The sequence below is a fragment of the Microtus oregoni genome, unplaced genomic scaffold, assembly GCF_018167655.1.
Source record: "Microtus oregoni isolate MIOR12 unplaced genomic scaffold, Mior012 000035F_ref0000213, whole genome shotgun sequence".
Lineage (NCBI taxonomy): Eukaryota > Metazoa > Chordata > Mammalia > Rodentia > Cricetidae > Microtus > Microtus oregoni.
The window spans coordinates 8371671-8515849 of record NW_024543094.1 but is presented as its reverse complement, the minus strand read 5'-3'; the positions used below and the strand labels follow the sequence as shown (position 1 = coordinate 8515849).

The 144179-nt window shown below is 42.7% G+C and overlaps 1 protein-coding gene across 3 annotated transcripts; it reads left to right on the top strand.

The window, feature by feature from the left end:
- The first annotated feature begins 52579 nt into the window (after nt 1–52579).
- On the top strand, nt 52580–128679 carry Larp4b (La ribonucleoprotein 4B). 3 transcript variants are annotated; one of them, XM_041630644.1, is made up of 19 exons: nt 52580–52858; nt 81471–81589; nt 83510–83569; nt 94123–94270; nt 94739–94879; nt 100765–100843; nt 102369–102505; nt 104021–104124; nt 106870–106980; nt 107913–107966; nt 108102–108314; nt 113562–113668; nt 113991–113998; nt 114086–114242; nt 119722–119767; nt 120378–120542; nt 122748–122872; nt 122954–123062; nt 124986–128679. In XM_041630644.1, the coding sequence occupies exons 2-19, from the start codon at nt 81509–81511 to the stop codon at nt 125271–125273; spliced, it is 2133 nt and encodes a 710-aa protein (XP_041486578.1). In that variant the 5' UTR covers nt 52580–52858; nt 81471–81508; the 3' UTR covers nt 125274–128679. The 3 variants fall into 3 exon arrangements, with proteins under 3 accessions (XP_041486578.1, XP_041486577.1, XP_041486579.1); XM_041630643.1 differs by having other exon boundaries at nt 113991–114242; XM_041630645.1 differs by lacking the exons at nt 113991–113998; nt 114086–114242.
- Nucleotides 128680–144179: the final 15500 nt, after the last annotated feature.

Sequence of the window (144179 nt, the reverse complement as noted above, 5' to 3'; positions counted from 1 at the left end):
GAAGAAGGAACCTCAATTGAGGGATTACCTCTATCAGATTGATCTGTTGGCATGCCTAGGGGGTATTTTAAAAAACTGATAATTCATGTAGGAGGATCCAGCCCACTGTGGGTGGTGCCATCTCTGGGCAAGTGGGCATATGCTGTAAGAAAAGCTAGCTGAGCAAACCAGGAGCCAGCCTGTGAACAACATTCCTTCATGGCTTCCATTTCAAGCTCTTGCACTGAGTTCCTGCTGTGGCTTCCCAGATGACAGGCTGTAACCTGTGAGTTGTAATGACCCTTTCCCTCTCTGAGTTGCTTTTGGTCATGGTGTTTAACATAGCAGAAGGAAAGAAAACTAGAACACAGTTCTGCTCTCTTTAGTCCAAATGGCAGACAGCAGAGTTCATGCTCACTGTTGTTTAGTCATGCCCCTCACAGCCAAGTTTTTAGTTTGGGAAGAACATGGTGTAATGGTTAATTTGGGTTATCATCTTAACTGGATTGAGAGTCATCTTGGAATTAGTATAGCACACCTCTGAGTGTATCTGTGATGGTTACAATTTGTCCTCTAATATAGACAACATGATAGTCTGGGGCCCAAACAGAATAAGTGGGAAGAGAGGACAGGTACCATTGCCATAACCATTTTCTCTATGCTTCTTGACCACCACTATGGACACAATTAATCTCTCCCTCCCTCCCTCCCTCCCTCCCTCCCTCCCTCCCTCCCTCCTTCTCTTCTTCTTCTTCTTCTTCTTCTTCTTCTTCTTCTTCTTCTTCTTCTCTCTCTCTCTCTCTCTCTCTCTCTCTCTCTCTCTCTCTCTCTTCGAGACAGAGTTTCTCTGTAACTTTGGAATCTGTCCTGGAACTAGCTCTTGTAGACCAGGCTAGCCTCGAACTCACAGAGATCCTCCTGCCTCTGCCTCCCAAGTGCTGGAATTAAAGGCGTGTGCCACCATTGCCAGGCTCATCTCTTTCTCTTAAGTCACACGTATGAGATATTTTATCACAGTGATGAAAAGTTTGACCAATCAAAGAATAGGTGAAGAATTTCCAAATCTTCAAGTTCCTTAACAGTTCATTCTGTAAGGTATCTTCTCCTCGTACATTTTGCAACAGTCATTAAGGAGAAACAAAGCCATACCTTCAACCTTTTGCTAGATGTCCTAGTTGATGAACTAACATTTGCCTTCTGCAAGGCTTGAGAATTATAGCTGGGTGTGGTATTCATGTCTGTATTTACATCACTAAGGAGGCTGAGGCAGGAAGGCTAACCTGGGTCCCAGGCCAGCCGGAACTGTTTTGTGAGAACCTGTTTCAAAAAAGCCAAATAAACAACAAAGACTCTGGAATATAATTCAGCCAAGTTCCTTGCCACTTTATGCTCAGTTTTCTAATAGTGTGCTGCTTATTTCTGAGACCTCATCGGAATTACCTGTAACACCCATATTCCTACTACCAGTTTCTTCAAGACACTCTGGGGCACTGGTTCTCAATCTGTGAGTCACCAACCCTTTGGGGTCAACTGACCCTCTTACAGGTGTCACATATCAGATATCCTGCTTTTCAGATGTTTAGATTATAATTCACAATAGTAGAAAAATTACAGTTATTAAGTAGCAACCAAAACTGTGTTAAAGGGTCACAGCATTAGGAAGGTTAAGAACTACTGCTCTAGAGATTTGTTAGAAGGAACTCAAAACTTTTCTAGCCTCTACCCATAATCCAGATCCAAAGCCTTTTATACCTCAGAGTACTGGTTAAACCAGTACCCCACCTTTTGGTACCAAAGTCTGTAATTATCCAGGATTCTTCAGTAAAACAGAACAAATAAGATATGTATAATATGTGTGCATCAGAGAGGGAGACAGATAAAGAGAGAGACGTAAGTAGAATGTTTGTTTGTTTGATTGAGTAACTTATTGATTGAAGAAGGTTGGTCCATGAGATTATCTAGGCTGGACAAGTGCTGTGTGACTGTTCCTGAGATGTGAACAAATGTCCACCCACCCCAGATAGGAAACTGAGAACAGAAGAGCAAAGTAATGATACCAGCGAAGTCCAACTTGGGGAACCCATTAATTTACTGGGGTTACTTACAGAAGTTGGATGAGGAGTTACCTACAGAAGCAGAAATATCTCAAAGGCAGTTATATCCCTGAAAGCCCACCCCTTCATGGGTCATGGATCATGAAAGGTGGACTCTTTTATTTTATTTTTTCGAGACAGGGTTTCTCTGTAGCTTTGGATCCTGTCCTGGAACTAGCTCTTGTAGACCAGACTGGCCTCGAACTCACAGAAATCCACCTGCCTCTGCCTCCCTAGTGCTGGGATTAAAGGCGTGCACCACCACTGCCCGGCCAAGTTGGGCTCTTCTGAACATGTCTTTACTGCCTATATAACCTTGGGGAGGGGTTCTTGTATATCTGGTCATTTTCCAAAGATTTCCTGAGACTCCGGGGTTATTTACTTCCTGAATCTGAAGGAGTTGCCTAACTTTAAAATGTCCCAAGTCTCTGTAAGCCTTCTTTAGAACTTCCTGGATCCTAGGTGCTTAGAAGAAAATTGCTGCAGAATAGCAAGTCCAAAACCTGCAGGCCAAGTTCAAAGGGCATCTGCCAGCTGTATTCCTTATCTATAGAGAAATCTATTTTTTCCAGTCTCAGCTCTTCAGCTGATCCAAGGAGACTAACTCGGTTATGGAAATCAGTCTGCTTTATTCAGCCAATATTCTAAATTTCATCCCAAAGACCTTCATAGAAGCCTTCAGAATGTTTGACCTTCTGTCTGGGCTAAATTGACACTAAAACTAATGTTTTTGTCTACCACACCTCCCTTTCATGTCTTTAGTTTTCCTATCATCATTATCACTCTGTTTTCTCATTGACCCAAAAGAGGAGTAGAAAGCCAGGCCAAGGGACTGGCAGTACCTGCTTCACATAAGGAAAGTCGACTGCAAAGATAGATAGCAGGACAAGTACCAAGAAAACATGTAGTTACCTCTCCTTTCAATTGTACATTTCTCTTCTCAGAACTGAAGATTTGGATTAAGGCAGTCGGCAGAGCCACATCTACTATTGTGATTTTAAAGGTAGTAACAAACAATTGCCCGAAACTATTAACATTCATTTACTTAGGATCTTTGGGTAAATCAGGCAGTGGAGCCATCAGAGAATCAAAGTATATTTGAGGCAAATGAAGTAAGTTAACACCCACAAATCAATGGTTAATACTCCTCTTCACATCCTTCACATCCTGAAAAGTTTGGGATATTCCATAAGATTTTTCGTGGTCATGGTGTCTCTTCACAGCAATAGAAATCCTAACTAGGCCGGGTGATGGTGGCGCACACCTTTAATCCCAGCACTCGGGAGGCAGAGGCAGGTGGATCTCTGTGAGTTCGAAACCAGCCTGGTCTACAGAGCTAGTTCCAGGACAGGCTCCAAAGCCACAGAGAAACCCTGTCTCAAAAAGCCCCCCCCCCCAAGAAAAGACACCCTAACTAAGTCAGGTACCAAAGTTTTTGTCCAGTACCCTCTAGAAAGCTACCAGGGTGGTAGAGAGGCCACTAATGGCTTCCAAGTCATTTTGTAGGCAGTCTGTTTCCAGTACTATTCATTCATTCAATGTAGCCATGATTACCTTTAGATGGAAACCTTGGGTCATCGTGGAGAAGAGGCCACTGTGGCTGTTATTCAGCATTCCTACAGAAACAGAGATCATATTTGACAAACTAATAACAGCAAGTCTCAGAGATAGTGTCTATAAATAATTCCCAACCAAATAGTATCTTGAATAAGAACAATGTTCTCTGCTCAATCTCCTATTCTCTGGGTGAAAATCCATGAGGAAATAGTTGAAAAATGGATAGAGAACCTTTCTTAGGCCACACCATGATTACACATACATCCACTCCATACATATATACACTCAAGACACACAGGGGACTCTCAAAAGAGCAAAAGGAATAAAGAACTTCACCTTCTCTGAGATTGTAGGTGATGATAGGAATCTTCCAGAGCCGGAAAAGGAAAGTAGTCACCATGGAAAACCAACTACCCATTTGTTTAGTAGAGCTCTCCTCTGGAGCCCTCCAATTTTAAATCCACCATCTGAACTGGGTCTGACTCTTGTCCTGAGTCAGGGGCAGGACCCAGGGAACTGGTCAGTGGCCCTGAAAGCTGGTCCTTGGAAAAGGCAAGGCAATACCAGCAGGAACCAATCCTAGACCTGGTCTTCTATGCTTCCAGCTCACAGTGTGCTCCCAACTGAAATCCCTAGCATCCAGGTGGCTCCTTTAAACACCACATTTTGAAAGTGGTATGAAAACTCTGTGATCATTTAAAATAGGCTATTTTGATACTTTCCACTATTAGAAGAATGCTACATTTTCACATTTATTGTGTTCTGTGTGTGTTTGAGAACACGTGTGTGTGCAAGTGTGAATGCACATGGGAAGACTGGAGAACAACTTCCAAGAGTTGATTCTCTTTTTTTTTTACCAGATGGGTCCTAAGGAATGAGCTTGGGTCCTCAGGTTTGGTTGCAAGTACTCTTAACCAACACAACATCGCCTAATACCACAATTTTAACTTTCTTCTTGGAGTATATATAAATTTGTGTTTTCTTTGCACATAAAAGGCTCTTTTAAATGACTTTCGAGACCTTTATTCTATTCTTAGCATTTTAAAACCTCTTAGCCACCTGTCCTTCCAGTAACAACAAACAAGAACATGAGAAGAATTTAACCCAGACAATATGACCATGCCAATTTCTATTATTAAATGAAGAATTGTGTGGTGAAGGGAGGCTGATTGGTATGAATATCTCCATTTTCACACGTGGACACTTTCTGGGCTATCTGGTGAACTATGGAAAAGGATGTATGCTCTGGGTCTTGGTTTAAGTAGCTCAAAGAAGAGAGTGGTCACAGTATGGAGGAAGATGCTGGAACTCTGGATACTGCTGAAAACTGTACTGGGGTGTCTATGAAAACAAGGGGTCTGGATTCCCTGTGATTTGGGCTGGAAGAAAGTGATGCAGGTAGCTCAGATGGTGAGAATGATGACAAGTGTGTGAAACTCAGCATTGGCTGCGACTGAGAAGCTTGAGAGACATTCCAGTGAGCAGGAGGTTGAATGTGTAATTTAGACAAAAATGTGTTAACATCAGTCTTTGGGGCCAGCCAAGATAACCACAAAGGTGAATGAAGAGGTGGGAGGAGGGAAGAGGATCAGAGAAAGAAAAGAGATCTGGGAGGTACACCCTGAACCCTAGGCTCTCTGTGCTCCACTGGCCTCTGTTGTTTTTATTTACTAAGTTCTCTGACTCCTGCTTAGGGCTGGACCTGACCCCTAACATGCTTGGCTAGAGTCCTATGACTGTCTTTATCCATCCTTGCCCTCAGGGTTCTCGCGTCTGGCTGCTTCCTCTCAGAGTAGACAGCTGTCTGCCTGATGCTAAGCAGTTTCTGCCTTCCTCCATGCTGGGCATTTGTACCACATGGTGACTGCTGTAGGACCACCCTGACTTCTCAGATCCTAGTGGTCCTTCCTCACTGGATTTGACGATAGTGCCTCTCTCATGAGTTACTTCAGCTCACAAAGATGATTCTCAGGGCCCAGGAGTCACCTATGCCATTAGTATGACAACATAAGCTGTGCACATTCCAATGTCATCTGCTGTCTCCAAGTGTAATGTTTGATTTTGGCTTCAGATCTAAGAATGAATGCAAATATTGTCATGGGTGGAAGAAGAGAATGGAATTAGTATGACTGAGTATCTCATAAACTTCAGTTCTTGGCTAATGATTTTTATGATATTATATAATTACATCTCAAAAACTCCTATAAAAAAGACTTTATTCCTTAATACTTAGTAGATGTATTAGTTGTTTTTCTTGTTGCTGTGACAAAATACCTTTAAAAATGCAAATCAATGAAGTAAGGGTTTGTTTGGAGGGCACAGTCTGTCATGGTAGGGAAAGTAGGGATGCAGGAGATGAGGCAGGCAGTCACATTGCTGGCCACATTGTACATGTAGTCATGAATCTGGTAAAAATGAAAACTGGTTCTCGACGCACTTTTTTCTTTTTATTCAGTCCAGCCCCCAGTACATGGAATACTGTCAATTGACATCACTGTCAATTGAGGGTGGGTCCTCCCAACTAAAGTAGCCTAACTAAAAACTCCTAACATGGGGATCGTCTGCTAAGGGATTCTCAGTCCTGTCATATTGACAATGTCAACCATCTTAAGAGATGAGAAAATGTGGATTCATCAAGGCTGAGGAGCTTTTACAGACACCTTGATAAGTAGTTGAAGTTACAGTGAAATCCAGGCCCGACAAGCTCAAGAGTCCATATTGACGATGACAAGCAATAGTGATGTTACAGTATACTCTTCGTGCATCCTTAATCCTACTAGGCACTGTGTAAAGACCTCACCTCTGCTCTCTCGTGTTCATCTCTATGTCAGTCCTCTAATGATATCAAACCATTTGTTCCATTTAATCCTACCAACCCTATTCCTGTTTTGCCTTCACAAATGAGGAGTTTAGCAAGTGCCCAAGCAAGAGTCTGAATTCAGAAGGCCTGAAACTGGTGGTCTCCCTAAAGCCCAATCAGCATACTTTAGTGTTCTTAAGTCTCTATTTATAGCGTTCCATTCCAAAAACAATATTATGAAAATTTATTCCACAGTAAACTAAGAAATATATAAAACATTTTAAAATCAGCACAAAGGTAAAACAAAGAATTTGAGGCAAAAACAAAACAACAAAAAACCCCAAAAAATAAAAACAGAAATTGAAGCAAGATAAAGAAGACTTTATTCGGGACATTCCTGATAGGTACAGGGATACTACTCCCTGCTGCAGAGTGGTCTCACAGTAGGGGAGAGACTTGGCCCAGTTCTAAATATAGCACAAGCTAGTAGTGGGCATGTATATCTAGAAAGCAGGTTCCGTGCCTGTGAATAGAAAAGTTCCTAGTATCAGGATAGGGAGGCTGTAGATAAATGGACCTAGCTAAGGTTTCTATTGCTATGAAGAGACACCATGACCATGACAACTCTTTTAAAGGAGAACTTTTCACTGAGGTTTCAGCTTACAATTCCAGAGGTTTCAGTTTCAGAGTCCATTATCATCATGGCAGGGAGCACAGTGGCTGGAAGTATGGCAGCATGCAGGCAGACGTGTGCTGGAGAATTGTACATCTTGATACTAAGAAGTGAACTGAGGCAGTAGGTGTGACTTGAGCATATGTGAGACTTCAAAGCCTGCCTCCACAGTGACACACTTTCTCCAACAGGACCTCACCTACTCCAACAAAGCCATACTTCCTAATAGTGAATTGTATTCAAACTACCACATTCATCTCCCTGGCCCCTATAAGCTTGTAACAATAGCATAATGCAAAATGCATTTAGTCCAAGTTCAAAAGTCCCCATTCTCTATCACAGTCTCAACAATGTTTAAAAGACCAAAGTTCAAAATCTCTTCGGAGATTCATACAATCTTAACTGCAATCCCCTATAAAATCAAGACCAAAAAACAGGTCACATACTTCCAACGTATAATGGCACAGTATATAAATTATCATTCCAAAATGCAGGGAAGGGAACACAGCAAGGAAATCATGGACCAATGCAAGACCAAAACCATCTGGGCAAACTCCAAACTCTGTATTTCATCTGATGTCAAAGCTCTTCAGTTCTCCAACTCCATTCAACTTTGTTGACTGCAGCACTTCTTTCTCTTGGGCTGGTTCCACTCCCCATTAGCAGCTCTCCTCAGCAGGAATCCCATGACTCTGGCATCTCCAACATCTCCTGTCTCCAAGGCAATTCAGGCTTCACCTTCACAGCTTGATGCAATGGCTTCTTTAGGCCTCCATGCAGGGGCATTCCTGGCACACATCTGACCTCAGCAGCTTTCCTTAGTTGCAGAGGAAGGTTCATACGGCTTTCTTCTATCTATCCTTGACTCTAAAGCCAGAACCACATTGCCAAAGTTGCCAACTTCTAATGCTTTCTGGGGCTGGAGCATGGCCCCTTTGTTCAATTACATCTTCACCAACTTTCTGTTTTTCAGTGGTTTCCTTCACTGCCTAAGCTTGGCTGTCCTGGAACTTTATATACTAGGCTGGCCTCAAACTCGAAGATCTGTCAGCCTCTGCCTTTGGAGCTGGATTAAAGGTGTGCCCTACCACACCTGTCTCTAAGCTTTTCTTTAGTTCTTTTCCACAAGTTGGAAATCTAGCTGAGTGGGATCTTGTATGAGGGCACCACTCCCTTTATTCCATTTCTTAATCTGTTTATCTCCTTGAATACAGGACTTAGCTCCATTCTACTTCCTGATGCTCCTTTTCTTCTCAAAGTTTACGTTTTGTAACTTACTCTGCTGGGCTTGCTCCTTCCCATTATAAGTCTTCATTAGAGTTACCACTAATAACCACAGGACAGTCTATACTAGGCTATACTGAGATTTCCTCACTTTAGTCTGAGGCATATTTTTTTGGACAAGGGCAAAAGGCAGCCACATTTTTTAATAAACCTATCACAAGAATGAAATCTAGGTCACATATTACTATTCTTCTCTGAAATCTCTTGAGTCAGGCTCCCACAGTTCAAATAACTGTTAGCACCATTGTCTTCCATGGTTCTACTAGTATGGCCCATTGTGTGGTGCTTAAAGCATTCCACTACTTTCCTAACCCAAACTCCTAAAGCCCATATTATTAAAAAAAAAAACATGGTCAGGTCTATCACTGAAATGGATTAATAAAAATGTTGCAGGATCCCCTGTAGAAGCAGGCAGCAGAAACACTGCAGGTCCCCAAGTGGCAGCAGGCTGCAGTGGGTCCTGAGAGCAGCCAGTCCCAGGCAGGGATGGCTGCAGGCCCCCGAGTGGTGACTGATCCAGGGCAGGGAGGCACACTGTGGTGGGCAAGAGACAGAGACATGGATAGGTACGCCATGCAGAGTAAGGTTGGATATTTATTCAGTGGGTTATGGAAGGGAAGAGGAAGAAGGAGAAAAGAGCAGAGAGAGAGGGAGAGAGGAAAGAGAGAGAGAGAGAGAGAGACAGAAGGGGGAAGGGGGAGAAGTGGGGGAGAGGCAGAAGCTGCCTATTCAAGAGGGAGACGAAAAAGACTAAGAAAAGATACCATGACCATGGCAACTCTTATAAAGGAAAACATTTACTTGAGGTGGCAGCTTACAGTTTCAGAGGTTTAGTCCCTTTTCATCATGGTGGGGAGCATAGCAGCTGGGAGTATGGTGTCATGCAGGCAGACATGGTGCTGGAGAATTCTACATCCTGATCCAAAGTGAACACTGCGGTGTGGTTTAAGCATATATGGGAGCTCAAAGCCCACCTCCACAATGACACATTTTCTCCAACAAAAGGCCATATCTACTCCAATAAAGCCACATCTCCTAATAGTGCCACTCCCTGTGAGCTTATGGAGGCCAATTACATTCAAACTACCACACTGACCTTGAAGAATTCTTACTGAAGACAGGCAAAAGAGGCATAGACATTGCTTAGGAGTGGCAGGTATCATGGATAGTCAGATCTAGAATATGAGGTTTTTACTAAATTGACTAATAGAGTTTTTGTTTGTTTGTTTTGTTTTGTTCTTTGTCAATGGTAGCTGTTACAAGTGAATACATAGAGGTGTCAACAGGAGATTCAGGATCCTGATTAACATTTGGATCACAGTCTTTCTTGGATCACAGGAAAGTTAATTCCACAAACATGCTGAGAAGTATTCTTTACATACTAAAGGATGGTCATGCAAAGTAAAAACCATGTCAAAGGAATCCACTCAACTCAAACACTTTCCAGTCTGGCTCCAATCAAAAACTATACTTTAAAAACCAGTTAAGCAGCTGGGTGGTGGTGGAGCACACCTTTAATCTCAGCACTCAGGAGGCAGATCTCTCCTCTGATCAGGAGGTGGACCTTTGAGTTCAGGGCCAGTCTCATCTATGAGAGCTAGTTCCAGGACAGGCTCCAAAGCTACAGAGAAACCCAGTCTCGAAAAACCAACCAACCAAACAACCAACCAAGCAAACAAAACAACAACAAAAAAAGGTTAAGCAAATGAATTAACCAAATCTCTTCATTCTATCAAGCATCACAATCAAAGATCTGAGCACAGGGAAGGGTGGAGCCTCTGCTTCTCTAAAGCCAGCAATGCTTCAGAATCTAAGACAAGGTGATGAGGATCTGAGCCTTTTGGCATAGGGTCAAACTGCAGCCTAAAGTCCAGAAAGTAAGCTAAGGATGTGAAAAAGCTCATTTCATAACCCATCCTTTGCCTAACAAGAGGTGGGAGATAGACCAGTTTCCCATACTGTTATCCAGTATTTGTAAATGTCCAGTATTTCAACTATACACATACTGTATGTGCCACCATGCATGTGTGGTGGTCATAGGGCCTCCTTCCAGGTACAGTCAGTCCTCTCCTTCTACCACGTGGATCCAAGGGATGAAACTCAAGTTGCCAGACTTGGCAACAAAAACTTTTACCCACTGAGCCCCCTTGTCAGCCCTTGCTCTGAAATTTTTGCCCAAATCATTCTTTTCTAAAGCTCTGTCTGGGTTTGACAAACTGCCAAAGGTACTGGGCAAGAAACACTGCTTGGGCTGCTCGAGGTGTGTGTGCTAATACCACTTTAATTGGTTTTTGCAAATACTGACAATTGCATCCGATACAGCAGAGCAAGCCCGGGTCAAAGGAGCCAAGTCCAACCCTTTGCGACTAACATGTCCTGTCATAAAACTTTCAGCCGGGATTCGGAGTGATGTTTGAAATGTTTCCACTCTTTCTGCGCCATTCCTGCTTCCCCTTTCCTTTTGCCTGTAACCCTTCCAGTGGTGCTAAAAATGTCTTCTCTTGATGTTTCGTCTTGTAGTTACCACAAAATCACAAGAAAACACATTCCTTTGGTATCAGAGGGGGAAACAAAAGCCATACTTCCAGCTCTGAGAACAATCAAAGCTGCACAGCTGCCTTCTCCCCCTCTTTAAAAAAGAGTTGTGTTGCCTCCTCTAGGAGCCAGAGAAAAACAAACACTTCAGTTGTTATCCAGCGAGAAGTGTGATGACACGGATGGCCAACTGAATGTTTCCTGAGGGCCCCTGTGGCACTACTTCCTGGTTACTTGGATCGGCCATCCCATTGCCAGTGTATTCAACTGTTTAGAAAATCATGGAACCCAGCATTTAAGGGGTGGAAGAGATCAATCTCATTTATGCCACCTATCACCCAGATTTTCCTTAACACATTTCTGAGGGGCTTATGTATCAAATTTCTGCTCTGTGACAGGAGCTCATTCCTCTCAAACCCAGCTGAATCAATTGCTGCTGAGGTTCAACAGAAATTTATTTCTTGTATTAACTAAAATACTAATTCTATAACCTTTTATGTATCGGTCTCTCTTTCTTGGAGCTATACATATGTACTATTCCAGAAATTATCATGCCATTAAATCGGCTTACACTCAAATTAAAGAGCCCTTTCCCAGCAGTGATGATAGAGTACTACTCCCTCTGGGTCATTACTGGAGTCCCAGCCACTTGCCTGTAGCCTCATGTGAATGAGAAAGTCCCAGAAGCCCATGCAGAGCCAGATATTCAGAGTCTGTCCCAGATCTTTTGTCTGTCAGTCCATACTTTTTACACTGAAATGTTCATAACTCCCTGCCCTTCTAGATCCCACTGCGAATGCTGTGAGAGTACAAGCTGCGGATACCACAGGCATGGAGCTCCGAGGTCCTCCCAGGATACTGTTTTCCCTTTAGTCCAAAAAGTGGCCCTATTCAAACCAGGAGATGCCCCATGGGTAAAGTGCCAAGCCTGACAACCTAAGTTTAGTCCCTTGGACAGACAGAGTTGTAGGAGAGATCTGAATTTTGCAAATAATCCATGACTTACACACATACTCATATACACCACACACCACACACACACACACACACACACACACACACACACACACAGAGTAAAAAATTTAAATAAGCACTTTTCTCTATAGCCCACTACTTGAAATCATTTTTTCTAAGCCTTTTTAAAAGGCAGAAGAAGGCTTTGCCACCACACTTCTCCAAATCCACCCTCAGCAGTTGGATTATCTGATCTCAGTTGATTGAAATGGGCTTGGGTAGAAGGGAAGACAAGAATGGGGAATGCAGGAAGACCAAGCACAAGTACTTACCACCACACCTAGTTGTCCTGATCTGGATCTGAAATGTGCCTCCCAGATAATGAGTTTGCATTCCTGGTCTCCAACTGATGGAGCTCTTTTGTCAGTCCCTGGGGTATGGCTGGCCGAGGTGTGTCATTGGTAGTGAGCCCTTAAGAGGTATACTCTGGTCTCAATTCCTGTCTGTGGTAGTCATGGTTCTCTAGAGGCACAGAACTATAGATAGATAGATAGATAGATAGATAGATAGATAGATAGATAGATAGATAGATATAAAGATTCACACACACAGATATATACATACACGCACATATAGTGAGATTTATTAGAATGGCTTACAGACTGAGGTCTAACTAATCCGACAATGGTTGTCTATGTACAAAAGGCCCAAGAATCCAGTTGTTCAGTCAGCGAGGCTGCATGTCTGAGCTGGTCTTCAGTATACACTGGATTCCCAAAGAAGCAGGCTCTAATGCCAGTGAAGAAATGGAATTACTAGTGAGAGCAAGCAAGCAAAGAAAGAGAGCATCTTTCTTCAATGTTCTTTATATGGGCTACCAGGAGAAGGTGTGGTCCAGATTAAAGGTGGATCTTCCCACCTCAAGAGATCTTGATTAAAAGTAGGCTTTCCTACTTCAAATGCTTTAATTAGAATAAAAAAAATCATCACAGATGTGCCCAGTCGTTTGGGTTTTAGTTAATTCCAGATGTAGTCAAGTTAACAACCGAGAACAGCCATCGCACTGTCTGTGTCTGCTTCCTATCTGACACCCTGTGAGAAGACACCATTGCAAACTCCTGCTGCACTGGCTGACCCATTCCAGACACTATATCCTCACGGACAGAGCCTTTGGAATTCCAAACCAAACAAATTCCTCTTCTTTTGCTTCTCTCGGGTATTTGGCTACACTGGTGAGAAGAGTAACTAATACATCTAGGTTTGTTGGTTTGTTGGTTTGTTTGGTTGGTTTTTGAGATAGAATTTCTCTGTGTAAAAACCCTAGCTGTCCCAACTTACTTTATAGACCAGACTGGCCTCGAACTCACAGAGATCCTCCTGCCTCTGTTTCCTGAGTGCTGGGATTAAAGGCATGAACCACCATGCCTGGCAGAAATCATTTTAATTTTAAATATTTCAGAACATAATGTTTGTCTGAAATCATTTCCAAAATTCAGAAATTATTCTCAGCCTTCAGTTATACTTCTTAAAGCATAGTTTCCAGAGTTTTCTTTTTATTCCCATCTCAACCTGTTACTGTTTGCACAAAGTCTCTCTTAAAAATATGGAACTAAGATTAAAAATATAGTCATATCTAGACAAAGACAGATTGCAGATTGGAGTTATGGTGTAGCCATTGTTCTGTGAAGCAGGTAAGCTGAAGACGATATTCATTTTCTCTCCAGACATTAGGCAGTTAACACCAATGAATGCTCATCTAAACTAGACTAAGTTCTTAGATTAGTCGTTCTCTATAACTTTCCCCTAATGCCTTTTCCTGTTACCATAGGACTCATTTCCACTGATACCACATGATCCAAGGAAAAAAAAAGTCATTCTTGTCTAGTGTTCTGTCTTCATTCTATCAGCCATCTTTGTAGCCAAAGGGATTTCAGCTTTTGGAGAGGTGAAACCAAGCACAATGGTCCATTCTGAGCATGTGAGACTTGGAGCATCTGACTAGCTAGGCCAGGTTTCTGTCCTCAGCATCTGACTAGCTTGACCATCTCAGGGACTTGTATTAGTTTTCTTTGGGTTAGAAGGAACCTCTTAAAATCAGCTTTCTATATCTATCTTTTTAAATGGCTGCTGTCTTAGTTAGGGTTTTTATTGCTATGAAGAGACTCCATGACCATGGCAACTTTTATAAATGCAAACATTTAATTGATGGGGCTTGCTTACAGTTTCAGAGGTTCAGTCCATTATTATCATGACAGGGAGCATGGCGGCATGCAGACATGGTGCTGGAACAGCTGAGAGTCCTACATTTTGTAGGCAATAGGAAGTTGGTTGACACATTGGGCAAGTATCCTGAGCATAGTAAACCTCAAGGCCCGCCCCCACAGTGACACACTTTCTCTACTAAGGCCATACCCAGGCCAAAAAAGCCATATCTCCTGATAGTGCCCCTCTCTATGAGATTATGGAGACCAGTTACATTAAAACTACCACAGCTGCACATGATAAACCTTACCAATTTAGACTATTTGGTGGAAAGGCTAATGGAATTAGTGAAGTCAAGCAGATTTAGTTTCAAAAGTATGCTAAGATGGAGCTGCTAACTAAAGAATAGACTTGAAAGTGATCTCTAAGAAACTACTTAATTGTTGTAGAAATTATCTGCATGTTACATCAATAGTCTTTGACCTCAATTTGATCTTCAGGAGCATTTCTTGCCTAGAAAGCCTTTTTATTAGCTCAAAAGCACACCACAACTTGAGCCCAGTGTGACTATTACAAACTACAAATTACCAGGTTTCAAGTTAATGAGGTTTTCATGCCATTAGGATTATACGGTCTCAGAAACAGAAGGAATCTTAGTGGGTATTGACTTCGATTTTCTACTCATTTTTAGAGTACTTTCTTTCTTTCTTTCTTTTTTTTTCGAGACAGGGTTTCTCTGTGGTTTTTGGAGCCTGTCCTGAAACTAGCTCTGTAGACCAGGCTGGTCTCCAACTCACAGAGATCCGCCTGCCTCTGCCTCCTGAGTGCTGGGATTAAAGGCGTGCGCCACCACCACCTGGCTAGAGTACTTTCTGAGCCAGAAATGTGTATAGGAAGACACAATGTAGTACATTGAAAATTTGCTCCAGATGCCGGGCGGTGGTGGCGCACGCCTTTAATCCCAGCACTTGGGAGGCAGAGGCAGGCGGATCTGTGTGAGTTCGAGGCCAGCCTGGTCTACAAGAGCTAGTGCCAGGACAGGCTGCAAAGCTACAGAGAAACCCTGTCTCGAAAAACTAAAAAAAAGAAAAAGAAAAAGAAAAAAAAAAGAAAATTTGCTCCAGAAAAATAGAAAAATGCATGTCAAAGGGAAAAATTCAGATGATAAACTTTATAAACTCCATACTCTGAAAGTACACATGAGTCATAAAATGAATAAAATGAATATTTCATTTGGTAAAACATTTTTAAAAAGTGTTTGCCTAGTATGTGAGCTGATAGACCCCTTACATATAAAGTAAGCTATGAGCAGTGTTGTGCTTCTCACTCCCAGAGAGCTGTCAGTGACTCACACCATTTATAACAGAAAGCAAATTAACTCCTGCTTACAAAATGGGTATTATCACCCAAAAGAGTGAAGGAAAGAGTACTGTCTTAACACATAGCATTTCACACACACACACACCCTGTCATCAGAAGAAAAATAAAGTAAAAGCAATCACACGGAATTTTCTGGAAGCATCCCAACAGAAGGTTACCTATTATTGTCTGAGGCAGCATCTGACTGATCTTGTCCTTAGGGAAAGCCCAGGTACATAAGTACACTAGCATGCCTGTCTACCAGTGGACCCTAGCTAGCACGAGGAAGCCATACCTAAACATTATAGGGGCCATGAGAAGGAAAAGCAAAGGGGACATGGAAAAAGACAGCAGGGAGTGACACAAACAGAGAAGTGATGGGCACAATGTGACCAGCTCTGAATAAATATACTTTTGTTCTTTTTCTTTTGGATACTATCCATTTCATAAAATGGAGTGTTAATTATTCACTGCTGGCTGCTTCTCTGAACCAAATGTACATATGCATTCACACAGACACCCTCACAGGCACATACATCCCTGTCACCCTGTGATACCGTAAACATTTGGTTGTTCAGTTTTATGTGGCAGATTATGATTTCTTTCTTCCACACTCCATTCTTCTGAAAGAGAAATACCATTTGTATCCATTGATTGCCTTTCTGTGAGCCTAATAGGAACCAATTCCTAAATTCTACCAGGAACATCAGTGTCCTTTTTAACATGTACAGACTCTTCAGGGACTCGGACCGATCCATCTCCTTGGTTTTAGTCTCCTGACCCTGTATTCTGGTTCCAATCTGGACTAGGTTCCAGGTTCATCCTAGTAACCCTGAGCGTGGTTCTCCCCTCTTCCCCATGCTAGACTGATTCACTCCTTCCCGAGCCCAAGGTACTTTCCCCACTTGTTCACTAAGAACATATTCTTGGCAAATTTCCCATGAAATGGTACATAACAGGTAAACACTTTGAGACTGCTCAACCTTATTAGGTAATTCGGCTGAGTAATAAATTTTGGGTACACACTTGTAATCTCAGTAATTAGGGGGCTGAGGCAGGAGGATTGTGAGTTCAAGCCAGCACAGGCTACATCCTAAGATCCTGCCTCATAAAAATATACAATGGAGAAGAAATAAGAGGAGGACACTAGGACACTGTATGGAGTATCCTAGAGAATCATGGAAGAGGAGGAGTGTGGGTAACCTGTTTAAGGTTCTCAGAACTTCATGAGGCAGGAAGGTAGAGAGCAGCAGAATGTGAGGTCAGAGAGAAAGCAGAGTTAAGAGAAGAACTTGACCTTTCACTGGGCCACAGAAATGAATAAGTACCACTGTTTTATGTCTTTGGGAGATATCACCAAACCAATGTAGCAACAGGAGAAACTCACAGCTGAGTTTGGACTTCTTGACTTGGCCTTACGTCAGAGTCTTCTAGGCATGCTCACCACAAGAAGGCATGAAGAGGAGGACACGTTCTATAAAGGAAGAAAAATCTGCAAGAAAGGAGACAGATACATGGAGCACTGACAGTAAGTATTGTATCTCTGCTTCTGGATTGAAATATTCCCTTCACGGGGCATCAAGGGGGCTCATGAGACTCAAAAGAAACAAGACCCATGAGGTCCCTTCCCAAGGTTATAGGAGTAGGAAAGTGGTGGGGGACACACTCTTGGTGTTACAGCTGCGTGCAAGCTGCACAGAGGCTGCAATGATGCAACCACCCAAGCTGGACTCATGTGGAGTCATTTCTATGGGCTGTCTTTTGCACATTATTGCGAGTGGACCCAAAGAGTGTCCCTGGGAAGGGACACATCAAATTTCCATTCAGCCTGATCCAGTTACATCCTCTTCTTGTCTGGATGGGTGTCCACATCTCAGAGGCTCAGCATGGACGTCCAAGGATGTAGAGTGGACACAGTGGCTTGGTGTCACTTTTCATTGTCAATGTGTCCACACTAGATGTGAGTTGGTATTTTTGTAACGCTCCTTCCCAGAGCATCCAATAAACACTCTCTCCCATGGTGGTGACTTATACTTTCCATTCCCTTTTAAGAGCTGCCTGCTCTGGCCAATCCTCACTCTCCCACCACAGCCACAGCCCTTGCTGCCTGAGAGCTCCTTCTCCCCTGCAGCCGCAGCCTCTGCCACTGTCAACACAGCTTGGCAGCTGTTACCCTCTCTTCAGAAACACCTTTGTTCGTTATGGTGCCCACAGAGCTGACCTCACAGGCATCTAGAAACCAGGAGTCACTCTGGGTTTGGACCTTGAACACAGTGTTCCGTGGCCGACGCCCTTTGACCTTGACTTAGCTTTTGACCTCTACCTTATCTATTAACCAGGCCTCTGGTTCACACTGCAGAGTTCCAGTTCCCATTACCACAAAGTGAATGTTTGCTGCAAAAATATTTGCATCCTGGCTTCAGTGTCTTTTATCCATCCTGAGACTGTGCTTTAATCTATAGTCAATGTTTTCTTAAGAAAGAAAATAAATTATTATTACTAAAATTCTTTTTAAAAATCAACACAATTAATGTCTACTTAAAAACTGAACTGACAAGCAGGGGGCTTGCATGGGACGGACCTAAGCCCTCTCCATATATGTTAAAGGTTGTGCAACTTGGTCCTCTTGTGGGGCTCCTAACAGTGGGAGCATGGGCTGTCTCTGACTCTTTAGTTGGCTTTTGGGACTCTATTCCTCATTCTGGGTCACTCTGCCCAGCTTTAATACATGGGGAGGTGCTTAGTCTTACTACACTTGATATGCCATATTTTGTTGATATCCTGTGGGAGACCTGTCCTTTACTGAACAGAAATGAAGGAGTGTATTGGGGCAGGGGCGGGGGACAGACTGGATTGCGGGGTGGGGTGGGGAGCTTGGAAGAGAGGAGGGAAGGGAAACTGGATGTAAAATTAAACAAAAACAAAGCTGTTGACAGAACCAGGTTTATATGGACAATCATTCCTCTGTTATTAGGAAGAACTGGTATTGTGAATACGAGAGAGAGAGAGAGAGAGAGAGAGAGAGAGAGAGAGAGAGAGAGAAATCCATGGATTCTCAAATCTCTTATTTAAATAGTGTGGTTTTCACATGAACCCTGGGCATATCCTCCTGTAAACTTACACTCCCCGTCTCCATCTGTACATCGAATGCAGGTGTCAGTGCTAGGTAAGTAGTTGTTACACTGACTTAGAGAATAAGAACAAGGAAAGGGGTCTGCACGTGTTTGTTACAGGTACAATTATATTGTTGGTGTTAACATTTTTGATGCAAAGCCAGTTGGATCCCCAGACATGGAACATATAGACACTGAAGACCAACTGCATTTGACGTCTACATTTTTACTTCCTTAGAGGTGTTTGGCAGAACTTCCCAAGTTTCCTCTGATATTGTCATTGCAGACATCTTTTCTTTTTTGTTGGGTTAAATTTGTGAATGCTAGGTGGTTGGTTCGGCTTTCTATTCCCAAGTTCCCATGCAGCACCAGAGGATTTACAATTCTGTACCACTCCTAAGAGCTATTAGAGGACGTGCACATCCTAGACCTCCCAGTGGAGGTTCTGATCCTGCACCTCTGAAACACGGGCTGCTGATGTGCATTTTATCAGATTCCCAGACAAGGAGAGACAGATGGTTCCCAGAAAACACACCAAGAAACAGTAACCTGGAAAAAAAAAAAGGTGAGAGAAGAAGGAAAGGCAGTCTGGGAAAGGAGATTAGTGGAAGAGCTTTTGAGTGCCCTGAGCAAAGCCCCAGGGTTTGACCCAGAGCCAGAGCAATCAGAGAAAGGAAGCGGATTGGGGCAGGGGCCGGGGACATTCTGGATTGCAGGAAGGAAGGAAGGAATCTCTCTAGTAACCAAGCTGTGTGGATTTGACTTCCTTTCCACTCCCTTCTCCCATTTGGCATTTGACTCATACTAGTAAAAACAGAAAGTAATGTTGATGATTCAAGTTGATAATAAAGGTCTGGACTTACTAAGAAAGTGATAGAGAGAATGAATGGCATAGAGGAAAGGATCATGGCCTATGCTCAAACGGGATGCAGGGGTGGAGGAGCTGACAGATCACGGCCCAAGCTCAATCTATTCCACTTAGACACCATTGGTCCAAGTTCAGATACATTGGTTATGTGAAAGGTTCGGAAATGTAGCCGTTTTCCCTAGGTTTCCGGTAACAAGAAAGGAAGATTTTTAAATGAAAATTAATATTGAGGTAACAGTGAGAAATCTATGCCCCAGACAGTAAATATGGAACAATGGAAGCTTTAGTTACTGCAAATTTTCTTTTGATTATTTCTGAAGAAGAGTTTCAAATGACAGGGACTAAAAAAAATGAAAATTAGTACCATTGCTGAGTAAGTTAATCTATACAATATTTAGTAGATATGGTTAACTTTACGGGCAAATAAAGAATCTCAGTGGTCCAGTCTGCCGTGAAAAAGTCCTGGAAGTTGTCACCCATCTTTACGACAAGAAAAAGACTGAATAAACAGAAACTCACCAGTTCTTCTGGGACCCATCAAGGGCCAGAGCTCACAGTACAAATGAAAACCTCAAGCTGAACCAGCAGGAGAACTTCAAAAAGTGTAGCTGGCTGGAGCAGGGTCTGCTCTGGAGCACTGCCGGTAGGAAGATGGAACTTTATATGATAATTGCAGAGAGAAGACAGACAGAGAAAAAAACAGCAAAGTAGACATTCTTGTCCAGTAAAATTATTCTTTCAGAGTATAGGATAAAGACTTCCCCCATCAAACAAAAACTGAGAAAATATGTTGCCAACAGGCCTGCTTTCCAAGAAGGAGAAGAGGAAGGAAGTTCAACATCGTTCACAAAACTTACAGTAATGATGTGATAGAAAATGACGCTCGTACATGAGTGAAGGGGCACTTTAGACCAGAAGAGAAGGAACTGGAAGACCTCTGTTGTACCACCAGTACCATCAGTGGGATGTGGGATTCCCCTCTGTATGCTGGGAATATCATTGGTTAATAAAGGAACTGCTTTGGGTCTATAGCAAGCTATAGGGGAACAGAGCTAGGTGGGGAAAGCTAAACTGAGTGTTGGGAGAAAGAAGGGCGGAGTCAGAGAGAAGCCATGTAGCCCCGCCAGAGATGGACGCCAGAACTTTAACCCATAAGCCACAACAATGTGGCAATACACAGATTAATAAAAATAGGTTAAATTAATATGTAAGAGTTAGCCAATAAGAAACTAGAGCAGTGATTTAAATAATATGGTTTCTGTGTGATTATTTCAGTTCTGGGGGGCCTGGACGAACAAGCGCCCCCTCCAACACCAGTTAGATGGCACAGTACTACTTGAGAACAGGCTTAGATTAGTTGTGAATGTCTTTCATAAACTTGAAAGTAACAGCCAAAAACAAAATATTTAAAGAAGTGTATTGACATGTTAAGAGAGAAGAAAAAAATTAGTTTTATAAAATTTTTAATGGCCTAGTGTGAGTGAAACCATAAAGTCAATCCCCAGTCATGAGAAGAAATAAAATGAAAGCTCAAATAAAGCAGAAAAAGAGTCCAAAGCCAAAGGAAAGAGTGGGGCTAGGGAAATGCTCATTGGACACAGTGCTTGTCTGGGAAACATGAAGACTGGATTTCAGATCCTCAGCACCTATATAAATTCCAGCCAGGCATTATGGCCTCCTGGGTTCCCAGTGCAGGGAGATGGAGATAAGGGATCCCCAGAGCAAGACAGCTAGCTAGACTAATGCAGTCAGTAAATTCTGGGCTTACATGGGAGACTCTGCCTCAGTATATAAGATGGAGAACAACTGAGGAAGACTCTTGACATTCATCTCTGGCTTCTGCACACACACAAGCCCACACACATATCAACATCCATGTGTACATGCACAGACATCACACACATATGCAAAAAGAAACAGTGATAATGTCAACAAATAGAAAACATAATAGCTATTAAGCTAACTATAACAGTAAAGAAAATCCCATGCAACTGGAAGAGAGGTCGACACAGAAAAGCAACAATGAGTTGGAAGCAGAGGGCCTGGGGTCTGACCCTGCACCTGCACCAGTGGGTTCAGGCACTCCAGATCAGAGTGCCACATGAGTTTCTTACTCCCCATCCTTTACCCATACATAATCATCCAGTGTGCAGCTTGCAATGTTGTGGGATGATGCACTTAGACACAAACAGAAGACAGACTGCAGCCTGGCAGATTGTGCCTTTTTTATCGCTTTGTTCTGAGCAGACTGTTCACTTCCTGAGCTTGGGGTGAGTCTGGCTACTTTGCTAGATCCTGCTTTGTCTCCTTTCTGATGTTCTTCCACCAACCTAGGGTGAAGGCCCTTGTCTTTTAGTAGTTAGGGATGGCGTCAAATAAACAAGCCTTACCAATTGGTTTATCATACAATAATCATTCAATATTCTCAGAAACTAGTCCTTTTTTTGTTTTTGTTTTTTGAGACAGGGTTTCTCTGTGAAGCTTTGGAACCTGTCCTGGAATTCGCTCAGTTGATCAGGCTGGCCTTGAACTCACAGATCTGCCTGTTTCCGCCTGTCAAGGCCTGGGATTAAGGGCGTGTGCTACCACCACCCAGCTGAAACTAGTCTTTTTTTTTTTCCTGTCTTCCAAAGGCTGTGTGATGTGAACCTCAGGTCACCATAAAAAAGCAGAGGATTTCCTAAGAACCAGAACTTCAGACAGTTCTTCTCAGGCCTGTGATTCCTTCCAACTTGGTATCCTCATGTCATAGGGCTCATTCAAATAAGCCTGCTGCTAGCTGTCTATCTTGTGCGAACAAATTGCCAGTTGCCGCCCAATTCACCATCACAGTCTCAAAAACAGACCACACTTTGCCTACCTCAAGCTATTTCTTATACAGAATCAGTCTTCCTTTGATGGTTTTTTTCATAAAACTCTGCTTTCTTTTCATGTTTCTTCTTCTCTTCCATACTTGTCTTTACACATTTAATCCCAAGTATCAGTCTTTCTTCTATAGTTCCCCAAAGGAATCATGATCATAACCTTGGGTTTTCATTGCTCTTCAGTTTACCTTTCTTTAGTGTTTGATGCTTCATCTACCATCATCTACCATCTCCTGAAAATCACCTACAAAAGTGAGCAGAAGTTGACCCCTAAGAATACTTCCAAACCCAGGCCCTATCGCAACTTAGTTCTTCCAAGACAATTTGATATATTAATCACTCAGAAAGACTTTGTTTTGAGATGGGGTTCGATGTAGCTCAAGCTAACCTCAAATATACTCTGTACCTTGAACCTCTGATCCTCCTGTCTCCAACTCCCAAGTGCATGATTACAGGCACACGCCACCACAACTGGTTTATACAGTGCTGGGGCTTTGTGTATGCCGGGCTAGCATTCTCCTAGCGAAGTTATATCCCAGTCCAAGAGAGAATGCTTAAATGTAACAAGGCCTACTACAGGTATTCAGGAAAACACCAGCAAGCAGCTTAGCCTGCTGAATGGAAACTAGGCGCTGCACAGTCGCTCTGAGTAAACGTCAGAAATCACGACATAAAAAGGTGGGCCACAGCCTGAGTCACAGCAGACAAGATGCTCTTTGCTACATACCATAGTCTGTCCAGGCTTCAGCATGAAGAAACCATATACCCAAAGGGCCAGCCAAATGCTGGCCACAAGTTATCTCTACAGAGCAAAAAGGACTGTTGTAACCATCCATCAGCACACAGGCTGGTGTCCTGGATTCTCAGTGATTGTTATCGAGCACTCCTCCTCTGCATTCCATTCCTCCTGCACCACTGAAACAGCTGTGAGCAGACATACCAGGACATCCTGTTTACCAAATCCCAGGGGCTTCCTGCAAGCCCTGAGCTCACTTACTATTTATTTTGCTTTTAGTGCTGTTTCCACATCTGACAAATCCGTCTTCTTCCTTCCATGACAGCACCCTACACTGGTTCCTGGGGAAATTTCTGGTCGTGTCTAGGACTGTCAATTTGTATTCTCAGATATTCCTGTTTTTAATGATTTATTTATTTCATGTTCTGTGCATTGGTGTTCTGTCTGCATGTATGTCTGCGTGAGTGTTTCGAATCTTCTGGTGCTGGAGTTACAAACAGTTGTGAGCTGCAATGTGGGTGCTAAGAATTGAACCCCAGTCCTTTGGAAGAGCAGCCTTAACCACTGAGCCATCTCTCCAGCCCCAGTCAGCCTGTATTCTCTACCTGTACCTTTTAGAACATGGATGCTCCTGACAGCCTGTCTTTAGCTGTCTAGTCTTACCTCATTCTCCTTGTGGGCATCGTCTGTATCTGAATAACTTATCATTTTAGAACTGGAAAGGCAACTTCCTCAGAGCAGGAGCACAGGCATGGTAGCTATCAACCGATCCCATTTCAACCCTTTGATAACTATCCCTGCATTTTGAAAACAGACCCCATCATCTACCATTTTCCACGTTTTTAAGATTTTTCATATACAAAGAACTCATAGCAAAATAAAAATATCAATCCCCACAGAAAAATAGGCAAAAAAGATAAACAGGCAGCTCAGATTAAGTCTCAAGAAACACTTGTGATCATCTAGAGCAACCATGAATTTTCCAGCGAGATGCTTTCCTTTTCAATATGGAAAGTCAACAGCATGATCCCACTGTGTTTCTGGCCGGGGGTGGGAGCTTCAAGGAGAGAGCTACTTTCAAGACTGGTGAGCTCTTAATTAGCATAACTTTCCTAAAGTATACCAGTGGAGACACACCAATTTCATTGGCTGCATGACTTATAACCTAGTAATTTGACTCCCAGAAATGTTCCTTGTAAAAGTAATTATGAGTGTGCACAAAGGTGTATTTACAACGACACTCATCAAAGCATCAACTCCAATGGTTAAATGGTTGGAAAGAAGCACTAGCATCTTATGATGAGAAATTGTTACTGAATTATAGTTCATGCAGACCCCTGCCCACTCGGTATATTTAGGGACATACAATCATGAATTTCATCTGCAAAAGAGGAAAACTACTGTGCAAAACCTTACCTGTGCATCACAATGCCGCTTTATATCCACATATGCATTATTAGAAGGACTTATACAGATAATTATTTCTTAGTGGTGGGAATATGGAAGTGTTGACCTTGTCTACAATTTCCATATTAGTGATCAAAAACCGTGCATAACTTTTTTTTTCTTTTGGTTTTTCGAGACAGGGTTTCTCTGTAGCTTTGGTGCCTGTCCTGGAACTAGCTCTTGTAGACCAGGCTGGCCTCGAACTCACAGAGATCCTCCTGCCTCTGCCTCCCGAGTGCTGGGATTAAAGGCGTGCGCCACCACCACCCTGCCCGTGCATAACTTTTATAAGCAGAAAAATCCAGGACTGAGCCAGGCGTGGTAGTATAAACCTGTAATCGAGGCATTTGAGGGCCTAAAATGGAATTTTGAGTTCAAGGCCAGTTTAGGCAATACAGTGAAACACTGGAAAGCAGATGAAGGAAAGGAGGGGAGAAAGGAAGAGGAAAGAAGGGGGCAGGAAATAGATGGGAAACAAAGGGGGAAGAACAAGGGAAGCTCCAAGCCACATACAGTCTCAGTATTCAGAAAACTAAGGCAGGAGGATAGCCGCTGCAGCATCCATATAGATGGGACATGCTGTGGCTGGAGGCAGCTTCAGAATATCTCAGAGTGGAAAGCCGGATGTGGCTGCTGGAAATGAGGCCAGAACTCAAATCCCAGGTTTCTGAACAACCATGCCTACGGCGACTTTACTCAGCCAGATGTATTTACTTTGGAGATATATGAGTTGTAGGTGGGGAGGTGAGAGGTAGAGACTTCTATTTTGAACACATCTGGTTTGAGATAACCACAAGCCATCCAAGTGCAGAATAAGGGTGTGTCAGGACTGAACGTAGAAACATCGGGGGTCTTAGTTCATGGATGGTTTGTATCCATCAAGACTGATGGGTCTTTGTCTCAGTCAGGGTTATTATTGCTGTGATGAAATACCATAACCAAAGCAACTCAGGGAGGAGAGGGTTTATTTGGCTGACAAATCATGGTCCACTTAGGGAAGTAAGGTAAGAACTGAACCTGAGCAGGAACCTGAAGGCAGAAGCTGATGCAGATGGAGGAATGCTGGGTACCCATTTCCTCATCATGGCTTGCTCAGCCTGCTCATAGAACCAGGGACCACCATCCTAGGGATGGCACCACCCACAGTGGGCTGGGCCCTCCCCAGTCAATCACTAATTAAGAAACTGTTCTACAACCAATTCTTATTGGCATTTTGACATTTTATGTTCCCTCCTTTCAAATGACTAGTTTGTGACAAGTTAACATAAAACTAGCCAGCAGAATTTAGGAGATTATAGGAAGACACATTAAAAATATCTGAGTGTAAAACATGGAAGCTTCATTAATATCTCTCTCTCTCTCTCTCTCTCTCTCTCTCTCTCTCAGTGTGTGTGTGTGTGTGTGTGTGTGTGAGTGTGTGTGCGCTCTGTGTGTGTGTGAGTGTGTGTGTGTGAGTGTGTGTGTGTGTGTGTGTGTGTGTGTGTAAGCCACAACCTTGAGTGTCATTTTTCTGTTACCATCTATCCTTTTCTTTTGAGACAAGGTTACTTACTGACCTGGAATTTGACAAGTAAGCAGAACTGGCTGGCCAGGGAGATCCAGAGACCTGACTGTCTCTGTTTCCCTAATACTGGGAGCACAGGTTCTGGGCATATGGGCCCACCAGCTTGTAAGACAACATGTTAACAACTAAAGCATCTCCCCACCCCTAAATGTTCCTTTTTGGATATATAATTTAGTGAGGAAAAACCCTTTAAACTGACTCATCAAAACAACATTAGAGCATAGCATAGGTGTTACTGATGTTAAAATACACTGCTTCTTTCACCCTGCACTGTGGTCCTCTTCAGCAAGTATGCAATGTGGGAAAGGTACTGCTTCTTCTCAGAGTAATTGAAGGCTTCAGTGGCCTGCTGGGTCCTTGTCTAGTAGAAACTGGGCCAGGTCGTGGAAGGGACCATCGTGGAGATCAAAGGATCTGCACCAACGCCCTTATCTGACCTTGACCCTGGACTTGAGCCTCCACAGGGTTCTTGTGTGGCTGAGGCTCTTTGCTGCCTGACGATTGTGCCACTCAGCAGAAGTCTGGTTTATGGCTAATATTTGCTAATATTTCATATGATTGGTTATAGAACATTGTTTTGGATAATTATATACATAAATATCTGACATGCATCTCTGTTTAGCCAAACTGTTTATCCTTCTGAACTGGCCATAAGGCCCTCCATGTACGTGTTTGTGAAGGCTATTTTGAGCAAAGCTTAGCATCAGCCCAGCATTCTGGACATCTGTTTATGATACGAAAGCATGATCAGAGTCATCCTCCACCATCCCCAGGTGATATCTATTCCCTCTGAGTTGTCAGGATGCCCTTCACCAAGATGCTGTCAGGACAGTTTAGAGAGCCCCCCCCCCTTGCTCTTGATCTTAGTACTTTTCAGCCACTGATCCCCACGTGCTTGCCGGCTGTATATCTCCACTGCCCATGTGTGTGCAGAACTGACCTCTGTGTCTCTCCCCTCTACAGGATCCTGTTTGTAGTGGTCCTATCCTCAGCAAGTGGGTGCTTTCTTTCTTTAAGATGTCCTATGTGAACATACAGCTTTACTTTGCCAACGTTTGTGTTCCAACTTTGAATTCTTCACACTCTTTTTGTTATGACAAATCTCACTGGAAGACAAACAAATGAGTCTAGTATAACGTGAAGTATCTGCCAGAAGACAGACAGGGTGCTGAAAAGAACATACATTTTCACAGAGAACAGTGAAGGCAGAGCTATGTCACACTCTGAAAAGGCCACTGGGCACAAAGAGGAAACTGAACTCTCTAATCAGAAGATAGCAAACAACTTGATTTACAACTATAGGGTTTCTAACAACAACAACAAAAAGTCTCATGAGGCTTAGCTGGAAGTCAGCATTGCCTCCAAGGTGGTCCTAGTGCTGTGTTCAGAGAGAAAGCCAGTCCCTTGTTCTTTTTATGGTAATTCATAGGCAGGCCCCAGCTCAGGACCAAATGAAAGAGCAGCACCTTGGCCCCCTTGGATCTTGCTGTTGTGGCAAAAATACATGGTTCATCAAGAGGACCTGTAGTCTCAAGAAAGACAGTTGCTGAACATCTTTAAGTGCCTTTTTCTTCTCGCACTTCCCTGTTTTATGCTGCCTGAAGTTTTCTTCATTACCTGGGTGTTATTGGCAGCCATGAAGAGGAGGGCCTTACCAGGTAGGTTCAATCACAATTGTAGGAGCACAGCTGCCAAGGGAAGCAGCACAGTCATTGAAAAGGAAATATAGCCAAGTTTCAGGGTGCATGCAAGGCAACCTAGAGAGTCTCAGAGACAAATACGGAATGGGGAGGAGAATATACATCCAAACACAGCTCACAGAAAGGAACGTAGGGGCTGGTAGATAGCTAACTTGCCATGCATGCATGAGGACGTGAGCTCAGTCCATGGGACCCACTTTGAAAGAGGAGGGTGTAACGGCATGCACCTGAGATCTCAATTGGGAGGACAATAGAGGGGGATTCGTGGGTCTTATGGCTAAGAGGAGCTCCAGGCCAGTAAGAGACCCTGGCTCAAAGAGACAAGGTTGATGGCTACTGAGGAACGACACCCAGAGTTGTCCTCTGGCACAACACACACACACACACACACACACACACACACACACACACACACACAGACTGGATGTGGAGAAGGAGAGAGAGACTGGATGTGGAGAAGGAAATTCTCTCAACATCCTTCCTTGAGTCACAAGGCACTTCTGTCTTCAGGGCCTAACAGTGCTAGTGATATCTGCAGATTATCGTGCAAGCAAGCCCATATAGCATGATAGAAGGGACCCTTTCCCGGTTCTTGTCTTGATTGTGAACTTAACAGCTGCTTACTCTGTCTGAACCTTGGTTTACTTACCTGTAAAATGAGAATCACCGTATTGAATTGCTAGGATTTTTAGCACTAAGCAACCGACTCATGTCCCTCACGAAACAAGTGAATAAATCACTTGCTTATTCACCTAAAACAACATCATTATCACTGAGTTCAACAGTCAGAATTGATGGTTGATACTTGGTAGGAATTAGCATTCAAAGATACTTTTCAAAGCCATAGGATTAACCCTCAGTTGTATTCAGTAAGTCAGCTGGGAATGGAAACACCATTTGTAGCCTTATTCTGGACACCACACAGGGATTAGCTTTGAGAGAGGACTTCTTTGTAATATGAGGACCCTGAACAGTGCGTCTGAACAGATGTCTCTGAAATGCCTCCCCCTTCAGACACAGAAACGGACAGCAGAGAACTCTCCTGGAGAAAGCCTCAATTCATAACTGAGGTCCTTCCATCTGTAACAAGCTGCATTCAGCACCACTGAAAACAGTTCTATAGGAGGCTGTCTCGTGCAATCTTCTGCCTTGAGCCATTTATTCCTGGAGGGTAGTGACTCACCAGTTGCTGAAAATACTTTACCGTGGATTTTTGTGACAGCCACGCAAAGTTTCACTTCCTCCGGGGACATTTCATTTAATTATAGTATAATAGTAAACCGTAGCATTACACACACTCTTCTGGGGCAGATGCATTTGTATTTTTATTGTCAAGGGAAGCTGCTTGAAGGAAACGTGTGGTGTTTTGCAGCTATGGACTAACAACACTGCTATTTAAAGTCTCTGAACTTAGCTCCATTGTACACCATCTTTTACTTTCCCTTAGCTATGGATAGAGCTCTCTATCCATAGAGTCCAAAGAATACTTTGCAGCACTAGCAGGCTATGAAAATGAAGCGTGATGTGAATTGCTGGCCATAGAATTCACCTGGAGACAAGTTATCTACACCAAAGAGAAAGAAGATGGAACTGAAATAGACTTGACTCCGTCACGAGCCAGAAACACTCTCCTGCTGATACTCTAAGCTCCAGCATTATCTTTGCTCTGCCTTCATCTATTTATAGTTTCATCTTGGCCTGCAGTTGCTGTATGTGCCCAATGGCAAGTCATTCTCAAAACAGACCAGAATGAAGAAAAATAAATGAAGCTAGTACAACAGAGCCGCACACAACTGCCCGGGAACTGCACGTCAGCTATGGAGCCAAGAACCTCATTTTTCTCATGTAAAATCAAATAGATTTCCAAGGATGTCTAAGTAAGGAAAAATAACAGCATGAAATAGAACCACAGGAAGAAGTGGGGCAATCAACCCCAGATACAGTGGTGCTTACTTTAAAAAGAGACAAGAAATTTAAACAGCGTCAAAAACAATAGTGTGATAGAGACACTCAGACAGTGCTGAATTTGACTACAAAGAGGAAATGGCAGAGTGGGAGAAAGTTCCTAATCTCCAGGTAGCTGTTATTTGTAGATGTCTACACGTGGAAGCAGATACACATAGAGGGCAGAGGTCAACCTCACTGTTCTTCAGTGTGTCTCGCTGGCCTAGCACTCACCAAGTAGGCTGCGAGGGCTGACCAGCAAGCTCTAGAAAGTCACCTGCCTCCACCTTTCCGGCACTAGGATTACAAGTAACTGCCCACCACCATGACCAGCTTTCTAAGCCTTAGTTCCGGGAATTAAACTAAAGCCCTCAAGCTCTGTAAGGCAAGTGCTTTATCAGCTGACCTGTCTCCCCAGTCAGGCCACTGCCTTTCCTTTTCTTTCTCTCTCTTTTTTTAACTTTATTTTTGAGACAGGGTTTCTCTGTGTAACAGCCTTGGCAGTCCTGAAACTCTCTTTGTAGATCAGGCTGGCCTCGACCTCACAAAGATCCACCTGTCTATGCCCCGCGAGTGCTGGCATTAAAGGCATGTGCCACCACACCTGGTTTGGCCATTGCCTTTTCAACAAAACATTCTGCTGCCCAAGCAACATGTATCTTTTATCTGTTGCTTTGAATGGATACTTTGCATTTTCTAACTCTATGGCTCTTCGAGAGCTTTTCCAGGCTTCCTGACTTTAATTTTTGCCTAATTTATGCTTTCTTTTTTAAGTTGTATAGGAAATAAATAAAATATTATCTTGACTGTTAAAATAACTTGAAACTGCAGGAATTGCAGTCATGTATGTGTGTATGCGTGTGTGTATGTATGTCTGTATATATTCCTTTATATATATATACACACACACACACATTCCTTTGAAACCCCTGGCAAAATAAAAATGCATGAGGCTGCTTGGAAGCTTGGGCCTCCATTTCTCCCTCTTAATCCCACTTGACTCAGACTGCACTGGCTGGCTGAGAATTCTCTCCCCATGCTGGTCCTTGAAATATGCGTCCCTTACTTTGTATACACTGGTGCCTGCCAAGCAGCCCTTGGAGGAGAGGGGAAAGTACACAGCACTCTGCAGGAGAGGAGGCTCTGAGCCAGGTTTCTGGTCTACCCACCAAACTGGCGCCTTCTTTGTACAGCTGCTCCAGGAGCTGACTCAGACAGCCTTTCTACTCCCGAACTGTTAATGACCCCATGAACTCTGACGGATTAGATCAAATTATACAGGCACCAAACCCTCCAGCTAGGTATAATGGCAGCTTGGAGCTCGCCTTGTACCACAAACTACAAACTACATAGTTATGGTAGCAGAGTACTTATCGGGCTCCCATCTGTGTGCCCAAGGCTACACCTACAGCCAAGAGGCTCAAGCAGCAGAGTCTAACTCAGAACATCTTTAACTTATAATTTTGTTCCGTCTAAACTCAGCAGCTTCCGACCAGAATGCTCCTTCCTTGGGCTGCAAGGCACAGGACACTGGGCTATGCCCTCTTTGGTTAAAATCACAGCCCCACTAGCCAACAGGCGAGAGAAGAGGATGACACTGAGGGCAAGGAAAAGGAGAAGAAAGCAAGGAATGTGCTAAAGCCCAGCTACAAGGCAAATATGTCAGAAAAACTAATGCTTTCAGATAGCGGCTGCTACAGTTTGGGTCTGGTGTGAAGCCTGAGACACTGCCCATGTTTTGTTTCTTTGTCTTCTGTCATTTTCTTTTTTAATGAGAATAACTCTAAATTAGAATCTAACTAAGCCTAAAATCCTAAACCTAAGAACTCTTTCCCTGTCATAAACATTTTTTACAGTGGGAGAATGAATGTCAGTCCTTCCAGGGAGTCTGAAATAATGGTTGGTCCTTCTCCTGACCATTTTCTAATCTTACCCATTCCACGCTTCTGTTCTGATTCTTTTGGGTTCTAGCATCAACCACAGCCCATGTTTCTCCCTCCAGCAGCTCTCTACAGCGCAGGCAGCTTCCTTCCTGACCAACAGGTTTATCAGCAGGGCTTCTGTTGATACTTGTTGTAGGAATGAGACTGAGAGAGAATATCCTGTGCTGAGCAGGATGTGAACCTCGCTCCTGGCCTCCCCTCTGCTCACCATTGCCTTAGCTTCATATATCTCCAGATAACACCAAATAACTACTGTAGTAAAATCATCTAGGGTTTGAGAACGACTGGCTTATTTCAATTCGTCGTTTATTTTAAAGAAATAACCAAGTGAGGATGCTCCTAATCATATCAGTTCATTCTCTCCGCTGATGAATTAGTGATACAGAGTGAACTCCAAACACTTTACTATGAAATGTTAGGTCTTACAGGACAGGCATTTGTTCACTGTCCAACCAACCTATTCCCTCCCTCGCACCTTCACCTGGTCTAGCCTTCTCTCACTAACTAGAAGTTCTTTCTGGTGCAGTACTTTTTAACATGCTGCACCCTCTGCCTAGAGATTTTCTCCCTAGATTCCATGTCTAGGCAAAAATGTCTTTATCTCGGCGATTTCCTCCTCTACCTCACCTCCCTTACCTTTGCCCCAGAACTCTCTCCCTGAGCCGTCGTTTATCTGCTACCTCGCCTTGCATGGACAAGCACTGAGTAACTCCAGACAGAAGGTGTGCCTCAGGCAGAGGCAAGGGTGCCCCAAGGCTCTTTGACAAGAGGAAATAGCCTGTGGCGTGTGCAGACGAAGAGGAGATTGACAGATCACAGGGTCCTGCAAGACTACACAGAGCATGAGCTCTGAGGCTCTTCCAGAACTGCTTTCCTCTCTGAGAAAACAGCATGGACCACAAGCCAGGACAGAGTTACTTTCTTGAACCAAAACCAAACCAAACCAAAAACCAGAAACAAAAATGACAAATAACTGAAAACACGCAACATGAAAAACATTCCTGGAATTTTCATAGTTTAGTTATTTATTATTTTGGCATAACCCAGGCTGGCCTTGAGCTCTTAATTCTTTTGCTGCAGTCCCCAAGGACACTATCATCCCTGGCTCTGGAGTTTTCATTGTCAGGTAGACGGCTCTTAACAGTGGACCTCATTACTTACTCATCACGGAGGAAGTGTCTAATCCTGTTTTTTCTTGATACCATTTTGGGGTGTATGTTAAGAAAAGATAAAGTCCACGCTGTATGGCAGGACTCTGTAAATGTGGCTTTGGGATCATTATATCGGGCATTTCCCATTACTTTGCTCCAGTTTTAGAAGTATGTGACCTCATTGAAATGTTGAGATGTTCTAAGGCAAAAATGCATTTATCTCATAAAATATAAAACTTCCCAACTGTAATCCCATTCGTATTAACATGTCTGTTCTCTGGTTTCACAATTGCTGAAACTATAGCTCACAGGAACAACAGCATCTCAGAAGTAGCAACCTCCTCCCAAAGCAGCAGAAGCCATGAAGTGAATGCTTACCCCAGCCTAGTGTAGTCATCAATGCTTCCATAAGAACCCCAATGCTTTGGATGTGAGTAGGAAAGCAGACAGGAATAATAAGTTAGCCTGACCCCATGGCCTTACCTGGGACCACACTGCAGGGCATCATGCTTTTTTGCTCACTGTGTTCTAGGGAAAGTTAGCTATGCACCACAGGGATCTGAATGATCAGTGAAGGACTTAGGACCTTTCCTTTATGGCTGCCATTGCATACATGCACCTCCTTCCAAATCACCGTTCTAGGTGTGAAAGATGCATATCTGCTCAAACCACTCCTCTCAGCTCCCAGTTTTGTGCTTAGAGTCATCATAACACTTGCTTTTATTCCACAAGACCCCAACATTAAAGAGTTTGGGTCACTCAGCAGCTCAGTTGGTTTTGTTTTGTTTTGTTTTTTGAGGAAGTTTTTTCTTTGGCTTCAGAAAGCTTATTTTTTCATAAATTTTCCTCTGTGTCAGTTCGTTAACTCTTTTTTTTAAATATTTTATTTATTTATTTATTATGTATACAGTGTTCTGTCTGTGTGTATGCCTGCAGGCCAGAAGAGGGCACCAGACCCCATTACGGATGGTTGTGAGCCACCATGTGGTTGCTGGGAATTGAACTCAGGACCTTTGGAAGAGCAGGCAATGCTCTTAACCACTGAGCCATCTCGCCAGCCCCCTCGTTAACTCTTTCTCTGAGAAGACTAAGGAACTCTTGGACCACCAAGATCCGTGACATTCTTGTTGGCCACATCTCCAAGTATCACTATACATCCATAACTAAATATGAATATGGATGCCACCTCTTCAGGAAGGAGAAAGGAGTGTTCTGCTCTCGCAGCCTCTACCATCATCATTAGGCCCATCATTTTCCTATAAGGCTCTTATTCATTTTCCTTTCTTTAATCATACTAGTATATGTATCTGATATGCTTTTTGTGATTAAAAACCCTGTTGTTGGTATTAAACATGTAAAAGGGCTAGGACATAGTTTAATTGGTAAAGCGTTTATCTAGTATGCAGGAGGCCCAGGGTTCAGTCCCAAGCAATGCATAAACCCGGGCATGGTGGCACACACCTTCAACTTCAGTTCTCAAGAGGTGGAGGCAGGAGGATGAGAAGTTGAAGGTTATATTGGGCTACACAATAAGTTGAGTCCAGCCTGTGCTACTTGAAACCTAGCCTCAACAAAACAAGGCAAAGCAAAACAAAAGAGCAAACAAGAAATTGTCTCTGCATAAATTATCTATGCCATTTAGATATGTGAGTGCAGTAAAGAAATGAGGACAGTTTAGATAACTGATATTCAAGAGACTAAGAGCTGTATTGCAGAACACTCCATTCTCCTTCCTGAAGAGGTGGCATCCATATTCATATTTAGTTATGGATGTATAGAGATACTTGGAGATGTGGCCAACAAGAATGTCACTGGTCTTGGTGGTCCAAGAGTTCCTTAGTCTTCTCAGTCACAGCAACTTGGTCAAATATATAGTTTGAAATCCATGCTGGCTTAGTTTATATACCTGAAGCCACAGAGCCTTGACTGTGAGAGGTGAAGAAGAGGAAGCCAGGGGTCCCCAAAAGAAGCTATTGACCTGAGTGATAGAGTTGATCTCTCCAGGGTGTTCCATAGTCTAGAGTGTAGTGTTCAGATTTGAATTAAACAGAAATGCACTTCCTGGAAGGGAACAACAAGAATGGGTGACGGCAGCTAACGTGAACAGTGGAAGACTCTCGGAAGTGCAGGAGGCAACACTGAAGTTCCAGGAACGAGTAAGGAGGGGGCCCAGGGATGGGCGAGAGGCTGGCAACCAACCCAGGCCAGGTTCTGGACAAGGCTGAGTTAACTGGGAAGCTGAGACTGAAGCCTATCCCTAAAGCTGAGTCAACACACCTGTGCTGGGAGCGGTCCATCAGCTGGCGAGACTCAGGTACTCAGGGCTGCATCCAGCTGCCCTCAAGGTGCCAGCTGGGATACGGGAGCACGAATTGTCTTTATGTCACTTTTTTTTAATTGAAAATAAATGGGACACATGAAATAAAATAAATGCAAATTATTAAAAAACAATTCATAATAGAAATAGTTAAATCTAAACAGAAAAATCTCTAGACCCAGATGTTTCACACCAGCATTCTGTCAGCATTTAAATGACCGGTGCTGATTCTACTTACTGTTTTCTTGGAAATATAAGGGGATAGTTAATGAAGTCAGTGTTGCCTTATTATTAAAGCCAGACAATAGCAGCATAAATAGTCTGATAAGGCCTATAGACAAAACTTGCTGATGAATTTAGGTGTTTAGCATGTATAAAAATAATATATTTAAATTTGCTCTAAGATTGTAAGGTTGACTCAGTAGTGGAATTCACGAAGCATTGTGATCTACCACATTAAAAGGCAAGAAAAGGAAAAAATATCAAAGGATCACATCAGTTGATGCAGAAAAAATTTAACAAAATTAATAGTACTTCACATTAAAAAATAAAAATAAAACTTTTCGAAAAAGTGAAAACAAATGGAAGTATCCTAGACACCTACAACTAGCAATGTGCTTCATGTCATAATGCCTTTCCTCCAAGATCAAGACGTCAGGGCTGCTGGATTCATGCTCATTCAATATAGTATTGGGAGTCTTAGCTATTGCAATAAAAAAGAGAAAGAAATAAAATCATCCAAGAAGGAGGGGGGGGTGGATGGAGAGAGGTAGAGATGATAGAAATAGAGATATTGTGATTGATTCCTATTTTCAGATTACATGATTGCCTACACAGAAAATCCCAAGGAGTCAACCTCAAATTCCTATAACTAGTAAGTTTGCAACATGACACATAGCAGCCACAGCAAAATCAATAGTATTGATGATGAAAAACAAAATTAATGATACAACATTTATAATCACTTGAAAAACGTGATAGGTATACCTCTCTCAAAACATGTACAGGATCTGTGTATGGCAAAAGAATCAAAGTAAATCTAAACAAACAAAGATGCATGCAATATCCATCAATTGGAACATTTACCACAGGAAATGCCAGTGTACCCAAATATAAAAGTTTATTTTAATTATTTAAAAAAAAATGTCTCAGTTCGAGACCAGCCTGGTCTACAGAGCTAATTCTAGGACAGGCTCCAAAGCCACAGAGAAACCCTGTCTCGAAAAACCAAAAAAAGAAAAGCAAACAAAAAATGTCTCGCGGCTGGAGAGATGGTCAGAGGTTAAGAGCATTGCCTACTCTTTCAAAGGTCCTGAGTTCAATTCCCAGAAACCACATGGTGGCTCACAACCATCCGTAATGAGGTCTGGTGCCCTCTTCTGGAGAGCAGGCATACACACAGACAGAATATTGTATACATAATAAATAAATAGATAGATAGATAGATAGATAGATAGATATTTAAAAAAATGTCTCATATGCTAGAATAGCTACAATAATTTTTGAAAGAAAGATAAACAGTCTGCTCATATCAAGATGGATTGCAGGCTCAAATATAAAATGCAAAAGGCTGTTCAGTTAGAAAATAGGCAAAAAAAAAGTGAAGAAATGTCTCACTGAAGGTGATATCCATTGGCAAGTAAGTATATGAGAAGGTGTTCAACATAATGATCCTCGGTACAGCGAGTCCAGGGAATGCAAATTAAAACCACAACTCGCTGCATCACCGCATCTATCAGAATGACGGAAGATCCCAGGATGCAGCTCACTGCACAGCATTTGCCTAGCATGTTCCAGGCCCTAGGTTTGAGTTCCAGCACCGGGGAAATAAGGGAATAGCTAAAGTAACGAATAGTTACACCAAATGTTGAATGAGGGTACGAAGAAATCAGGTAATTCACATACACATTGCTGGTAGGAGCATAAAATGATAAGGTCACTATGGAAAACAGTTTGGCCACTTAAAATAAGTTAAATATACAACCCAATAATTAATTCCTACCTTGGCATTTATCCCAGAGAAATAAAGGTTTGTGTTCCACACCAAAACCTATACACAAAGACCGATAGTTTTGTTTGTCATGGCCCTGCACTGGAAACCACCCAGTTGTACTTCAACAAGTGGCTGATTAATCAAACAATACTAAGCCATATTATATAACCGTATTCTCCAGTGAAAAGGGAAAAATCCTACTTATTCATGTCATGGTATGAATTAATCTCCAGAATATTATACTGCATGAAGGACACCTATGTCTAAATTTATATAAAAGTCCACTTACAGAACATTCTGGAAACAACACCAAGACCATAAATGAGGGGTTTTCAGGATCAAAGGGGAAGTCGCTGGGGAGCACATGGGTGACTCTGAGGAAGTAGGGCCAGCCGTGAGATGCTTTCTGCCTTAGCCTCGTTATGACATTGAACTCCAACAGTGCAAACTGTTGTCTTGCTGGTTAGAAGGGTCTCTCTGCATCATTTGTCACAAATGTATATAAATTATAGCCATCTCAGAATCAAAATTTTCATTTAAAAAAAAAGACAAACCAAAGCTATGTGCCCCTGTATTTGGAGTTTGGGGTAAGGACTGCATGAAGCTTGTCCCAGGAGCGTGCCCTGCTCAGGAACAGAAGGCCTTGCTCTTGGTATCTTCTGTGCAGCCCTGTGCGGTCCCAAGACCATGGTCACATTGCCAAACGTCTCACTAGAATGCATGTGAGGCAAGTTTTATTTGCTGTATTAATTTTTTTAAAAGCACAATTAACATCATGATTTAGGGAGCTTTTTTTTTTTATTTAAAGAAGGCCTCACTTATCACACGTAAGAACTCTGGTATTTCTTCATTCCTGCTTTTGGGGCCAGAGAACACACTGTTCCCTTCCAGGTTATGTTAGGTCTTTCCTTGTTCCTAGAACGGTGCCGTGCCCCCACACTAACTGGGGTTGTGTCCGATGCCTTCCTTAGAGTATGTGGGCCACTCGCCCGTCCTGCTACTTGGGAAGTTCTTCATTTGCCTGTTTGCACTGCTCACACAGTACAGCCATGATTTCTCTATGCCTGGAAGAAAGAAAACAAGACTTCCACTCATTGGTTGCGAAGACTTGGCAGGACCTGCTGAGATCGATGATTCTTCAGTTGATTGATGATGCTGGTTCTTGCTTCCTTTCCAGTCTGTGCTGTTTGCTCTGGAGGATAGCAGATACAATGGTTCAGAGTTAGCATTAGGCCCTTACTCTTTTTCTTTGTCATCTTGAACCTAACTCCTCATTGCTCATTTATTCTTATTCCTTAAAGAGAAAATTGTTTTGAAGTTAAAAAAATAAGACAACTGTATTAGCCTTCCTTAGCCATAGTGCAGTTTCTAATTCAATTATTTTATTCAACAAATGAAAAAATAAGATATAAAACAGTTAAATAAGTAGACAAAAGGTAGCAATAGGGGCCAGTGATAAGGCTCAGTGGGTCAGGCATTTTCTGCCTGAGAACCCGAGCTTGATCCCTAGAACTCAGGATAGAACCGACTCCACAAAGTTTTACACACACACACACACACATACACATGCGCGCACGTGCGCGCGCACACCATGGCAAACGCACATGTCATGCAACTACAAAAAAACGTAATAATAATAAATAAACCAAAAATGTGGCCGGGCAGAGGTAGCACACGCTTGTAATCCCAGCACTCAGGAAGTAGAGGCACAGACAGATCTCTGAGTTTGAGGCCAGCCTGGTCTACAGAACAAGTACCAGGATAGGGATACACAGCCCTTGTCTTGAAAAAACAAGATCAGAAAACTGCAAAAATGTATGGGCAGAAATGGAGGCCCCAAGGCCCTAGGCTCTGCATTTGAAATGCTCCAATTCTGTCACCAGAGTAGATGAGAGGAGAGAGTTCAAAGGAAGGGTGCTCTCCCTAGGATTGTTTAGCTAACTGTGGCAACAACCATGTTAATTACCTTGAAAATAAGCAGCAAAGTAATTTGCTCACCTTCTGTGCTGACCGATTTTATTGTGCTTTTGGCTGGATGGAGTACTACTAAGAATTCTGACGCAGCACTATTTGAGGTGTGTCTATGGCATGTTGTAAGAGGTGAACAGGAGACTGTGTCAGTAGGGAAAAACCTGTCCTCAGTGTGTGTAGGTACCAGTCAGCCAGAGGACCAGAGAGAACAGACACATGAGGCCACTGATCTGCTATACTGAGTGCCTCAGAAGGTTGACACCCTGGTCTTTGGACTCCACGACCCTTGCCAGCAGCCTCCTCGCCAGATTCTCAGGGTTTGGGCCTCAAACATACATCCCACAGCATCCAGCTTGACCTGCTGTGCCTGTCATGGGACTTCTTAGCTACTATAATAAATCCCCTAATAAATCCCCATCTGCTATGTTTACACACACAGTTTTGTCTCTATGGAGGCACCTGACTTTCACACCTTCCTGTCCTTTTGTCTAATTGTGTATTTACTTCTAAACACGACAGTTATTCCCTTCTCTGACAACCCAAAAGTATGTGCTTTCATTTTAAAGCAAGCCTTTGTGATTAAGAATATAGAAAATGCAAGCAAAAGGAGGACTATAGGGGCTTAGAAGATGGCTCAGTTGGTAAAGTGCCTGTCACAGAAGCACGAGGACCTGAGTGAATTTTTCCACACCCGATGCTGAGCATGGCCTAGCAAAATCCCTGTACAGTCCCAGTATGTGAGAAGCAGAAGCAAAGATCGCTGCAGTTTGCAGTGATCACGAGTCCTGCGGGACCAGTGAACTCCAGATGCAATGAGCGACTCTGTTTCAAAATAAGGTGGAGATGCCAAGCACCGACTCTGGCCTCCACACACACGCACGTGCTCACATGCTCCACATACCAATTTTAAAATAAAGAATTAAAGAGTGAGGGTGGTAACACATGCCTGTAATCCCAGCATTTATCAGGCTGAGGCAGGAAGATAACAGGTTTGAGGCCAATCTAGGTTGCCTAGAGAAAAGCCTGATATATATATATATATCAAGAGGAAAGTTTCTTGAATCTTTAGGAAATAAAAAAAATTATAAAAATTAAAGTGTTTCTTTTTTATTATTATTTTTTTTTTACTTTACCTCAGCATGCTATGATGCAGTGGTGATTTTTTTTTTCTTTTTTTTCTTTTTCGAGACAGGGTTTCTCTCTGGTTTTGGAGCCTGTCCTGGAACTAGTTGTAGACCAGGCTGGTCTCGAACTCACAGAGATCCGCCTGCCTCTGCCTCCCAAGTGCTGGGATTAAAGGCGTGCGCCACCACCGCCCGGCTGATGCAGTGGTGATTAAGAATCAAATTAAACTTGGGCCCAGGCGGTTGGAAGATATCCACAGGCCTGCCTGGGTCCTCATGGCCCTGGCTGACTAAAGACTTCCACAGGTCCTGCAGCACTGGGCAGTTAGGTGCCATCTATGATGAGCAAATATACGGTGGAGAAATGGGAGAGGAAGAGAAGCAGACCATTTCATGTGCTGTGGAAAGAGGTGGAACCGAAGAAGTGAAGGCAGTGAGGAACAACAGGCTCATGTGGGCGGCTTGCTTGCCACCCGAGGCCACAGTGACATCCGGCCTGGGCTATTGCTGAAGGCCACGTCTGGGTCAATAGCCCTACTTGCACCGGGAATCTGTCCCTTCTCTTAACACTGACGGCTATTCTGGTGCCTGGGGTCTGGCTCTCCGACTGAGGCCATGCAGGTGTTTGAGGGCCGCGCTGCCATTCTGGCCACGCTAATCTGAGTGACCTATGCTGTCACCTGGGGCCACGCTGATGTCCAGGCCCAGGCTGTTGCTGAGGACCGTGTCTGTGGTCTGTCTGTGTTGACACCAAAGCCTACACAGATTCCCAAAGAATCAACAAAAAATATGTTTAAAAGCAAAAAGAATCATGCCGGGCGATGGTGCACACGCCTTTAATCCCAGCACTCGGGAGGCAGAGGCAGGAGGATGTCTGTGAGTTGGATGCCAGTCTGGCAGTCTGGTCTACAAGAGCTAGTTCCAGGACAGTCTCCAAAGCCGCCGCAGAGAAACCCTGTCTTGAAAAACCAAAAAAAAAAAAAAAAAAAAAAAAAAGGAATCAATAAATTTGGGAAAGTTCCAGAGATCATATAATACTCATAAAGACTTTTTCTCTTTCATAATTGAGTTCTTCAGGTCAGCAAGTAAATATTCTTCTAGCTACCTTACTCACCCCACCTGCTCTGTAACTGTCTCCTTGCTTTCTCTACAGGTTTGTTCCATCAGCATAACTGTTCCCCATCTCTTTCATTTCTAAACTGTTTCTGTCCAGTGCTTGTTTAAAAAAAAATCTGGGCCTGAAGCTTCTTTTTGCCACAGCTAGAGATAATGACAGAGATCCACAGTAGGTAAAACTACAAAGAGTTCAAGAAGAATGTCCAACCCTGACTGATACATCAGCAATGTAACACGCACCCCTAAAGCTCAGGAAACAGCACAGAATATTGTAAGGGTCAGAGAATCAGGTGCCTACTGCTAGTGTCCCCCAGACAAGGGAACGTGACAGGACAAGGGAAAGCAGCCATGAGCACTCGACAAGCCCGGCATAACAACAACATCGGTGACATGCCAGTGTGGATGGGAAGTCCCACAAGGCCCTACCCCTAAATGAAGAGTGATAGGTGACCAATGTCTTGACAGAAGGATAATCAGTTTTCTCCAGGGACAAGTTCTTGAATAGAATGTCCAATCCCAAGTGGTCAGCCCTGAACACAGGTACACATGAGTAGGCCCGACTCAGTGTGTTGTATAGACATGCATGCATATATATATGCACACTATATATACATACATAACAATAATAAGTAAGAAGAGGTGATGAATTTTGGAGGGGGAGCAAGGGAAGAAATGGGGGAGGGAGGAGCAGGAGTGACTGAGATGTAGTGTTCATGTATGAAGTTCTAAAAAAACATAAAGTCTGGATTTAAGCTGTGAAGGGAAGTAGAAAAGATTAACAAACATTTGAAAGTGTTTTCAAATACACTTAACACAGAGAATATAAATTAAAGCAAAAATAGACAGCTTAGAGCATTTCAAGCAGTGGAGGAATGCTCTTAGTACGTCTGATAATCAAGGACCCTGTCGTTAAAAACAAAGTCGGTCATGAGCTCCCTTTCCAAAAAAAGTTTATTTATTCTTACTTTACGTGTATGAATGTTTTGCTTGCATATATGTATATGTATCACATGTGTGCCCAGTGCCTGAGGAGACTGGAAAGAGGATGTCAGGGGTGCTGTGAGAAGCCATGGGGAGGGGGGCTCTCCAGGGGCAGCAAGTACTCTTAACTGCTGAGTCCTCTCTCCAGCCCCTGCTGTGAATTCCTTAACAAGGCAGTAGAGATAAGAATGAGGGCACTAAATTATAGGCACTGAATAACCCTGGGTGGGGAGAGTCAGGGCTGCAATAAGACAGGGAGGGACGTTTGCTTTGATTTAACCAAAGTTCCTAAGAAGTGGTGAGAGATTCGAGCTCTCGCAACCGAAAGAATTCTGATTTCCATTAAGTTTCAAATGGCTCTCGTCTTCATTTAGCACAAGTTGTGTAACCAGAGCTGAACCCACATTTCTTTCTTCAGCGGAAGCAGAAGCTATTCTTCTCTGGGCTGCGATAGCACAATATGACCAAACTACCAGAGAGCAATAGAATAAGTCTGATTGCTACTTTATATAGAAAACTATTTGTCTTCCACTTGGCTGTGTTAAGCAAAGTTTATAACAAAAGAAGAAAGAAAGAAGAAAAAGGAAATTTCCACTGAAGGAAATGTGAAATGTCACACTGTAGCAGGGCCTCCTTTCTGCAGGCATAGTACAAAGGACCCAGGGAGGGGGCGATGGAAAACGCTCAGACTCTGGCATTCTGGTTTAACTTTCCATTTCCCTATAAGGGAATCTCGGATAGATTGTTTTGGTATTTGAGTTTCACTTTCCTTTCTTGCAATATTGTGGTGAATTACTTCCTAGTGCCATTTTGAATACAGGAAATGTTATATACAAAATAGATCTCGTGTTTTCCAGGAGCTACAGTATTCATAATTACTAATAGAAGTACTTTGGGTTGCTGGAAACATCCGGTCTTGGTAGAAACTGCAAATGACTTCTTCAACAATATTAAGTCGGACAATCAGAGTGAAGAGGCGTGGTCGTTGTCATTTTGCCTTCTGTTGTAACATTCTCCATATTCTTTGTGTTCAGGTCTTTGCAGTCCTAAAACTCTCCTGTGAGCCCATGCTCAACACTTGATGCTATGACTTCTTTTTCTTTCTGGGTTTCTGAAAAAGGTGTCTTTAGCCAAGATCTTGATCTCTGGGTCACTTGACCCCTTTGCAAACATGGAAGTTTGTGCATTTGTTCTGTGCTTTTGTTTGTTTTGTTTTGTATAACATAACATATTATAGTTCTACCTCTCCCTCATAGTTCTACCTCTCCAGAGATTGCTGGAACTACAGGCATGAGTCACCGGGTGAGCATCCGCATTTGTGGAAGTGAATAAGGGCACCTCCTCCTTGGGCACACATCCCTTCCTTTGTTAGCCATGGGATTGCTCACCACTCACTATTAGCTCACTCTAGCCGGTCCCTACACTGACATTCGCTATCTGGTCCCTAAAGGCGTTTGTGTTTGCAGTTCTTATCATTAAAGATGGAAATATTAATGAGCTTACTCAGATAAAAAATCCAAATTAATGATGAGACTATAATTGACTAACATACGATTAGGCCCCCGTTTCTAAGGAGAGTTTCAAAGCCGACCTTCGAAAGCAGAGGATTGTGCTCCAGGAGGAAATTATCAGCTTGGCTTGGCTTGTGCATTTTAATTACTCAGGTCAGAACACACACACAAACACATACACACAAACAAGTATGAAAGTACAAAAAAATCTAAAAAAGAAATTGAAGGAAAGAGTGAAGATGGGGAGGCTGGATTCCCCGTCTCCCTCTGGGACTCCTGCTGTTGACTGGCAGGCAGCATGTGACTGATGGGCTTCAAATGCTTCACAAAAAGGATTTAGGAAATTGTCTTTGAGTCTAGCCAAAGTGACTAGAATATGCCTGGAGGAAGATACAACTGTAATGTAGGTGACGTGTGGAAGACTATTCCACTCGACTGTATTACGTGGTATCTGAGGTTATAATGTTGACAAAGCAAAGAAACGAAAATAGGTATCTCCATGGAATTCAGGAAAGAGAAGAAAATGATTCACGTTCCAGGTCAACTGGATTCATTACTGAATAATGTTAAAAATAGAAGCCGCTCACGGAGAACCTGCAAAAACCAGTGATGCAGATGAGCTAGTTATGCCACCAGAGATTGGTGTCTGGCCTCCATGCCCATGCTTACCTTCATACACACATGAGCACACACACGCACACACACACACACATACACACCAAAACAAAAAAAGCTAAAAAAATAATGGAGCCTGCTGTAGTTTGGCTTTCCCTTCACAGACCTCCTGGGAATCATTTTTACCCAGTAAAGTGCCATCCAGTCTGTGAATTGGGTATGTGCATCCATTTTCTGAAGCAACTCTTAGGAGAATTTGCTAGGACACCTTCCTTCTCAGAGGTGACTGTATTTCTCACCCAAGGTGATGGTTGGGAGGGACCTAGGCACCATTTCTTGCTTCCGCAGAGGCTTGGAATAAATTCTAGTTTGGTGGAAGGTCTGTGGGTATAGGGAAGGTTAAGTGGAAAGTGGGCTGACTGGGAGCAATGGGAAGAGAATAGGAAGAACCAGTGTTTGCCAGGTGGAATTCAGCGCTGCGAATACAGGCAATGAACTCTGCACATTGACCCTTTTCCCATAAGGGAATTCTCCTCAGTTCTTTTTTTTTTTTTGGTTTTTCGAGACAGGGTTTCTCTGTGGTTTTGGAGCCTGTCCTGGAACTAGCTCTTGTAGACCAGGCTGGTCTCGAACTCACAGAGATCCGCCTGCCTCTGCCTCCCGAGTGCTGGGATTAAAGGCGTGTGCCACCACCGCCCGGCCTCTCCTCAGTTCTTAAGAAGTTCGGTGTCTGTGGTTGCTGGGTTAAAACTGTGACCACGTTGTCAGATCTCCAGGAATTTCTCAGGGTAATACACTTACATATATACCTCATATCTAGTTTAAATGAAAAAAAAAAGTCTCTCATGGGTTCAAGTATTTTAATACTTGGTCCCCTGGTGATTTGTCTGGGAGATTAGTGGGTGTAGCCTTGCTGGAGTAAGTGCTTCATTGGGGCAGACTTGGAGAGTTTATAGTCCCACTCGGTTTGCTCTTTGCACTTGGTTTGGAAATATGGTCTCTTAGCTTCCCGCCGCACCTGCCCACTGCCGGGCCTTCCTGCCATTATGGACTCTCCCTTGGAAACAGTAAACCAAAATAAATTCATTCTTCCATAAGTTGTTTTTGCTTATCGTGTTTATCTCAACCACAAAAAAGTAACTAATATACGTCATATTACGTCATATAATATACGTCATGTGATGTCAGGTTCTCTGCCTGAAGTAGTGAATCCCCAACTGGGAATCCCTCCAGAATGTCTTGAATCTTACCAACTCACTCTTCTCTTTGTGAGAGCCTCAACCAGGCAGGCAAACAGGTGAAATGGGTCTTTCCTTGGGCCTAGTGACCATTTCATGCCCAGGTATAGACCAGTGGTACTATGATGGTGTCAGGGTTTGAATGCCTCCAGGTTCATGTTTTCAGGACCTGTCTGCCTCCAGTCATGTGTTCAGGACCTGTCTGCCAGACAGTGGTGCTGTTTTGAAGGGGGGCATATAGGCCCTTATTTCTATTTGATATGGCAGCTAGGCTCTAAAGCCATAGTCAGTATCTGAGGATGATCATGTAGCCATCCAGACAGGCTGTCACAACCTAACAAAAGGTCAGGATGTTGTTTTGCTCCTTTCTTTGTAATTTGGAGGATGCCTATAGAGATGCCGATTCAAGCCTACGTGCCAGCTAGCAGACAGAGCACACAGGTAGTTGTGGACGTGACTAAAAGACAATTACCTGGTTACCTAAAAAACAGAATGCTGGTGTATTTTCCACTCAGTTTATGTTTTGGTATAAAGACTGTTTAGAGAATAAAGCAGGAGGAATTCTTCAGGATGTGAACTCAGGACTTCATGAGGGACCACTGAGAATCTCCCTCCTGATAAAGCCATGTGAGTTGTAACTTTATTTCTGAGCCTCCACGTCCGTCCAGAGAGAGATAGTTTATGTTGGGGTCTGGTCCAGAGAAAATAATTTACATTCAAAGAAGACACAAACCCAAGCTGAAGCATTGCTAGAGCAGCCTAGGTCTTCTTCGTTCATGTGTTTCTGTAAATACATCATTCCCTGGGTATTCAAAAGCACGTGGAACAGCAAGGTTTCTTATCTTTCTAGAGGAGCTGGAAAGATGGTTCAGCGTGGCTGCAGGCACAGATGCATTGACAGTGCTGTGGGAGGCAGAGACAAGAGAATCTCTGGGCCTTGCCGACTGCCAGGCTAGCTCCAGGTTCAGTGGGAGACCCTGTCTCAGAAAAATAAAGTGAAGAGTGACAGAACAGGACCCTGATAGCCCCCACATGTGCTTGTGTTGGTGTATGTACCTGTACAAGCTCATACACTACAGTGCATTCATATAGACAGACAGACACAGACACACACACACGCACGCACACATGGCGGGGGGACTTGATTCTCCCAAATATGGTCTCTCTTTCCAGGATTCTATGATGGTACACATCCTAAGTCCCCACTGTGGGCCCTCGTTCATAGCTTCCTTCATCTGTGGTTGCTGCTCTCTCCCAGGCCATTCTACTGCCCCTGCTGGGACTCTCGTCTTCCTACTTCTGTGCTCACCCATTCAGCTCCACTGTACATATCTTCAGCATCCTATGACGCAAGACGCAGAGGCCTTCCCTGGGCTGCTTTGTTCCTCAGCGAGGGAGTGAGGGAAATTGTAGGATAGGTACTCCTTCATTTCTTGGACTGTGTTTTGAGTATCACATCTTCATGGGCCATCAATAAGAAATTAAAACTTGTGCTGGTGAGATGGCTCAGTGGTTAAGAGCACTGACTGCTCCTCCAGAGGGCCTGGGTTCAATTCCCAGCAACCACATGGCAGCTCGCAGCTGTCTTTAACTATAGTGTGCATGAAATAAAGTTAATAAAGTTTTTTTTTTTTTTTTTTTTTTGGTTTTTCGAGACAGGGTTTCTCTGTGGCTTTGGAGCCTGTCCTGGAACTAGCTCTGTAGACCAGGCTGGTCTCGAACTCACAGAGATCCGCCTACCTCTGCCTCCCGAGTGCTGGGATTAAAGGCGTGCGCCACCATCGCCCGGCTAAGTTAATAAAGTTTTAAAAAAAGAAATTAAAACCCTTCATATCATTCTTATATTTTGATAATCATGAGGAAATAAAACATGCAAAAAAGCAGGGAGAAGAGATTTTTGAACCTCTGTGTGTCAATCACACGCAGCTTCAGCAACACTCAACACATCAGCTTGCTCATTTGATCTAATCATTAGCCTGTGTGTTTGGGGCATGACTCTCACATGACTGAAATAGTCACATGGGAAGCAACTGAGGTCATTCAGGAAGCCATTATTGCTGGCTTGAAGGAGCCTACACATTTATCAACTTCAAGATGTTCTTTTGCTTTGAAATTAATAAGCATTGAAATGGCATATATAACCTCTGCCTCAATAAACTTCCGTTCACTCCAGCCATTTGTGGCCATCATAAATTCCATGATAGTGGCAGCAAGGCTGATTTTTAAAAACAATTTCTTTTTCATTTTTTAACCAGTATTCTACTGTAAAGAAGAAATTTCTTTTTTCTCATCATTTCTATTATTTTTACACACACAAACACACCCTAGTAGCTGTATGAACTAATGCATTTTTTAAAAATCTAACATATTCTAATATATGACTGTCATTCATTTTGATACTTCCGCCTAATTTGACTAAGCCAGTTCTTTATTGTGTTTCTATTTTGATCCCTTTTGTGGTAGGAGAAACTCTGCGGCATATCTTACTAAAGCTTCTAAGGGCTCCTCTTCACCTCATAATAAAGTCTTGACTCACTGAACAGTACTGGCCTGTCTCTACCTTCCCAACTAGTGCTCATTCTACGAGAAAGTCTTGTGAGCACCCCCTCCACTCTGTCTCCAGCCTTGGGATACCTATCACTCCTGACTCCTTCCCAAGTTGTCTGAGATCCTGCTCTCCTAACTCCTACACCCCCCTTTCCTACTTATTTGTTACTTTCTCTTTGGTATTATTCTCCTTTGCCCAGAATTCAATAGAGTCTCTCAAAGCAGGAGAAGATCTTAGTAAATATTTGTTTAATTGATAGACAATGAGTAGCTCAAAATAATTAGAATTTATAGTTTGTTTTGAGATAGGGCCTCATTCTTTTTTTTTTTTTTATTTTCGAGACAGGGTTTCTCCGTAGCTTTTGGTTCCCGTCCTGGAACTAGCTCTTGTAGACCAGGCTGGCCTCGAACTCACAGAGATCCGCCTGCCTCTGCCTCCCTAGTGCTGAGATTAAAGGCGTGTGCCACCATCGCCCAATGGAGAGCCTCATTCTTTAGCCCAGATTATCCTTGAACTAACAGCAAAATCTAGACTGGCTTCAAACTTGAGATCCTCCTCCTTTAATCTTCTGAGTGTTGCGATTACAGGAATGGGCCACCATGCCCAAATTAGAAAGTAAAAATCTTGGGCTAAGCCTGGTAGTCCACGCCTTTAATCCCAGCACTCAGGAGGCAGTGGATCTCTGAGTTTGAGGCCAACCTGTTCTACAAAGAGAGTTCTAGGACAGCCAGGACCATATAGAAAAACCCTGTCTTGGAAAACAAAAACAAACAAAAAGAAAAGAAAAATTAAAGGTCTTATGAAAACTCACTAATTAATGAGATAATTTCAAAATACAATTTTAAGAGAGGGAGAATGATGTGAGATTTCCCTCTGTATGTTGTGATTACCATTGGTTAATAAAGAACAGAGTTAGGTGGGGAAAACTAAACTGAATGCTAAGAAAAAGAAGGGTGGAATTCAGAGAGAAGCCATGTAGCCCCACCAGAGACAGACGCCGGAACTTTAGCCAGTAAGCCACAGCCACATGGCAGTCGTAGATGAATAGAAATGGGCTAAATTTATATGTAAGAGTTAGCCAATAAGAAGCTAGAGCTAATGGACCAAGCCATGATTTAATTAATATAGTCTTGTGTGATTATTTCGGGAGGCTGAGCAGCTGGGAGCCAACAAGTGGTCTCCATGCAACAGGAGAGAGAGAGGGGGTGGGGGTGGGGGGAGATTGATTTTGGTTTGATGCTGAAGGCATATGCCTTTAATTCCAGCACTTGGGAGACAGCCACAAGCAGATCTCTGAGTTTGAGGCCAGCCTGATCTACAGAGTGAGTTCCAGGACAGACAGGGCTACACAGAGAAGCTCTGTCAAAACAAACAAACAAACAAACAAACAAACAAAAAGGTTGAACATAATTACCCCATGTGAGTGGACAGTGTTGTATCTACAAGATATGGGTTATTAAATGAAAATCTCATTACAAGACATGGGATGCCTCCTTATGAGTTATTGGCTAGGAAGGCCCCAGTGGTCTCCAAAGCAACATGGTAACTGCCATTGCCCTTGGTTACCCAACATAATTGCAAGGTAAGATCCTATTACTGAAGACACCACACAGTTCGGCTGCAGGACATAGAGAAATCAGTGTCAAACCAATATGGAAACTTCCTCTTAGTTGGCTAGGGTAGTATGCAAGCTTCTGGGGGGAGGAAAGACATCAAGGATCTTAGCTAGCACTGGACTTACCTGCTGCAATAATAACTTACCGAGCAAGATATGCCCACTGATCCAATAATGGCATAGCTATTAGAGGGGGTCACTAACAGCTTCTGATTGGATTTCAGCCCTATTCCTGCAGAGAGAATGTCATGCCTGTACTTTAATGCTGGTGATCTCCCATGGCTAGGGAGATCATAGGCCATGGGCTAGAATCTGCAAATACTATTTTGCTAAATAATCATACTGTCAAATTAACTTCTGAATAGGCCTGGATTATTTTTTTCTGTCTGTCTGTCTGTCTTTTTCTCTCTTTCTTTCCCCCTCCTTGCTAGGAATGGAAGCCAGGGCCTTCCACATGTCAGGTGAGCACTCTGCCACATCCCAGGTGGTGTGGCTTTATAGGAAAAACTACATGTTAAACACTGACTTGACTTTCATTAAGGGCCCCCTTAGGTTGAAATAGCCTATTTTTACTAGTATTTGAATGTTATCCTGTAGGAAAGACAACAGGGAAGCACTGTAGTGATATTTCATTTATCTTCATTGCCTGAAGTTCAGAGAGTAAAACAGGCACACTGGTCAGCCTTACAGACCAGGCTGCAATAACATACACCTTTAATCCCGGGTAGTACATGCCTTTAATCCCAGAGGTATACGCCTTTAATCCTAGAACTAGAGAGGAATATAAAACGGGAAGAAGGCACCTCTCAGACACAGTCTCATTGTAAGATTCCTGGAGGAAGGACTGCCATTTTCTGACTGAGGTCAAGGTAAGAGGCAATGGTTGGTTGCTTTACTTTGCTTTTCAAGTCTTCAGGTTGAACCCCAATTTCTCTCTCTGAGATTTTATTAATCATGCTTCAAGCCACGAAGATCTTTATTGAAAAGACAGAGGAAATGCCTGTTGGTAGTCTGGTAGTGTTCTGGTTGCATTGCTCTGACAACAAAAACCCTGGAGTGTAACAACAGGCAGAACTACTATGGAAGGGAAGGCTTGAATAATATTAATGTTCTATATGCTATCCAGTACCAGAGGAAATCTCACTCTTAAGCACTTTATTATCTTTAGAAACACATCTATGAGTAGGGCACAGCAATGCCAGGCAGTACTTCTTTCGCTTGGGAGGTAGGAGGCAAGAGAATCAAAGTGAGTTGAACCCCAGCCTGTGTTAAATAATGAGATCTGGTCTTTGAAGAAGTGTCTTCGTTAGGGTTTCTACTGCCGTGAAAGACACCATGATCACAGCAGCTGTTATAAAGGGAAGCTTTTAGTAGGGGCTGGATACAGTTCAAAGGTTTAGTCTTCTCATCATGGCTGGAAGCATGGTGAGATGCAGGCAGACATGGTGCTGGACAGGTAGCTGAGAGTTCTACGTCTGGATCAGCACACAGAAAGAAGAGAGTGACACTGAGCCTGGCTTGAACATTTGAAATTCAAAGTCCAACCCCTAGTGACACACTTCTTCCAACTAGGCAAAACTCCTATAGTGTCACTCCCTATGAGCCTGTGGAGGCCATTTTCATTCAAACCACCATAAGAAGAAATGGGTCTACAAGTGTGTTACAAGTATTCTTTTTTTTTTGGTTTTTCAAGAAGGGTTTCTCTGTAGCTTTGGAGCCTGTCTTGGAACTAGCTCTTGTAGCCCAAGCTGGCCTCGAACTCACAGAGATCCGCCTGCCTCTGCCGCCGGAATGCTGGGATTAAAGGCATGTGCCACCACCGCCCAGCTCATTGCAAGTATTCTTAAGGCAACAGTGCCTTCTAAAAGGGGTGGGTGAGATGGTTCTGTTGGTAAAGGCTTTTGGTCTGAAGTCCAAACACCAGAGTTTGAGCCACAAGACCCACAGGGCAGAAGAGAACAAACTCCCACAAAAGACCCAATACATGAGAGTTCAAGAAGCCTTCTAAAATGTAGAAACCTATGTGCAGAGCGGGCACACAGCAACCATGGATATAATTCCAATAGAGCCTTTTCAAAGGGGAAAAAACTCGTACAACTTGAAATAGTGACTTATAGAAAGAATCCAACTGGCTCAAAATGCAAGAAGCAGGCAGCAAGTTTTAAGTAAATGCAACATCGTTTTGGGTTTTTATTTTTATAAGAAAAATTGGTAAGGCCAAGATATCAGTATTCTCAATTATCCGGGAAACGATAAGACTAGGTTTGGTTTTCTTTTTTTTTTAGCTCTTCCGAATCACTCTTGTCCCACAGTATTCCCGGAGGCTGTAGAGGTCTGTTCGAGGTCCTGGACGCAGCGGGTGGGAGCGAGGGGTTTTCGCTCTCAGGACGCTGCCAGCCGGGGAGGCTCCATGGGCCAGCACTCACTTAGGAGCCCTACACTTAACTAGTTACAAGCTTGGGTGCTCAGGGAGCTCCAGGGCGGGGCTTGCAGAATGGGCGGGGAGAGACGGGACGTGCGGCGCGCGCAGCAGCTCGGGGCGGGGCGGGGCGGGGTCGCTGCCGCGCGCGCACGCGCCAATCACAGATGCCGCGAGATGGGTGCTCTCGGAGAGGCTGGGGGAAGTAGAAGGGCGGACTCGAGTCCTCTGAGCCAATCGCCACGCCGCGTCGCCATGACGAGAGACTCTCCCGGGCGCCAAACTCCAGTCGGCGGGCCGGGTGGGTGAGGGCGCCGGGGTAGGGCGCGGGGCCGCGCGGGGGTGGGACTTCCGCAGGGCCCCGGAAGTGGGAGCTGTGTGTTCTCATGCGAACGGGAAGGAGCGTTGGGGATCTGGAGTCTCGAGGTTGAGACATTTTCGGGCCCGAAAGGGGAAGGATCAGCTGCCGCCGCTGCCAAGCCCGCGCCCGCTCTTCTTTGCTGTCTCCGGCCCGGCCCGGCCGTGCCGCCTCTTCTTGCCGTCTCCCTCCTCGGCCGTCCCCGCGTGTTTTGCGCGGTCGCCGGGCACCGGGGCTGCGGCGACGAGCCCGCGGGCGGCCGGTCGGGCGGGGCGGGCGGCTGACAGGTGAGCGGGCCGTCTTCGGCCACCGACGGGGCGGCCTCCCTTCCGCGCCCCGTGCTCGGACCCGCGCCTGCACCAGCCTGTCACTGGGCCGCCATCTTCCCGGAGGGACTGGGCCAGTGGCGGGCAGGGCTGGGCCCGGCCGAGGAGGGACGGCACAGGGCCGGGGCCCGGCGGGGGCCGGCGCTGGGGAGGACGGAGAGAGAGGAGGGGCAGGGCCGTGGAGGGGCCGGCAGGGCAGACCGGACTGTGGCCTGGGCGGCCCAGGTTAGGCTGGACCTGGGAGAACCTGCGGGCCGGGGTCGGAGCCGACTGACACGGCCCTGGCTGGAGAGGACTGGAGCGGAGTGAGACGTGTGCAGAGCAGTCCCCGAGGCCGCGTCCCCTTAGCCTGTGTGGGTTTGCCCATGCAGCCCAAGGAGTATGGGCGGGGGGGGGGGGGTCGCAGGCCACCAGCGCCCCGAGGTCGAGCCGGCGGGCGCCGGGGACCCGCAGTGCGGCGCCCTGGCCTCGCCCCCCTCGGTCCCGCCGGAGACCGGCCAGACAGCCGCGCTTGGTGCTGCGGGGAGAGATGGCTCATTAGGGAATCGCATTCCTTTAGAACCAGGAAGTTAGGATCCTGTTGCTCGAGTGTGTGTTTGGAATGCTGCTACCTTTTCCCCTTCCACTGGATAGACTTGAGCAAGGCCGACTTTGAAACAGTTAAAAAAAATTAAAAATCAGTGTGAAGACTCATGAGTACAGGCCAGGAACCTCTTACCACCTGCTTCTCAGCGGTGTATAATAAAGCCTTAAGTTTGTTTTGAGTTGAGGTCATTGCGTGTTCAATGAATGTAATCCTGTTTCTCCCTTAGTTTTTGGTATAAAGTAGCCTTGAATTTGGACTGACTAGAAATGTGAAAATGATCTTAAGTTTTATTTCCATTTGAGACCTTATTGTTGGCCATGTAATACTTTGTCTTAATCATAAACTGGAACTTTGAAGCTTTCCGTAACTGAATAAACAAGAGAAGAGGGCTTCCCATGGCTGCAGTGGAATTAGTTTCTAGTACAGTTAACCGAGGGAGTTTTTAATAGAGGCAGTAGTAACTACAGTGTTTATTTTAGGGTATTTAGCTACTCTCCTTTTCAAATTGAGTTGAATATATAAAATGCGATTTGTTTTGAGATGACGTTTGCAAGACCACAGAGAAAAGAAGAGTAATGTTCAATTTTTGTGTGATTAGATAGTATGTTTAGTGTGTAGTTTCCATACTCCCCCAGCCTGATTGGTTCTCTTATGAACATCTCAGGGTTAATTTACAGAAGTTGAAATGGTTGTGACTTTTCCTCTGTGCTTAAATACCAAAAGGCAGTTTTGTAATCAAGCTATACAAGAAATAACTTCAGGAGGTTTGCTGGAGTCGCTAAAGTGAAATGCTTCCTGAAGGTTTATTTTTCAGCTGTACATTTCTCCTTAAAACTTACACTATTTAGAAATATATTTTATCTTGTATTTTGGACAACTAATGTGGCTCGATTGAGTTATTTACATGAATAAAAATGGCTTGACTTCTTAGTCATTAGAAGTTACCTTGGTGGCTGAGTTTCTCATCTATAAAAGCCTCATGAGACTGATGTAACTCAAGCATGTGAATATTGGCTGTTTTGCTATTTTTGTTACTGAATTGCTCTTTTTAATATTCTACCTTACAGCTGTCAACTGTAATTTATTGTTCACATGTATCTGGCGTAGAAGACAGGTTCTGAATCAGAATGTAAATTTGGAGAAAGGAGCTATACTATATTTGAGTAGGATTCAGAGAGAAAATAGATGATTATACGGGTGTACAAGTTTGCTAGCGTTCATATTACTACATTCTGTAGAAGAATAGCTGAAATTAAGTAGCAGCAATTTATATTTAATGTTCTGGGTTGGGGGCTTGCCCATTTTGTAAAAAAAAATACCTGAGATTTAAAGAATTGAACTTACTGCCTTCCCTAACTATGCACAAAATTTGACAAAGATACATTTGAACTCTGCTGAAACAAATATTTCACTTAGCTACCTGTTTTCCTAAAGAAGTATTCACAAGTTACGGAAAGGCTAATTCTAAAACGCACAATGCCTTCAAGTTGCTGCAACTACTCAGATTTGCAACAAGATTTGCAAACTTTAGACTTGGTTGATGTTACCGAGCAGAAATGACTGACACACTCCTGTCACTGTTGTTTCTGTGTCATGGGGCATTCATGCGTCTATCAACAATGGGAACTAGGCTTATAATCTAGGTCTTCCACTTTTAGTAAGGTATGATGGTCTTTGGGATTGGTAAAGTGCCGCGTGGGTTAATTGCTGTAAATCCCTTTTGCTCTTGCCCCTAGAGTTGAAGGCGGAGTTTGTGTGTACTTTTCTAACACATGCAGTGCTCCTGTAGACACTCAAGTTTAAGGGATATTCCTTCCTTAATATCAGCTTGTAGAAGCAGGAAAGTTGCCGGGTCCTTTTATAATTGCTGCCATTGAACCATTTCAACGTTTTCTAATGGGAGGAAGAAAATGCAAATGAGCCTTCATTAAAAAGGGTTACTGCTGCACTTTATTTTCTTTTGTCATGTGAAGAAATCTGTTTGTTTTTTGTTTTTTCTTTGTAAGTTAATTTGAGAGTACACAGTGAGTCCACTACTTTCTGAGGGTCGAATTCATGAGACCTCAGTTTAGTTTAAATGTTTTGCGCTGATTTATTTGGCAGTACAGAGGATTGAACCCTGGAACTTGATTATGCTAAGTAAGCACTCTACCACTGATGTACATCCCCAGCCCACGTTTAAAAATAAATTTATATATAATATATACATATAAATATATATATTAAGGCACGAGTCCCACAAAGCTGCCCACAGGTCTTGAGCTTCTTATCTTCCTGCCTCAGTCTTACAGTACTTGTGATTACAAGCCTGTACCACCATGCCAGCTAGTTTGCTCTTGATTGTTAGACTTGTTAATGTCTTTGGAGCTGCTGTTCTCTGCGGTTACCTTAATTAGAAATGAATTTTCTTATTAGGGCATGGAATTGGAATAGTAAGCCTCTAGATTCCCTTAAGAAAAGGGAGGGGCCTTGTGAGGTGGCTCAGCCACTAAGGACTCTTGCTATCCAGCCTGTTGACCTGAGTTCAGTCCTCAGAACCCATATGGTAGGAGAGAACCAAGTTACCTTCTAACACAATAATACATGTGAAAGCAGAAGCAAAACCAGAAGAGAAGGAAAATAAATTCCAACTTGGAAATAAATATTTCCCCTTAATGTTGAGACTTAAAAGCTGCTTTATTTTTTCCCATGTATAGATGTCTTCCTTAGGAACAGGGAAAATTATTAGCTTAGCTATGTTTCCTTCCTTTCCATTCCTTGCCCCCGCCCCCACCTCTTGCCTCTGTGCCCTTATAAAGTCTATCTTTGCACCACTTTTTGTTAAAGCTGGCATGACCCCTATTTTAATCTTGAAGGATTTGCATTGGAGTGATGCTGCTGGTTTCATGATCTTTTTTTCTTGCCGTCCCTATCACCTTAGCTTCTCAGGCCTAGGCATTGTGGTATTGAAAATATTTCATACTTAACACAAATGGGAAATATGCTGCCTCATTATTTTTAAAGGGAGTTTAATATCTGCTGATACAAGACTCAGTTATCATTGAAAATAGCCTTTTGAAGTTTGTATGCTAATTCTTCCTTAAAGTTTGTTAATCAGGATGATTCTTATTTGCTTGATTAAAATACTTCTGTGTTCACACAAGCTGCTCTGCTCATCTCCCTCCAGATGCTGCCTTTCAGGCACATCCTGGTTGCTTGGCCCTTCCTAGACATTTATCAGTACTGTCCTAAGCTCCATATCTTGTCCACTGTGAACCCATTTTGTCTCCATTCGCTGCTCCAAGATCATCTAGGCCTTCCTGCCCTCTGTGCCTCCCTTTCCCCACAGTATGCTGCCTTGACTCTTAGTAGTGTTTTTGCTTGAAATTGGATGCCCCTCCCCAAGACATTTTTAAAGTTTTGCCTAGTTATTTAATACTGGTAAGATGGCTCTTTAGGCATCGTTGCCTCGGTTTCTGAATTTAGACTGAGTGCTTCTCCCTTGCTGCAGCAGCACCCTGAGTGTTCCTTTATCTACTGAGTACACAGTTTACTTAGGGACACTTTTTGTGGGGAAGGCCTCTTACATTTACAATCTTTTTGTCCACTTCCAGGCCTGAAGTGCTGAGGATGGAAGCAGGGCTAGGAACATCTCCCATTTGTTTAAAAGAAATTACTGATCATGTATTTGTCTGTGTCTCTTAACAAAAGTGCACACCTAAAAAGGATACATTACTAAGTTTCTTCTAGTGTTACTTTTACAAAGTTTTAGCTGACTTTTTATAGCTGTACTTACTGCATAACGTATCTTAGGCACAGTAATTTAACTATGGGATCTTAAATTTTATTGCCTTTGGTCTTTAAACATCTCCCCTTTTGGTAGACTTTTTTTTTTGCTTTCTATATTTTGCTTTAAAATTACATTATATCTTAACAAAACCCAAAGCAATTATAGTTTTTCTAATGTACTTATAATGTATTATTCTATTTAATGTCGTGTACCCTGGCATTCAGATACTGGTGACAGCTACATACTTCCTTGATAGTTACAGTTTGTCATTGTGTATTATGTCATGTCTGCCTTAGGCTTTTTTTATTTCCTTTTCTTGATGTATTTTTTCATCATTCTTATGGCACTATAACATGCCATGCTCATTATTTATTTGTGCTCTGTGTCTTTACTCTAACTTCCATGAATTATACAGGGGATTTTGTCTGTTTAATAAAACATTAATTAATAATACATTGTTATGAACCCAGATCCCAGGAGACACATAATGTGCCAGAATGATTTGGTTTTAGCCCTCCCTCCCTACCTACCTCCCTCCCTACCCCCCCCCCTTTTCTGTGGTGCTAGGAATTAAACCCTATGCATCCCAAAATGCTCTAGAGTTTTACCTCTAGCTCCCTGAGAAATTTAATAAATCCCAGCCTTGTGATGGTGAATAAGCAAATGTCTGGTCTTCTTTTGGCTGTACCTGGTGTCCACTAGGCAGGCACATAGACACTTAACACAATGTAAAAGTCGGTGTTCATAGGTCAGGGATGTGTACCTGGAGGGACGTACTGAGAGAAGACAGGAGACGAGAGTAGCCCTCTTAGCAAAGAGAATAATGTTGCAGTGACCCTGACATGGGCAGGAACAAAGAGCTTGTGATAAATTAATGTAGAAATGACTCAATGAGGTGAAAGAGCTGGAAGAAGTAGGTAGGAGCTGGCCTTAGAGGGCCTAGGATGTCCCTTGTAGGTTTAGAATTTTGTTGTTTATTCTGAGAATATCAGGAAACACTTGGAAGGTTTTTAAGTAGTGAATTACATGATCTGGATTGCCTTTTTTTTTTTTTAAAGATTTATTTATTTATTATGTATACAACATTCCTTCCATGTATGTTTGTATGCCAGAAGAGGGCACCAGATCTCATTATAGATGGTTGTGAGCCACCATGTGGTTGCTGGGGATTGAACTCAGCACCTCTGGAAGAGCAATCAGTGCTCTTAACCTCTAAGCCATCTCTCCAGCCCTGGATTGCCTTTTAAAAATAATTGTTCTGAGGCTGGTAAGATAGCTGAGCAAGTTAAAGATGCTTGCCACCGAGCTCACAAACGGTTCATTTGACCCCCCTTATCCCAGAGGAGTAAAAGGACAAAACATTTCCTGGAAGTTTTACTCTACCACAAGTATGCCATACATAAATAAAGACAACAAAATGAAAACATTTAAGAAAATACTTGTTCTGCTTTATGGAAAGCGATATGAAAGAGGCAGAAATGAATGCACAGATAGAATTATACTCAGTGGCAAGGCACAATCCCTACTTTATTCTTCTCTTGGTCATAGTTGAAAAGGCCCAGTTCCTGTATAAATGAAAAGTACCTTGCTTTAGTTTTTGTTGTACAAAATTGTTGTTGTTGTTGTTTTTCGAGACAGGGTTTCTCTGTACAGCTCTGGCTTGTTCTGGAATTTATTTGTAGACCAGACTGGCCTTGAACTCAGAGCTCCACCAGGCTTTGCCTCCCAAGTACTGGGATTAAAGCATGTGCAACCAACACCCAAAAAAAGGATGCAGGTTTAGAAAGTTCAGATTTTACCAGAACAAACTGATTAACATTCTTTTAAGTAACATCTCTGAAAAATGGGAACATCTTGTTGTCACATTTCATAATGCTTTGTGTTTTTATTGTGGGTTGATACACAATACAGGATGCAAACACTTTGGCCAACTTGATATAAACTTACAGGTGGCTTCAGTGATTGTTACTCTTTCTGAACAGTTTCAATATTCATTTTAAATAATACCTTGTACAACCTTTCTATAAACACCTGTAATCCCAGTACTTGGGAATTGGAGGCAGAATGAGCAGGAGTTCAAGGCCTGGGCTATATGAGAAATCCCCCCCCCTCTCTCACACACAGCTTTTCTAGTCTGTAAAGTCTTGATGATAATTTTTTGGGCCCTCCTTTCCTTGTTGTTTACATTGTATCCTTATGTTTTGTTGTTGAGATTTATATCCCAGTTAAGCACCTGAGCTTGAATTGTATATCTGTGCTTTAGTCAGTAACAGTAACCTGTAAAGTTATTCTTAGTTATTTTGTAACTAGGGTCTGCAAAGAGGGAAAAGTTTTGTCTATTTGGAGAACAGGTGGTACTTCTTCCCTACAAGGGATCAGAAAGATCTCCTTTCTGAAGGACTTTAATGGGGTGTAAGTCCATTGTCTTCACCACTTAACTGATGTGTAACCAAAACCTTTTAAAAGTAGATTTAAAGTTCTGTTGGAAAAGTTTGCTTTTAAACTCAGAAAGCTAAAAACGTTTTCTTTTATGCTTTTAGGCGGTAAAAGTGTGTAAAAGACAATCTGTAGTATTTTAATTTTGTTAGTGTGTCACATGAATTCTGTCTACTTATGTGGGTGCTTGGTTTTACTCTCAGCTCAAACTAACTAGCATAATCAGTAAGTCCTGTTAACTTTAGTGACTGACACCCATACTTCTCCAGTTATTGTTACCATTGCCAGAATGCAAATTAGTGGGGGGGGGGGTTGAGTCAGGATTTCTCTGTAGCTTTGGAGCCTGTCTTGGAACTAGCTCTTGTAAACCAGGTTGGCCTTGAACTCACAGACACCTGCCTGCCTCTGCCTCCCCAGTGCAGGGGTTACAGGTGTGTGCCACCACCACCCGGCTTAGTGTTGCTCTTTAACAACAAGGTCAATTGGAGTACACAGAACAGACAGCTGTGTATATGAGTAATTGGTGAGCCAGCAATATTTGCTTCTTTACACCATTTGAGAGGGAGAGAATCATAGGAGAAAATACAGGAAGTTGTGTCCCCAATGATTATTGTATGTTCTGCACTTTTTCATAGTTTCTCTTACTCTTTTCTGTATAATGAACTTAAACCTCTTCTATTGAAATTATCCTTCAGGACTGACTAACTTTGAGCGAGTTAAACCTAAACATAAAAAATTAGAGGTAGAAACTATAATTGCCAAAACCCAACCCAAAGTGCTGGAAGCAATCAGGATCATAGAATTTCAATCTCTATGACATGGGAAATTTGAACTGTTTCTATGGAATGCCTTGCGATTTAGAAGATTGTATTTTAGTGGGTTTCATCCAAACTCAGGAATACTCTTAGCGTACTGTGTCTTTCAGAATATTGAAAGTACTTGTTATTGTGGTGGGTTATAATATGTTATATGTTTTTCATGAAACACATGAGATTACACTGAAGGTAAAAAACTATACAGATATTTTTGCAGATCTGTTAAACACTCCAAAATTATATTAGCTCATAGTTTTATGGGGGAGGCAAGAATGCTGGATCATTTAACTTCCAGTTTTCAATTGAGTGTGTGGAGGTGAAATTGAATAAGTTTATTGTAAAGAATAGCTACTAAGTGTTTAGGATTACCATAGCATTTAATAAGCTTTAGTCCAGTTCATGAAGTATTTTGTTTTTATTAATGTCATTGTTACCTGTCTGGAATTACTAGATGCTCATATAGTGTTAGGTAAAAATTCATACCACTTTGAGGTAGTACAGTTATTTTCTGAGATTTTGAGTTTTAGTCTACACTCATTTGTCAGTTGAGATTTGATAACTAGTTGTCAATCGCCAGGGAAGCAGCATCTCATCATGGGATTTTAGAGCTCTGAAGACTCTGAAGTCCACAGAAGTTGCTCTTAGAAATACAGCTAGCTGGTTAGTGGCAGAATCAGGACTAACTCACTGCATTTCAGAGTCTAGATATGGAGTTGAGACTGGTCCTCATCCAGCTCCTGGTCTTCTGCCTCTTCCCCAGTGTGGACCCAGCCCAGGCTCATTGCACTTAGTTGTAGTGCTCAGTCAGAACACTTGTGAGCCTGTAAAATGAGCCTTGACATTGAAAACATTAACTTTATTTCTCTTGCAGAGTTTTAAAGAAACATTTTACTTTTAACAGCAGATTATTTTATTAAAGATTTATTTGCATTATTTTTACAGGGGTAATGGGTAAGTGGCTAGGGAAGCCAGAGGTATTGGATCTACCTAGAGTTGAAACTATAGGCTACAGGCAGTTGTGAACTGCTTCATGTGGGTACTGGGAATGGAACTCGGGTTCTCTGGAAGATCAGTACTATTTTCTTAATCTTAAGCACCATCTTTCTAGCCCTAAAACAGATTCTTGAAGCTTTCAAAATGGTCAAAGTAATGTTATTTGTTGCTTATGATGGGGATAGATTCTGAAATGCAGTTAGGCCATTTAATTATTGGGAATATATTGAATACCTTAGAATGCTTAACACAAACAGACAGGATAGGCTAGTCACTTCACATAGCCTTTTGATGTAGTCAAGGTTTACGTGGAGAGATTTGTAATAATGCCGCCCACACAATATGGCATGCTGTTTTATAGGAATATTTTTTAATAAATGGTATACCCAAACAATAAAAGTTTAACATAATAAATAAATAAACTAATAAGGGTCATTTATGGTTATTATTGAGTATTATCTGTACATTATTGCATGTGTTTTTACATACCTGGCAGCGCAGTAGGTTTGTTCCTATCAGCATTGCTACAGTGGTGAGTAATATGTTGCAACTAGATATTAGATATGTTGCAACAGCTACAGCAGTAGTAGGCAGTTGGAATTCTTATTTTTTATTTACCTATTGTGTGTCAGGGGGTGGGGTGGTGGGAGGGTTTGTATATGTGAGTGCAGGTGCCCGTAGAAGCCAGAAAGAGCATGTCAGATCCCTTGGAGCTGGAGTTAACAGACAGTTGTGAGTCTCTTGATATGTGTTCTGGGAATCAAACTCCAGGCTTTTGCAAGAGCATTGTCCTAGGGTTTTTATTGCTGTGAAGAGACACCATAACCATGGCAACTCTAAACAAAAAACAAAACAACAACAACAAAAAAACATCTAATGCTCATTTCCAGTTTTAGAGGTTCAGTCCAGTATCATGATGGGGAGCATGACAGCATGCAGGCAGATATGGTGCTGGAGTAAATAGTTGAGAGGCCTATGACTTGCAGGCAACAGGAAGTCAGCTTGAGACACTGGATGGTATCCTGAGCATAGGAAACCTTAAAGCCTGCCCTACAGTGACACACTTCCTCCAACATGGCCATACCCACTCCAACAAAGCCACACCTCCCAGTAATGCCACTCCCTATGAGATTATGGGGATCAATTACACTCAGACTACCACAAGCATCAAGTACTCTTACTCAGTGAGTTATTTCTCCAGCCCCCATTCCCTGCCCCACATTTTAAGCTCCATTATAATGTATAGGGCCACCATTATGTTTGCATTATCCTTGTCTTAAATGTTATGTAGTACATGACTGTATTCAAGGAAAATTAAGGATTTTGTCATTTTAGAATCAGAAACCTTGATTCAGATAGGGAGGTAGTAGTATATTTTGTAATTAGAACTTTCCAATTTGTATAATATAGACAGACGATTATAATTCACCTTTAAGAAAGAGTAATTAAAGTAACTAAAGTTACATGGTTTTCATACTAAAGCATTCATACAGATGTTCATTTTAGTATCCTTGGTACTAACATAGGATCCTATCTATCTATGGGCTCAGGTCCATTGTCACGTCTTGTATTTGTGTGTGTAAATTGTTGTTTGCTTGTTTGTCTGGTTTTGGTTTTTCAAGACAGGGTTTCTCTGTGTATCCCTGGTTGTCCTGGAACTCACTCTGTAGACCAGGCTGACCTCGAACTCAGAGATTTGCCTGCAGTTTCACTCTGTATCTCTTGGCTGGCCTTGAGCTCACAGAGATGCCCCTGCTTCTGCCTCCCTAGTGCTGTAATTAAAGATGTGTACCACTATGTCCAACATCCATGGCCCAAAAAGAGACTCAGAGGGCAGGAGATTTTTTTAAATTTTTATGTATTTATTTATTTGTGAAAAGCTTTGCTGTGGTCTAGTTTGCTGTGTTCAAGCAAAACAACTGGTATGTATCTGGATCTCAGTTTAACAATAGTTTCCCCACAAAATTAAAGAGTTGAATACTTGCAACAGCTCACACTCAGAACAATGTACTTGTCTTATAATTCAGAAGACAGCTATTGATATATTTGCATTCTTCAAAACACCTGTTTTATAAGTTTGGGACTGTTTAAAGGCCACAAGACAGTTTACTTTGTGTTATCTAGTTCAGGAAGGACAGAAAACGATCTCGTTTTCTAGTTTCATACTTTAAACCCATGATGACAATATTCCCTCTTGCAGAGAGCTAGTGTTGTGCAGTACCGTGGATCCAGAAGACACATAATGTGTATCTGGGCTTACATCAGACATGCAGGCTCTAGATGGGGTAGTCCCCCTCTGTAATCCTAGGTCTCAGGAAGAACAGTTGAAAGGATTTCACCTTGGAGGCTGGTGTGTTCAACGTAACAAGATCAGCTCTAATGAGAATGTTTAATGTTATCATTAAAACTGGAGGTATATACCACTGAATAGTTCTGAATAAGTTCATTTAACTTACTAAAAAGTAGCTAAACATCAGTGTTGGTGAGCAGTTTTACCATTCTCTCTCTCTCTCTCTCTCTCTCTCTCTCTCTCTCTCTCTCTCCCTTAAAACAAACACAACTGACTTGTGGTCCTAAAGGTTGAGCTCAGGTCCTCTCATGTGGTAGGCAAGTACTCTGCCTCTGAGCCACACTCTTGTGAGCCCCTCCCCAGCACCCCGGCCGCCTGGCTAGCTTATGCCCCTAAATAACAACACACAAATTGTGTTCATTTAAACACTGCTTGGCCCATCATATCTATCCTCTTCTCGGTTAACTCTTGGACCTGGACTAGTCCATTTCTAATAATCTGTGTAGCATCAGTCTTACTGGGAAAGATTCTAGCCTACGTCCATCCTGGGTCGGAGCTTCATCGCATGTGCCTCAGAGAGCAGAGCTCTCTCATCAGTGTTGGTGAGCAGTTTTACCAAGCTTCCCCCCCCCCCCCCTCTTTCTCTCTCTCTCTCTTTTTAAAGCAAACAAAACTGACTTGTGGTCCTAAAGGTTGAGCTCAGGTCCTCTCATGTGGTAGGCAAGTTATCTGCCTCTGAGCCACACCCTTACAGCTAATTAGAATTATTAATACTGGTATGGATTCTCTGTGTGCTTAAAACTTACTATGTAACTATATTACCCACTGGAAAGGAAGTGTAATCCTAAATGCCCTGAGTTATAACCCACTTTCAGATCTTTTAAAGTACTAAGCCAAAATGAGATTTGATTCTGAGTTTATTTCCGAACTTCAGTTTTTTTTTTTAAATGTTGTATCACTTCTATACATTGGCTATTCTGCAGAGAAAGAATATCCATTATGTTTTAATAGTACCATTTACACTGTTACTTTGGGAAACTTTAAAGTGTCTGCAGTTGTAATGCTTGATACTTGAAGACCAGTTTGATCCTGTGACTTTGTGAACAGTTTGATGCTTCAGAATTTTTGAGTCTAGCTGTTGTTTCTCCAGGAATAGTCATGACTAGGTGTCCTAAAGCAAGTTGTGTGCCTGGTACTGCATTGCCTCTATGTTCTAAGATGTCTTCACAGTGCTGTTGATGAGAAAACCCAGGTGAGTGAGATTGTTGTGCCTGGTAGGGATGGAGTCCAGTTCCCAGTTGGTGCTCATCATGCCTTCGTGGAGCACAACTCCTAGTCAGACTTTTTAGCCTTTGTTCACTCTGAAGGGGTTCTAAGAATTTGGAGTAGCATATTTGGTTCACAGATGATGATTTTTCTGAAGAGTTTAGTGACAATTGGAATGTAGAAATGAAGCTTATTTAAGAAAAGGCTAAAATGTTTTTGCAGGTTTCTGGCTTAGGTATTGGACATTTATATTAAATGTTTTTCAGTGAGAGAGTTCATTAAGTTTGGAGAAGATTTCTAAAACAATGTTTTTACCTGCCTCTCCCATACAAATAATTTACATAGTATGTGTTTGCCATTCAGACACTTCTTAGTGATTTGTTGTTTTAATATTAAATTAATTTTTAATGTCTTTAATTTTATATGTAAACTCTCAGATAGATCTCAAGTGCATTCTTGTATGTACACATACTAAATCTAGAGACTAAAAAGAAAATGAAAATTTACTCAGGGTAATTTTATCCTAACTTAGAAATACCATCTTTTGTGAGTAACCCATCATTTGGAATGAAGGTTTTACTTGGAATCATCTCATTTCTTGTGCTTTCTATCTTAATTGCTAGGCAATTCTTCTCACATTTATTGTCACAAAAAAGAGTTATTAGACACACACTTAATGGGATTCTGCTTTAGTAGGTACTGTGTTAGGAGCACCATGGTGAGCAAGAAAGCCAGGCAGTGCCTTTCCCTGTGACAAAATTTTGGAGTTGGTGGGATGAACATAATTTGTGCTATATTCCAGGGTAGAAAGGGCTACTATAAAATAACAAAACACAGACCATGTTGGGAGGAAGAAAAGTAAAACCCAAATAGCTATGTTTATTTCTACTTCATCCGGAGGACAGACTAGAGAGTTTGAAATGAACTGAGGAGGCCCATGCTTAAGGAAGGCCAGCTTGCCTGGTGAAATCCTAGGCGTAAAAAAACTTAAGAAGTTAGAGTAGTAATTTATTTCACAGATATGGCTTTCTGAAGATTTAGTGACATGGAATGTAGGAATGAGCCTTATTTGAGAAGAGATAATAGCAGTTAATTTGCAGGCCTTTTTTGCTTTTTAAGACAAGGCTTCTCTCAAACTCATAGAGGTCCATCTGCCTCTGGTTGCACCACCACACCCGCTTATTTGCAAGGTTTTGATTGGCAGTGGTTTGCATGTACTTGAAATAGGGATTATCTATTTTTATGTTTTAAAAGGGTCATGGGGCTAATGACTTTAAACAATATATAGGAATCTGTCAGATCATAACAATTTCACTGTGTCTTGACTAGATAGCTGCCTTGAAATTTAGCATATGGTTGTTAACTGGCCTTGTGAAAAGTAAGCACAAGGAGAAGCAGAGAGTTCCTGAGCAACATAGTTCCCGGTGGCATTCCCCAGATTCGGCACTCTTCCTGCGAAACCTTAGGCACCTGCAGAATGCTCTGCGCTGTGGCTGGTACTTTTCTTTGGCAGGTGCTTTTCTCCCAGCTGAGTTACCTGCTTTCACATCGATCCTTATGTTAGTGCAGTTACATAATTTACTTACTGTAAATGAATACTATGTCTTGGAAATCAAAAAGCCAAGAGAAGAATTTTGAGTGTTTTTATTCACTAAGAAATGATAAATGTTTGTAATGGTGGGTCGGGGGAAGTAGCGTTCATAAAGAAAAGTTGGGAACTGGAGAAGAGTTGGCTTAGCAGTTAAGAGCATTTGTTGCTCTTGCAGAAGACAACCTGGTTTCTGTTCCCAGCATCCACACAACCATGTGTAAGACCAGTTCCAGGGAGATTACTAGGCATGTACTTGATACACATATATATACCGGCAAAACATTATCACGTACAAGGTAAAGTAAATATATAGAAAAAGAAAAGCTGGATGGTGCTGTACTGGTAAGCCCAGCTTTGGGGAGGCAGAGACAGGAGAATCAGTAGGTTCACTGCCTAGTCAGCCTGACCTGCTTGGCAGGTTCCAATCCCTGTCTTGAGTGAGGTGGCTTCTGAATTGTTTTTGAGGGTGACACGAAAGGTTGTGTATATGCACAGAGACACACACACTATAGAATAATCCTTCTATAAACATTTTGTATTTAGGTTGTTTTCATGTAGTATGAATGTAGATATGCTTTAAAGAACCAGTGACAAAATAAATGATGTATTCTGGCCTATGTGAGAAAGAACATTGATAGAGGGACCGGATCTATGTCGAGTATCAAAAGAAGAAATACATTTAAGTTTTAAGTATGCACACATTAATTTTTGAAATTACCTATTTGCTTTTTGCAGTTCCTTTCAATTTCATGGGATACAGAGCTTCTTACTCTGCTTAGCACACAGGAAGAACATTTCAGGTGGTTGAGAAAGAGTAGCTGCAGAAGCAGAAGCACTGTGCCAGAGGTATGCCTCACCCTCAGCTCATTCTTTGGCTTTTAGTTTTTAAGGAAAGTGACTTGAATGTTTGTGTAACAAGAATTGAGGAAATAGAGTAAGGGCTTTAGGTTAGGGCTTTGAACAAGAGCAGTTGCCATTCTGTAACTGCCCCCTGCTTTGTCATCAGCAAATGTTGCCCTCTAGACATGCATTGCCTGCTGGGTTTCACTGCCCTTCATTACACATTACAGATACTCTTGCTATTGCATTTATTGGCTGATTAATACAGATTAGAAGTTATCTTTTTTTCCCCAAAGTGAGGTTTTGATTGAATAGTCTAGGAAACGGGATCATTTTAGCTTTTAGAGCAATTAGCCTTCCTTAGGATAAAGAAGTAAATACTGTTTTCTTGCATTCATTCATTCATTTATTGTTTTGGTTTTTTTCAGCCAGGGTTTCCTGGCTTGGCTGTCCTGGAACTTGCTCTGTGGACCTTGAATTCAGTATCACTTGCCTCTCCTGGAATTAAAGGCATGTGCAACCACTGCCTGGATGTTTTTTGTTTTATAAACTAATCACTTAATGTGTTATATAGAGTGCAGACACATGTTTGAGAAATTGTATCCCCCATAAGGGGCAGAAATCTATATTTGAATGGGTAATAGGATATGATGTGCAGTCTTTGAAGACAAAGGTGAAATGACTAAAAAATTTTTTCCCGTTCAACAATTAAATGATGAGTTCTCCATGATAGATTTTTTTTTTTTTTTCGAGACAGGGTTTCTCTGTGGCTTTGGAGCCTGTCCTGGAACTAGCTCTGTAGACCAGGCTGGTCTCGAACTCAGAGATCCGCCTGCCTCTGCCTCCTGAGTGCTGGGATTAAAGGTGTGCGCCACCATCGCCCGGCTTCCATGATAGATTTCTTAAGAGGATATCTGGATCTTGAAGGTCTTCTGTGTTGGGCCACTGGTTCTGAATTCCATGAAACAAATTTTCTTTTCAAATGTAGATGGGTGAAGATTTGTATGGGGAGTGTCAGTAGTCTCAAAAGTTAGCAAACTGCCAAGAGAGGAGGGAGTACATGGATGCGGTTTCTAGGGCGCAAACAATAGAAAAGATTGGAACTAGGCAGCCCTGCTTTTTGTCAGGACAATTTCAGTACATCTGAATTGTTGCAAAATTATTCTTATCTTTCTTTGGATTCTCTATGCACTTTGTTTTGTTTGAGACATGGTCTAGCCATGTATGTAGTCCAGACTATCCTCTAACTTGGGATATTCCTGTCTCCACCTCCTAAGAGCTAGATGACAGGTATGTATCACCTTAAGCACATCTTCTATAAAGAGATGGCTTGAGTAAGCAGAGACACACAAATTGAATTGCAGTAGCTTGACAACAAATGAACAGGACCGAGCAGCAGACATCTATGCAGGGATGGAAGAAAGCACAGATAAGCCAGCCAGGCACAGTTGAATTAGTCAAGAAAATGATGGCATACTGACTGTTAGGTGAGACTTTGGAAGTCTTGGGACATTAAGCCTAGATTCCCCCAATATATATTAGTTAGATGGCTAACTTTTCATAAGGATTTCTTTAACATTTCCATTGAAACCTTTTTTCATCTTATGCTCTCCCAGTTTAAGTTAGTTAAAATAATTGTTTGTTTTTTTTTTTTTTTTGTTTTTTTTTTGTTTTTTTTTTTTTTTTTTATTTTTCGAGACAGGGTTTCTCTGTGGTTTTGGAGCCTGTCCTGGAACTAGCTCTGTAGACCAGGCTGGTCTCGAACTCACAGAGATCCGCCTGCCTCTGCCTCCCGAGTGCTGGGATTAAAGGCGTGCGCCACCACCGCCCGGCTAAAATAATTGTTTGTTGTCTTGAACCCTGCAGAGACTCCAAGTAACTACTATAGCTTTTTCTGATTTTCCTGAGTTTCCTTAGTGGCAAAGGAAGATATATATAAATCAACCAAGTCTGCATTTTAGGACAATAATCCTAATGTGGTTGTCTCCTTTTCTGCTCGGCTTTTACTTTTGTGAAATTGTGTGAAGAGTTTATAGAAACAACTTCTCATGTTTAGTGGAAAAGGACTAGTACAGTATAAGTGCAAGAAGGTCTGCATTTTGACAGGCTGTGATTGACTGCATGCTGTAACTTTTTGGAAGTAAAATTCCAGGGCCATTTAAATTCCATTACAGCCACATGCAAAATGAAAGATAGGAATCTTTCATGTTGTTTTTCCTTATAAACAATACTGGAGTGGTGATTTGAAGTTTGTCAGAATATTAATGAGTAAAATAACATCTTCCCTGGGAGAGGCTTACCTAATGAGATGACCCAAACTCTCAGGTTTGTTTGTTTGTTTTGTTTTATATTAATAAGAATGCCAGCTAAAAATGTTTCCATTTAAGTGTCCTCTGTAGAAGTTAGTGAATGAAAATGAGGGCGTGACTCTTTCTGGGTATAGTTGATGAGAAGGGTTTTATTGTAGATAGAAAGGAGAGAGCAGTCAGACTGAACCAAGCCATGGGGAGTAGGGTGAGAGAGGAAGAGAAGAGAGACCAAGTGGATCAAGAGAGGAGCCATGAACCAAGAGGCCAAGAGCCCCAAAGGGCATGTAACCAAAATAACTGAGTATATAGCACTTAGAAGCTGGGAAAATGAAAGCCCAGCCTCTGGGCTGGAGAGGTTTAGGATAGGTGGCAGGATGGTAAGTGCTGGGAGGAGCCGTGGGTACTAAGTGAGACTGGTCCCGGGTTTTTCTGGGACCTGACAGCTAGTATGATATAAAAGCAGTTGTAACTATTAAACTGTGTCTATATATGATTAATACATAAATTCTAAATTAGATTTTTTTATTGCTGTAACATTTAAAAGTAAAATTTTGATATATTTCTTGTGAATAGATACCTTTCCAGTCAGATTTTGCTAATAAATTGTTGTATCTTGTGTCTTGTTTTATTAACCCTGTCTAATTTTATCAACAGCAAAAACAACTCAAACTATAAAAAACAAAACAATAAAACACACCCATAAAGGTGGAGCACTCGGGAGGAAGAGGCAGGTGGATCTCTGAATTTGAGACTATCCTGGTCTACAGAGCAAGTTCTAGAATAGCCAGGACTATACAGAGAAATCTTGTCTTTGAGGGTTGGGGAGGAATCAAACCCTTCTTAGCTAGAGAGATGGCTCTGCAGTTAAGAGCACTGGCTGCCCTTCCAAAGCATCTGGGTTCAGTTCCCTGCACCCATATGGCAGCTCACAACTGTCTTCAGTTCCAGGGAATCTGGTACCCTCACACAGGCATACATGCAGGCAAAAATAAATAAAAATCACAATTTTCCCATCATTGGCGTTTTCAGTAGAAGCACAGGTGTGTATGCATAAAGAAATTTAAAATAATCAGTTTGCTGGTGGCATCTGCTTAGGAATGTGCCAGTACTGGGTGCCAGTGTAGATGTACAATCAATCAAGGAGTGAACTGAGATTGAATTCATTACTCTTATCTGCCAGTACCTTTGAGTGGCACATTTACTATTAGAATACTCGTTGAAGAGGCTATTATAGAGACACTAAGTCTGAAAAAAGCTAGAGTTGCAGCCTTCCTGGAGATAGTAGTCCTTAGATCTGTAAATACTTCCACTACTGAAGATGAATTCTGTTTGTAATCTGTATGAGGTAAACAAAAACAGTTGCTGCCCCTGAGGAGTCCACAATTACTTTTGTGTGTATAAAGCTAAAATGCATATTTCCAAGATGTCAGAGTGATGCTAACAGCTGTGAGAGAATAGGATCTAGCAGCACGGAACAAATGAATGAGGCATTCCAGTTCCTGTCCTGTCTCACTTTCTTACAGCTCTTGAAATAGAAAGTGAATGTCACTAAGAGAGCCTTTTTCTAGCCCCAAAATCCTGCAGGTGTGTTTTAGTAACTCATTATTAGCTGCTTTGACAATCCCATCCACCCCAAATTTATTTAGTTTCAAAGAGGTCAAAGTCTAAGAACAATTTGACTTTTAAAATTCCTGAGGGATTCAAACAGTACCTAAAGCAGGTCTGAAGGCCCATTTTTCTTATTCAGGGAAATTTGTTTACTTCTAGTTGAATATTCATTACTGTTTCTTTCTAACTTGCAAAATTTCTTTTTATGTGTGTACATATGTATATGCTTGTGTTTGTGTGTGCACATGCACACATGAGTCCACAGGCCCCCACCCATGTCAGGGTGCATTCAAAGTGAGGACAGCCCTCTGGAGTGCTTTCTTTTCTGTCACCCTGTGAGATCCCAGAATCAAGCGCAAGTCCTGAGTCTGTGCTCAAGTGCTACTCTGAGCCGTCTCATTGACCCCTCATTTAACTTTATTTTTTATTCTAAAAGTTGGAATTCTTTGAGTAACTGCCCGCATAGTAGAATTTTGTCTTTACCCTTGTGTTCCAACCCTGAACTTATTGGTCCCAGTCATGAGACTGAGAAGAGACCTTAGTAAACTTCATACTTAAAGTCATTGTATAAATACTGATGGTAGAGTAGAGTACTTGGCCAGCACTGCAGTTGGCCATTTGTTTTTTTAGTGATTCTGAAGAAAGCATCAGTGGGCTGAGTTGTACTGTTGTATCCTTGCTACAGTGTTCATTTCTCTGCAGTATATAAGAAGTATAACTTCAATCATACATTGTTAATCTCTTGGTTTCTTTCTAGTTTCTTTTGTTTTTTTAAATAATTAAAAAGATGTTAATTTTAAAAATAGAATTTTATTGTTTATCGTTTTATATGGTGCTTTTTTCCCTTTTATTTTGTAGGTTTTGTCAATTCAAAAGATGCAATTGATTGTACTAGTTTCTGCTTTTCTGTAGTTAAATGTCTTATTTCCATTTATGGCAAAAGCCAGCACAATCATTGTTCATAAAATGGTTTATGTGTTTTATTTCATCAGGACACATTTTAAGCATAAATAAACATGCTGTTTTAAGTGAGTATCAGTAATACATCCAAGTTATACGTGTGTGCTTATTTTTTTCTTTTTAGATTTAAATACATAAAGATAAAAGGACAGTATTAGGACCCTCACTCAGTTGACTTGTCTAGCGGGTTTCAGCTGCTGCCATCCTGTGGTTTTGCCCCCCCCCTCCCATTTAAACTTTACTAGTATATTTAAAAAACAAAATTCAGATTCTATAACTTTGCCCATTTCTGTAACAAACTGCCTAACAAGTAAAGGAAGGGAAGATTTTCTGGCTTAGAGCTTGAGGCCATAAATTCTTGGTTAGAAAGGCACAGTAGTAGTATCAGGAGGTAGATCAGTCATAAGCATCCTAGGTTAGGAAGCAGAGAGGGTACAGTAAATGGGGCTGAGCTATAAAATCCCAAGACCTGCTCCCATTGACTCATTTCCTCCAGCATGACTCCACCTCCTGAGGTTGCATAACCTTTCAAAACCGTGCCACCTGCTTGGGACCAAGTGTTTATAAATACATTAGTCTTTAGGGGAACTTTTTACATTCGAACTGCAATATAGATGTATATGTGTATTTCGTTCCATCCTTATTATAGGATAAGTCTTTTGACTGTAGTCAAGGTTGGTCTTGAACCCTCAGGTTACCCTCCCAACTTGGCCTTCTAAGTAACTATGTCTGTTGGAGTAGTTTCACCATAATCAATGAATAAAAGATTTTGGTTTATGTCTCTTATAGGCAAGGCCATTTTAAATAGACAGAACTGGAACCTCTTGATTGAATTCACTAAAATCACTACCATTCTGTAGTATCATTTTTATCTGTGCACTGTTTTTTTTTCCTATATCCAAGATGAAATTTTAAATTCAGTTTGACTCAAAGTCTCAACAGTTCTCACATTACACTAGATTATTTTGGTGGAAGTTTCTGTAGTTTTGTATATTTTTCTCCCCTTATAAAATAAATGTGTTGTACTTTTATAGAAATGAGGTCATTTTCTTGTTCCACATTTTGGATTTAGCTGATGGCTTTGCTTATTTGATATGAATTTCTTCAGTATTCTCTTTAAATAGGGAGTCAGATCTAGAAATTTGATTAAATATCATGGTTTTGTCTTATTTCTACAAAAGTGTTTCACAGATGGTACTGTTGTCCATCAAGAAAATAATGCCTGAAGTTCCTATGACAAGACTGAAAAATAGCCCCAGTCAGTATTTTATTTGCCATTTATAAAATTTTCATCAGCTATGCAGTCAAAATTTATCCACCCCGGGTCTGGAGAGATGGCTCAGAGGTTAAGAGCATTGCCTGCTCTTCCAAAGGTCCTGAGTTCAATTCCCAGCAACCACATGGTGGTTCACAACCATCTGTAATGGGGTCTGGTGCCCTCTTCTGGCCTGTAGACATACACACAGATGGAATATTGTATATATAATGAATAAATAAATAAATAAATAAATAGATATTTTTTTTAAAAAAATTTATCCACCCTGCTCCTCCTGTGAGATGTCTCCATTGTTGGTGGGTTTTTGTTTGTTTTCTAGTCTGGCTCATGTCGTCTGTCTGGGCTGACTTGGAGTTCGGTCTTCTGGCCTCAGACTCCTGAATGCTGAAATTACAGTCCTGATGTCACTGTACCCAACACTAAATTTTGAATATTTTCATTTAAAATAACTCGTTCTCCATTAACTAAGGCTTTTCTTCCTTTGGTAACTGTTTTGTCATGAAATGTGATTCATCTAGGGGAGGTGAAGTGCATGATTTCCCTCACTAATATTTAGGGTAATGAATTGGTACCCTAGCAGACTCCAGAGGCAAGCTCTATAGAGGTGATATGTTTAACCTTCAGGGATTTTTATATACCATATTTTATATACAGTCAAGACCACTTCTGCTATGTCTTTAGTGTTCTTGAAGTGTGACCCCATTTATCTTGAATAGATTCTTTATTTTCATAATAAAATGTTCCAGGTTCATCTCATAAGTAATTTCTGTGAGGAAAAAAAATCAACCTGCTTGATGTTAATGGCCCTGTAACTTTTTTTTTTTTAAATGTTGAGTCATTTGGCCCCAAACAGCTGAAGATGACCTTGAACTCCAAATCCTTCTGCCTCTATCTTCTGAGTTGTATTAAAGGGTGATAGCACCACACCTAGTTTATGGAGTGCTGGGAATCTAACCCTACATCTCTAGTCCCTTTTGTCTTCTGAGCAACTTACTCTTTGCTTGTGTATGTATGCGTTATGTGGTGTGTATTTGTGTACATACACGTAAGTGTGCATATGTGCACATTTATATGTATGTGTGGAAGCCAAAGAGGGCAACATTAAGTGTCTTACCAACTTTTTTTTTTTTTTGAGACAGAATCTCTGATTGAACCCAAGTTTCAATGTTAGACTAGAGTAGCTAGACAGCAAGCCTCAGGCAGATCTTCTTCCTGTTGCTGCCTCCCCAATGGTGGGACTGCACCTGACTTTTTTTTTAAAGTATCATTGTGTTTTGTTTTTAAATATTTTTTATGGTTTATTTAACTTTATTTTATGTGCATTGGTGTGAAAGTGTCAGATCCCCTGCAACTGGATCTTCAGACAGTTGTGAGCTGCCATGTGGGTGTTTGAAATTGAACCCAGGTATTTTGGAAGAGCAGTCAGTGCTCTTAACCACTGAGCCATCTCTCCAACCCCTGCACCTAACTTTTTATGTGGATGCTGGGGATCTGTTTTTTTTTGTTTTTTGTTTTTTTGGTTTTTTTTGGTTTTTCAAGACAGGGTTTCTCTGTGGCTTTGGAGCCTGTCCTGGCACTAGCTCTTGTAGACCTGGCTGGTCTCGAACTCACAGAGATCCGCCTGCCTCTGCCTCCCGAATGCTGGGATTAAAGGCGTGCGCCACCACCGCCCAGCTGATGCTGGGGATCTGAAATCATCCTCAGTACTAAGTACCTTGTTGACTGAACCATCATCCCAACTTCAAGCAGCCTACTCAATCCTCAGTACCATTCAGAGAAGAAAATAAAGTACTGTAACAGCAAAAACCAAACTGAACAAGGTACAGAAACACAGTTAATGTCAATTAAAGCCCATAATGTCTGTGGAACAGAAAGTGACAACAATAATGTATGCATATGCTGTGAAATTAAAGTGGTTTCAGTTAAAGGTGAGGAAAGTAAATAGAGAGGGACCTTAGGAAGCATAACTAAAATAAATAAAAGAGGAAGGAAGAGTTTTAAGTTAGCACAATGAAAATAAAGGATTAGATAAATATAAGAAAGTGGGAAAATAGCTCTAAAAGTTAAAATACTATTCAAAGTATAGTAAAAAGTAAAGAAAAGCCAAAAGGCCTGTAGGAGTAGTTTTTCTCTGGGTTCTCCAAAATTGGATTCTCATGGTGGGTGGCGTCAGTTAAACTTGGAGAATCTACAGTTTATGTTGACACCGAGCACATGCTAGACGGTGTCAAGCGGCTGTCGCTTCAGTCTTCACTTTAGTAGCTTCTCTTATTTATGTGCCAGGAGCCCCTGGTGGCCACACTTAGCTCTAGAGCCTGTGAGCTGGGCAGGTTCTCCCCTCCTCTCCCAGGCCCCCAAACTGTACTCTGAGACTTACTCTCAAGTGCTTTGGAAATGAGGGAAATAAACAGCACTGAGATCTATACAGGTGAACTTGTATGCTTTATAAGATAAAGCCAGGGGGCTGGAGAGATGGCTCAGCGGTTAAGAGCATTGCCTGCTCTTCCAAAGGTCATGAGTTCAATTCCCAGCAACCACATGGTGGCTCACAACCATCTGTAATGAGGTTTGGTCTCTTCTTGCAGACACACACACAGACAGAATATTGTACGCATAATAAATAAATATTTAAAAAAAAAAAGATAAAGCCATAGTCTAGGGCTTCAGGATTGAGCTCCTGCAGCAGCAGAGCTGTAGACAGGGTCTCCAGAGGTTGATCCATTCCCTGCTCTCAGGCTGAGGTTATCAGGTTTAGATGGGACTACCTTGCCCACTCCCTGATTGCACACTGGATGCTGTGCTGCTTCCTTTTGCATACTTCTGCCTTTGCACACTTCAGCTGTCCCATCACTGCCCCCTTGGGCTTCCTTTTTTACTCTAATTCTTTGAAAGTGTTCCTTGTTACTCTGACTCTTGTCATTCACTACAACTCAAGACACAGCTTCTACTCACCACATTCTCTGAAACTCAGACCTGTAGTGTTTTATATACCTAAAATCTGCCCTTCAAAATGGACCTCATTGGCCTAGGGAGATGGTTCAGTAACACTTGCTGCACAAACATGAGGACCTGAATAAGTCTTAGGTACTCATAAAACAGTGGACATCTGTAACCCCAGCATTGTGGGTGCTAGAGACAAGAGGTGCTAGAGACTAGGGTCAGCTGTCATTCGGCCTCCAAATTTTGGAGAGGCTGTCTCAAGGATGTAAGACAAAGAGTGATACAGCAAGGCACTTGATATTCTCCTCTGGCCTCCACGTGCATACATACCCACACACTTAAAACAGAGCTGCCCTCTTCACCTTTACTAGGTTTTGGGGGATGGTGGATGGAGGAGTGCTAAGTAGTTTTTCCTTGCTCAGGTGATTCAGAATAATCTACATACATAACTTTTATAATGCTTATGTTTAGGGCTGGGGTTGTAGCTAAGGTGGCAGAATACCTGTCTAGCATGCTCAAGGTCCTGGGTTCAACTTCTCGCACAGCATAAAATGGAGGCAGTAGAGTCAAAAGTTTAGAGTCATTTGACCATGTAGCAGGGTCAAAGCCAGCCTGAGCTACAATCTTAGGGGGTCATGGGGCCTCATGAGCTCCCCTGCTATGGCAGGTTGATGGCCCCAATCTTTTACCATAATCATAGCCGTTGTGGGCTCAAAAGTGTAGTGGCTGTGTCATGCCCAACAGAGAACATTCGAAAACATTTTCTTTTGGTTCTTACAGCCTTGGGGTAGGTGATTGTAGTTGTCCCATTTATGGCTGAGTGTGCAGCAGTTACAGCTGCCACTGCAGCAGAAGTTTCTCAGGCCAAAGTTGACAGCTCTTGGACACAAGCCTAATTATTTAGAAGGCAAATTGTTGGGCATATCATGTCTCTATTGAAATAGCAGTAGTTCTTCACCAGGGCCTATGGCTTTTGACCAGAGTTAATGAGACCAGAAGTGAATACCTACTCCCCCACCCAGAGGAGTGGGTCTCAGTATCAGCCAGAATGAAATTGGTTACTACTGTAGCAGATGTACCTCTTTCCTGCTTGTGGGACACACCCTGCCTAACTCTTTGATAATATACCATGCAGGACCCACCTCAAAGTAAGGCTTGGTGATAATTCTCCTCTAGAAGCCTGCATAGCTTGTTCTGGCACTGTGAAGGCTAGCCTTCAGGGAGGAAGTTTTTTGGTTTTTCGAGACAGGGTTTCTCTGTAGCTTTGGAGCCTGTCCTGGAACTACCTCTTGTAGACCAGGCTGGCCTCGAACTCACAGAGATCTGCCTCCCAAGTGCTATGTTAAAGGCAGGCACCACCACCGCCCGGTGAGGTAGCTTTTTTTTTTTTTTTAATCTCAGTTCCAGTTTCATTTCTCTATGGCCTACAACTGGACCATTTAATGTCTTCAGCAATAAGGCTATCTAGTCTGGTGAGCCGTCAGCCACTGCGGCAGTTTCCTCTCCTGATTGGTGTTCTCAGGTCTTCCTGATGAACTACTTGGCAGGGAGTAGTAGCTGAGGAGAGGGAAGGTAGAGTCGCTGGACTCTTCATTTAATAACCTATGGCTTCTGGGATTCAGATTATCTGCCCATGCAGGATACCTCACTGCAACCCCTTATTTATAAACTGGTTTACCAAGTGTCAGTTTTCCTTAAGGCTTTTTCATAGATCCTTAGTTTTGGCTGACCTCTCCCCAACCCTCTCCTGTTTCCTTATTTCCTTCTTAAAACTTTGTACGCCCTGGTATTCCCCTGCCAGCCTCATAGCACATATGTTCTAACACTATCCTTCTCCTGGGGCTGCTTGTTACCTGTTTTGAAATTCCATTTCTCGGGGCTGGACAGATGGCTCAGAGGTTCAGAGCACTGACTGCTCTTCCTGAGGTCCTGAGTTCAATTCCCAGTAACCACATGGTGGCTCACAACCATCTGTAATGAGATCTGGTGCCCTCTTCTGGCCTGCAGGCATACATGGAGTCTAAACACTGTGTACATAATAAATAAATAAATCTTGTTTTTTAATTCCATTTCTCTTTCGAGGCAGGATCTCGTTATGCAGCCCTAGCTGGTCTGGAGCTTGCTTTGTAGATCTTTCTGTCTCATGTCCCAAGTTTTGGGATTAAATGCCTGGCTGAAATTGCTTTTGATAATCAAATAATTCCATTAATTAAAGTATTAGAAATTAGAACCAGGTGTTTGAGAATAGGGAGAAAATTATAGAGGCAAAAAAACCTTCAACATCCTTAGCTGTTGGGTAATGCACTTATAGCCATTTTGAGATTCCATCTCCTCCCCGTCAGAATGCCTCTCACTAAGGAAGCAAATAATGGAGCTGGAGAGATTGCTGAGGGATTTGTGAGCATTGGCTGACCTGAGGATTCAAGTTCAATTCCCAGCCTCCACGTGGCAGCTCACAACTTTCACTCTAATTCTCGAGGATCTGACACCTGGTATCACCACTTTCCTATGGAACCTACATTCAAAATCCCTTCCCTTCCCTTCCCTCTCCCTTCTGTGTTTGTGTGTGTGTGTGTGTGTGTGTGTGTGTGTGTATAGATAGATAGATAGATATAGATTATAGATATATATAGTCACAAACTAAAAAGAGGATCATGAGAGGACATGAAGAGATCTTAGGGAGATGGGAAATAGGAAAATGGAATACTAGGAGAAGAAAGAGGACCCAACTGGAGGGTACTGGACATGGGAGGGGATAGTGGGAGAGGGGAATGAATGAGGGTGAAGTGTAGTGAGGTGTGTGAAGATGTTGTGATCAAACCCATTACTTTGTAATGGTTAATAGCTTAAAATAGTAATAAGTGAAAAAACCTGCATGAATATTTAATGAAACAAAAACAAGTTACTTACTTTTGTATTCTTCCCCCCCCCCCCGCCCCCTTGACCTTCTGGTAATTGTTTTCAGAAGTAACTGAAAAGGTATCTAGTCCACATCGAACTCTTTATCTTATTTGTGAAGCATTAATCTTCAATTTAGAACTAAATGTTTAGGAATCCTCACAATAAAAGTCATGAAAGTTGTCTCTTCCTAAGTCATTTTTTTTTTTTTTGGTTGGTTTTTCGAGACAGGGTTTCTCTGTGGTTTTGGAGCCTGTCCTGGAACTAGCTCTTGTAGACCAGGCTGGTCTCGAACTCACAGAGATCCGCCTGCCTCTGCCTCCCGAGTGCTGGGATTAAAGGCGTGCGCCACCACCGCCCGGCTTCCTAAGTCATTTTTGAAAGTTAGATGAGAGAGTGTTTCCCGAATCCTCTAGTGTTTGTACAACTGTACTGAAATGTTTCCAGTTTCTTTCTAGTGAAATCACTTCCTTCGCAGTTACTCTTTAATGTAGCTCTGGCTTGCCTGGAACTTGCTGTATAGACCATACTGGTCAAACTCACTATTCTCATGCCTTTGCTCTGCATCCCTGACCACAATTGTTGTTGTTGAAAGTAAATCAGTGGGACCATTCAAAAAGTATAAGATAAAAATTTGGGATTCATAAAAATAATTTCTGTTTTTAGCATTAGTGGATTCCGTGGTTTCCTAGTTTCTTCATATATACTTACCTGAGGTATACATGTGAAATGGCTCTTATAATCAGTCACCTCATGTTATGTTAAGTGTACATCAAGAGCATATGAAATCTACTTTCATAGCAGACTTCTGTGAACAAGAATTGCCAGCCCTGTGTTGTATTAGATCAGGAGACCTCATCATCCTCAATCACTGCATTGTTGTGCCCTTTGACCTGTGACTTCCTATCTTCTCTTTCCTTCCCATTCCCTGAAAACTACCATTCTCTATTTCTCTCTGTGTGTGTTTGACTAGGATTGTATTGTATTTGTAAGTGAATTTATACAGTGTTCAACTTCCAGTGCTTGCTTTAGTTTTCCTTAGCCAGATGTCTTCCAGGTTTATCTGTTCCTTATGTTCAGCAAGCAAAACTCCTTCCCTCCTTCCCCTTTTCCTTCATCTGCTGGGGATTCTCTTACTTGGCTAGTGTGAGTGATACTGCAGTGGGCATAGCTGTCTTCAGGAGGAACTTACTGCTTTTCCTTTGGATGGATACCAAAAAATGGAATTGCTGGATCATGTAGTGTAGTAGTTTTATTTTTAAAGTTTTGAGAAACCTCTCTACCATTTTCAGTAATGGCCACACAGTCCTTCCAGCAGCATTCTCTGTTCTTTACACCCACGTCAACACTTGTTAGCGCTTGTCTTTTTAGAACTGTCCTAACAGGTGCATGGTGGTACTTTTTGTGGTTTTAATTAGCTTTTCCCTGATGATTAGTGAGGTATTTGAATGTCTAAGTATGCTTGTCATTCTCCATTGATGTGGGGTGGGTACTTACATTCTTTGGCCATTTTGAAATTAGTTTATTTGGTTTTTACTCTTGAACTCGTGTGCCTTGAATATTAACCCCTCAATTTTAGATTTTAAGATGAATTCCTGGGCTTTTTTGTGTTGGCACACAGTTTCCAAGTTTTCTGATTTCAGTTTCACCTGGTTGGTTTGAGGAGAAGCTTGCTAAGGCCTCAGTGAATAACATGAATTTTCTGGGCAGTTGTTTCTAAACTATTTGGGATCCAGAAGGGTGAACAGATATTTTAGAAGTATTTTTAGACTTAGTAGTTGAAGAAAAATTAGTCAAAGTGCTGGGTATAGTGGCTCACACTTGGGATCCCAGCATTGGGGAAACTGAGGCAGAAGGGTTCCAGTGAGTTGGAGGCAACCTGGATTATATAGTAAGTTCCAGGCTTGCTTGGGTTACAGAGTTAGACCATCTCAAAAATAAAACAACAAAAACTGGTGCTTCTTAAGTGACCGTTTCACTTCTTGTCATTCTCCAGCGTCCTGAGGTTGGCATTATACTTCTCCAGTGGAGCCCATGACTTCTGATCAGGACGCTAAAGTTGTGGCTGAACCGCAGGCACAGCGAGTCCAGGAGGGCAAGGACAGCTCTCATCTGGTAGGTGCTGCTGGAAAGAGGGAAGCCCAAGGGCACAGGCATCCATCTCTTTTTCTGATAAAGAACTCTACACTGAACTTTGACTCTTAGAACAAGCGTATCGAGTAAGTCGTACAGAGGCAAAAGGACTTCTTACTCATCCAGTGTTCTGGCTGAGATCCCTACACCTAGAGAAACACATTTATTTAGCAGTGAGTTAGCGGTAAAGACAGACAGAGCAAACTCTGCTAAGTCTGAAAACAGAAGCACACTTGTACAAGGGTGGTGTGATAGGATGTTGTTAGCGGGAACTTAGGCCTGCTCAGGTTTGTCTTAGCATCTGTGTGTGTCATTCTTGTCTCTAGTAACAAACTGGATGCCCTCAGGAATGAGGGCTTTGTGACCTGTTTTTAAAGGAAAGCTTGTTTTATGATATAGTTGAGAAAGTAGTGAAGGAAATTCTACTTTCTATGTTTTTATTCTGCAGTTCCCTCACTCAAATAGCAAGCTCTAATATTTCAGACAATCCTTTTCATCTTTAAAAAATACTTTTTTTATTTAGTGGCAGAAACTAAAAGTACTGGGTCAGTAGTTCTCAACCTTCATAAAGCTGTGACCCTTTAATACAGTTCCTCATGTTGTGGTGACCCCCAACCATGAAATGTTTTTGTTGCTACTTCATAACTGTTATGAATCATAATGTAGATGTCTGATAAGCAACCCTAAAGGGGTCATGACTCACATGCTGAGAACCACAGCACTAGATACAGAAAACAATAGACACCTGTAACTTTAGATACTTAAAACTTTGTATTAAGAAAATGCAGTTCGGGGGCCAGTAAATGAGTAAAAGCTTGTCCCACAAGCCTGAAAATCTAAATTAGATTCCCATATTCCACAGTGGAAGGAGAGAACCAGTGAAAGTGGTTCTTTCACTTCATATGCACACTGTGGCACCTCTTCCACGCCCCACACACTCAGACACATGTTGTAAACATACATCTAACATACATACAAATAATAAGAAATAAAATAATGAAAAAAGACGTGGGCTGGAGACATGGCTCCATCATTAAGAGCACTTGTTGCTCTTGCTGGGTTTGGTTCCCAGCATCCACATCATGACTCAACAACCATCTATAACTCCAGTTCCAGGGGACTTGACCCCTCTTCTGACCCCCATGGGTACCAGGCAGAACATTCAGATACATATAAAATAGCTCTGAAAACTAAACACCCACTCTAATATAGTATTATATTATAGTAAAGTTAATTAGGATTTTTATTATACTTGTTGTTTTGGCTACCTTTGAATTTTAATCCTGGTCTAGAAAGATGGCTCAATGTTTAGAGTTCCTGGCACCCCCCTCCCCCCCAGTAGCTCATAGCCTCTTACTATAACTGCAGCTTCAGGCCATCCAGTGGCCTCTGAGGGCACCTGCGCCCAAGTGCATATACTTGCATGCAATGGACTTATAAATAATTAATTTTTTAAAACTTTTAATCCTAGCTGAGTAGTGATAGTGCACACCTTTAATCCCAGGATACTCAGGAGGCACAGGTAAATGAATCTCTATGAGTTCCAGGCCAGCATGATCTACAGAGTGAGTTCCAGGATAGCCAGAGCTACACAGAGAAACCTTGTCTCAAAAACCAAAACAATAACATTTAATCCTGTCAAACAATAATATTTAAAGTTCTAAGTAGTGTTGGGAAAAGTAGCTTTTTAAAATCACCCCTGTTGAAACTATCAGAAATTTCACTTAGTACTTCATTTTAAAGCTTCTCTCTTCTTTTGAATATGATTATTCATAATTTTTTTTGCAATGTAAAAACATGCATTCCCCCCCCCAGTGGGTTTGGTTTTGCTTCTTAATATGGTTTGAAATTATGTTTTCTTTATGTTAGAATGATGAAGTTTTTATGTTTTCAATTTTACAGATGAATGGTCCTATATCGCAAACCACTTCTCAAACAAGTTCCATCCCAGCTTTGACTCAGGTAATTTGTTTTCTAGATTTATCACAGATTGTCTAGCCACAGTCAAGATTGCCAGATATGGCATTATCCCAAATATGTATTGTAAAAAGAATTAGAAAAATGTTTAGGTTTGTCAAAAGGAGGACCCATTTGACAATGTGCCCTTGAATGTGTTAAGTATTGATTTTGTCTCTTTTTCACAATGGAAGTGTCAGATACATTTATTCTCAAGTATTCTTGACAGTGTTTCCAGTTCATCTGAATTTAGCTAATGTAATTGATTTTTTAGAGTACGCAAGTCAAATTCTAAATAATAACAGAGTAAGGACATAGACTGAATCTATAACTCCGTTGATAGAAGATTTGCCTCACGTGTAAGGAGAGAGCCTCAGTACTGTATAAACTGGGTGTGGTGGCCAATGATTGTCATCTTAGCACTAGAGAAGCAAGAGTTCAAGGTCTAACTCCTACTGCTTTTCTGCAGCCAAGTTGCCCCAGTCAGTGTTCCTAGTGGAATTACTTTGGCCTCAGGGCCATTTTCAGTTGTTGATTCTGTTGCATTTCAGCATAAATGAGCAGAGATGCTGTTTGAGAGAGATGGGTAAGGACAAGCAATATTAGTAGAAGTGCTTGTTTTTCTGAGAAGTACCAAGTCTTTTCTGATTGTAATATGGGAGCTTGATTCTTCTTAGGCACTAAGCTCTAGACAACTCAATAAAGCCTGAACTATGTCAGAATGATCATTTCATTATATTTAATTATTCCTTCCATGTATGTGTGTACACACGTCATAGTGTGTGTATAGAGGTCAGAGGACAAATTGGGGGAGTCAGTTCTCTCCCTTTGCAGTGTTGATCTCAGGGGTCAAACTTGAATTGTCAGGCTTGGCAGCCACTGTCTTTATTCACTAAGCCATTCTACTGGCCCAATCAGAAATAATTTTTTAAAATTACTTAAAGATAACAAGATAAGAGAACTAAACCAAAGGAACTGTCTTGGGATGTAGCTTGGTGGTAGAGTGGTTGCTGGACTTATGCAAGGTTTAACCTCCTGCACCCCACCCCACCCATCAACAAACTTTGCCTTTTGATGACACTGTTTCTGAATGAATGTTTAATTACTACGTATCTACATACTGAATAGTAGGCTCACAGTCAGAAAGCGTGATGGTCTGAAAATAGCCAATACTTTTTTGTTTAAAAATGACAACTGAGCTGGGCAGTGGTGGGGCACGCCTTTATTCTCAGCACTTGGGAGGCAGAGGCAGGTGGATCTCTGAGTTCAAGGTCTACAGAGTGAGTTCCAGGACTGGTTTCATAGCTACTGAGAAACCCTGTCTCAAAAAAACCTAAAAAAAGAAACAAAATAACAACCGTCTGCTTTTAGCGCAGTATCTTACAGGTTAAATATTTTTAGCAGTATATAATGCTAAATATATATATAGGGGGGGGGGGTTGTTTGTTTCTTTGTTTTTCGAGATGGTTTCTCTGTGTAGCTTTGTTGACCAGGCTGTCCTCAGACTCACAAAGGTTCTCCTACCTCTGCCTTCTGAGTGCTGTGATTAAAGGCGTATGCCAGTACGCCTAGCAAGATTAAACTTTTAAGTAGCTGTAAAATGTAGAATTTTTTAAAAAAATTTTCATTATTGCATGTGCACGCGCGTGTGTATGTGTGTAAGAGTGCAAGTGCACCTGTTCAGAGCAAACATGTGCAGGTCAGATGTTCCATCTGGGCGTTGAACTCAAGTTATTAGGTTTGCACAGCAAGTACCCTTACCCACTGTGTCCCCTTGCAGACTGGTAACTGTAAGTGTTTAAGTTCCTGGTATTGTTTTCTTTAAAGGAAATTCTTTGGTGACTACTGTCTTATGAAATAAAATCCAGGAGATACTAAAATACTTGAAAAAAAAAAAAGACCAGAATTTTGAAATTTCTTCTGGCTGTGCTAATAATTTGTTGTTTTTAGAATTAAATTTATGCACATATATGTTTCTGTTTCCCCTGCTGTTCTGTACCTTTACATTCCATGTGCCATTTCGATTTCAGCACAAGGAGTCTGATGAATGCCAGGCAGGGCTCTGTTGTCATTAGGATTTGGATTTGAGTGGCAGTAGCATGTGACTGCTGTGCAAGGAGTTATTTTTGGTACTGTGTGTTGGCTTCTTTTCAGAAATGATAGCAAGTTAGTGTGAGACGTATTTGTAGAAGCTCAGAAAAGGACAAGCATTGTGATGTGCGTTTTTGAACTTTCGATATGGGCTGTTGCTTCAGCAAAGAATTAAGTAGTGATAGTGACAATGAGAAAATTGGCCTGTTACAAAAATCTGTGGAAGAGAAGAGACCGGAGAACAAGATAAGTAAAACTTTATCTTCATTATTTGATACCCTTGAAGGTGAGGAGCTTCACAATGTTGAAAATGGACCCAGCCGAGCAGCCGCTGGTGTCACTGTGTGGACTAGAGTTTTTACAAGGTCTGGGCACGGACAGGATCATAGATCAAAGCAGTCACTGAATTCTAATTCCTCTTCCACATTTGAGTTCTTTCATGGGTCTGAAAATTTAGATGAGGGTGACAAGAATTTAGATACTGTTGTTATTGAAGAGAATTCTGAGATTGTCAGTGACCCACTGTGTATGAGTAGTGACGGACAGGCTTGTTCTGAAGATGACCAGCCTTTCTCACATGTGCCCATGCCTTCTGATCAGCAGGAGGAAACTTGTCTAAGTGACCATCTGAAGTGTTACCTGGCCACTTGTAAAAACTCTTTAATAGACAAAGAAAAAGTTCTAAATGTTCAAATAAGTAGTTTTAATAAGAATAACTCTGTAGATGTATCTACTGGAGAGTTGCAAAATAAAAGCCTTTTTTGTGTTGGTGACAAACATTGTAAGAATTCAATGGAGAGCAAATTTTACAGTATTTGTGCTATAGATCCGGAGTCCTTGAACATGGACAAAGAACAGAACACTCCCATGTATGGAGCAGCTGCAGAAGGATGTCATTCAGCTGTTACTTATGAAGTTTTCCAAGTGGATTGGCCTGTAGCTAACAGGGAAGAATGTGCTGCCTCAAATACTGTACAGAGGGCAGGAGAATTAAAGCTGCAGGATAAAGAACTGTTACCCCAGGATAACCTATGCCCCTGTGAAACAAAAGAAGCATTTAGCGAGAAAAGTGAATGTAGTTTGGCTATTTTGGTGGACTGTGAACCATCTGATGAAGCACACATCAGTGACCTGCAAGCTGAGTCTCTGAGGGCAAAAGTTTATGCCAAATTCCCTAAAGATCACCCAGAACATAGTACATTACATAATACTGGCCTACTCCCTGAATTAAATATTAACATAGGCAGTGACTCATTAAAGTGTCCGCGTGCTGTATCTGAAGAAAGAGAGAGCGGTGCTTCAGGAGTAGGAAGTCAGGTGGATGATTCACTTGTTAATTTACTTAATGACATTTCATATGTTGATGGGAATGGTGAACCTGAGGCTACAACAGTTAGTGCTGGCCATAGTTTAAACTCTAAAACAGAAAGAGAGCACAACTCTGAAAAGCTACTAGAGGACAATGATTATTTTCACATCAGTGTCAACAGTCCAGGTAGGATCCTTTCCTTTGGTCCAGATAAGATTAATTTAAGCCCCAAAAGGTTAGTTTCAGAGAGTTTAGTCAATGAATATCTCCCAGTTCATGTTAATCTCAGAGAAGTTACCTTGAGCAAACCTGATGGTCCTAATCCCATACCCCACCGGGAGCCAGTGCAGATGAAGGAGAACCCGAGAGATAGCAGTCTGGAAACTGGAAGTATCCAACTGGCAAACAGAGGTGAGATGTTCTTGTGTTCTGAAAATGGTTCCACTTACCAAGATGAAGATAGAATGAGTATTTTAGAGACTGAGAGCCTTGGCAATAGGGAGTTGAAATGTTGGTATCAAGCAGACCTCTGTGTAGGTAGTAGGACAGAAAAGGCTCAGACAGAGACCTGTAATCTAACTCAAGTTGAATGTGAACCAGACACAGAAGGGGTGGTCCAGATGACAGATCTGCTGAAGCTTGGACTTCCACAAAGAATGCCAAGTGACAAGTCTTATGATCACTCCAGACCTCTTGAGGACCCAGAAACACCCCCTGCTTTCATTTTCCCCTGTCCTGACACTGAAGCAAGGAAAACAGTCCTCCATAATAACACAGGAGATGAAGTGCATGTGAAGAGCTCTGTTGGTGCAGTACACAAACAATCCAGTGGGCCCTGTGCACTAGAAAAGGCTGAAAAGGAACAACAGAGGGCTAATTATAGAGAGATCAGTGAGGAGGACATAGAAAATGCCGAGTCAGATACTAAAACAATCTTTCAGTGGGAAACAAGTGTTCCTGAATGTAAAGTTGTGCTCAGTGGAAGCACAGTAACTTGTATTGGTTCCGACGTAGCAGCAGATCCTGGTTGTGAAACTAATCAAATTGAAAATAGTTACAGAACAGATGGAGTGAATGAATACCCAGACCATACTGCTGTACCACCTTTATATCCCAGTCCAGTGTCCCATGAAGCAGAGTGGGTTAATAGTGACAAAAGCCCAGAACTGCATTTCATTAAGTCTGAATCGGTTAAAGAAGTTTCTAGAGCCTTTGGTAACAATGCATCAGAATTGAGCAAACAAAAACTAACATGCAAAGAAGAGAAAGAGAGACTTTGTTTGGATAAGGACAGTATTGATCCTAACAGCATTGACTGCTTAGGCCCACATCGGACAAAAAGAAGAAATGCCAAATCTACCCTTAAAGAATCCACTTTAAATGGAGAGATGCAGTTTTCAAAAAACTCTGAGGTGACTTTTAAGAAAATGGCATTATGCAACGCTTCTGAGGGATATTCCTCTTTTTTTGGTGTTGACTGTATACAAGTGGATGTGCCTGCAGCTATTCCCAGGGATACTCTCCAGGCAATTCCTGCCATCCCAGCAGACAGTAAAGAGTGTGCAGTGCCAAGTGGTGACTGTGTCTCATCACCAACACAGGACATCCTAAATGTGTCTGAAAATTCCTCAGAAATGGATTGGCACAGGATCCCAGAAGAGTTTTATATTCGTTGTTTGAATAAATTTTCCTATTACCCAACAGCAGGGCTAGCAAGTCAGGCACTTTCGGAAGAACTTACAGGTGGGTCTGGTAGATATCAAGTGGGCTTTCTCTGGGCTAACACAGCCACAGAAAACATGACAGAAGATGCACAAATATTTAATGAGAATCTGCAAAATAAGCTCCCGTACTTAGGAAATACTTCATTTTCATTGGAACAGACCCCTTATCCGCTGCCAGTGTCAGAGGATGGTGTTGTTTGGGAATGGCAGAATAGAGGTGGACAGTTAGTAAGTATGCTGTATCAGTGTTTGTTGTGTCGTGCTCATGCAGTCTTTACCTTCTGATTGTGTTTGTGAAAATTAGTTAATTTAGGTTGTAGGCAGTCTGGATGCATTTGTAAGACTGTGAATGCATGAAGCATCAATTTAACCTTTTTCAAATGAGAAATATATATTATTAATTGATATATTTAAACCAGAGTTTAAACTGCGTTAACTGTTGGTGCTAAAGCATGCCCCACTAATTACCCCACACAGCCTTGTGCAGACCTTTTTGTACGGATACTGTTTTGCTTAGTGTCCCTTACCCTTTTGAGAGATCAGATGGACAGTAGGAGGAGTTTCAGCAAGTATTTAAAGTCACTGACAACATGTTATACTTACAAAACACAAATATATTTCAGGTGTGTCTTCTTTTTATACTGTGTCTAAGGCAGAAAATTTGCTACTTGTAACTGCCCTAAAAGCTTAGTGTCAGTCAAAACCACCTGTGTACCAACCTCAGTGGTTTGGAAGAAGCTTTGCTACTGATGTTGGGTAGCTAACTTGAGCATCTTTCTAGATCTGAAGTGAATGCTTATATTATTCAGCAACAGAAAACCAATCTTGCTCATAATACAGGTGCACCGAAGTGTTAGACATATACTCATCCCTTTTTTTCTGCAGGAGGTTGGTTCCAAGAGCTTATGGATACCAAAATTATTAATGATAAAAGTCCCTTTTGTGAGACACTACTGTATTTGCATATAATCTATATGCATTCTCCTGCATACTTGATATCATTCTAGAATACTTAAAATATTGGATACCATGTAAGAGCTGTGGAATAATTGCTATACTGTGTTGTTTAGGGAAATAGCAAGAAAAGGATTGTATGTGTTTAGTAGTTATACAGGATGTTCCCCCAAATAGTTTTGATGTGTGACTTGTTGAATCTGTAGATAAGAAACTCATAGATACAAAAGCCTGGCCTGAAATAGAAAGATTTTTTTTCTTTATTTAGCCAGTAGTTTATTTGTAGTGATTTTTATGGAATCATTAAGAAAAGCTGTTGATAATAGGAAGGAGATAGATTTCAGTCAAATACTAAGGAGAGAGTTGTAAAATGGGACTCAACAGGTCATGTAATTGGAGGACTTGCTCATTGGTCAGGTCTTGCCTGCCCTTTCTCCATGCTCACATTGCTCTTGTACCCACATTTGGGAATGTTACCAGAGAAGTTAACCTTCACAGTCCTTTGTCTCCTTAAGTAGTTGGAGAGGACAAAACTCTATAAACAATTAAACTTTTAAGATAATATACAAAGAATCTTTTATTTAAATGTGCACAATTATTAGCAACTAGCAATTGCTAACTGCTTTGTACATTTATGCAGAGTACAGACTGAGTGCTGTCTTTTTCTTTGTGGCTTTATGCAAGGTGCATGCTTTCTGTATTAAATTGGCTTTTCAATTGTGAGATTATGTCTAAGCAGTATACTGATGTCTGGTATTACTGTGTTTAATGTGTTGGCCTTAACTTTCAAAACTTAATTTAAGAGTCTTGTTATAGGTATTATAGAAGTAACTTTATATTGGGCTGCTGTATCTCTGCAGAGATAGCATTGTTGTGACTCAGAATTCAGTCTTTCCTGAGGTGTTCCTAACTCTTTACTCCATTATCTCACCTATTCTAGTTTTCCCATCTACTTTTTCCTCTCTGAAACTCCTCTAGTTTCTGTTCAATATCCTGTTGGCAAGACCATTCTATAGTACATCTGTAAAATAAAAATTTGTGAGTCAGTGTTTTTTTAAGAAAAGCATAGTGTTTTGAATGTACAGCACACCAGAACCTGCTGGTGGGATGCCTCATCCTTCAGAGAGAAGCAGTGTTGACTTTCTAGGTACAATCACTTTAGAATGTGGCAGCTAAGGTCAGCTTGCTTCTGGTTTTAATAACTGTTTCCAACCCACAAATTTTCAGTGTGTGGAGGGGGAATTGTGGTTCATTGAGCCAGGCAGATTAAACAAGGATTCTTATAATCCTTCACAAGTTTCATACACCATGTTATAAGTAAATAATAGCAGGTTGTTCTTTAATAAAAATATTTTTATGTGAATTTTGAGAAGTCAGTTCTTGAATGTTTTGTGTTTGCTTAAATTAGAGCACAATTTCCTAACTACCATCATTACCATTGGCAGATTATTTAACTTTTCTTGGTCTTAGTTTTCTTGTGAAAGGGGGTGCTGGTGATACTTGCCTGTTAGGCTTGTTCTGATTATAGTAGGAATGCAGGATATAAGATCTCTGCTGTTGTTATTACTGAATCCTAGTTAACCACTCAAAATTGTGTAGCACTCAAAAGTCATAGCTGGCTTGAATGTATAGCTGCTTAAAGAATAATGATTTTTTTCCTTTTTAAAAATTGTCTGTTTTTTTTTTTCTCTGTGTCATCCTGGCCATCCTGAAACTTGCTCTGTAGACCAGGCTAGCCTTGAACTCGGAGATTTATTTGCCTCTGCCTCCCAAGGACTGGAATTATAGGTGTGCACCACCATCACCTGGCAAATTCTTACTTAGATTGATTTGTTTTATTATTTTATGTGCATGAATATTTTGCTTTCATGTATCTATGTAACATGTGTGTACCTGGTGCTAAGGAAGGTCAGAAGAGGTCTTCGGTTTCCCTGGACTTGAGTAAGAGGTCGTGAGCTACCACACAGACCAAACTCTAGTCCTCTGCAAGAGCAACATGTGCTCTTAACCACTGTGCCAATTCCCCAGGTCCCCCCACTTAAAGATTTATTTTATGTGTATAGGTGTTTTGCCTGAATGTATGCCTGCACCGTGTAAGTCTAGTGTCTAAGAAGGCCAGAAGAGAGTGTCAGATCCTTTGGAACTGAAGACACACACACACACACACACACACACACACACACACACACACAGTTGTTAGCTGCTCTGTGAGTACTGCGAATCAAACCTGGATGTTCTGAAAGAGCTTAACCACTGAGCCATCACTTCAGCATCTAAGATGTAATAATTTCTTAACAGGGGGCTGGAGGGATGGCTCAGAGGTTAAAGAGCACTCACTGGCTGCTCTTCCAGAGGTCCTGAGTTCAATTCCTCGTAACCACATGGTGGCTCACAACCATCTGTAATGAGATCTGGCGCCCTCTTCTGGCACGCGGGCATACATGAAGGCAGAATGTTGTATACATAATAAATCTTAAAAAAATAATTTTTTAACAGTAGGGTCTGAGTCATTTGTGAGCTAAAACCATGTCGTTTTGTGGAAAATGTATATTTCTTGTGCTATTACTTTGTTAAGTATTCATTCAGCATATTTCCCAAGTACTTTTCTACTATGTTCTAAATACTGCTGGATATTAGCAACACAGTGGTAAGCAAAGTGTGTCTGGTGTTTGCCACCTAAGACTTACATAGACCACAGATACAGTCCAGGCGGAGGCACATGGAAGACTAACCATGCCATGCTGTAATAACTCTGAGTGCTGCTTGTGGGCACTTCACAGCCAGGAAGCCATGAAATCTGTCTTTATAAACTGCAGAACATATATTGTTCATGCTAGTCTGCTGCAAAAGGTACTAAAAATGGAAATGATTAACATTAGTTGGTATTAGGAATTTAAAAAATGTATAGCATGTGCATGTGACAAGAGAGTCTGTTAATATAGTGAATGAAACTGGAATGGGAAAGGTTGATTTTGTGATTTGTGGTACTGGGAAGAGAATTGGGCCTAATCTAAAAGGTGTTTATACAAGTAGTCAGAAAGGAAATCAAAGTATGCTAGACAAACTGGACTGAAGTACAGAAGTGCTGGTGTATTAGAAACAGTAAGCAGCTGTGTCTGGAATTGAACATGACCTAAAGTCCTATAAGAGTACTCTGATACTCTGAGCTGGAAATCTTCGAAGTCTCCAGCATCAGATGCTATTGTTGTCATTGTAACCAGTGAGCTAATGCTTTAACGTGTGCTCTATGGGAACCAAGCTTCGTGCTGAGTGCCTTTAGCCAGTAGCTTCATCACATTATTTCTTATTATGAATATCTGAATTTTTTTTAAAAAAAAATTAAAAGAACCTGCAAATAGACCCATCATGCAGTTTTAACCAGAACCTAGGTCTATAAACCTCAGTGAACTTCCATTCAGTTTAGAATAGCCATTCAGAACCTGTGGAGCTTCACATTGGATTTTACATTTCACTACCAAATACTTTTATGCAATTAACCACCACCAAAAAAATGAAAAATTCTACCAGGTGATGGTGACGCACGCCTTTAATCCCAGCACTTCAGAGGCAGAGGTGGGCGAATCTCTTGAGTTCAAAGACAGTCTGGTCCACAGATTGAGTTCCAGGACAGCCAGGACTATACAGAAAACCCTGTGCAGAGAAAAAAAAAAAACAATCAATGAATAAATAAGAAAGAGGAAAGAAAGGAAGAAAAAGAGAGGGAGAGGAAAGAAAAGAGAGAGAGAGAAGGAAGGACGAGAAAGACTCCTGTTCACTTTAGAAAGTGAGACCAGCACCACACTGTCAGGTGATGTTTCTAGAGATTAAATAACTGCACAGCTGTCAGTGGGATGCTGGACTCAAGCCCCAGTGATGTTAGCACAGGTGAGAGCCCTAGATTAGAAGGGTCAACATCACCTGCAGCCACCTGGAGTCGCTCCGGGAGTTGCTGTGAAGGCACCGAGGTGGTAAGGAGGCTTCTCTCAGGAATGGGAGCCAGTAGCTCTGCTGAGAGTGTACGGTGTTTCCTGCCTTAGCTGTTAGGAGGAGCTTTAGTTTTCTCTCTCTTGTTTATGTGCTTGGAACTTTCTAATTAAGATGTTTCCATCTACATTGTATTGAATTTGTAAATCTATAAATTGGGATTTGTGTTAGGTCGTAGGGGAAGTCAGTTACCCAGTTGAGACTGAGCTTGGTGAGATGAAGGAGTCTGTAATTTGCAGTGCGTAGCAGCCTTGTAAGAATGGCTGACTACATTTTTCATTGTTGGTTTGGTTTGGTTTGGGTTTTTTTTTTTTTTTTTTTTTTTTTTTTGATCCTCATTTCATCCCAAAGGTGTGTGTGACTAGCTAGGTTAGCCCTTTAAGCCTATATTCTCTTAACATTATATGTTTTTTTTAAAATTATAAACTAACAAAACAGCATTTGGTTGAACTTAGGATATACATATCTATATGTGTATGTGTCTAAATCTTTTCTAGGTCCCAACAACTAAAGTTTCAGAGCTAAATCCTAATGCAAAAGTATGGGGGACTCATATGTTCCGTTTGGAAGCGAGTAGTGCAGCTGTTGGTGTGGATGCCGCGTGGGAGGAGGCCCCTGGCCATCCTGCAGACTGTGACCAGCAGGGTGAGTAGGGAGCCTGCTTAGAACCTGGAGCAGTCTGCTTTTAAACCTTTGCCTTCCTTAACATTTTAACCTATCTTATCCAGTCCTATTTGTGCCCTGGTTTGTGGTAATATTTAGAGCAGCAGCCCTCAACCTGTGAGTTGCTGCCCCTTTGGGGGTCAAACAACCTTTTCAAAGGGGTCACCTAAGATTATCGGAAAACACAGATATTTACATTAGAGATTCAAAACAATAGCAAAATTATAGTTATGAGGTAGCAATGAAGTAATTTTATGGTTGGGGAACACCACAAGATGAGGAACTGTATTAAAGGGTCATGGTATTAGGAAGGTTGAAGATCACTGACTTAGAGCCTTGGGAGCTTTTATAATCCAATTAAAAAACTTTGAGTAGCCACTAATGTAAGCTTTATTTTAAGAGAAAGTTATTCTTCTAACATGGCCTTTTGGGATAAAATTGCAATTCTAGGATTGGATGCCAATGGCGATGGTGACAAAAGTCATGAGAATGTGGCACTCTCGGACTTACCGGAGGCAGAACAGACAGACATGAGCACTCTGGCTCTGGACCATTCAGAATACGAACCTTTGCCTGAAAGTAATGAGACAGGTAAGCCTACTTTATGGATTTGGTTTCACTTATTTTAATCTTTATGCTTTAGTTTCTTACTCTGTCTTTAAACAATGTATTTTTCATTGCCTCCTTTTAGTGTTCCTTGAAACTGGTGGATTCAGAAATGAGACTCTGGAGAGGAAGGTGTGCTGGAGATTATCAGTTAGCTTCTGGGACAAATGGCATCGAGTTATGAGATGCACAAGGGTGTTTACAGGGTGAAGTGTCCAGATGGACAGAGATGGAGAGTTAGTGTTTGGACTGAGGAAGGTTAGACAGGTCGGATGGGCTGAGAATACAGTGGTAAATGAAGGCAATTGAAATTTCACTGCAGAGTCTGGGAAGCCAGAAGATTTGAACTGTGTCCCCTTGTCAGTGCAGTGAGTGTCAGGAAGAAAGGAAGAAACTTGGGGAGTTACCTGTTGAGTACATTTTTTCCTTTCTTATTTTTGTTTCTTATTGTTGCAGTGTGTAATTGCCTCAAGTTTTAAATCAAGTCTTGTCTCAGTCTGCCTTGCTCTCTGTCAGCATTTGGAAGTGTAGGGAAGCCTTACCTTAGTGAGCAGGAAATGAAGTTAGCAGACAGGAAGATCAGGAAATGGAGTTGGCAGATGGGAAGATGCAGGCTTCTGCTGTGTGGAACATAGTGATCCACAGAAACTACATATAGTTTAAGACTCTCAGATAATGACAAAACTCAGCATTGTCACTTAAGTGGGAAATGTGTTTTGTAAACACTGGGTCTCTTAAATTATGGTCAAACCTTCTGCTTTAAATCTGTGATCAACTTGCAGGGGAAAGCTGCCCCCGCCCCTAATAGAGCTGCTCTCACACACCCTTGGGAAAGCTTGTCCCACCTCACCCTGTCCCAGAGAGCTGGTTCTGCCCTTCACCCTAGAGGAACTGTCCCTGTGGCCTGGACTAACCAAGTCAGCTGCCACCCAGGCACACATCCAGGGCATACCCCAATATCTACCCCTTTGAACTACTGGAGTATATGAAGGGATGCTGCGGAACCAGAGCCGCAGGATCTCCGTGACTCCAGGCAACAGCAAGGCATCTGAGAGGAATGTCACTGGGGGTCCAGTATTGATGGTGGACCAAGGCCAGAGGCCTTGAACCTCTCCAGTGACACAATGAGCATTTGCAAGTAAAACTGTTTGGACAGAGGGGTGAACTGTGATAGACAGCAGCTTCCCAATGCCACTAGGATAAAGAAGTGGGAAAGGTGGAGGAGCGAAATAGTTTTCTTTTTCTTTTCTATTACTATTCATCTTATTTTTTTTTTTTAACTTTCTTAGGGGGGTGCTGTAGGTTGGAGGGGCAGATACATAGGGACTGGGAGATGAGTGGGATTGGGGTACATGATATAAAATTCCCAAACAATCAAAAAATAACAAAATTAAAAATAAAATGAAAATAATTTTTTTTTAATGTGAAAGAAAATCTGCTCAAATGAATAAGGTAAGAATTTATAAAGAAAAAAGTCAAACCATGCTGCTTTCTGAGAGGTAAATGTGAATTAGCCTTCTTGAATTTAAGTGATTTAAACCTCCATATAAGCAAGGGTTCACCAGCATGTAGCAATTTGCTTTGATCAGCTCCTCCTTGTTACCCAGCACTAACTGGTTACTGACACGGAAGTGACAGCACATTGGAATGGAGCAGAGTGATGCCAAAACAAGGGAATGGTGAACATGTCTAGAAAGTGTAAATTATAAAAAGTTTTTCTTTGTAAAAGGGGTATTTAAAGCTATTTTTGGAAGGAAAAGCAGAAATACTTTAATTCTCTTTGGAAGCCAGGTGTGTGCTGATGTGAAACGCTTATAGGTGATGGCGAGAAAGCAGTTCCTTGTCTGCAGGTTTGTGTCTGCTGTGATCTGCAAAACTTGAATCCGTCTGTAAAATGCTAGCATATGTCCTGGATTCAACGCCCTACACTGGGGAGTGAAACCAAAGGAAGGGAAGGGTAAGGAGAGGAACTGTGAAGCTGCTCTCCACTGCAGTGGGCCCAGATTTCCCAGGAGCTCAGTCAGACGCTCTCTCCAAGGAAGCAGCTAGCAGAGCTCACTGTAATTAAGCTTGAATTTCCATGACTAATGGTCTCAAGAATCTTTATTCTTTTAAGATGTCATTCTTAGCCTGGCAGTAGTGCCACATGTCTTTAATCCCAGCACTCAGAAGGCAGATGCAGGTGGATCTCTGAGTTCGAGGCCAGCCTGGTCTACAGAGAGAGTTCTAGGATAGTCAGAGCCATTATACAGAGAAATCCCTGTCTTGAAAAACAAAAAAAAACAAACTGTGAGTCTTACCTGCTGTGTTTAATTAGGCTCACTTCCTGAACATGAGTTGAGGCTTGTCATTGGGACATTGGTAGCTTATCAGTGGCTGTATTACCAAAGAAATAGTCCCTCTCCCAGTACCTGTTAACACTTGGGATAGCTGCACGAATTTCCCTCCCCTACTCATAGCAAATGAAATGATAACAGGCTCAATTTTGTCACCACAGCTGCAGTGAGGTGCATGTCACTGTTTGGCAGCACTCTTCCCCAACCTCTGGCGATCATATTCCTACCCTCCATCTTCAGCTATGTTACCTGAGCCTTGGAAGGTGTGATGTAGATGTCTTATTTAGGGTACAGGGACTCCATAGTTTTTAGGAAAGATGTTACTTTTTTTTTTAAAGAGTGTTATTGTTTTGTTTTGGTTTTTGTTGTTTATTTTTGTTTTGGTTTTTTGAGAAAGGGTTTCTCTGTACCTTTAAAGCCTGTCCTGAAATTCACTCTGTAGACCAGGCTGGCCTCGAACTCAGAGATCCACCTGCCTCTGCCTCCCGAGTGCTGGGATTAAAGGCGTGTGCCACCACCGCCCTTAAAGATGCGGTTTTTAATTCATATCAAAATGGAACAGAAAATCCAGCATAGTTTCCTTATGTGCTTGCCCACACACTGTGTAGTCCCGTCCCCCCCCCCCCCCCACACACACACACTGTCACTATCACTCCCCAGAGTGTTGTGTTTACAACTGATGAGCCTGTATGGAAACATCGTTATCACCCAAAGCCCATGGTTTATAATTATATTAGGTTTGCTTTTTGGTATTCTACATTTCAAGCATATAACAACATTTGTTGTCAGTGTGTAATATCATGGACAATCTCACAGTCAAAGCAGACTGCTGTGTTTTCTGTATCAATTCCTCTTCCCCAGCCCTGGGCAGTCATTGTTTTTGTTTTGTTGTTGTTTTGTTTAGGGAATTTGTTTTGCTTTCTTTGTAACCTTTTTCAGGGTACCAGAGGGAAATCATTCCTTGAGTTGCCTTTTGAGCTTGACCGCTTCTGCTTAGTAATATGCATTTGTGGTCCCTCTATGCGCTTATATGGCTCACTACTATTTTACCCTGAATTATTCCAGCAAAGCCCAGTTTATCCAGTCATTTCAACAAAAAGGTTACACATAGTTGTCTTTATAGTTTGGTAATTGCATTTATCCAGTTCTTTTTTTTTTTTTTTTTTTTTTTGGTTTTTTTCGAGACAAGGTTTCTCTGTGGTTTTGGAGCCTGTCCTGGAACTAGCTCTGTAGACCAGGCTGGTCTCGAACTCACAGAGATCCGCCTGCCTCTGCCTCCCGAATGCTGGGATTACAGGCGTGCGCCACCACCGCCCGGCCTTATCCAGTTCTTTTTAAAAACCTTATTCTGACTAGATCTTCTTTTTGTTTTGCTTCTTTTTGTTTCCCTTGTAGTACTGGTGATTGAACCTTAGGCCTCTAAAATCTTGGGAGCACTCCACCAATGAGCTATATCTCACCCTGGTTTTTAAAATGTTTCGTGTGTCTGTATGAGTATGTCTTGCACGTGTATATGTACATATGACTAGAAGCCTACCCCCAGTGTCGTTCTTCAGGAAGAAGTCATTCCAGGTTTCTCAGTGGGGTCTGAGTATTAAGGCTGCAGTAGTTGGCAGAAAGTTCCAAGGATCTGCCTGTCTTTGTTCCATCCCCATCTCCACCCAGCCAGTGTTGGGAAAATCACACTCAGTTTAGTTTTGTGGGTGTGGGAGAGTGAACTCGAGTCCTCATCGGCCTGCACAACAGGCACATACCAACTAAACTATCTCTCCAACCCCTGTGTCATTTTTAGTTGGTGATTCCTTCACACCACTAAATAATTTTCTTCTCTTGCCCTCTCTACTTCCCACATGGTAGTCATCATGGGCCTTCAGACACATCTCTCTGTAGCCATTGGCTTTCCTATTGCTTCAGAGAGGAAGGTTAAAATGCCCCCGGGCTAAGTGGCAGACCTTTTGTCTTCCTTACTGGCTGTGGTGGTTTGAGTCCTGAATGGTCGTCTACCCTCAGTGATTGTGTTAACCTCCAATTATCCTTCTGTGACTTCGCTGTCTGTCTGTTGACTCTGACTCTCAGGGCTTCTGCCTAGAACTTGACTTCCACTTTCCTCCATTGCTTCAGATAGCACCTTCCATGTGGGGCAGCACTGTGCTGCTCTGGCCACTTGCTCAGGCTGTTTTCCTCTGGGTCACTTCAGTCTCATTATGCCGGCAGTGGCTCCTTTAGCTGTCCATTGTCTGCCTCTCTCAATGGAATGTTGGCCTCTTGAGAGCAGAGGCCTTGCTTCATTTAGGCTGAATTCTCAATTCCTGTAACAAATAAATATCTCTTCAATTTGGAGAATGGAAAACAAATTTAAATGAGATAACCAGGGCAAGCCTCCAGATCAAGGATTGACATGCCATTTTTTCACTTCCAGGTCTTATGGTCTTGTTTATTTTGTTCCTTGGTTATTTTAGCAGTTTAATTCCGTTTTGCTGGTGAAGATGGATTTTGTGGAAGCTCAGTAACACTGTTTTCAACTGTCTGTTCTGAATTCTCCTGCTTTGTCGTTGCTTTGTCATGGTCTTTAACCTTGACTTTTAGAATACAAGTGTCTTTTGTGTTCACTTGGCTGACATATGTACAAGCACTCTTTACTTATCCAATCCCTTTCATCTCTGTGATATTAAAGAGTAGTTCATAAGGTATCCTGAGAGCTAAGGGTGGCAGGGGCCTTCACTCTGCCAGAGGCCACTGCCTCTCCTGCTGATGTCTGTGACCCCATACACATAAATACCTACACAGCCACCAGACATCTTTCTTGAGCTGGTTTGTTTTTTGTTTTTTGTTTTTGATGTAGAAAGAGTTTTGTGTCTGAGAATCTGATTTCTTTGGTGTCTTCTCATGAGGATTCTCCCATAGAGTTTAGTCCAGATGGCCAGCGTGTCAACAATCTACAGCCCTTCCTTTTTATTTATTTCTATCTGGGGTGGTTAGGTTTTGCCTGTATTTATCATTTCTTTGTTCTGATTCTTTTCTTTATATTGTGCTGTTATTTAGAGTCAGTCAGTATTCTTGTCTGTTACCTGAAAAATCGTTTTTTTTTTTGTTTGTTTTTGTTTTGTTTTTTTTTTGTTTTTTTTTTTTTTTTTGGATTTTCGAGGCAGGGTTTCTCTGTGGTTTTGGAGCCTGTCCTGGAACTAGCTCTTGTAGACCAGGCTGGTCTCGAACTCACAAAGATGCGTGCGCCACCACCGCCCGCCCGGCCTGAAAAATCATTTTTGAAGTAAAGCAAAACACGAAGGAAGCCTGTGTTGACAAAATTGCTGCTAAACTTTGTTAATGAAATTTAATCTTTGTTTTCTTAACTTTTGTTTTAGGAGAAATGATTTGGTTTTGTTTTTCACAGTTTACTTTTTTCTCACAGGTAAAATAGCACTTTTCGTATTACTGTGCATGTACACAGGCAAGAACACAGGAGTGCTATACTGAATTAACTGCTTGGTAAATTTTAAGCTATTTTTTTCTGAGTTGTTTATTTCTTCTATATAGGAGGAAATGAGTCTCAACCAGAAAGCCAGGAAGACCCTCGGGAAGTGCTTAAAAAAACATTGGAATTTTGTTTATCTAGGTAAGGCTGTTAGTAATTTTTTTAATGCCTAATATTTCTTGTATTACACACTGGTTATGGCCACAAATGTGAGTTTTCATAGTAGTATGTTTATAACTAACTAATTTCATGCCTGCTTATTCACCAGAAGTTTTATAGAGAACTGGTGATGACCCTCAGGCCAGGGATGCTGAAGAGTTTGCCTCAGATCCATTTTGGTGACGATTGTCTAGACTTCACTATGGATTGTTGCATAAGCGCAATATACCATAAATGAGTCCTCCATAAGAGCCTTCAGATAAATGGCCAAAATACTGCTGTAGCGGGCTGGTTTGTTTGTATATATTGCCCACATTTAGGTATATGTTTGACTTTGTTTACCTTAAATGACATTTTGTTGTTGTTGAAAAATGTAGTAGAACCTTTAAGGTAGTGATGAACCTTTCAGTTAGTAGACGTGTGGATGAGTTTGAGTAAGAAGGTAGGTAACTAGCCACAAGTGAAGTCCCCTGTAGCTCTGAGGACACCAAGAGTTTCCTGTTTAAGATGAATGAACAATGCCTGGGCCCCCTTTCTTCCTTCTTCTCATCATGACTTAATACAGTACTGAGTTTTAGCAAATGGGTATGGTGTAAAAATGAGTCCCAAATTGTGAAGCCCAGCTCCCTGCCATTCATAAACCTTGGTGTAGTCCTCCCATAGCTGTAAGTGTTGTCACCTGAGTCAAGAGATAAGCAGTTTCCTCTCAAGTGAGTTACTCTGACTGTTTGACCTTCACTGAGAGACACTGTAAAAAGGCCTAGCAACTCATTACTGTATTTTAGTTTTGTGGTGTTTTGAGATTTTCTGTGTTACATTACACATAGTCTTTTTCATGAGAATTTGCAGGAAGCATTTTCTTTGGCCCACATGCCAGGAAGTAGCACACCTTTTCCTAATTGCTGGTGGTGTGCTGTACCTTCTGCCCTGACTGACTGTGCTGATCCTGTTTCCTTCTTGTTAGCTATGGCACCTAGATGCCAGAGCCAATCTGCAGTGCCTCTAATATGTGTCCAGACTTTTATGGTGCATTTGGGGCACTAACTTCATTTTAACCTTTTTATATTTCTTGTGGCTTTTAGCTGGATTTCCTTATTGGAAAAAAATGTGCAATTTTTAATAAATTGCTCAAATACTGTCCAGAACAAAGGTGAGCTATAGCTGCATTTTTTTGTTTTACTTTGGTTCTTGTGACAGGGTTTCTTTGTGTTGCTCTGGCTGCCCTGGAACTTGCTCTGTAGACAAAGCTGGTGTCCAAATAAGAGAGAGATTCACCTACACCTGCCTCCCAAGTGCTAGGATTAAAAGCATGTGCCACCATGCCTGGCTATAACTGCATTTTACAAGAATTAATCCACTGGCTACTTTTGATTGCATCAAATGAGCAAGTATCAGATGGAGTTTAGACTCAGCTCTCACCCCAAACCTGTCCCACACCACATTGATACCTCTGGTGAAACTTCTTTTAAAGAAATATTAGTTAAAAGAGTTTGCTTTCTTTCAACAGGGAGAATCTCGCTAGCGACATGTATCTTATCTCCCAGATGGATAGTGACCAGTATGTGCCAATTACAACGGTAGCTAACCTTGACCACATCAAGAAACTGAGTACTGATGTGGATTTGATTGTTGAAGTGCTAAGATGTAAGTAGATGCCTATTTAAAGTGAAAAGATTGTTGTCTTCACATTATCTGTCTTACTAGAAACCTCTTCACCAGAAGCCATCAGATAGACTTATGGGTACCTTTGTGGCACTTAAGTTTTGATGAAATATTGTGATTTTTTTTTCCTTAACTATTGTGAATGAAGCTGTTTCTTGGAAATTTGACACATAATGTGAATGTTTAAACACTCCACAGTAAGCCTATAAGTGCTTTAGGGATACAAGTGTTACCTTTTGTATCAAAATTGTGCTGTATTTGTATGATGCCTTCTTTACAGACTTTGCTGTGATGTGTCATGTTCCTTTTAAGTCAAACTGTTTTTCATTATAAAAATTCATTTTCTATACTCAAACTACAAATTCCAGGTGAACGATTTTTCCTGTTCTTTTCCTTGGAAGTGCTGTGGATGTGGCACAGCTGTATACAGTGGCTCTTCACAAAGAATATGTTGTGCAGTGTGCCGCATAGGCCAGCACAGCCATATTGCTTGCAAATGTTTGTATGTTTGGACATTACCGTGTCTGAATGAAAGTCTTACTTCTCTCACAAACTATCCTCTGTGTGTGTGTGTGTGTGTGTGTGTGTGTGTGTGTGTGTATGTGTATGTGTCTATGCTGCCCTTTCCCTATGCATTGATGAGACAGTTGTCTGAAAAGTTTTCTTGTGTGCATTGGACTTAACACTATTATTAAAAGAGCTTTAGATATCTTCCATTAGAGCTTTGTTGGATGTCTTTTAAAATTTATCATTTGTGTGTGTGTGTGGGGGGGGTGTTTGTATGTGCCACTGTGCTACATGGAGGTCAGGACAAAGTTTGGAATGAGTTTTGGGGCTTGATCTCTGGTCAATGGGCTTGAGCACTTAGTGCCTTTACCTGATTGAGCCATTTTGTCAACTTTTTAATTGGATTTTCTAGTAACAAATAAAATTTTTTGTTTTTCTCTCTTTATACAAAAAGCTAAAGACTGTGAAGCATAATGATCAGTAGGAATTTGAAGTATTAAATGACATTTCCTAAGGCAGTAGTTTACTTTCCAGTATTGCCGTTTAGAATATAGACGTGAGGAGTGTAGCTGGGTTTGATTCCATCCGATCTAGTTTAAAGAACCATCAACTTGGCTCTGTCTGTCCATACTACACTAAGTCTGTTTATTGAGTTATTCTTGGGTATTTGTCAGAGCTGTCAGATTTTACTGTAGGAAGGAGAAAACCATTAATCCTATGGCTAGCACTTTTAGTATTTCATCTGTTTGATCTACAAACCATCACCTCTTTGTGTATATTTGGTAGCTCTTGTAGGATCTTTTAGATTTACATGTTCCTTCATTTTGAAAATTCAACATTCTAGATGGGTTTAAACGGTTTGGTAGCTTGTGTTGGTTTTGAACATTTTAATAATTTGCCATGTGTACGGGTTTCTCTGATGAGCGCTCATATATACTGTTGGAGTATCATGTACTGTGTGTGTTTTTATCATTTTTTTTTTCTTCACAGCTTTACCTTTAGTCCAAGTGGATGAGAAAGGAGAGAAAGTAAGGCCAAATCAAAACCGGTGCATAGTAATATTGCGTGAAATATCTGAGTCTACCCCTGTGGAAGTAAGTCATCCCTCTACTTGTGGTACTTGACATTGTCCTGAGATGGTGTTGTTGTTGGCATCTGTTGACATGTGTATTTCATGTTTTTGAAAGGGCTTATTTGAGAAAAACTGTTCACAGAAACAACCTTTTCCCAGGGTGTATACACTAATAATTACAGTGTGATTCACTTGTAGAAAGAATAACTGTCATGCCTTTTGGTCTCAGGATTCCTCTATATATTTAAATTTTAAAAAATAATAGGGTTTGCATATTTCAGGAGTTTGAAATTGAAGATTGAATGGGTTAAGAAATAAGAGTACTGGGTGGGGAGAGTATATGATGTTTTTGCTCGCTCTTTATCATTTTTAGTTTGTTTTGTTTGCTTCTGTTGTTTTGCTGTTCTTGTTTGTTTGGGCTTGGGATTTTTGTTTGTTTTGTCTCCCTAGGTATAACTCTTTTTGGTTGGGTGATTGGTTTAGTTTGGTTATTTAGAGGCAAGGTCTCAATTTTAAGGGCTTTAACTCATGATCTGCCTTACCCACCTGAATGCTAGTATTTTAGGTTTGTGCCACCATGATTGGCCCTGATATTTACTATCTTTAGTGTTTTCAGGCGTGTCTGGTCTGCAGCCCACCACCTGCATGCATGCAGTGTGTGGTAACTAGGATGCCATCTAACACAAAACCATAAACTTAAAACGGGATGAGTTTTTTATGTTTGTGTTTGGTTTTTGAACCTGGTTGATGCTGTTGCTTTGTTGCAATGTCTGAAGGTTGGGCAATTCTATCTCTGACCTTTCTGTCAGGTTCTCTTTGTCTTTTTGCCTAATTCCTTTGAGATAGATTATGATACACACTTTCAGGACACATATTTGTACTGAAAAACCTTTTTTTCAACTTTAGTGTGTTTGAGAGAATCCTGATTTGGAACTCATTAAAAGGTGTTTGTTTTGGTTTGGTTTTTGATTTTGGTTTTTGGAGTTTTTGTTTTATGGGATTTTGTTTTCTTTTCTCTTTTTCCCCCCCTTTTTATTTGTTTTGTTTTGTTTTGGCTTGGTTACGTTTCAGGATTGGTGGAGTGTTTTTGATTCCTGTATTTTAATCACATTGTTCTCTTCTAATCTGCATTGTTTCTGCTGAAAAACACCTGCCAGCGTTTTCCTTTGTTCCTTCCCATTACATATCTTTTTCTCTGGTTCCTTTTTCCTTTGTTCCTCCCCATTACACATCTTTTTCTCTGGTTCTTGGAAGGTTGTATCTTTGTTTAAGCAGTTTGGTTACAGATAGTATCATGCATAGCTTTGAAGGTGATCACTCTCAAGCTTCCCCTTTCTGGGCCTCTGAGATGGACTTTCAGTAACCATTCTGCTGTTCTTGTCTATTAACATTGCCATTTATTATAAGGTTAATCTGATTGATCTTTCTCATTATAGCCCAACTTTTTGTTTCTCTATGTGATTATTACTTTACTAGGTACTGAACAGTTTTGAATTCCAGTAGATATTCTGAGATGCAGTTAAGATCCTCTGTGTGGTGTGCACATGTAGTCCCAGCTACTCACGTCTAAGGCAGGAAGGAAGGGTTATTTAAGCCTAGGAGTCCAGGCTATTCTGAGCCAAACAGCAAGATTCCCAGCTCCAAAACACAGGCAAGAAATTATTTGGCGCCACTTTGCTCTCAGCACATTTGTAAAGTGGCTGAGAGCGGCTTTCCTACGGGCGCAGGCGCACTCTTGTTCACTTGCTCTTTGTTCTCTGAGCTGAGGCTTGCCACTCTGACTGCCCAGTGAGCTGGCTGTAGGGTTATTCTGCCTGGCCATTTTGGTTGTTTAGTTTCTGGCCAGTGGCCTAGAGAGAACCCTCCACAAAGCTCTGGAGACTTGCCCATCCTGCGACCTGGAAACCCTAGGCTGGGCACTGTTGGCCCACTCTATTCATGTTCTCTCAGGGAAGGCTCCCAGCCTGTTAATGCCAGCTGTCTAAAAAGCCTATAGTACATGTTTTATCTTTCCACTTGTGCTATCCGGGACTGTAAATCTAGTTCAACTTGGCCAGAAACAAAAGTTCAGCTAACATTTTTGTTTTTCAAGCTATCTTTTAAAATAAAATTGTGTGTTTATCAGCCTACTGATAACACTATTTTCTTCCTCCCCCTTCCCTTCTTCCCCTCCCCCTCTTCTGGTAAGGATTCATGTACCCCAAGTGGCCCTGAACTTGACTGTTCTGCTTCCACCTTGAGTGTTAGAAATACAGACATGGCCGGGCGGTGGTGGCGCACGCCTTTAATCCCAGCACTTGGGAGGCAGAGGCAGGCGGATCTCTGTGAGTTCGAGACCAGCCTGGTCTACAAGAGCTAGTTCCAGGACAGGCTCCAAAACCACAGAGAAACCCTGACTCGAAAAAACCAAAAAAAAAAAAAAAAAAAAAAGAAAAGAAATACAGACATGTACGACAATGTTCAGTTTATGTGCTCCTGGGGATCAAACCCAGGACTTCTTGTGTGCTAGGCAAGGCATGCTACCAAGCCAGCTACATCCCCGGCCCTTACTGTTCATATTCCAGTTCCTTGTGAGGAGGGAAAGCTGTCGGTAATGACTTCCTCTGTGGCATGTGATCCTGCGGTGCTCCCTGCAGTGTTTCTGAAAGAGGGACAGAGCTGCACCATCGCTGCAGCGTAGCATGGGAATACCTTTGCCACCTAATTTGATGAGGACCAGAAGTAGCGAAAGTGAGGACTAATTTCTAACTTTCTTTGTTTCTTATAGGAAGTAGAAGCACTATTTAAAGGAGATAATTTACCAAAATTTATAAACTGTGAATTTGCCTATAATGATAATTGGTTTATTACCTTTGAAACAGAAGCTGATGCACAGCAGGTAAGTGCATTCCTTTGCCAGCCTTTGAAGTACATAGTTTACCATCAGTGAGTACATAGCAGAAGTTAGGATGCTGAGCCTCTAGGAACCCACAGGTGTCTTTCTGTGGCACTACCGAAAGCATGTCACATTACTTCTTTAGTGTATGTGAGGAAACAGTCTCAGGAAATCAGATCTGGTCTCAGTTCTGAGAAGAGAAAAGTGGGAAAATTTTAACCTACCCCTGACCTGTGAAGGGCATCCATTGTGTAGCAAGGTGCTTTTAAAGGTATTGAGAAGTTTTGTGCTCTTAGAGGAGGTATCTGATTTAGGGAAAACATACCAGCAAGTATGAATGTTAAGCAGTGCGATCAGAGTTAGAAGAAAAAAAAAAATACAGAAAAACCTGAAAGACCAAAAGGGAAGAAACACCGTGTGGTGCATCCTCGCAGCCTACCTGGGGAATCGGAGAGGTGAGCACAAGAGAAACAGGAGCCTCTGCATGAAGTCGGGGCTTGATAAAGATTTAATTTGCAGATGAGCATGGAGCTATATAGTAATAATGGCTCGAATAGTTCAGTCTTTTTCTTTCCTTTCAAGCACTTCCTTTCCTATACTACATAATCCCAGGTTCAAATTGGGATTAACATGAGGGAGGAGGCATTCCTTTTTTGTTTCTAGATCAGGAGTCTTAGTTTGTTGCTTGGGGAGGCTCATATGATATTTATTAATACTTATAAAATTATATTTAAATATTTAAAAATTTTACAATAATTTGGGGGTTCAGGTACCATAATAAGGATATTTTTAGGGATCTGTGTCTGAAAGGGTATCAGGAATCAGTCACCCTTTTGGAACCTGTCGGCTGTAGTCACTCATACATATGATTATTTGAGCTATAAAGTTAATTTACAAAGTTGACAAAATGGTCTTTTGGATGATCTTACCCCTAGGCTTACAAATACCTTCGAGAAGAAGTCAGAACTTTTCAAGGAAAGCCAATTAGGGTAAGTAAGACCATTGTTTATTGCTTCTTCTTCTTCTCTTCCTCCTCCTTCTCCTCCTCCTCCCCCTTTTTTTTTTTTTTTAATCTGATCAGCATTCTTAAATGTTATAATTGGAACTTAAATGTCTCCAAACAGGCACGGATAAAAGCAAAGGCAATAGCGATAAACACTTTTTTGCCAAAGAATGGATTTAGACCTCTGGACATGAACCTTTACACGCAGCAGCAGCGCTATGCTACGTCCTTTTATTTACCTCCAGTGTACAGCCCCCAGCAGCAGTTCCCTCTGTACGGCCTGATTGCCCCCCAGACGTGGTCAACAACACATAGTTATCTCGATCCACCCTTGGTAAGTCTTTTTCCTTCGCTTTTTTTTTTTTTTTTTTTAAATTTACGTAGCAGAGATTCACATTTTAGATTTTGTACTAGGCACTTTGAAAGTTTAAAATCCCAATCTAGTAAGAGAACCAGGTGCCTACAGTTTGCTTAGTATCCAGACATGGGGATTATGGTGTAGATTTTAAATTTAATTAGGGAATAAGGATAGAGTCTTGTGCAGTGAAAAACATCGATCCTGTGATCCTTGCCTTCCTGCCTCCTGTCATATTCTCTCTGCGACACAGTGCTGTAAAAACTCTACCAGTTGGAGGCTAACTGTTGTCCTGAACAGAAGGACATGACATGAGGAGCTCTGTCATGGAGGATTCCTAACAGTCCAGGAAAGCAGGGCAAGTGCTCTCTGTCTCACAAAACCATTTTTGTTCTCACACCTACCTCAGGGTTAGGTAACATGATTAATTTTTGGCCTTTGTTAAGGTTTGTGTTTGAAATTCATAAGTTTATAATGCATACAGTCATTTTTCTCCAGCTTTGCTCTACGGATTCCAAGAAAGTTGGTTTGGATTCATTAATTTAGTGAGGTAGGACACAAAAAATTAACCTTGTGTAGTAAAATTTCTTGAAAATGAGTGGTCCCAGTTAGAAAGGTCTGTAGGTTTGTGTAAGAGATTTGGATATAATAAAGGTAAAAGAGGATGCATAGAAGATAATGGTCAGAGTGCAGAAATCAAGGGATTAATTAGCTTTGGAAGAGTTCATGTCCAGGATGTGGCTGTGGACCAGATCAGAGAACAAGTGGAGGGTCTCAGGATCAGCTGGAGATAATACTGTTCACTGGCAGGCAAGCAGTGGCAGTATAGAGAAGCGGGAACTTGAGACACTTGGTCAGACTTGAAAATGTGGGTCTTGAAATATGAGGATAAATGTGAAAAAATGAGTATGCCCAGGAGCTGCTACTGCAAAAGCAGATACAATCAGAAAGAGGCTTTAAACCTAGAGCAAAGACTGAAGAGTATTGTGTTGTCACTTAACCTGGTTTCATGTTCATGTAAACTTACAAGAAGGGTCAAAGAAAGGAAGCTCTGAGGATAGCGTTTGTGTGCAAAAGCAGCCAGGTCTCTACAGATCAACTTTGATTTCTGAGTAGAGCAGATAACTGGGGGCACAGGTAGTAAGTTGCCCTTATGAGAGAGAGTCCCTATAGACACATGGACTTCTACCTGAACGTTTGAGTTAAGAAGTGAGAACATACTCCATTTTTTTAAAGGTAGCTCTTTAGCTGTGTGCAGGACAGGCAGAGTTAGAAAGGAGTTCTCAATGAGACCAATATCACTCCCCTCCCCCCAGGTCTAGAACCCCTGTAGTAAAAAAATGTTTGGTATATCAATACTAAAATTCAAAATTATGTCTATCTCCAAAATTTTGAAATGGCCAGAGGAAAATACATGGAGACATAAGGAAAAACTGTCTAAGTCGGATTCCAGTGACTCAGACAGAACACAACAGAAAGAGTAGACAAACAGGGTTTTTTCACATTTAAAAGCTTCTACACAGCAAAGAAGCAATTCCCCATGGTAAAGACAGTCTGTACTGGGATCCAACAAAGGCTTAATTCCCAGATACATGAAGAACTAAAAAATTAAACACCAGAAGAACAAATAAGTAATTGGCAAATTACTTGCACAAGCTAGGCAGGCAGCACAAGTTTGAGCCTCTGAATACATGCCATTTAGAAGAAGATACCTGGCTTTACAAAGATCTCTGACCTTCATATGTGTGCTGTGGCACATAAACCCCCAAGTATAGATATGTCTTTCACAATAGTACACATAGTATAAATATGGTCATGTGCTATATTTCATATATATATATGAATGAATGATTGCTCAACTTTCTTAGCCATGAAATAAATGCAATTAAAAACTACATTGAGACTCTATCATGAAGGAGATAATGGCATGCTGATCTACTGGTGAAGATGCTGGGAAAAAGGATTCCTCGTACATAGTTGCTAGGAATGTAAATTACTGTAGCCACTGTGGAAATCAGTATGTAGATTCTGCAAAGAAAAAAAGTTGAACTGTCATAGAATCTAGTTATATCACCGGTGGCATACATCCAGTGAAATAAAAATCTACAGACAAAGATAGCTGCACATTTATCTTTGTTGTGGTGCTGCGCACAGGGCTTGGGAATCAGTGAGGGAGTAGGTAAAGGGTATGGATATGGATATACACACACACAATGGAATATTATTCAGAATATAAATAGAAAGAATAAAACACATTATTTGCAAGAAAATGGATTGATCATCACATTAAGCAAAATAATGTTACATTCAGACAAATACCATGTGTTTTCTCTCATACATTTGGGCTATAAAGGTCTATATTTCTTTAAAGATGCGAATATAGAAGAAATTCTATTCTAGAGGGAGAGACCAGCATGGAAAAGGAGGGGAAGAAGAGGTGAAGGAGGCCAAGGCAGATCTGATTGAGTACCAGTGTACATGGATGGGAACGCACAGCTGTGCAGGCTGATAGAAGGGAAGATGTGCCTGTCACTGTAGAGTGAGTTCTGATGAGAAGGAAAGATGCCTTTCCCGTAGTGTGCTTTGTATGAACATGGACCCTTGGCCGTGGTGTTCCCTTTCCCAGGAGCATCAGAAGAGATCTGGAGTGGAACTCTGCCTCCTCCTGCTAGTGCTCTTCCCCAGGTGATGCTGTCACCCTCTGTCATACTGTCTAGATGCCTCTCTTGGGGTCCTCAGTCAACCACTGTTGTTTTACTTAGGCCTTCCTATCCAGGCCCTTTTCTGAGATAGGTATTATGTAAAATTCCAAATTTAAACTAATCTTTTGGTTTTGCCAGTTGTGTTTTTGTTTTTTGAGTCAGGTTCTCTATATATCCTTGGCTATCTTGGAACTCACTGTGTAGACCAGGCTGGTCTTGAGCTCAGAGATTTACCTGCCTCTGCTGGGATTAAAGGTGTGGGCAACCATCACCTGGCTGGTTTTACCAGATTTAAAGTCTCCAAAACTTTGGTCTGGATTAAGTGGCTTTTCTAGTGTGTTGTATTTTTTCCCCTTAACTTTTAAGTTAGCCAACAAAGTGTAATAGGTTTATTACTCCATTTTGGGGCCTGTGTATTATTATACTTTGTTATCATTAATCTCTCTTCTCTACTGTCCCTCCCACCACCACTTTCTCCTCTCTGGCTGGTTTCCTTCCTTCCCTCAGATCATCTCACCTGCTCTGTGTTGGCATGTTAAATCTCTTTTCCCTCTTAAAGCCCTTCCTACTCTCATGAGCTGCCTTCTAGTTTCCTGTCTCTGCCCCGCACCTACCTACTGTCCCGATCCCCAAATCTAGGTTTCAGATATTAAAGGAAGCACGGTTTCTGTCTTAAGTTTGGTTTGCTTCACTTATAGGATAGTTCTGCTTCCTGACTGTTATAGTAGAGCAGCAGTAAACATAGATATGTAATATCCAAGAGTGATACAGCCGTGTCATGCGGTATTCCAAGTTTATTGAGAGCCCTCCATTCTGATTTCCATCTGCATTCCCACTAACAGTCAGTTAGAGCTCCCTACTTCCTGTCCTCACTGGCATTTGTCTTTGTTCGTATCTTGGTGGTAACCCTTCTGGCCAGGGTAAGAATCTGTTTTTGCATTTCCTTGGTAGCTTAGGCTACTGGGTGTTTTTAAGTATTTACTGGCTATCTGTGTTTCCTCTCAGAACTGAGAGTTCAGTTCATTAGTCCATTTATTAGCTGGATGGTTTGGGGTTTGGTGTTTAATTTTAGGTTTCTTCAAAGATGTTAATCCCCTGTCTGTTGTGTAACTGGGAAATATTTTTTTAAGCACTGTAATTTTCATGGACTGTGGAGTTTTGTTAGGGAGTGGATCTTCCTTGACAACTGTTAAATGTTTTCTTTTGTTACTTAAAATTTTGTAATCAGGGAATGATGCTCTAGCTCCAATGCCCATTTTAAATAGAGCTTCTGCTTTCCAGTTAATGCTGAAGAGAACTGCTGGGGTCTCCCACCCTTTTTTGTCTTCACATGTTCCAGCTATGTAGGAACCTGTGCTTATTTCTTTCATGTTAGTGAACATTCATAGAGACTGGAAGGCCCCAAGCAACTAAGTTTCTTGGAAATAATGTCATTTACTTGGAGAATATTTGAAACCACATGCCCCCAGAAGCCAAAAAGTTAGTGCTCTCACCCTTCCATCTTGTAATTTTGTAATTACTATTGTTATGATTATTCTAAGCCCATGTGCAACAGCAGGAGTGTGGAGTTGGCCTCTCCTTCACCTTTAAAGCGTGTGTGAGTGTGTGTATGTGTGTGTGCTCCGTGCATGCATGTCCAGCTACATACATGCCAGGACAGGTGAACTCTAGAGGACAGAGGACAACTCTCAGGAGGGATTCCTTTGGCATACAAGTGTCGAAGTCACGTGGTGATACCTGTGTATGCACTGGGGCCACTGAGCCCTCCACACTGAGTTTTACCCTATTTTTATGTTTCAAGATTTTAAAAACTGTTGCATGGTACTTAAAATCCTATACTTAAGCTTTTAAACTTTTAAGGTCATTATGGCCTGTTATTTTCTTGTGAACTTTATTTATATTATTATATTTATATGTTCTGTGCCACTTTATTCACTTGGAAAAAATTTATAGTCTAAAAATAGGATGCTGTTTACAGCAAGTCTTGCACGAAAGTAAACCCTAAAGAGAGAGAGCGGGAGAGAAAAGAAATCCCTGCCAAAGGCTGTGGGAGTGATACCTGCATGGTTAGGAGCAATAAGTATGTGAGAACTTCTAACGTTGAGCTCTTTGAATTGTGTTAAGGTTATTCAGAATAAAGGATCATCATGTCTTGCCAGGCTGGTGGTAGTAACCCTAGTTAACTTAGTTTAAGCATCATCAGCAATGCCTGTATTCAGGACTCCCATGTGAGTTTGGGCAAGGTTCTGTCCTATGGTGTTCTCATTTGATTACTATAAGGATTACCTAAGGAGATAGGGAGAAAATATTTAGCACTAGCTCTGGCTTGAATGCTCACTAGGCGTTGCATTTTGTAATAATCTTGTTTTTCCTTACCCTGCAGTTATTTTTAAGCATAACATGGAATTAACACCTCTGGCAAGAGGAAGACTTGATCTGGTTTACCCAAGATGCAATTGTAAATCCAATTGAAGTGTCTCGTGTCTTATGTTTTTACATGCCTGTTTTTTGTTAATGAATTCAGGTAACTCCATTTCCAAGTACTGGATTTATAAATGGGTTTACATCTCCGACCTTCAAACCTGCAGCGTCTCCTCTGACATCACTCAGACAATATCCTCCTAGAAGCAGGCAAGTTCCCAGGATGTTTCCGATGCTCACGAGCTTCATTTTCACTGTTCCGGGTTATTTGTAATGAGGGACAACAAAGATGAAATTTCCTGAAGCTTAAAACTGTAATCATATAAATTATATAATATATAATTGTATAGAAAGGCTCAACCCCAAAGCTGGCTGCTAGTAGTAAGGAGCAGATTCTGGCTTGGGGGGCAACGTTTACCATGTGTTTACTAAGTAGGAAGCAGATCTTGACATACATATTTCACATTAGCATGCTCATTCTATACTCCTTGATTGCTTTATAACTCAGCATATACAAACATCTCATTTGCAGGAATCCTAGTAAGTCTCATCTGCGCCATGCGATTCCTAGTACAGAGAGAGGGCCTGGGCTGCTAGAAAGTCCTTCAATATTTAACTTCACTGCAGATCGATTAATTAATGGTGTCCGGAGTCCACAGACGAGGCAAGCAGGGCAAACTAGAACACGAATACAAAACCCTTCAGCTTATGCCAAGAGAGAGATTGGAACTGGGCGTGTGGAGCCAAGTAGTCTTGAATCCTCTCCTGGGTTAGGGAGAGGAAGGTAAGTCACTCGCATATTTTGTCAAGCAGATATTATGTACCTATCATGAACTACTAATATTTCACATTTTAATTTAGATGTTTTATAATCATATCCTAATACACTTCAGAAAATTAAATAGAAGGCTGTAAGGACAGGCTCCAAAACCACAGAGAAACCCTGTCTCGAAAAACCAAAAAAAAAAAAAACAAAAAACAAAAAAAAAAAAGAAGGCTGTAAACATCAAAGGCTTCTCAATTCCTCAGGGTAGTGGGTTTTAGAGCAGAGACTTCAGTGTTTTGTTTTATCTTAAAAGCATAACATTTTCTTTCATAACACTGCAGCTGGCATGTAGGGGCTGTACAGTGTCTAATATCTGCTCGTCCTGGGCAGTCTCACCTTGGCTGTTAGCCCTGGCTTTTTAGGTCGCTGCCTTTAACAGAGGGAGCCTCCAAGGTGTGTCCCACAGATTCCTAGCCTTGCTCTCTTTACAGCTGGTAGTGAGAAGGGCTAAGCTTGTAGCTCACCATAGAGTGCTTACTCAGTATAAACAAGGTCTTAGTTCAATGCCTAGTGCTCCACAAAAATAAGTAAAATAGGATTGAGGTGGCAATGGGATATAGTCAGCAGATGCAAGAGTTTGGTAGCCAGGCAAACCAGCATTTAAATTTCATTTTTACTAAACGTACTCATAAACAGAAGCTGCTATTGGGAAGCAGTGCCATTGGTCACATCATTTCCATCCTTGGGCAGATAGTTCCTTGGTGCTTCTTGTTAGCTAGGGCTCTTTCCATATGCTGTGAATGTGAACTACTCTGCTTCCACTTCCTTCTCCCTGGGACCTCCAGTGCACTTCCTTCTTTCTGGCTTGCTGTCTTGTCTTCTGCCATTCCTCCAAAGAGGTGAGATTAGAAAAGACACAGGTGGGACTCAGAGTTTGCACCCTACCCAGTGTTGACTAGGCCAGCTGCTCATACGGTAAAGCCTGTCAGGATTGCCCTCTGACAGGTGCTGGCCAAGAACCTCGGCCTATCTAGGTTTGGGTCTAGGCTACCACATTAAAAGCAGGGGTCACGGCAAAGTTTTTTATTTTAGTGTGCTGAGTGACTTGGGGTGCTAACAGTTGGGCTGGGTGTGCAAGGCCCAAGAATAAGACACTAGTGCCTTTTTTCTTTGCTTTATAAAGCATACACTGCTGTTTATTTTACTCACAGAATTTGTATATTGGAAGCCAAACCTCTCACCCCCTGCTGTTGCCTAATCACCCAGCTATAGTCTCAGCCTCTTGTTGTCCATACACACCACTGACACTGGGCAGCAGTAGATCTATCTCAAGAAACTGTCTTTTCACTTGTGTACGAAACAGCCCCTCAGCCATTGAAGGTCACAGTGAGAAAGCTGTTGAGGCTCACTGAAGCCCAAAATGTTGCTGTCTTGACCTCTTCCCGTTGATCACAGGCATTTTAACAGCACCTGCAGTGGCGGGGTCCTTTCCAGAAGTGTCACTGTTGTCCATGAAATGTAATTTCCTATTTTATTAGTGGGGTAAACAGGCTACGTGTATTACGTTTATCAACTTTGGGTCTTGCTTCTCAAGTCCCATGTACCTTCATTTTGAGAACAGTGTCTGCCATTGAACTGGAGCTCACCATGACTCCAGCGTTCCCCTTTCCTGAATACTGCAATGCCAGTACTGTAAACGTGTCTACTTGGCATTTTTATTTTTGAGAGTCTGTGATGTTTGGATGATGCTTGTGTCAAGGCCACAGACGATGCCAGCCATCTTTTTCTCCCTACCTTGTTTTTTGAAACAGGGTCTTTTGAGCAGACTTTTCTGGCTTGTGAAGTTCCAGGATCTATACCTGTTCCCCATGTGGACTGGAGTTAGAGATGCAGCCGCCGCACTTGGCTTTTGTGTGTTCTAGAGAGCCAAACTCAGGTCCTCATGCGTTCATTACAGGCAGTTTAAAAAGTGAACATCTCCTTAGTCCCAGTGTTGGCTTTTAAAAATGTGGGTCCTGAGGCTCAAACTCAAGTTTTCAGGCTTGGGCAATAAGCATTTTATGACTGACTATCTCCCTAGCACCTATGTAATGTATTTCTTAAACAGTAAGACGTAGAAGTTGAAATTATTTTTTGACCCATGACTACAGAATGCATATTGTGTTACTTTTTGTGAACATTAATATTAATCTTGTTGTGGAACTCGTGAGTGGCCAGATGCATTAGTAGCAAATAATAGTAATCTGAAAGGAATCTTTTACTTTGAGTAACACATTTTCAATACTTTCTTAAAATATTCAGTCACCATGTTGTAATAGTCACTAGCTACATTAGTCCCTGGTAGAGCATCAGCCAGTCCATTGATGCTTCAGTGCTAGGTAGGCATTGACTTCCCTGCGGCCCTAAATCGTTTCCTCTTTCAGTGGGAAACTATTGACTTAGGTAGATCACTCTCATGGGTGATGGCTGCTTGGTCTCCTGGTTACCTCACGGCAGCCTCTGCCTCAGTGCCTGCTACTTCACTTGTGCTCAGGTGTAACGAAGGTGCTTTTTTCCTGCATGTCATGTGCCATCCTCTGTCAGCATCTATCCTTGCCTCTTGCAACCCTCGCAGCATTAAAAAGAGGGAACCTGCTATCCATTGGACCCAGTCTCAGAGAATACTGTGGCCGGTTTGAGTGAGGGTCACTGGAACATCCTCTACCAGCAGGAAGCTCAGCGAGCTCTCTTGTCGTTCATGTGTTCACTGGCTGATGGTGTGGTAGGTTCAGCTTCTCTGCTCTGACATGTCTTCTCCACTCAGCTTAGTCATTTCTAGATTTTAAAGAGAAAGACATATGGCTCTTCTTTTCACTTAGACACTTGTAAGCCACTGTATAATTCATTCAGTATTGTGGAAATGTTTGCTTGACTGGAGCGTCCACTTGTAAAAGCTAGTAACCCTGAAGGACATCAGTAGAAAAGGAGGGAGAGCATCTCTTTGCTTTTAATGCAGTTGGAAAGTTTAATCTGAAGAATTTTGAAGCAGCAATTCCTGTTATAGATGGTGCCAACATGTTTGGGGCTGTGGTAGGTTCTGAGACAGGCTACAGGCACCCATGGCTTAGTAGACCTTACACCAGCCATTTTTATACCAAATCAGTTACTGGAAACTGAGAACTCAAACGGGGAGCATTGAATAACACAGAGATAGTGACATCAGGTATCAGCTACAAACCCAAGAGTCATGCTTAGATTCTTAAAAGCTTAATCTTAAGAGTAGGGAGCCTGGGCCAGAGACCTCCTGGGTTCACCGGGTGCAGTGTAAAGAGTGTGAGCTGAAGGGTGAGTTCACATGTCCTTTTAACCCTTGTTAATAAAAGCTTAACAAAGCCTCCTGTCAGAGGAAAAGCAGAGTTTACAAAATCCCAGCCAATTTAAAAAGTGAAATAAAAAGGTAGGACTGAGACATGATAGTGTCTTGTTAACCTGCCTCTCTTTGGTGACATAGTCGCTGTCAGTCTCCCAGCAGTGTCTAGGCTTCCAGGAAGCCACTGGAACAGGAAGACCAGGCTTTGTCCTAGTGAAGACTCTCACTGTCTTCTCAATCTGCGTAAGGACTTGGAGCACCTCACTCATCTAACACATGAGTGTGCGCACGTTGAACCATGAACGTGTGTAGCTTTCAGCCCTTGTTTCTGAACCATGGACTGGTAAAACCAGGATTGGTGTGTAGCTTCCTCTCTCTGCAGTGCATGGCCTGTGTCCAGAGAGTCTATTTAGAAACAGGAGGGGCGATCTAGTTCCTTCTTTGGCAGAGTTCACATTTCCTCTTCCACTGCGTGTCCTTGAGGGTCTGTTTCCCATTAGCTTTTTCTGTTGCTGTAGAACCTTCAAGGCTTCAGTCATGTATCTGCTACTTTTCTACGTGCCAAGGTCAGTATAGTGAAAAGCCCCAAATGCCAGGTAGCAATCTTAAAATTATGTCATTTGAACCTGTCTTAGATCACAAAGCAGAAGTATCCCCATGTGGGGTTCAAAATGTGAGTGCCCAGTATCCCAGGTACAAACTGTATGGTGCTGAAATCATGTCTCTGCTACAACAGATCATCCACTGTGAGCATCAGTCCTTCGGCTCTCTTCACTCTGCAGTCAAGGGAGGGGCACTGATAGCGTGTTCCAGGACGTCTTATCACTACATAGGATTGCTGCACCCGTAGGCTCCTAGTGGGCTGTCGAGGTGCTATCGGGACAGTCGTGCATTCTGTGGGCTCCACTGACAGGGAGACACTGTTGTCAGATGGTGTTGGTACTGATGGACAGACACCTGGAGTGGAGCCTGCCTGGTGTCTTAAGACAGTGCCTGTGCCATACCAGACAAGTTCATCTCTTACCCATGTGTCCAGAGGCCTGGTCATTATGAGACTGAGGGGCCTGTTCCAGAAGGTTGAAGGTCGCTGCTCATGCCCGCCTTTATGGCCTGATACCTCCTCTGTGCTCAGGGCTTTAACCCCACTAGGCTAGCTCAGCAGAAGGAGAGTCAATTTTCTACCAGAGACAGCCTGGCTCCCCTCCAGATTCAAAAAGGATATTGTATCCTAGAGCCTCCCTCAAACCTCTTCTTCTAATTAATAGGACCTACACCTAAGCCAAAGCATTTTCTTAAATTTTCTACAAATAAAGTAATTAATAATGTTCAAATTCATTTTAAGTTTATATTAATGCATAGCTTTTGGGGAGTCTCTTCAGTTAAAATGATAGAAAGGATAAACAAAAATGAAATTGCATGTTGAGATTTATGTATGGCTTGTTAGACCACATGGACCTGTCCAGGGTGTTGTAAATACTGATTCTGTGCTCACTGTAGTTAGTGCTGCAGGGCACAGCCCCCCAGCCTTGCTGCCCTGGGTCTGGCTGCTGTTGATAAGGAAGGCAAGCCTGGGTTTAGGGACCTCTTAGGGTTTAGAGGTTCTTATGTGACTTTTGCAGTAAGGGATAATCATGGTTTTTGACTCATGTTTTAAATTGCTCACCTATAATTTGATGTCAGATTTTGTATATATATATATCTTATCATTCCAGCTGAAGGGATATTTAAACATTCAAATCTTAAAAATTCTAAGTAGCCAGTAGATAAGTTTTAGAATAATTATTTTTTATTAAATGTCTGAATATCTAACTTAATGATGTACTCTCAACATTTGAATTTTTGTTGTTAATACTTTTGTTTAAGACAGTAAAACCATCTTGTTAAATGATCTAATGCAGGCTGACCATACGCTCGTCATCTCTCTGCCTCAGCCACCCCAATATAGAGCTTATGGGCGTGTACTATGAGGCCTGGGTTTTGATTGTCCTTTTAAAGCTGACTTTTAGAATCAATTTATTCATGAAAGATGAAAAATATTAAAGACTGACTGAATTGATGCATACTGTTTTGAATATGTGAACAAACATAAGCTTGGCAAATTTTCTAAGTAAGGGGAAAAATAATGTTCTTTTTGCTTTCTACTCCTAGGAAAAATTCCTTTGGTTATCGGAAGAAAAGAGAAGAGAAGTTTACAGTGAGTACATAAAGTTGTGTGTGTGTGTGTGTATGTGTGTGTGCGCGCACATGCATCTTCTATGTGTCTGCCTGTGTGCACTCATGTGAACCCATACACTTAGATAACATAAGAGCCAGAAGGAGACTTCAGGTGTCTCATCAGCCTGCAGCTTATCTAGAGCACTGAAGCCCACTGTTCAGGTAGGCTGGCTGCCAGTGAGCTCCTTTGATCATCCTGTCTCTACCCATCAGTGCTGGGGTTCCAGACACATTGCCGTGTTTATTTTTTTACTTGAGTGTTAGGAATTTGAACTTGGGTCCTTTTGTTCACAAAGCAAGCAACCTTGTTCACTGAACCATCTCTAGCTCCGAATGCTCATTTTTACAAGACATTTAAGTCTAATAATAAGCAAGCATGAGAGTTAATTCAGTGGATTAAGACTAAGATAGGAGGAGGAACATTGCACAAAACTTTAATGGCCTAAATTTCAAGTTAGGTGAACCTAGAAATGACTCGTGCAACACCTATAGACGTTTCACACAGAGGAGAGCTGGAAGATCCTTTGCTGTGTTCTGTGCTGCCCTTGTCTCCACACTGTGTGACTTTCTGGGGTGTCCTTGTGTTGCAGAGCAGTCAGACTCAGTCTCCAACACCACCAAAGCCTCCATCACCGAGCTTCGAACTGGGTCTGTCCAACTTCCCCCCGTTACCTGGAGCTGCAGGCAATTTGAAGGCAGAGGACTTGTTTGAAAACAGGCTTTCCAGCTTGATCATAGGATCTCCTAAAGAAAGAGTAAGCTATGTGTCACAGCCGTAACGTGTGTCGATGTTTTCTGAGCACTGACTTTGTGCAGGGACCTGGCTCAGGTTCTTCACACACATTAAAAGGAGAAAATAATTGAGGGAGGTGTGAGGTTTGGGTGATTTGCATTGGTCACGTGCTGGAGCCAGGGTCAAGCCGTCCTTCTCATGCCATCTGCTGAGGCTACTGTGGACCTGTGCTGTACAGATGCTTAGATTAATTTTTGTTGTTGACGTTTAAAGCTTTTTTTGTTTCGCAAAACACAGAATGAGACACAGGAATCTGAATTACACCAGAAATAAGACAGCTTTTTTGGGAATCTACATAGTGTAAGTAGCAAGAAGCTTAGAGTCACTTTGTTGTGGTCTGGTGATTTCAGGCAAACTCTAGGCTACCACAAGGTTGTTCACTGTGGTAGTCATCACTGCTAGTCTTAGCTGAACTACTAAAGTTCAGAGAAATTCCTTTCCAGGGTTCCTGCAATACACTTAGTTAGCTACACAGGTTGGAAATGGGATTTGTTCCCCTGCCAGCATCAGTATTTAAAGACTATGGGACATGCAGAGAAATGACTTTCTGCCTCGTTACTAAAGTGTGACTAAGTGCTGGGGTGGGGGTGGTCTTGTAGAGTAGTCCTGGTCCTGGTCCAGGTATTCCTTCTGCTACAGTTGTCAGATCATACATCTGCCTTGAGGTGCCGGGGTACCACGCCACAGTAGTTAGGGCGGATGACTTTGCTGCATACAGTATCTTGAGACTAAGGTCAGGTAAAGAGTTTAGTCCTTTTCGTGTTGAGAGATGGTAACTATATTTTCCAAGATTCTTCTATATTATCTAGTAAGTGTCGCATGTTAGAATTGGGCTGTCTTAGAAATTACAGATCTTAATGTCCACATTAGTAAGTTCCAATTGCCCTATAAAACAGAGAATTATGCATTCCAACAGTTATGAACTCTCGTTTTCAAGTTATGGTCTTCTTGAATGATTGGTAAAAGAATCCTAGCAGTCGCTGCTTTGAATGCACTTGAGTTTCTGTGCTTTCTGAAAGGCTGTACTGGGTTGTGGCCACGTTACACAGCCTACACTGCTGCCAGGGATGGTACATCTGCAAAAATGTACCAGGACTTGACATAGGATTGTGACTCTTTGTAAAGTGTGTCGTATGTGTCTGTGTTTACATAGAGGCAGAGTTGAACATATGTTGGATCTGAGCATGCTGTTACAAATAGGAAGTCATTGGCTGCCCTGTGTTTCAGTAAGCTAGGTTCCTTTCATTTGAACAGTCATAAGAACCTCTGGTCCTCAACCCAGCAGAATCTCAGTCTCTGGTTAACTCCCCACCCCATCCCCAAACAGGGGTCTACACTGTGCCATTCTCCCCAAGTGCACTTCCAGATACTTTATTTACCTTTGAACTGATATGCTTTGAAAAGAAAGGCAGTTAGTAAATTTTATCTTTTTATATTTAAACTTATAACCATTTACTTGCCCTAAAATCACATACTGGGTTAATGGCATACCATGAGTAAACTTGTATGAATTATGGCTGTACTGAGAAAGTCGTTGATGGAATAATTTCTCATTCTCTCAGGTCTTAGCTTAGTGACCTTGCCTGTTAAGTTGGCTAAAGCAGGATTGTACACCTGCTTCCATGGTGGTCTGTAGTTGTGGTGAGAGCTCCTGTGGATGTGTGTCTTCAGCCCAGCACCAGGCACTCAGATTATGTAGGTGTGGATATCTGTGTCAGTTTTTGTTTTGTACTAGTGACAAGAGTGAATCATAGTGTACTGTCTTGGTAATTTTGTCCCTGCTAGGGGGAGCCCTGACATGTCAGATGAGTATGGTATGTTTGGTAACTGTACACTTAAGAAGACAAGCTTATGGATAACTACCATGCATTTGCTGAGAGCAAGAAGGCTGAGTGCTGTCCAGCAGATAACAATCTCAAAATGTAGTTGTTATGTTGTTGGGGGCTTCTTCTCCTATGTCTTTCTGCTGGGACTTGGCAGTTTGTTGGTAGGATACTATTGGTTCTGTTGGCTTCAAGGGTGAAGACACCATTCAGTATCAGTCACTTAGGGGTTGGGAAGGAGGCTCTCCAGATGGGTTAGAGATCACCATGGTTTTAATGGTTAGACTCTTAACTCCTTAGGCAAAGATCTGACAACTCGTAAACTGCTACTTAATGATTTTCAGAACCTCAGTGCAGATGCAAGCACAAATACTGTTCCTGTAGTGGTCCCCAGAGAGCCTTCCATGCCAGCACCCTGTGCTGTGACAGCAGCATTTGAACGTTCCCCTTCTCCAGTCCATTTACCTGAGTAAGTATCTGTGTTCTACCTGCCTCTGCCGTGTACATGTTATGTTACATGTGATTGTTAAACCAGCTGGCATTTTCACAGGGATCCCAAGGTGGCAGAAAAGCAGAGGGACTCCCACAGTGCGGACAGACTCCCTTCTACCCCTACTACAACCGCATGCAAATCAGTGCAGGTTAATGGAGCAGCAACAGTAAGTTCTTCGCCTGACTTGCCCAGCACTCGGGCATTCTGTGTATGTCCTGCCTCGGCCTATCTTTAGTCATCCTAATTTGATTGATTTTCGTTTGTGTGTGCCTTCATTTCTCTGTACCACATCACTGAGCCTTTCTGTGTCAGTGTGGGATCTCTCAGATAATAACAAGGCCCCAACTCTGTCCTGTGTGGTGGAGTTCAATCATTTTCTGCATTTACTGTGTATGTCATATGTATGAAAAATAGTTAAGCAGAATGACTGAAAAGAGCAACTTGGTGTCCTCTTGCCCTGTTGACATCCCAGTGTTTCTGCCACGTGTGGTGGCTCAGACCTCTAGTTCCATTGCTTGGGAGACAGAGCAGGACAGTGACTACAAGCTTGATGCCCCTGGTTTACATAGCAAGGTGCAGCCAGCTTAGGGATACATAGTGAGTGAGGCAGCGAGTCCTCAGATCTAGTAGTCTCTGTCCTTGATGACCTAGCATCTTCTCAGCTTGATGCTGAGGTAAGTCTTTAAGTTAAAATTGCATTAGTTTTGAAGGCACACACCTGTAATCCCAAGACTTGGGAGGCAGAAGCAGGAAGATGGAATTTCCACAAGCTCTGTGTAAGGGCCATACCCAGTAAGACTGCATCTCAGAAGGTGGAAGCCAGGGATTAAGAATTAAAGCCCATGTCACGTACTATGGCTAGCCTGCACTCCATAAGATACTATTTCAATAAATGATTGAATAAGATTCACAGGACCACCCTGTCACACCATCTTAGCTTATTCCGTGTAAGCAGAGCACTTGCAGATGTCCAGTCTTGGGTCAAGGGAAGCAGGTTTTGTGCCTATTTTCCCTCCTTTAGCCTCTTAGGCCACCATATTTCTCAAGAATGACTAAAGGCTTCATGCTGGGGGCAGAGTTGGCTCACCATTTCCTTGCTGGGCCTTTGTGTCTGTTAGCCATTTTAAACGGCAGCTCTGTGTGTCTTGGTAGGGAAAGTGCACTGCAAGGAAAGGGAATGATTTGTTTCATTTTAACCAAAATGAAAAACCAAACTCTATCCAAAAAACATGATTAGCTTCGAAAAATGAATGTATGTTTTCAAAGTATTTTCTTTTAACAGAAATTTAGATTTATAGAACCTAAACAAACAAATAAAAAGCCAAAATCTAACATAACTCAAGGAAATCCATTCATGGTTCAGACTCCTCTCCTCCAGGAGCCAGCACTGTTATATTATTCCTCTTCAGTCACCTTCCCCTTTCCAAAGTAGTTTCAGACTCTGCAGACTCCAGCCCCACACTGACACAGTCATCAAGTCCTAGAACTGGACTGATAGCTGTGTCTTAGCTCGGGTTTCTGTTGCTGTGAAGAAGACATGATGACCACAGCAACTCTGATAAAGGAAAACATTTAACTGGGTGGCTTACAGTTGAGTCTATTCTCACCATGGCAGATCATGGCAGTGTGCAGGCAGACTGGTGCTGGAAAAGGAGCTAAGAGCCCTACATGTTTATCTGAAGGTAACAGGAAGTGAACTGATCTAGGCAAAGCTTGAGCATAGAGATCTCAGAGCCTGTTCCCACAGTGACACACTTCCTCCAACAAGGCTAGACCTCCTACTAGTGCCACTCCCTGTGAACTTATTGGGGCCAATTACATTCAAACGACCACAATTTGCTTTATCATAGTGAGAATTCTTGATCCTCTACACTTGTCCACAGTGCTAGTGGCCAGAGCTTTGATGGTGGTCACTAGCTGCCATGGACATGACAAAAGTAATGAATTTTGTGAACGTTTTAAAAGTGAAAATACCAATGAAGATAGAATTTTATACTAAAAACTAAAATTTGATTTTATGTTGCTCATCTCTGAAGGAACTACCATCCCTGCTATTTTGTACCCATAATCCCACATTTTATGTTTCCAGGAATTGCGGAAGCCCAGTTATGCAGAGATTTGTCAGAGAACAAGTAAAGAGCCTCCTTCTTCCCCATTACAACCCCCAAAAGAACAAAAGCCAAACACTGTCGCCTGTGGGAAGGAGGAGAAGAAGCTTGCTGAACCTGTGGAGAGATACAGAGAGCCCCCTGCCCTCAAGTCCACTCCTGGGGCCCCCAAAGATCAGAGGAGGCAGCCTGGGCGCCGACCTTCGCCTCCAGCTGCCGGGAAGCGTCTGAACAGGGAACAGAACACTCCCCCAAAGTCTCCTCAGTGAAAGCTGGATGCTGGGAGGGTCTGGAAGAGCTCTATTCACCACAAACGAAGCTCTCCCACTCAGTACAGAATGAGCCGCTGGTTAGGAGCTTGCAGTGTCTGTGAGGCCCATGGGATGCCTGCAAGTTATTTTCCTTCTGTGAGTTGGATTTCCCCTCTTAAAAAAAGAATCTATTTTTCAGGATTTAATTATATAATATAAACCTTATTTTAGGTTGGTGCTTAACTGGAGGTGACGCAGAAGTCTGTTTTTCAGGATAGAAAATGTATTTATCCTAACAAATGGATATTTTTTATTAAGCCTCCACGTGGCTCTGAATGCAAGCTATATGAGTTTTTCTAAATTAAGGGAACTACGCTACTTCATTTTTTTTTTTAAAACAACTGGTCTGCAAGTGCAAATGGGTAAGGTGTCCCCAACAGATGGATGAGGGCTGATAGCGCAAGCAGGGGCAGCCTTGGCCTCACAGAGCAAGGGACTGGCAATGTCAGGGCCTGACATACTGGCACAGGAGCTGTGTTTTCATCTAAACCGTTAGTTAACAGGAAATTCTAGCTTTAAAAAGATACATATGTATATACAGTTCTTTTTTGGCCTAGTGAGCAGAATGAACCTACAAAGAGCACCCTAGAAAGACCTGAACCTTTGAGTTTTGATGTCCTGCGAGCAAGTAACCAGCTTCTCACTCCAGTTCCAAGTGGCTATTATGTAAAATAAATTCAAAGCACATTGTGAATAGCACCTAGATGAAACTAGAATCTCTGTTGCCCACTGACATCATACCATGAAGTTGTACCATGTTTTGGTCCCTGTGAGCAGGCTGCCTGGCTCCCAGCCTCGAGTGCCTGCTCTGTTGGTGTTCCCCCCACATTCTTGCTGGAGAGTCATGTCTTAACCGGCTCCGTGTGGATGTCTTCCTGTACCTCTGCATCGGCACATAAATTTAGAAGTCTCTAGCCGTGAGAGAGTGGTGTTTGTGGTCTCCCCTCTGACTAGTGGAGGACAGAATCCTTGCTCTTTTGACCTCCAAGACGAGGGTCTTGTTGATTCTTTCTAAGAAGTGCTGCACTTGTGAAGAACAAGAGTGCAGTAAAGTTAGTGAGTTTATAATAAAGTTACAGATAAATTATTTTGTTTTAAAATGCCTAAAATTTTTCTTTAAGTATTCTAAGCAACAGACATTAAAATATTTCCTGCTAAGTGTAACCATACAGCTTATTCCACAAAATGCTATTTAATAAGACTGAAGGTTGGTTTTTTTTTCTTTTTTTTAAGGAAAAAAATTATTTCCATCCAATATTTAAAGACTTGAATTTTATTTAAACTTGAAAATGACTTTGCCTTAACTTTTGTATAAGACAGCTTAGAGCTCACGGAGACCGGCCCCTGGGTTGGTGGGAGTGGCTGTGCGGATCGATCTCCTGGTGGTGGTTTTGCTGAGTACGCATACTGTTGTACAAGAACTCCAGTGGTTTTTGTAACATACCTTACAGAGCTTCAACAAGTGATCTTTTTTCAGACTGTTGAAAAATCCTGTAAGTGCAAATAGTCGCTACTGTGTTAAGTCTGTGCACTTGGAGTGTGCTCTGCCTGTACAGTGTAAATAATCAGAGCATATGAGAAAGGTACCCTACAAAGAAGAATCTGATAAAAATTATTGATATATTATAAATGTTACTGTTGAGCTGGATGTAGATAAACTAAATGTTGTGGTTTGAGTATTATTTTAATTTGTTAAGGTTTTTCTTTTCCCCTTATACTGGTGTGTTGAACTGATTTTGCCTCTTTGCTGCAAAAGGGAAATGGAAAGTCTTATTAAAAGCCTTTGGATGTTTTCATACTCTTAAAAAAGTATGTAAGTGCATACTGATCATATCTGATGTTTAAAGGTTTTGAAGGAGAGTATGGAGAGCAGAGACTGGCAGGATCTTCCGATGAAAGTAAAAAACAGAAATGTACTAATTAAAATCATACTTTGCTAAGTGATTTATCCTGCCAGAGGCAAAGATGCTTGATGCATGTGACCATTTCCTTGAGAGCAACTGTCATTCAGTTACATAGGAGTATGCGCAGTGCTCTTTCAGATGCCTGTGAAAGGAACGTAGGATGAACTTCCTTGTAGATGTCAGATCACTGACAAAAAAAGATGAAGAAGAAGAAACAACCAGCCTTTTGAACCCACACTAGCAGATACTGTCTATCTGGAAAGGCAAACCTGAGGCCCCAGGTCCTTCACATCACAGCTTTACTGGAAGAGGGGCCAGAGTACGATCAGCTTCCCCTATCCCCGAGGGTGCTCTCGCAGAGGAGCCCTGATTTTTAATGAGAAGTCCTTTCCCCAAGGCTGTGCACTGCAGCAGGAAGCGTGAGTGGCAGAGCCAGCTGTGGGTGCCTGCTGTCTGCTGGCTGGAAGTGTAAGGCTCAGTGGCCGCATGCAAGGGCAGGGGGGCATGTGCACGAGGTTGGGACACTGTAATCACTGCTTAGCCAGTGACAGCCTGGCACCAGGAACTAAAGCCTTGCTCAGATGTGATTTTTTTTTTTAAATAGCACTCTTTTTCAGGAAGCAAAGGTGATATGCCAAATATCTGCGTATTGTCAAAGCAGAGGCTTCCTGATGGCTGAGGTTCTCCACTCAGAAAACAATGGAGTTACCACAATAGGAAACTGTCGGGTGCATGCAGACTCTTGCCATGTCACACACAGCAAACGTGATACGTGCTTTTCATAATCTATTTTTTAAGTTTACTCATTCCTTTCAGTATCTCAAGATGTAGAATCAGAGATACCAGTCACAATGACATTTTTAACTTGTAAAATTGTGTGATGATACTTAATTATCATATGGAAATATGGAATAGGAATCTGGCCCCATTTCACCAGACCTGGATTTCAAGTGATCCCTCTCTCAGTAGTCAGTGTCATGGTGTCTCTGTGGATCTTCCTGTCATTGCATCACTGGTTGCCACTGGTGGGTGGCAAAAATAAAAATAAAAATAAAAAAAAAGGAAAAAAAAAGTCTTACATTGCTGTAATAGGGTTTCTGCAGTTGATATTGAAAAACTGGTTCAGTGTGTCACAGCAGGCGACTGATGGTGCATACATGTCGTTGTGTCCCCTTCAGTGAGCTGTAGTTGTGGGTTTGTGTGCTTTGTAGCCTGTTATACGGAAAGCAACAGACAATCGAAGATTCCAGGAGCGCTAACAGCTGCGAGTCCCAGCACGGGAGTGTAACGTGGAAGCTTGCCTGAGGGTTTCTGTTTCTGTTCTTCTTTTCATTAAGACTGGAATCAAGCTTACATGTAAACTATTGGTAATTTAAGTTTCCTTTTGTGTCATTCAGTGTAAAACTGTCTAATTTGAAAAATGTAGGTTATGAAAAATAAAAGATTTAGGCACTGTTCAATTTTTCTTTTGATTCTTTTAAATTAAAATTTTCTTCAAGAATACATTTTTTTAAGATTTTTGTTTGTTTGCTTGCTTCACTCTATATTCCCATCACTCTGCATAAGGATGATAAACAGGGGCCCAAATCTAGTTGAGGTTTTAAAGTCTTCCAGCCCCTCACATAAGTTGGCCACCCACAGCCTATTGGTGCAAGGAGCAGAACCCAGGTCCTCTGGGAAAGCAAAAAGTACTCCTAACTACTGAGTCATCTCTCTAGCCACTCCAGTGTGTCTTTGTTTCTTTTGAGACTGGCCTGAAACTAGCTGTGTAGACCAGGGTGGTCTGCAACTCAGAGCACTGGGATTCAGCGTGCACCACCACACAGCTTCCAGGTTCTCAACTGTGAGTTATTTCCCCAGGTTTGTGATGTCCTTTATTCCCTTACGTGACCACTTACATGCACCTCAGTCCACCTAACCTCGCTCTTTCTGTTTCCGTGACACCATTCCCTTTAATCGACCTATTCCCATGAGTTTGTATTCTGCAGCTCACCCCATGTCCAGGTAGGTGTGTCCCCTGAAGGCAGTTTTCCGTCCTACTTCCTGTTCTCCGAATGCTGTGTGTAACTGAGTAGGAAGGTACTCAGTACTTACCTTAGTGTGTGCTGATTGTGTGTACTGCCTGGCCTCAGGAATTTAGAAAGCTGGTGTGTGGGCCGGGCGATGGTGGTGCACGCCTTTAATTCCAGCAGAGGCAGAGGCAGACGGATCTCTGTGAGTTTGAGACCAGCCTGGTCTACAGAGCTAGTTCCAGGACAGGCTCCAAAGCCACAGAAAAACCCTGTCTCGAAAAACAAACAAACAAAAAAAAAAAGAGCTGGTGTGTGACTTAGTTTGCTGTGCCTTGTAACGAAGCTTTACCCTCGACAAAGCTCAGTAATTCGCGCGATTATCACAGCCCTGTGGACTGCCTGCTAGTCATGGCTGGGTGGTTCTGGTGACCCGCTGGCTCTGAACCAAACCTTATGCATACACAGAGAAGTTTGAAATTAACTAGCTCATCCTCCCTTTCTCCTAATCTTAAAGATCCTTTCCCTAACCGCTTGAGCTGGAGAAAACAGCTAATAGAAGTAGCACCGTGAGGCTGAAAATGCTGTCTTTGTTCTAGATGGCCATGTGTCCATAAACCAGGCTAAATGAGTAGATGGATACTGGGAGGTATCAAATATTTTCTACCCCTCTGCCATGCTAGAGGATTTAGTTTAGAAAATTATAACATTAGACTTAAACTTAAAAAAAAAAAGTGGCACCGTAGACAGCTGACTGGACCCAAGCAGTTCCTGAGCCAGGTAAACTATGAGCCCACTGAAGAGTCAAGGCTATGGACTTTTCCTGCTTCACCAGGGGCTGTAGAAAGGGAACTCAGAGAAGAAAGGGTCCCCACTAGGTCCAGTGCTTATAGATTCTATGCTCTCAGGAAAGGTTTCATTTGGCCTAGGTTGCTCGGCCAGATAAGTTGAGCCCTGCCTTCATGGAACTGAAAGGAGGGGAGACTGGGGTGGTCCTGTTGGAACTGAACCACGGGGTCACGATGGCCGAAGAGTGTCCTGAGCTAAGGAAGGCTGGCTGTGGCAGCTCCATAGTGTGTCCTCAGCTTGGCCGTAGGAAGAACATTTGCTAAAACCCGTTGTCTGGCTCCATCCCAAGACCACCAAAGAGGCCTGGTTGGACCAGTTTGGATGATGGTCTGGAGAATGAAGGACTACTATAGAAGACACATCTGTTCTGAAGTGCTTAGCGTCTTACGCTGTGACTTGGGATTCGGTATTGGCCCGTTTGTAATTCTTCAGACCTATGATGTGTCCTGACACAGAAGCATTGGGTTTACATCTTATTCTGAGGATTGAGCTGTGAAGTCTCGAGAAAACCAGCAGACAGCAGAGAGAACCTGGCAGAAGTAGAGGGCGGGGAAAGCAAGCTCAGAGCGTGGCCTCCTTCCAAACAGAATTTGGGCTGTTGAGGCCTACACTGAGTGGAAGACCCAGCTCCCTAGAAGTCACTACCCAACGGTGTGCAGGGAGGGCTCCTATTTAATTGTCAGCGGTCTCTCGGTAGGCCCACCCAACCTAGTAATGGCTGAGAGGGCAGGCTTTTTCCTGGTGATAGAATTGGAAAACAGTGCAGAACCCAGTACCTTCCTGCGCAGAGCCTGCTCTGTGGCCATTGCTTCCAGGACCACTGGAGTCCACATCAAGAGAAATACCAGAGCTGAATTTGCAAAGTTAGGACACAGCCAGCCTTCTGCTGGCCTGCTGTAAACATGAGGCGTGACGTGCTATTGGCATGTTTGCCAAGTACACGGGCAGCTTTTGAGAGCCAGCAGGCTTTGGCTGCAGTGGGGAAGCTTGTCTTCCTTTCCTCTTGTTTGCTTTGGGTTCATCTCGCTCCTCTTCCTACCTCAAGGTTTGGGGTTGTTGGCTCAGGGGCTTGTTTTCTAATGTAAGTGGTAGCTTCCTTCCAGTTGCACCCTAGTTCTGTATGTGTTTGGTGTCCCCTTTGTACTGTGGGTCATTTAGGAATGTGTAATTCAGCTTCCACCTAGCTGGGGATTGTCTAGTTGTCTTCCTGTTTCAGACTGTTAAAATGATTCCATTATGGCCAGAGGACACGATGCTTTTGGTCCTCTTGGAAGCATGTGAGGGCTCTTGTGGTCCCCTTGTAAAGGTTGTATCCTCTGGGAAAAGAGGGTGGCTGGTTCTTTGTCCTCGCTGACAAATCTGTCTGGTTCTGTCTCTCGTTGTAGGTGGAGTAACAGCTGTAGTAACATACATGCCTGGCCCCGTGTTTGCTATTTTCTCTTTGCAGCATAGATAGGCTTTTGCTTTACAGTTTTTTGAACCTCTGTTACCTGATGAGCACGTGTTTAGGTTTGCTGGATCCACTCCTCCTGGACCCCTGGAAATTTCCTTTGCTCTGAATTTGCTTTATTTGATACTAATTCACCAATTTTGTGTGTCCCCCCCCCCCAGTTTATATGGCACACTGTTTCCTTTTTTATTTTTTAACCCACCTGTACCGTCGTATTTGAAATGAGTTGCTTGTAGATGGGATGTAATGACTGTGTTCGTTCTATCCCGCCATTTCCTGTCTTTTGCCTGCTGTTCCTACCACATTTATAATTACAGTGATTGGCATTTCTTGACTCCCATTTGCTTTCTGCTTCCTGTTGGTTTTTTTCATTTAATACTATCATCATCATTATTGTTAATATTTTACATTTATTTATTTGGGAAGTGGGCACAGAAGGTAGAGGACAACTTTCAGGAGCCAATTCTCTATTTCCACCAATTGAGTCCCAGAGATTAAACTCAGGTTTGGTGGCAATTTCCCTTACCTGCTGAGCCATCTCCCCAGACCATGGTCCGTCTTCCTTTTTTCTTCTTGCATTTCTGCGTGTTATAATTTACTGATTCTAAATTCATACCTAGGAGTCATGAATGCAGCCCATCAAGTTACCTTTGCCAGGTAGGCTCCCGTGGGTAGTCTCTAATTCATGGTGTGATCCCTCTCAACCTGCTGCATTATTTTGGGGGGTGTGTATGTGTTTTGTTTTTTGAGACAGGATTTACTCTGTAGCTTTGGAGCCTGTCCTGGAACTAGCTCTTGTAGACCAGGCTGGCCTCGAACTCCCAGAGATCCGCCTGCCTCTGCCTCCCGAGTTAAAGGGATTAAAGGCGTGCGCCACCACCCGTGAGCGGCATTATTATTATTTTTTTTTTGTAAGTAAGATTTTAACTGACTACTTCCTGGGGCCATTGAGAAGTCATTGTAAGCATTTGGAACCCCTCTCCTAGCACACACACGCATGCGCGCGTACACACACACACACACACACACACACACACACACACACACACCAGTTCCTTACCTCACCCCAGCGTTGTTCCTCAGGCTCACTGACCACTGTCCACTGTCTTCAGAGTGCTTGCTCACAAGCCACACTCTGCACTCCCCTGGCTACTCTGCTTGCTTTAGGGTGAGCCCATAACCACCTGTCAGGGACATCACAAGACATGCAGGAGCTTTGGAAGGATCTGTCTCCTGAACTAAGTTTAAGATTAGAATGGCAGAGACTACAAACAGCCATCTTGGGGGCTGGAGAGATGGCTCAGTGGTTAAGAGCATTGCCTGCTCTTCCAAAGGTTCTGAGTTCAATTCCCAGCAACCACATGGTGGCTCACAACCATCTGTAATGAGGTCTGGTGCCCTCTTCTGGCCTGCAGGCATATACACAGACAGAATATTGTATACATAATAAATAAATAAATAAAAAAAAACAGCCATCTTGAAGACAGGGCCTGGTATTTAATAGAACTTGAAGAAACAGAAGACTCTGACATCGCAAAACCCCGAGCCAAGCTAGTGCAGAAGACATGGTTGACTTTAGAGTCTGCACATTAACAGGCTCCCAAAGGCAGAATGCATTCCACTTGTCTGGCTCAGGGAATGGCACTCCCAAGGCCTTTTCTTAATGAAACCGTTCTCACCCAGCCCCTGTTTGACGGAGGCTGGATTGTGATCCTCTGGCAGGTGTAGACATCTTACCCAGGCCAAACAATCTGTAACTAAGTTTCTCGGAAGAGATGAGTGGGTGGGTCCTACTCTCCTGAGTTTTCCCATAGAACGTAAGTATTGAGGATCACATCCAAGGACAAAGGATAGAAACATCTTGGTGCCCCGAGTCCTCAGACTTTCCCAGCTTAACATCCACCCCCCTTCCTCCAGAGTCCACTGCTGGACTCTCCCTGTCCCCCAAGTCCAGTCGTTACAGGATCCTCTGTGTCTGCACTGTCTTACTAGGTAATCTTCCCAGGCTCATACCTGTGATTATGTTCAATCACTGGACTTATCATTCCATAATCATGAATGCCCCAACCTGAAAACTCTCAGCCTGCACCTGTGTGGGCAGCAGTACCTTGTGTCTCTGAAGAAGACCAGTGATGGCCTCAGGGACACATGCTCTCCAAGCCCTGACATGCCACCATCAGGTCAGCTTCTGCAGGCAGCAGAAACGCTGTAGCAGTTTGAGGTAGACGCATGCCACCGTCTAGAGGGAGGACAGCCTTTTCCACGGTTTTTTGAGCTCAAGAAGAGTTGCCAGCAGACTGCACACCTAGTTCATTGGTCAGAGTTGGGACTGATCCCTGCTGTTAGGAAAATGGACTTTTGGACCACTTAGGGCCAGTAGGGGCTTTGAGCACATTAAGAGAAAAGGGCAAGGGGCTGGAGAGATGGCTCAGTGGCTTAAGATCACCTCTTCCAGAGGTCCTGAGTTCAATTCTCAGCAACCACATGGCAGCTCACAACTGTCTGTAACTTCAATTCCACGGGATCTGATACCTTCACACGGACACACATGCACGTCAAACACCAGTGCACATAGAATAAATTATTTAAAAAAATAAAATCTAGTCTTATAAAAAGAAAAAAAGAAGAGCAACTGTGATGGTTGGTAATGTCAACTTGACACACACACTAGAACTATCTGAAAGGAGGGAACCTCAGTTGAGAAAATGCCTCCAGAAGATCCAGCTGTAAGGCATTTTCTTAGTTAGTGATCAGTGGGGATGGGCCCAGCTCACGGTGGGTGGGGCCATCTCTGGGCTGGTGGTCCTGAGTTCTCTAAGAAAGCAGTCTGAGCAAGTCAGTAAGCAACACTCCCCCTCGGTGACCTCTGCATCAGCTCCTGCCTCCAGGATTCTGCCCTGGTTGAGTTCCCTGTCCTGACTTTTTCCTTCAGTAATGAACAGCAATGCTGAAGTGTGAGCCAAATTAACCCTTTCCTCCCCAACTTGTTTTTTGGTCATGCTGTTTCATCGCAGCAATAGAAACCCAAACCAGGGCTGTACTGGAGTGTCCAGAATAGATATCTGAAATTCCCCAGTGTCCCCATCCCACCAGCCCTCCGGCTGCCAGACTGATGGTGTTGAGCTTCTTACTTGGCATGCCTAGTTGGATTCAGCATACTCCTGACATAATACTCCCAAAGTAGGGCCCATTCTCTATAACTTCTGCCTCCAAAGCATCATTTCCTTTGATATCCTTAATCACTCACTCAAAACCCTGAGACATCCTGAGCCATTTCCTCTCTGTCTTGGGCAAGCGAGTCACGAGACTTCCAGAAAACACTCAGATGTTTCACCTGTGTTCAGCACAGTCTCTCCAGTTCCCTGGTCTCCAGTTCCCTGGTCTCCAGTTCCCTGGTCTCCAGTTCCCTGCTCCTTCCTCCCAGCAGCCCAAGGATCCCCCTTGCGGTCTGAGTTCTGCTGTGTGGGCTGCTGGCTTCAGCTCCTCGGGCCCTCATGGCAGCATAGGCAGGTGGGAGTTGTCCGCCACCGCATCTGACTCCGTCTCTGACCACTTAGCCCTTCTGCATCCACACTATCACTTCCTCTTCCTCAAACTCACCAAATTGCTCCATAGCAAAGCCTCTGAACTGCCAACTCCTTAGTCCAAATGCCCTCACTCTGTGGCAGTGCCCTTCACAGAGGCCCCGGTGCCACACTGTTCTGTTTGTTACTTTGTTTACTCTGTTTAAGTTACTTTTCATAATTTAAACTTATCTCCTTCTTAACTTGCTTTCGACCGGGATTCCCAAAGTTATCAGCCACTTAACCATCTTCTCCTAGCATGTGAGGCACCCATGGTGTTGCGGTTTGAATATGTAATTCTCCTTCAGACTCATTTGAACCCTTAGTTCCCAGCTGGTGGCGGTTTGGAGTCTTTAGGAGGTGGAACCTCGCTGGAGGAAGTAGGTTCCTCCTGGGGGCAGGCCTGGAGGTTTAAGCCTCCCTTTTGTTCACTGTTTCCTAACTATGGGTGCAGGGTGACCAGCTGCCTCCCGCTCCTGCTGTAATGACTCCCTGCCCCCCATCATGGACTATATTATCACGGTAACCAGAATCAAACATAAGAAGCTGATGAAATTGATCTCAAAGTATTTCCTCCTCTTCATCAGGCTAAACCACACTGATGTCAGCTTGCATCAATATGAAACAGGTTTGGTTTTTGTTTCGTTTTGTTTAACATTGGTGGGTGGTGGGTTTTTTGTTTGTTTGTTTGGTTGGTTGGTTGGTTGATTTGGTTGTTTTTCTTGGGATGGGGAGCGAGGGCAGGGTCTATGTGTTCAAAACTAGCCTGACCTCTAACTCACTAATTGAAAATGACCTTGAACTTCAAATCCTGAGTGCTGGGGTTGTAGGCTTGGGGCACCATGCAAATTCTCTGAGGTGGTAGGGCTTGGTCCTAGAGCTTCATGCAGGCTAGGCAAGCACACTACCCACGGAGTTATACCCCTCCTCCTGCACCAGCCCAGGGCAGTTTGTATTCTCTTAGCTTTTTTCCCAACACTGGAAATGATTGAAACCTCTGGGGACTGCAGAGACCTGGGACCCCCGAAAGGCCTTCCTTTCTAATGGTCTCATGCTAATTGTTCAATGTCACCACAAGGTGGCGCCTGATCCTCACCCTAAAGGGCTCAAGGCTGGTCCCTTTGTTTCCAGGATTGAAGAAGGTAGGACAATCTCTTTTGTGTTCTTGTTTAAAAGGCTTAGAAATTCAAGCCTGCTCTTGAGGCATTCATCCTTGTCTTCCGTGCAACATTTCCTTTTCTTCCATCTGGCGCTTGTAGAGGAGACTTGGTGAGGCTGCTTTGGAGACTGTGGGAAACCCAACTGTATATCCATGTACAGAATTTGTTTTATTTTTTTTTAATGGGAAATAACTTTTGTTTATGCAGTATAGTCTGACCATGGTTTTCCCTGCCTTGTCTTCTCCCAGATCCTCCCCACCTCTCCGTTCATCCAACCACACACCTTTCTTTCTCTCTTTAGAAAACAAATAGGCAAAACCAAGAAAAAGCACAAGAAACACACACACACAACAAAACCCATTAAAAAACACAAAATTGGAAGCCATAATGTACAAACAAAAGACTAAAAAAAAATCTAAACAAAGCAATATGGAACAAAAAAATTATACCTCTGGATTTGTTTTGTGCTAGCCATGGGCACGGGTCCTGTCCTTAAATGTGGTATGTATACGCAGTGAGACGCCATTGGAGACCGCTAGTTCTTCCTCTGCAAATGGCTGTCAGCTGCAGAGCTTTTCTTGGTTAGGGATGGGAGTTGTGTCTACTTCCCTCTCAGCGCTGGGATCTCTGGCCGGACCTGCGCAGCCCTGTGCATGCTGCCACAGTGTCCATGAACTCATATGCACTGGTCCCGCTGTGTGTAGAAAATCTTGTGGGTGTCATCCATCCCCTTCAGCTCTTGGAATCGTCCTGCGTCCTCTTCCTTAGGGTTCTCTGAGCCCTGAGGGGAGGGGTATTAGGAAGACATCCCATTTAGGACCGAGGGCTCCAAGCTCTCCCTCTGCATTATCCAGTTTTGAGTCTCTGTATTAGTTCCCATCTGCTGCAGAGGAAGCTTCTCTGATGGTGGCTGAGCAGGACACTGATCTCTGGGTATAGCAGAACGTCCTTAGGAGTCATCTTATTGCTGCGTTCTTTAGCAGTGGTATTTAGTTTCCCCTTAGGTTCATGGTCTATCTAGTCTAAGATTCTTGTCCACCTGAACAGCACCAGACATGGGTTCTGTCTCATGGAGTGGGCCTTAAATACAGATAGTCGTTGGTTCCTCCCATGACATTTGTGCTACAATCGCACTGCAGGGTTTGTAGCTGTGTTGGCATTTACCTCTCCTCTCTGGTAGCATACAGAGTAACTCCCAGTACCATGAGCTCTAGTCGGTAGGGGTAAAGGCTCTAGGCAAGCACCAGCTCAACTTCCCCATGTCCAATGAGGTTGTGTGTGTGTGTGTGTGTGTGTGGTCTTCAGCAAAAGGGTTTTACAATCAGTTTGTGATTCTATATAAGATACATAAATCTGGGGTAGTTGGAGAGATGGCTCAGTGGTTAAGAGCACTGACTGCTCTTCCAGAGGACCCAGGTTCAATTCCCAGCACCCACATGGCAGCTAATAACTGTCTTTAAATTCAAGATCTGGTACCCTAATATAGTCATACATGCAGGCAGTGCAAATAAAATAAAAATTAAATTATAAAACAAACAAACAAAAAAAGATACATAAATCCGTAATTCTTGCTGTGCCTCTGGGTGCCCAAGTCCTGAAGTCATTCCTCCTTTTCACAGGGCTACTCTGCTGCCCAGCTCTGCTAGATTTAAGTAGCAGGACTCGGTCCTCCTCTGTTCTTACCCTCGGCTGTTACTGACCTCAATGGAGAGCAGCCGGTCCATTCTCTAGCAAGGACCCCAGGACCTGTTGCTTATAACTTAGTATGGAATGACTCCTTGACTTGGGGGAAAGAGGCTGACCTCAGCAGCTCCATGGCAACAGCTTCATGGGAGGGTGCCAGGGCTTAGGGACCACCGTTTTGCACCTATAGCCTGGGAGCAGAGCTGTCTCTGTCTTCTGAACAGGACGAGCGCTGTGCTGTTAGAACCTGCACCTGGGGCTTTGGGCCTTTTGCCCAGACTGAAATCACCCGAAGTCTTCATACCCAGGTCTCTGCTGAGCTGACTTGGAGAAGTCCTCTGTAAAGATGATCCTGCGGCTGTAATGCCAGCGGACGGCATCGTCTAATGTGACGAGGTGGAACCCCATCGATCTGCCCTGATGCCCACACCTATTATGAGCACACACAGGCTCGGAGATGCAGCGCTGGGCAGGGAGATGTGTGCTGTCGAGGCACCTGATTCCAGGGCCAGCGGCTCTCCATAGCCTCACCTGATTACAGGTCTGTCTGTGGCTCAGTGGGTCTCAACCATCCGGGGACATTTTACAACTGTTGGGTGTTGGGCCCACTAGCAGGGAGTCTGACCCTATTGGTCCTGGTGGGGCCACATTTCTGTGTCCCAGAAGCTCTGACTAGTAATGGCAGCCTCACTGTACCTGATGGATGCTGCTGTAGACAGACTTTGAGAAGCACTGAACTAGCTCTGGAGAGGCAATGGCAATGAGGAACAGGCTAATGTGGGTGGCCTGAACTGACACCTGAGGCCATACGATGTCCTGGCCTGTGCAGTCTGGATCCGTGGCCTTACTGCAGCTGGGGTCTGTGTTGATGTTGGTGACCTGTGCTACCGCCAAAGGCCATGTGGATGCCTGGGGGTCTTCGGGAGGCAGGAGGGCTGGCATTCCCTGGCCTGTCTCACTTCTGCACTGGCATGTCACTGGGGGATAAACTCCTGAAGACTTTCTAACAAGAATGCTGCTATCATATATTAATAGGGGGAGCCAACCAAAAGAGTCTCCGTCCTCACACACCCAACATCAGTGTAACAAAAGCTACTTGAATGGATGTATTATGGCTCAGAGATTGGGGGTCCTGTCCACAATGGTGGGGAGGACTTGGTGGGAGAACTCGAGGTGGCTCGTGCCAGTCAGGAGGCAGAGATGAATGGTGACACTTGGCTCAAAAACAACTCAATTCAAATTTATGCCCTGGCAATGCTGAAGCAGGCATGGGCAGCCCGTATATGGTGGTTCTGTTGAACTTGTCCATGTTGGGTTTCATGGTCTAAGTTGATGAGGATGACTCTGACCAGGTCCTTTCCTCAGGAGGGCACCAGATCTCATTACATGAGCCACCATGTGGTTGCTGGGAATTGAACTCAAGGACTTTGGAAGAGCAGTCAGTGTTCTTAACTACCAAGCCATCTCTCCAGTCCCTCACTGTCTCCTTTTTACTCAACCCATGGAATGGGGCCTTAGCCACATTTAGGGCCGGAATTTACCCCTCAGCTGACCCAGTCTAGAAATTCCCTCTTCACCTGATGTGGCCAGAGTTGATTCTAGATCTTGCCAAATTGACAATCAGTACTAATTGCCACACTTGCCAACATACCAGGCCCGGGAGCAGCTGGCCTTGGCTGTTGGACACACACAGCTTTTCCACACACACCCGTGCAGAGTTCTGTGCGCATGAGGCATGCGTCAGGTGTGTTTCCTGGAGTGGGGCCACCTGAGCTCCATCTCTCTCCAGTGCCGCCAGATTCCTTTTCCCATTTACTGGGCCATGAATTCTCTAACGTTCTGCTTAATGACTCTCCAGGTGCTCGTTAAAACTAATCAGCCGCGTAAATAATATAGAATGAGGAGAAAAGCGATCAGCACCAACATACTTTTAAAAATGAGGCTGCTTTGTGCCTTGTCATAATTAAGTTGTTCTCGGCTCCTCAAACGCACGCGTTGCCTCTGAGGAGGAATGCACCCCGGCTCAGGAAGCGAACAATCGCATGCTTGAGATGATTGGAGATTAACTTACAGGGGTGAACGGAAGCAGCAGCGAGGGTAGTGAAGCCGGGGAAATTTCACTCCCTGATGCTGCAGCAGCAGGCAACAAATGAAAATCCTTCTCTCCTTAGCAGCACGGCTGGGAAAGCCGCTTCCGAGATTCAGGAAGCCAGCGGAAACAAAGACAGGAGCCAGGCGGGGAAAGAACAACGGCAAGAATGCCCCATGAGGACATGGCTTCTCTTGACACGGAAGACGGGCACGGAAGGCCGGCTTGCTAGGACACAGGGGGGTCAGCCCCAGGGGATGCTGAGCTCACGATGTGGGAGAAGGGCGTGAGTAGGTTCCCTTCCTATTAATATACACGCATATTACACACTTGTCCTGGGTACTGCTGGCAGATCCTGCCATGTGCTTCAGGGGGACCACGCCAGTCACACACCTTCCCTCAACAAGGTCCTCAGGTGACTGAGAGATGAAGGGACCCATCGACCAGCTTAGTCTTGATTTTTCCGGTACAAATGGGGCTGGCGAGAAAGCCCCTTGGGATTTTTGAACTTCATCTGGTCGCGGGTGTCAGTGGAGGACTTATACGGAGCCACAGACCTGGTCGCAGAGGAAGGCAAGGCAGCGCATACCACTGATGTGTCTGTCTCTGTGGGCTCTGGCTGAGTGCAGGGCCAGCTGTCAGGCTTTGTGCCCTGGTCCCTGTGTGAGGTTTGTTCTGGTTCTCAACCCGTGGGTCTCAACCCCTTTGGCAAACCTCCATCTCCAAAAAATAGCAAAGTTATAGTTATGAAGTAACAATGAAAACAATTTTTTGGTTGGGGGATCATCAAGGCATAAGGAACTGTATTTCAGGGTCACAGCATTGGAAAGGTTGAGAATCACTGCAGCAGAGAGGGACCCCCAGCCTCTTATCCTTCCACTTCCTGGCATGAATGGGTCCCCGTTGAACAAACTGTCAAGTCCTCACCCTGTAGTTCAAGAATCCCCAATCTTGTGTGTGTGTTGGGGGGGGGGGGGAGTTCTTATCTGTTTTGTACTCAAACAGTGCCGTGTACCCCTTGTGTAGCTAGATAAACTTGAACTCCGGACCCTGCTGAGGCTACCTCCCTAATACTGGGGTGGGTCTGCCACTCAGATAGCACAGGGCTCTACTGGACCATGTCCTCATGTCAAGACTCCCATGCAATTCAAGCTCTTCCCAAGGGTCACCAGGAAAGAGTACATGCATAGAGAGGGACGTGCTCACTGATGGCTGAGGGCCCCCAACCCCAGGATTCAGAAAATAATGGGGACTGTATAGAGAGAAGAGTAATGAAGTCTTTCCTTTCCTCCCTCCCTCTCTCTCCCTCTCTCCCTTCCTCTCCCTTCTTCACACCCTCTTCCTCTCCCTCTCTCTCTCCCTCTCCCCCTTTCCTGACTTGACCATTTTCACCTTTAGGGTGAGAGAGCCCAGCTACCTGGCTGCGCAGCCAACATCACTGTGCATCTGCAGGACATTCCATCTTCCCAAACTGAAGTTCTGCCTCTGTAAAATGCTAGCACCTCCTGCCTAGCCCCTGGCAACCTCCACCCTACTTCCTGTCTCTATGTATTTGGCTACTCTAGGGACGTCCCATAAGGGATTCACACAGCCCTGGCCTTTGTACAGCTGACTTTTGTCCATCCACATTACAACATAGGCTATCATTTCTTTCTATTTTTAAATCTTTCATTTTCTGTTTGTTTATTTGCATGTATATGTGGCCTGTGTGTACTTGTATGCATGTATATGTGATGTATATGTATGTGCCCCTACATACATGGAAGCCAGAGAAGGACATAGGGTGCCCTGCGCTATTGCTCTCTGTCTTATCCCCCTGAGGCAGGCTCTCCCATTGAACCCCGAGTTAGGCTGACAGCCAGCAAACCCCAGCAATCCTCCTACCTCTGGTCCTCTCCAGCACTGGGGTTACAGAATCATGTGTCACATACCCAGCTTTTAACATGGGTTCTTAGGCTTTGAACTCAGGTCCTTGTGCTCGTACGTCCAAAGCTCTTAACCTGCTAAGCCATTTCTCCCGCCTCTCCTTGCTATCTTTAAAGATGAATAACACTCCATTGTGTGTACCCCACCCACTGTATTTAATCTTATGTATACTTGGCCAGCCTCCATCTCTTGGCTGGTATAAATATGCTGTTATGAACAGGGGTAACAGGTGTCTTTGGGGCCCCAGCTTTTAATTTTTAGGGTGTTTCTTCAGAAATGGGACATTTTCTGGGTTTGCTTTTTTTTGTTGATGTTGCTGTTGTTGTTATTTTCAGGAAGAAGGTGCTTCCCTTTTTTATACCATGCTCTCTCTCTCACATCCATGACACCTGGCCCAGTTGTGAGCACTTCCTTCGGGAGCCTTGGTTGGTCCTAGCCCCGTTGCAGAGCAGAATCCCCCTGCCTCATTGTTGCACATAAGCCAGTGTTGACATCATACCCTTTGGTCCCAAGGCCATACTCATAGCTGAACACGTGAGTTCAGGCAAAGTAGAGGCTGTTTGGCCACAGGTGGCAGGAGGGACAATCATCTTCCTGTACTCCAGGGCCCTATACCTGCTGTATACCATCTGGAAGAAGGAGGGCATGCCAAAGGCATACCCATGTCCTTCACTTTAACTCTTGATGATTAAACAGTGAATGCTCCAAATTAGAATTTCCCAAGGAATCTAACGTTACTAGAATGAAATGATTGAAACCTGGTACTGGTCAGAAAGGAAGTTCATTACCAGAAAAGAGATTTCATACCGTGTTGGTAGCCTATCATATCACTCTGTAGGATAGACCAGAGTCCAGTCAATGGTGACCAGTGATGGGCAGGGCTTTACCTCAGCCAGGGCTGCTTATTTGTGATACATCTTGCAGTTAAATCTAAACCTCATTGTTGGGAGCAGTGAACCCCCAGATCCTGAATTTCTTGTAAACAACTTGTTTTCCTCTGCTCTGAGACAGCCTGCAGCTGCTCTGAGCACGAGACCCTCAGGAGTTCCTAATGGCAGGGGAGTGGTTTCTGGTGGGTTTGGCTGGGGTGAGTCTATCCCTATATACGCTGCCCCTGAACACAATAAAGGGGGCGATCTTGGGGCATTCCTGTTTTAAGGATGGCCCGTGTCTCTGTCTGTGTGTCTTTGTGTGTTTCAATCTTCAGCCCTTTGTCCGGTTCACGAACTGTATATTAGCTCATAGAGCACAGATAGGCGTTGTGCGCTACACCTCATGTCTCAAAGATCCTCTGTCCTTCTTCCCAAAGTGGCCACATTGCACAATCCTTCCTCCGCTTTTGCATCTGACTGGTTGGAGCTGCTAGAGCCCTGACTCTGAGCCCAGCAACTCTGGTAACAGCCGCACTGTGGTTGAACCTGCTCTTCACCTTCACCAGGGGTGGACAGGAAAGCACTTGGAGGAGGGTGCTGGCCATCTGATGGGTCTTACAAATGCAGTGGGTTCCAGGTGGAGAAGTGGCTCTCAACCTTGCCCAGGTATACTAGCCAGCTCTCAAGAGGGGTTTACTGTGCTCTTCCTGGGTTCAGAAACCTGTGCTATTGAACCAGGGTCCTGTCCTGCCATGTGGCCCAGGTGGTCAGGCAGCTCCTCTTTTGGGATGGCCACAGGCTGGAGTGAGACTTGGAGTCAGTGGTGCTGTTCAGTCCACAGAGGATAGGGAGGCTTTGGATACTTGGTTGATAAGCCATAGGTCACCCAGCAGGCCTGGAGAAGCCACACACTCTACAGCACACATCAGCCACTCACACTCCCCAGACCCAGGCACTGCCATCGTAACAATGTGTCACTTGACCTCTCTGCAGATGGGGAAAAATAACCTATAGGCAGGGTCTTTGAAAAGGACGTTTAAGGACAGGTTTAAAAGCCCACATAGGGGCTAGGGATGTGGGTGAGCAAGTAGGATGCAGGGGTAGCATAGGGGCTAGGGATGTGGGTGAGCAGGTAGGACACAGGGGTATCTTAGGGCCTAGGGATGTGGGTGAGCAGATAGGACGCAGGGGTATCCTAGGGCCTAGGGATGTGGGCAAGCAGGTAGGATGCAGGGGTAGCATGCACAGAGCCCTGGAGTTCATCCCCAGCATTGCATAAACCAGTCACAGTAGTTACCCTTGCAATTCCAGCACATGGGAAGCAGAGGCAGGAGGATCAGAAGCCCAAATCCATCCTCG

What these genes read in the sequence shown, in the direction of transcription:
- Larp4b (XM_041630643.1), top strand. Translation starts at nt 81,509, where the DNA reads ATGACTTCTGATCAGGACGCTAAAGTTGTGGCTGAACCGCAGGCACAG. An exon ending in GCCTGAAAGTAATGAGACAG is followed by an intron (nt 94,880 to 100,764) that starts GTAAGCCTACTT and finishes TCTTCTATATAG; the next exon opens with GAGGAAATGAGTCTCAACCA. An exon ending in TTGGAATTTTGTTTATCTAG is followed by an intron (nt 100,844 to 102,368) that starts GTAAGGCTGTTA and finishes TTCTTTCAACAG; the next exon opens with GGAGAATCTCGCTAGCGACA.